We start from the raw sequence: 144,179 nt of genomic DNA, 5'->3' as shown, positions 1-144,179 counted from the left end.
TATGCTGAACCCTATATTCAACCATTCACAGCTTGCCTCTCTTTTCTCTCATTCCTTTCTACTTTTTTACACTCACTTGCTTACTCTTAAACTGCGTCGATACTTTAGGAGAAAGAAAAATGACAGGCATCGCCTGTAACATTTGGTGAGGGTCTCCTATAAACCTGAATCGCCTTCGTGTAACAAGCCTACTTCCAGCACTGTCCACTCAATAAATTCACAACACAAACACTTAAAACGTTTTTGTTTGATATCATCCTGAAAGCTAGAGGACGCTTGGGCTACTAAGGCATCAGGTGCCTAAATTAGGCGGCTCTGAGCCTGTAAAACACTGGCTTCTAAAACATACTGTAGATCAAGTTGTTGAGCAATGGTGCTTATCACTGCCTCGACACATTGACTTTTACGTCTTTATTTATCAATCATTGTTTCCGATCCTCCTCACTGCGTACATTTTCTATAGATCTTTGAGACAGAACCTGAGCCAAGGGTTTGTTCCTTCTGCTACACGTTTGTTTGTTTGCTGCAGTCATCCGTTTGTGTCTTTATCAGGACCAGGACTGCAGAGAAAGGAAGCTCTCAGTGCGATGGAATGGACCCGCAGCTTGACACTAAACCATGTCGTTTCCTCAGGAAGTAACTCATAGGACACAGAAACAATGCATATGAAAGGGAGCATATACAGACCGCTGTTTGACATTTTCAGGGAAGAACATCTTGCGTTTAATGACATGAATGACAAAAGCCTGCCCTTTTTCATCAACAGATGGGCCCCGCGATACTGACCAGGAGCTTGTAAACGCACAAAGCGATATGGCAAAGGTGGAACACTCTGCGATGTTGTTATGGAACACACAGCCTTCATGCAGCGTGCTCCATTGAAAGAGCCAGAGAAGGATGCACGGCCCGCAGAGAGGCTAGGGTTCAAAGGCTCTGCACGTGTGAACCTCAGAGCATTAGACATGCTCAAAACATCCATTCTAAAATGGACACTTTTCTCAGTTCAACTTTTGTATTCATTTATAAAGTGACAGACGCATTTCAACAAGAAATATTGTAAAGGGTGTAATAGCAAGAAGGTAACAGAAGATTGGTCATTGTAATTGCTGCGGGGAACATGGAGGAAAGGTAGCGGATATTATGGATGGTATATAATGTTGAGTTTGAAAGCCGTTGAGAGTTCCAATGGAAAGGGCCAAAAAAGAGAGAACAATCAGTCTCAAATCCTCATGCCACGCATGAAGATTGGGTGTGGCTGATAGAGTACAGTACGGGCACAACAACCAAAGATTTCAGAGAGATAGCTCGTGGAGGAACTTTTGATGGCTTTAAAGTGTAGGATCAATAACTTGTATTGGGCTCTGTTTTTGGTTGGCAGTCAACCAACCTGTTAGTGAAAGTATGGAATGGGTGGGTGCCAGTGCAAATTCTACTTCTGTTGAAAGTTAGTCCCTTACCCAATGGTGCGAATGAGTATTGGTGAAGAGCCAGGTGTCAAAAAGCACTAACCTTGTAGGTTGGATCCAATAGGATCAATGACCTGTACCACGCTTCATTATATCCACAGTCAAACCTACACTATAGCAAAAGTTGGTTAAATGTAAACCTAGGAAAAGGGGAATTTGATTAAAAAGAAAACAGTCACTGCATAAGGCCACTCTGACTGATTACACTGCTGAGCATAGACATCTGCTGGTCAGGGTGGACATCTAAAGACAAAATGAACCTCTTAAAATCTATGCTAGTGAGACCCTATCCCTTTCTCTGGAAATGATATACCTTCCAATTATTTGTATGATTCGAGCTTGAGGCTGAAGTGGAACACCTGCCTTTCTCCAAAATGGAACATACACAGTAGTTAAGTAATTCATTTTTTTGCAGCCCTTACCATAAGTTCATTTTCTTCTTTGACAAATAACTAATGTCTTATGTTTAGTTATCTGCTCTCAGGTGCTGGTATACATTCAATGTTGTCATGTCATGAACTGGAATAGTACAGACATTCGTCAGAATCATAACTTGCAATGGTACCAGTTTGTCTCCTCCCTTCGCACGACCACTTCCTTAATATTGTATGTGCATCGTGAACATTTAGAAAGTCATTAAGTGGAAATATATGTTCCGTTTAATTCATAGTAATTTACGATTCAGTAAATGTGCAACGAAAATATAGTTCTAGACTTCTCCAAGGTAATTCTGAGTCAGAGTTTTAAGTGACCAGAGGTCGTTTCCAAACATGACTTAATACCTAGGAACATTTTCTCAGTTCGTTTTCCTTGTTCCAAACACTATTTCAAGAGAAGTATATACATTGCCTAACAAGTTGTGCATTATGATAAAACGTATACCAACTTCAAAATGATCGATGCCATTTCCAAACAACGCAAGAGTTCAGCAGATTCATGAGAGTTATAGCTTGCATTGAGGTGCCAATGCATAGTGTGTCCTTCAGAGGCACCAAACATTCGGCAAGGAACCCCAAAGTTCTGTGATCGCTGTCAGACTTTCCTACGTCAGAAAAAATTCATCATGTGACAGTTTAAAGTACAGCCCTTCCACACCCAATGAGTAATGGAAGGTAAGCTGCATGGCTTTTCGTGACCCCGGCCACTGCAATTCATCTGTTAGATCTGGTCAGGTCTTTTCATATTTTCATTATACTCTTCAACAGCACGGTTTCCCTGCACTTCGAGTCAAGGAGGAGCGTAGAGGACATCATGAAGAAGAATAGCCCTATTCCAGTGCTTAATTTGAGCAGGTGCTTTCAGGTGCTCAGCACCGGCACTTCTTTCACACTTCTACTATTTCTGGTCTTGCAGGTGGTGGTCTTAATATTAATTGCCCAATTTAAAATAAAAAGAACCACATACCTTGCATGGTGACGGGCTGGTATGTTTTCATAGGCAGGCATACGTCTGTTCAGGCAGGCATGATTGTGTATCATCACTTTAGTGATGATGTCGTCACGCCTGTTGTCGCGTCGTGTGGACCCCACAGACCACGCAGGAGACAGGAAGGCTGTGGTAGGCAATTACTTTATTTCGAACAATGGCATCGTGGTACAGCCTGCCCTATGCCCTGACCTCTTGCTCCGAGGTCCTGATCCCGAGTGTCCTCATCCCCTCCCCTGACCGGATGTGGTGTCCGGTGTCCCTGTCCCCAGGCCCTGGGTCCCCAGGGTCCTAGTGCCATCGTGTGGGCACGACATCTCCCCCTTTGTTGCGAACAAAAGTTATTTGCCAATTGTCCCATGGCTCACATCAGTGATGGAGAAAACGTGGAGGTAAAGAGAAAGAGAGAGAGAGAGAGAGAAGAGAGAGAGAGAGGGAGAGGGAGAGAGAGATAGAGAGAGAGAGAGAGAGAGAGAGAGAGAGAGAGAGAGAGAGATGTTGCTGATATTCCTTTACATCTCTGCTATCAGTCTCTTGGTCTTTTTTCATTCTCTCCTTGGTCGTTGTTCTCCGGCCTCTGGTGTTGGTTCTTCCTGCGATGTCTCTCTGGTCTCTTCCTGCTTTGGCATCTCTGTTTCTTCTTCTGTTTTTACTGCCTTGAAGTGGGAGCTGTTTCTGGTGATCTGTCGTTGGCCGGCTGTGGCTGTGATCATGGGCCCGTTCACTTTCACCACTTTTACTAGTTCTCTTGCAAATGCGCTGTCCGACTTTTTCACCTGTCGCTGCTTCACAAACACCATGTCTCCTTCCTCTATCTTTTTGTTCGTTGCGTGTCGTCTTTGATCCGCGTATTCTTCCATCTTTTCTTTCTGCCTCTTGTCTTTGACGGCAATGTCTTCTTGGTCCACTTTTTTTTTCCGTTTATCTGTGGCAAACGTGTTCTGCTCACTCGCCCTAGTACCAATTCCGCGGGACATCTTCCAGTGGAGCTGTGGGGTGTGTTCCGATAGTCCCTCAGTACCTGGCATAGTGCTTGTCCAATTGATATTTCTGTTAACTTTGCTCTTTGCACCGCCTTTTTGATGGTCCCCATGAACCTCTCCGCCATCCCATTTGCTTGCGGCCACAGGGGCGTTATGCGTCTGTGGTGTATGCCTAGGTATGCCATAAATCTCTTGAATTCTTCTCCTGAGAACGGTGGGCCATTGTCTGTTTTTAATGTCTGTGGCGAACCCCATGCCGCAAAGATGTCATCCAGCACTGGCAGTGTTGCGTTCGCCGACGGGCAGCTCGTGACACACCCATCCCCAGACTGTTCCCGATCGAGGGACAGGGGAACACGGGAGAGCAAGTCCGCATTCCCATTCGCCAAGCCCTTGCGATGCCTGACATCAACGGAAAATGGCTGTAGCAAGAGGAACCAGCTGAAAACCCAGGGATTGTTCCCCTTGTTTTGGCTCACCCAGAGCAATCTGCATGGTCGGTGTACAAAAGGAACTGGGTGCCCTCCAGGTAGTACCGAAGTATGTCCACAGCCCATCTGATTGCTAGACACTCCTTCTCCACCACTGGGTATTTCTGTTCTCGGGGAAAGAGTTTACGACTGATGTACAGCACAGGATATTCGGTACCATAAGCGGAAGCTTGCCACTGAACGGTACCTAGGCCGTTCTCAGACGCGTCTGTCTGCAAGATGAACTGCTTGGAGCAGTCAGGGGACTTTAGTATAGGACTGGAGGTGATGGTGGCCTTCAGAGTATGGAATGCTTGTATTGCCAGTGGTGTAGTGTTTAGAATGTCTCTAGGTCTCACAGGTTTCTTTAGGAGATAAGTTAAGGGAGTGGCCATGTAGGCGTAATTGGGGATCAATCTGGGGTAGTAGCCAAGTAGCCCTAAGAAAGCCCTGACTTCTCTTTCTATAGAGGTAAATGGAGTGTCAACGAATGCTCTTGCTTTTTCAAGTTGCGGTTCAATAATCCTGTTTCCGATAAGATAGCTCAGGTACCTGACCCGATGGAAACCCACCCGGGATTTCTTGCCGTTCACATGTAGTCCATTACTGGAATGGGGTAACCCAATGAGGTTCAAGGACCTGGGTAATCAACGTTATACAGAAAAACAGTGGTCCTAACCAAATTGATTCTTATCAGCAGACAAAGTATGCACAAAGTTAGTTATTTTGATGAGCTTCTTAGATTGAACTGCTCCGTTGAGTCAATCAAAATTGCTGCTAACAGCAACATACACAAAACACCAATTAATGTAAAGTACCTGACACAAGCCAAAAAATTATTTGAAAAAATGTAGGGAGTTTAATAAATTACTCCTTTTGGACTTGATATTTTTATATACATTTATACAGGTATATACATTTTTAACTAACGGTAAAAAGAAGAGCAATCGGCTTCTAAAGAAGTGCAGGAAAAAAAGGAGAAAGGAAGTGATTGTGAAGAGAAGGGTGTAAGCCTCAAAGAGAAAATTGTGACAAGTGAAAAGAGATTTAAACGGTTCCAATCTGTTGTAGCTGTACTAAAAATTCAGCTAATATCACAAAAAAGGCCACAATTAATTAATACTATTTCTTCATTCATTTATACAGTCATAAATGACATGTATAATGTTTTTTGAGGGGTGGTCCTATTTGTACATGACAAAAGGGGCGTCGACGTTTCGACCCGTCTTTCGGTGCATGGGCAAGTTGGAGCCTCGACCTGCGGGTCTTCCTCAGGACGGATGTTGCACACACGTTTTTACCGTAGACTTCTCACAAATGTAACCCACAGGTTAGTCATGGGTGGCCTCCGTCCTCCTATTCCGGGATGGACGTATGGTATGAATGACCGTATTTTACCACCCTAAATTGGGTGGTGCGGCGTCTATGTTGGATATTCAGACGGTGTATGTCAGATCCAGACGCCTGGCTCTGACATAGCGGTTCGGTCTTTCGGCGGCGGTAGACGCGAGGTGAAACGCGCTTCGCGTTATTTTTAACAACGGAACGGGGACTTGTTTTGAACATCCACAAGTTTAATTCGGATGACACCCGACATGTGCGACGCCTGACACGTAAGTGTCCGGGGACGCTCTGCTCGGATTGTGTCATACACCGTCTGAATATCCAACATAGACGCCGCACCACCCAATTTAGGGTGGTAAAATACGGTCATTCATACCATACGTCCATTCCGGAATAGGAGGACGGAGGCCACCCATGACTAACCTGTGGGTTACATTTGTGAGAAGTCTACGGTAAAAACGTGTGTGCAACATCCGTCCTGAGGAAGACCCGCAGGTCGAGGCTCCAACTTGCCCATGCACCGAAAGACGGGTCGAAACGTCGACGCCCCTTTTGTCATGTACAAATAGGACCACCCCTCAAAAAACATTATACATGTCATTTATGACTGTATAAATGAATGAAGAAATAGTATTAATTAATTGTGGCCTTTTCTGTGATATTAGCTGAATTTTTAGTACAGCTACAACAGATTGGAACCGTTTAAATCTCTTTTCACTTGTCACAATTTTCTCTTTGAGGCTTACACCCTTCTCTTCACAATCACTTCCTTTCTCCTTTTTTCCTGCACTTCTTTAGAAGCCGATTGCTCTTCTTTTTACCGTTAGTTAAAAATGTATATAACTGTATAAATGTATATAAAAATATCAAGTCCAAAAGGAGTAATTTATTAAACTCCCTACATTTTTTCAAATAATTTTTTGGCTTGTGTCAGGTACTTTACATTAATTGGTGTTTTGTGTATGTTGCTGTTAGCAGCAATTTTGATTGACTCAACGGAGCAGTTCAATCTAAGAAGCTCATCAAAATAACTAACTTTGTGCATACTTTGTCTGCTGATAAGAATCAATTTGGTTAGGACCACTGTTTTTCTGTATAACGTTCACATGTAGTCCAGCTGTTTGAAGGGACTTCAATACAAGGCTACAGTGGGATAACTGTTGTTCCCAGGTAGGACTATAGATGACAGTGTCATCCAAGTAGGCTGAGGAATAGGATTGGTGACCGTGGAACACCCTATTCATGATCATGAGCCTCTGGAACGCAGCAGGGGCGCTGTGTAAACCAAAGGGCAACACCGTGAATTCGTAAAGGCCTGTGGGGGAAGAAAAGGGTGAGGTCAAGAGTAGTGATGTAGTGTGCCTCGCCTAGCTACTCGATAAGTTTGTCTGCATGAGGTAGCAGATAGGAGTCGAACTTTGAGATTGCGTTGACTACCCTAAAATCGATGCAAAACTGAATGGATCTGTCCGGTTTTGGCACGAGGACAATTGGTGAGGACCAGATGATCTGGGAGGGTTTGATGATTCCCACAGCAAGCATGCTCTTGACCTCCTCATTGATCGCGTTTCTTCGGGCTGCAGGTATTCGATAAGGTCTTTGTTTTACGGTCTTCCCTGGCTCTGTGGGGATGGAATGTTCTACCAGGGAAGTCCATCCAGGGAGGTGGGAAAACAACGAAGAGAAGGGAGACAATGTAACCTGTAAGTCTGTTTTCTGTGCTTCTGAGAGGCTCCCATTAACCACTAACTGTCTCAGAGTGGTGTTATCCTTTAGGTGGTTGGGAACAGCTATTTGGGTGTTACTGGGAAGGGGGCCTAACCATTCTTGTAACAGGTTGATAAGGTAAATTTGGGTTTTTCTGGGTGTAATTTGCACTTTGTAAGTGGTTAGACCGATCTTTTTAGTGATCTCGTAGGGTCCCTTCCACTCCGAACGGACCTTGGGAAGGGAAGACGGTAGAAGCACCAACACCCAATCATGCACCTTCAAGTGACGCCATTGCTTCCCCTTGTCATAAAAGGTCTGCAGTCTAATTTGAGCTTTTCTAAGTTGGCATCAGCAAAGTCCCTCAGTTTATGTAAATGTGACCCTAGGGCCTGGGTGTAATCGAGGAACAACCTGGTTTTGTCCTGTTTTTCTTGTTTCCAGGCCTCTTTGGTTATTTCCAAGAGGGTGCGGGGCTGTCTCCCATAGAGGAGTTCAAAGGGTGAGAAGCCTAGACTGCTCTGTATTTGGCTTTTTATGACAAAAAGTGCTAAAGGAAGAAGCATATCCCAGTCCCATCCTTCCACTGCTAGCATCTTTTTCAGGGTCAGCTTTAGGGTGTCGTTGTAGCGTTCACAAAGACCATCAGTTTGTGGATGGTACACTGAGGTCTTTATGTGGGATATGCTAAGAGATTTACATATCTGGGACATCAACCTGGAGACAAAGGGGTCCCTTGGTCGGTGAGCATTTCTCTTGCAAAACCCATCAGTGAAAACAATTTGAGGAGCTTATCACTGATATTCTTGGTAGTGGGGGCTCTCAACAGGAAGGCCTCTGGGTAGCGTGTGGCGCAGTCCACAACCACCAAGGCACATTGGTTTCCTTTTTTGGAACATGGAAATGGGCCGATGAGGTCCATCCCTACCCTCTCAGATGGTTTTCTGATTATTGGAAGTGGCTGTAAGGGAACTGGGGGTGGCTGATAGGGGTTCTTCATCTAGCAGCCCTCACACTCCTGGTAATATTTGCAAACGTGGGCAAATATGCCTGGCCAGTAAAAGTGTTGCAGGATGGTTTGGGTGGTCTTTTGAGTCCCCCTACGTCCAGCAAGCAAGTGTGAATGTGCAAAAAATAGAACATGCTCTTGGAAGGCTTGTGGTACCAACAACTTAGGGGGGTCCCCTGGTTTTCCGGTTCTATATAAGAAATTGTTCATAACATGGAAGGGAGGATAGACAGGATTGGGTAGAGGAGGTTTCTTGCCTTGGGCCCATGTTGCTTGGAGAGTGGGATCCTGTGTCTGATTATATTTTAAGCTTTAGTCGGAAAGCCAGGGTGCCTGGGTTATAAGGGCAGGAGCAGGGATAACATTATCCGTGAGAAGAGTCAGGAACATAGAGTTGTCTAGCCCCAATATCAGCTGTTCTGGAAGATTGGGTAATACCCCTAGTCTAGCCTGTAGGGTTGCCCCACCCAGCAGGGAAATTGTGATTCGGGCAACTGGGTACATACTTACATCACCATGAACACTCCTTATGGGTATTTGCTCCCCTTTTAGGACGTGGGACGGGTTCCGAGGGATTCGAGTATGACTGACTGATGGCAGCCTGAGTCTAACAAAGCCTTTACAGAACTCCCGTTTACTTGTAAACTCACATAGAAGCAGGGAACCCAGTTCCTCGGTGTAAAGAACAAGGCAAACAACCGACGTCCATGGGTTCTACTTATTTTTCTTGTGTGGACAGAACTTTGCCAAATGACCTCATTCGCCACAGTCAAAGCACTGAGGCCCCCTCAATGGGCCGGGCTCTGGGTTGCATCCACTGGGTCTGGGTAGCTATGGGAGGGGTTTTAGTATTCTCTTCTCTGGTTTGACCGGAGGAGTAGAAGAGTGAGCTGATTTTTCTGTGGTGGCCATTTCGACCGCTTGTTCCATGGTAAGATGGGTGTGCTATCTCAACACTTCTGTATGGAGGACGGTAGAGCCTCCAGGTACTGTTCTAAGTAGATAAGAGACATGATTCCTCTTCTGTGTGTTCTTGAGGCTTAAGCCATTTAACCGCTGTGGCTTTCAGTTTAATGAATAGAGTTTTTGGATTGTCTCCAGGCGTACCCCTTTCCTTGCGAAACTGTACCCTGTAAGCTTCGGGGTCCATACCCAAGTGGTCTAATATGATACCCTTTATCTCGATATATGGGGTATTTCCTGATGAGTTGGCTAAATGGTACGCAGCTTGGGCTTCTCCCGTCAGTAAGGGGGCCAACAAAAAGGCCATATGGCTTCCAGCCAGCCACATGCTCTGGTGGCCCTCTCAAAATTTAGTAGGAAAGCATCAGGGTCCTCCCTGGGGTCATACTTCTGCAGTACGATATTGGGGTTCCCTGCTTGAGCACCCGGACAGGACTGTAACTGTGAGGTCAGTTGTAGTTGATTCACGGCCACCTTTTGGATGCATTCCACTTGCTAATTCATGGAGTCTTTGAACAAGTCACTATCCGCCTGAGCGAACGTCATATGCTTTTCCAGGGCCCATTCGAGCTTCTCTTACCCGCGGATCAGCTGTTGTATAAGATTCTCCATATTGGAAGATTATGGAGTTAAGCCCGCATTCTCCACCACTGTGTGGGCCTGGACAAAGCAACACTGAGGCGAGAGGCAGGTTCAGTAGGTTTATTGGATTGAAAGACAGTTGTAGTATAGTTATTGTCCAATAGTTCTCTTCGTTGCACGCTGTCTCTTGTTAGGATGAGCACTTCATGGGTCTGTGGACAGTATGCATTCCTCCGAAATAACAGGGAAAAAAAAGAAAAGAAAAACTCTGTTGGAGCGCTGTCTGGTTGGATGTGTATCATAAGGGATAAGGAGTGGGGGGAATATCACCCGTTTTCCGTTACCAGTGGTTATGCATGCCGGCATCGCCCCATAAGCCTGGAGTACTCCTGACACGCTTCTTTATATAGTAATCTCTCTGACTTGGGCTACCCGCCTCACCCTTTATGCCCCGAAGCGGGCTACCCGATCCGGTTCTTTTCCCCAGAAAGCATCTGAGGTGCGTACGTACCTCTGAGCCACGATCCTCCGGGAAAGTGGTTGGCCAGTTCGCCTTTGGTAGGGAGTCGGGGTCTTCGCTCCCTCCGGTCCTGGCTCCTGCCTGTTTCTATGGTTGGACTCTCCACTCCGAGTCGGGCATCTCGGTGTCTTCTCGCTAGAGGCAGGTATTTTGCAAAGGATGCCGGTGGTGACTGGAAACAGAGGAGAGGAGATATGTAAGGGGGAAATAGCTCGATATCATGCTCCTCAGGCGGGGTTTGGTTGGGCACCTCGTAACACATCAATGTTTGGGACAATGCTATAGTATTATCTAGAAAAAAGGTTTCGTTTAGTATGCAAAATGATTCTGTGAACTCATAGGATGTGAAGGGAGTCAAATCCCACTCCATCACAGTCTTAAAAATGAAATCATGACATTTTAGGCAAGTGGATATTATATATCCTTATAAACCACTGCCAAGGAAAACAGTTGTTAAATGCTCAAAACCCGAACAATGATTGAGAGGGTCTTTTAACAACCAGTATAGCCCTACGCAGAAGTGTTATAAGGCTTTTAGAGGACTATTAGAACATTCCACAGACTGAAGGTAGAATGTCCTAAATTAAAAAGGAAGAAACAGATTATACAACTTTAGGAATCTGTCTCTCTATGTAGTGTACTAAAATGAAGTACACTATGCAGAGTGTTCAGTGGGTCCCCAATTGGTTTACAGAGGCAAAAGTAGAGCAAGCAGTTAGGCTTACCAGAGGGTAGCGTTAAGTATTGGGTGTACTCACAGAGGCAATAAATGAGATACACACTCAAAGAATAAATCCAAGACCAAATTAGAATAATAACACTTCTTTTTCTATATGTTTTAAAACAAAGAACTTCATTTGAAGGTAAGTACAGTTTTCAATTGCAATATTGATAGGTAAGTAAAATGTTCAAACTTGTGCGCTTTTACGCTCAATGCAATCCTTTATACACACTAGTAGTCAGTAGGTTTTCAGGGAACACCTCTAAGGTGCTCTCTGGGGCATGAATGATAAATCCAGCATGGGCATCAGTGTGGGTTTATTAAGATGAGGTGCACTAAACACCTTGGGGTACAGTGATGCCATCTTGTAGCTGGGGAAATTGTAATCAAGATTGTCCAGATCATGCCCTTGTGATGGCTTCCCTGTGCACTCATAATTTCTAAGGGTGAACCTAATTTCACAGGGACACATCCACTCAGGCAGATATGCCCACACATGAGTATAGTGCACCCTGCCATCGGGCTGCAAGCCTGTCATGGGGAGACTTCCCTAGACCACATACATTGTTTTGCTGTCGTGGCAAACAGAGTTGTGTGCCATGCCGACCCTTTGGTTTTCTCTGCACCAAAACATGCAGGCTGCATTTGCGGTTTACATGAGCTTGGTGAGGAGTCCCCGTGGGTGACACAATTAGTGCTACAGCCCTTGGGGACCCACTTTAGTTCCAAGGTCCTAGGTACCAGGGCTACCCCTTACTAGGGACTTATAAGGATCCTAAAGGGGTGCCAATCTAGGAGCAATCTTACAGTTTGGAAAAGGACTCTGGTGTTGGGGACTAAGCCTGGGCGGTGGACTCTGCTCTGTTCGCTGAGTTTGCAGATTTTTCCGCTCTCCATGGACCTCGCGGAGTTGTGAAAAACTCCGCGTAGCAGAGCAGAGTTTTTTCCTCACTCGTCAACTGTAAGTTGGCAAGTGATAGTGAGGAAATCTAACGCTAGACTGCTTCCCAGTGAGATTTCTCAATGCGGGTGGTCGGGGATGGTCGCTACCACTCATGCTGAGAAACCTTCCATTAGCGTTGACGAAGCTGCCGCTCGGGTAGAACTTCTACTTGAGCGGCAGGAAGAAGCCACGCCCTCTTGTGCTGTACGTGGTTCTGTTCGCGCTGATGTTACACACCGGGTCAAACACTCAGTGCTAAAAATCAGCGCAAACGGCGCAAAGTAATGCACAAGAACATTGGAATGTCTGGGCAGAAACCTTATACCAGCTAATATTAGCCTTGAGCCATTTCATTACCTTCAGTGGAGCTTTCAACTGTTAGGATGGAAAAATGTCTCACATGGTGATGGACATGCACCCCTGTCCTGAGTGCTGATTCTTTTTGTCATAGGCAAACGCAGATCATGTTTGTACACCATGACAAAGACCTGTCTCATGGATTGCAGGTGTTGGTGGACCAGGAGGGGTGCCCAAAGCGCTACCCTCATAGTACTGAAAGGCTACTGCCTTTCCCATAAGTTAAGCAGCATGAGCGTGATGGTGACAGCATATTGTGGCTTGATCAATAAGAGTGAAGAGGTCCGTTTTAGGTCTCGGACCGACGGGTGGCTTGCCAGCCGGAAGTCGGAGATTTTATGTTTTTGAGTAAGCAGGGTATAACCCGCCTCTCTCCTCCATTCTCTTCCATTGGCTGGCTTCCTTAACGGAGGCCAGCCATTGGAGGAGAAGGGAGTCACTCCAAACAAGCCACCGTCTCTTTCGGATTCGGGGGTGTAAGTTTTGCTGTTCTTTCGATGGTGACGTCATCCGTCACTCAGAACAGCAAAACACGCCCCCAAATCCGAAAATTTCGGAAGCTTGCGGCCGCCATTTATTTTTTTTGTATCGTGGATCCTGCTGCCTCTACAGAGTCTCTGCGTCTGTGCCGTTTTTCTTGTTGAAGAAGAAGCTACTCCGTAAGTATAATTTATATAGCGCTTCGTACGCCTGCTAGGGACACACAAATACTCCAGGTTTTCATCTGATTCCTGGGCATCTTTCGGTGCATGATGGATTGGAAGTGTGGCGGTTGTCCTCCGTGGGAGAAACTTGGAGGCCGTGCAAACGCGAGGGGGCTTTGGGGGGCAGAGAACTGAGCAACAGCCGTGTAACAAGTGAGTGTGGGCGAGATGGCAAGAGGCCCCTCCCCACCAAACCTCCCACTGAAGTCATGCGCCTGCTCTCTCCCCCACTGTGCACCAGCAGACTATGGCTACCCCTTGCCAGCCAGCCCCGCAGAGCTGGCTCCTCCACTGTTCCTACAGCTCCCCCGAGTCCGCGCTCCTCCACGCTGCCCGCGGCCCTCCCCCACCGCTCACATGTTCCGTACTGGTGTGAAATGCTGCCGGGCTTCACCTGTATCTGGTGGAATATCTCCTCACACTGAGCGAGCCCCTCCGACACCCGGTATTTCCAGCAGATCTCAAGTGCCTGCAGCAGCCACTGCTCAGCTTCCTCATTGTCCTCGCTGACACCCTCCCCCCCCCCCAAGGTTCCCTGAAATGTGTCTGTCGGCTAAAAAGATAGGAATGTCCGATGGTGACGCACACAGATGACAGGAGCATAAGGCTGAAAGCTCCGACTGCCTCATGTAATACCATGGTTTTTTTATGCCTTTTCTAAGCACTGTGATTAGCAGGTGTCACTCGCCCCAATAGTGATTCGAGTAGTCCTTGCCTTTCAGCCAGGTCTGGTGGCTTAGGGTACTAATGTGCCCCCTCTAGGGGCCTGTGTTTGACACAAGTTCAAATCCCGGCGTGCCCACTCGCCCTCTCATCCTTCTGAGGACAATAAAATGGGTAGCAACAGACATCTGTTATTCAGCGTCAATATGCGCATGGGTGCGCTATACGAATAGACATCAGGGTGTAACTACCAATGGTACAGCGGCCTGGGGGCCCATTAACCCCTGATTAATGTTGTATTTGTACAACCTAACCAACAGCTTTTCACTGCTTGCACTTGATCCAATGGCACACCCTTACTATGCCACTGCATACCATTATATGTGTATCCGTATGTTTTTAAGCACTGGTTGGGCATAAAAAAAGCCAATCTGATCTAATCTGAGCACTAGTGTGAGACAGCCTGCAAGCTCACTTCAGATATTGTCATAAACGGACCCCCAAGTCAATGCAGGTACATTTATCCTGTCCCCTTTTCATCCAGGAGCGCCTGCGTTAGTAAACCTCTTGCCTAACACAACCTGGAATGTTCAGCACAAATCCTAATTGCAGCTGGCAGTGAATACCTCGATGGCGATTACGGTCTGATATCGGGGGTCTTATCTCTGCGGGCCCCATGTGGAAGCGGCATATTGGTATGACCAGTTAATATTTACTAAGAGTGAAAACTGACATTTCTGCCAAATAGCTACCACTTTTGAAGATATTTGAAGAAATGTAAAGTTGTTTTTAGCTTGTAACCTGTTTTTATACATTTTTGTTTTTTCTGTACACAAAGTATTCCACCGATCTACCGATATTGCCGTTTTAAAATGGCTACAATGTTTTCATTACATTACAAGCTGCGGTAAGCATTACGGTGCTGTCCTTCTTTTGTATTCATGCCCTTTAGTGTTTGCATGCACGTGTGTTTGTCTAGGCACTCTCCTTACCCCGCTGACTCTGTACCCTTCTGCCGGTAGACATCATGGGGAAGACCGTGAAACTGCGCTCTGGCACGGCCGGCAAGCTAAAGCGCTGGAAAAAGGAACATAGCAGCGACTCCAACCCTGCCGCCAGACAGCACCGTGAGGCTGCAAGGAGCCACTTTTTCAGTCGTCCTGCAGGTAGGAGAATTAACACTTGGTGGTCTTGGAAAGTTGGATGTACCAGCAGTTTTCTTAATGGTCCCTTAATACACGAGGTGGTGTTAAATTTCGGAGCATTCGCTGGCGTTTGAAGCACATACATGGTGAATTTACTGAGTGGCACTGACTATAGAAACGGTCACTGTCATTTAGAGCATGATCGGGGTTCATTCATACTTCACTTTATGTCATTTTTAGCCTTGGGCTTCCAGTCTCGGTATAATGTGCTATGGTATTGGGTGTTATATAGCGTTTACTACTCCCGGCGATGCACCGAAGCACTTTGCCGGCTCATAGCGACCGTAGAAATGTCACTATGCTTAAAAAGTTAGTGTTTCTATCTGATTATCACAATATTATCATTTGCATCGTAAGCAATGTATGGCAGATGTCGTGCTGTTGGCAGTTTGTAATGCTGCTATATCACTTTAACTGACTGTTTTAGAAGCACTGTCATGCCAATTTGTCAAGTATTTGAAACTTTTTGGTATGCTTCCTTGCATCCATTTCCCTCATTTGGTTTTTTTCTCAGTCCTCACCTCTTTCTCACGTACGCCTCTTTCACTTTTTTTATTTGCTTTCTCGCCACTTCTTCCTTTCCTTCCTTTAACTCCATTTCTGTCTTCTCTTTTTCCTTTTTTTCTCTCCATGCACACCATCTCTCAATTCTCAATCTCTACAATCTATGGGGACATCCCGTGCCTTTGTGGCTTTGCCTAATCCATTTACCTCTCCCCGGGAGGAGACAGATGCCTGGATTGTGTGCTTCCTGTTGTTCTGCTTCCTCCATGACAGTGCAAGCCTCCTCACACTGCCCACCAGCGCATATCACCCCTTTTTCAGTCTGATGGGAATGTGCTCATTCAGTTTGTGGCCTCTGTCGCAAGTGTCAGTTTCGTGTCTCTTGTGAGAGTGAGTCTGGCAGGGAGAGGTAGTCCCAACAATAACTTGTGTCTGTAGATTAGTAGATTCACAAGTTGTAGTAACCACACAGCCCTCGAGTGCCATTTTCTTCCGGCTGGGGTTGAGGGAGGGAGTAGAAGTAGCTGCAGGCGGTCAGCATGGATATGCCTTTCCAAACTGTGGGTCAGTCTGAGGTCATGGAGAGAGGACAGCAAGCAAGGGCCTGATGCATAATAGAAACATGGGTCTGAGCTCTGGGGAGACAGGAACAGACACTACTGCCAATGACTGCTCTCTCTGCCATTTGGACAGTATGACAAAGAGGGGGCTGTTGTGCCCAACCGGCTACTCTGAGCACGCTATCAGGTAGCCAGCCTTGCACTCATATTGTAATGAATCAATTTGTGCAGACTGTGAAAGCCTCAGGGCTCAGTTCAGTAAATGTGATGGCCTTGTAGTGGAATGTGTGTGGCTCTGTGTGTGTGGCTCTGTCTCTGTGTGTGTGGCTCTGTCTCTGTGTGTGTGGCTCTGTCTCTCAAGTCAAGTCAAGTCAAAAACATTTATATAGCGCACTACATACCCAGAGGGTTTCAAGGCGCTAAGGAAGGGGGGAGGATTATTTGTCAAATATCCACGTTTTAAGCTGCTTTCTGAACGCTAGGTGATTCTGGGTGAGGCGAAGGTAAGCGGGGAGGGAGTTCCATGTTTTGGCAGCTAGGTATGAGAAGGATCTGCCCCCCATGGTGGACTTGTTGATGCGAGGTACAGTGGCGAGGGCTTGGCTGGAAGAGCGAAGTTGGCGGGAGGGGGTGTAGAAGGACAGTCGAGAGTTGAGGCAATCTGGTCCGATGTCGTAGAGTGATTTGTGTGCGTGGGTAAGCAGTCGGAAGGTAATCCTCTTATTGACTGGTAGCCAGTGGAGGTCTTTAAGGTGATCAGAGATGTGTTCGTTGCGTGGGATGTCTAATATGAGCCTGGCTGAGGCGTTTTGGATTCGTTGTAGTTTTTTCTGGAGTTTAGCGGTGGTACCTGCGTAGAGGGTGTTTCCGTAGTCCAGTCGGCTCGTGACTAGGGCGTGGGTGACTGTTTTCCTTGTTTCGGAGGGGATCCATCGAAATGTTTTTTTGAGCATGCGAAGGATGTTAAAGCAGGAAGAGGATACGGCGCTGACTTGTCTGTTCATTGAGAGTGAGGAATCCAGGATGACGCCAAGGTTCCGTGCGTGGTCTGTCGGGATGGGTGCATTTCCGAGGGCTTCCGGCCACCAGGAGTCGTCCCATGCAGAGGGGGATTTACCTAAGATGAGGACTTCTGTTTTGTCTGAGTTCAGTTTCAGACGGCTTTGTTTCATCCATTCGGCGACTTCTTTCATTCCTTCGTGTAGGTTAGTTTTGGCGGTGCTGGGGTCCTTGGTGAGAGATAGGATCAGTTGAGTGTCATCCGCGTAAGAGATGATGTTGAGGTTGTGTTGTCGGGCGATGGCCGCGAGGGGGCTCATGTATACGTTGAAGAGGGTGGGACTGAGTGAGGAACCTTGTGGTACGCCGCAGATGATTTCAGAGGCCTCGGACTTGAATGGTGGGAGGCGGACTCTCTGGGTCCTTCCGGTGAGGAAAGAGGTGATCCATTCCAGTGCCATTCCTTGGATTCCGATGTTTCTGAGGCGTTGTAAAAGGGTGTTGTGGCAGACTGTGTCGAAGGCTGCAGAGAGGTCGAGGAGGATGAGGGCGACTGTGTCTCCATTGTCCAGTAGAGTTCGATTGTCGTCTGTTGCTGCGATTAGGGCGGTCTCAGTGCTGTGTTTGGCTCGGAAGCCAGATTGAGAGGGGTCGAGTGATTTGTTGGCTTCGAGGAAGGCGGCGAGCTGGTTGTTGACAGCTTTCTCGATGACTTTGGCCGGGAATGGAAGAAGCGAGATGGGGCGGTAGTTTTTGAGTTCGGTGGGGTCTGCAGTTGGTTTTTTCAGAAGGGCGGTGAGTTCAGCGTGTTTCCAGTCTTCTGGGAAGGTAGCGGAATTGAAGGAGCAGTTGATGACGTCTCGGAGGTGCGGAGCTATGACGGAGTCAGCTTTGTTGAAGATGTGGTGAGGGCATGGGTCTGTGGGGGATCCTGAGTGGATGGAATTCATCAGGCGGATGGTGTCCTCAGTGGAGATTGGGTTCCAGGCGTTAAGGGTGTTAACGGGGGGAAGATGGTCAGCAGATGGTATGGTGGGAAGATGGTCAGCAGATGGTATGGTGGGTTGGCTTCCGGGCTGGTTGTCAAAGCTGTTGTGGATGTCAGCAATCTTGTTGTGGAAAAAAGAGGCTAGTGAGTCGCAGAGGGTTTGAGAGGGGGTGATGTCGTTGGAGTTGGCCGAGGGGTTGGAAAATTCCTTGACGATGTTGAAAAGTTCCTTGCTGTTGTGGGCATTGTTGTCAAGTCGATCTTTGAATGCTGCTTTCTTGGCTTTTCGGATCAGTTGGTGGTGTGTACGGGTGGCGCTTTTGAAGGCGTCCTTGTTGCTGGTGGATGGGTCTTTTTTCCAGGCCTTTTCAAGGGAGCGGCACAGTTTCTTGGACTTCCTGAGATCATCGTTGAACCATGAGGCCTTCTTGTTGCCGAGTTTGTGTTGACGTTTTTTCAATGGTGCTAAGGTGTCGGCGGTGTTGGAAAGCCAAAGGGTGAGGTTGGAGGCGGCTTCGTTGGCGTTCGAAGAGAGGGCTGGGGAGGTTTGAAGGAGCGATGTGGAGATCTGCTCTGTGGTGATTTTGTTCCAGTTTCTTTGTAGGGTTGATTGGAGGTGGGTGGTGGGTTTTGGTTTGTTGTAGGTGAAGTGAACGCAGCTGTGGTCAGTCCAGAGGAGATCCGTAGTGTGGCTGAAGGAGACATGATTGCTGGAGGTGAAGATGGGGTCGAGTGTGTGACCTGCGATGTGGGTGGGGGAAGTGACCAGTTGTTTAAGTCCGAGGTTGGCGAGGTTGTCCAAGAGGGTGGCGGTGTTGCGATCGTTGATCTTTTCAAGGTGGAAGTTGAGGTCTCCCAGAAGGATGTAGTCTTTGGAGGGGAGCGCGTGTGGGGTGATGAAGTCCGTGATGTCTTCACTGAATTTTGCGCGTGGTCCTGGTGGTCTGTAGAGGAGGGTGCCCCTGAGAGTGGTCTTGGGGTCGATGTGGATCTGGAAGTGAAGGTGTTCGGAGTTGGCGAGGTTGGCGTCAGAGCTGGTTGAGATGCGGATTGATTTCTTATGGACGATGGCGATTCCACCTCCTGTATGGTCGGTGCGGTCCTTGCGTGTGATCTTGTAGTCATCAGGTATGGCAATGGCGATGTCAGGGGCGGAGGAAGCGTTCATCCATGTTTCCGTTAGGAAGGCGACGTCAGGAGAGATGGTGTCTAGTAGGTTCCAAAGGTCAATGGCGTGCCTGTGGACCGAGCGGGTGTTGAGAAGGATGCATTCTAGGTGGTTGGGGTCGGGAATCTGAGGTGTGGTCGTAGCGGAGATGTTGACGGTGCCGATGAATTTGCAGGAGGGGCAGGAGAACGGTCCATGGGTGCGTCCAGGAGCGGCTTGGACACAGTTGGGGCGCGACCTGGGTTGAGGGCTAGGAGGGTGGCAGCGTCGTAGGTAACGCGGTGGGGCTGGGCAGCGCGAGGGGCACGGGGTCTGGCGCTGGGCGCGGTCCAGGCGCGGACGGGCGTAGACGGGCTTACCTTTGGCGCACCTTCGGCGCGGATTGGGCGCGGACGCTGCGCGTGAACGCTGCGCGTGGGAACCCCTGTCATATATGGATAGTGGGGGGGGAGGGGCGAGGGCGTCTCAGCTGGGAGGCGGGTCGGGCACACGAGGAGCAGGAAAACAAACAAAATGGAGGCGGAGGGGGGGGCAGGGCGGAGCGCTATTGGCTAACGCGCAAAACAGAGTCAATAATAATAAATACAGTCAAATCTACGAGCGCTAAGGAGGCAAAGCGTTACACAGGCAGGCTAAATACAAATGCAGCACAAATAATTCCAACTTTGGCACAGCAGCGCTAAGCAGGCAGAGCGTTACACAGGCAGGCGAAGTTAAATGCAGCACAAATAATTCCAACTTGGCAAGGCGGCGCTACGATACCAAAAACCACGTGTCAGCCAGGGACACTGGGAGCGACCACTCGGACCGTCAGGAGGAGTGAGTCACAGCGACTGGGAGCCGAGGAGCGCTATAAGAAGTCAGTGGGAGGGCGTCTCAGCTGGGAGGCGGGTCGGGCACACGAGGAGCAGGAAAACAAACAAAATGGAGGCGGAGGGGGGGGCAGGGCGGAGCGCTATTGGCTAACGCGCAAAACAGAGTCAATAATAATAAGTACAGTCAAATCTACGAGCGCTAAGGAGGCAAAGCGTTACACAGGCAGGCTAAATACAAATGCAGCACAAATAATTCCAACTTTGGCACAGCAGCGCTAAGCAGGCAGAGCGTTACACAGGCAGGCGAAGTTAAATGCAGCACAAATAATTCCAACTTGGCAAGGCGGCGCTACGATACCAAAAACCACGTGTCAGCCAGGGACACTGGGAGCGACCACTCGGACCGTCAGGAGGAGTGAGTCACAGCGACTGGGAGCCGAGGAGCGCTATAAGAAGTCAGTGGGAGGGCGTCTCAGCTGGGAGGCGGGTCGGGCACACGAGGAGCAGGAAAACAAACAAAATGGAGGCGGAGGGGGGGGCAGGGCGGAGCGCTATTGGCTAACGCGCAAAACAGAGTCAATAATAATAAGTACAGTCAAATCTACGAGCGCTAAGGAGGCAAAGCGTTACACAGGCAGGCTAAATACAAATGCAGCACAAATAATTCCAACTTTGGCACAGCAGCGCTAAGCAGGCAGAGCGTTACACAGGCAGGCGAAGTTAAATGCAGCACAAATAATTCCAACTTGGCAAGGCGGCGCTACGATACCAAAAACCACGTGTCAGCCAGGGACACTGGGAGCGACCACTCGGACCGTCAGGAGGAGTGAGTCACAGCGACTGGGAGCCGAGGAGCGCTATAAGAAGTCAGTGGGAGGGCGTCTCAGCTGGGAGGCGGGTCAGGCACACGAGGAGCAGGAAAACAAACAAAATGGAGGCGGAGGGGGGGGCAGGGCGGAGCGCTATTGGCTAACGCGCAAAACAGAGTCAATAATAATAAGTACAGTCAAATCTACGAGCGCTAAGGAGGCAAAGCGTTACACAGGCAGGCTAAATACAAATGCAGCACAAATAATTCCAACTTTGGCACAGCAGCGCTAAGCAGGCAGAGCGTTACACAGGCAGGCGAAGTTAAATGCAGCACAAATAATTCCAACTTGGCAAGGCGGCGCTACGATACCAAAAACCACGTGTCAGCCAGGGACACTGGGAGCGACCACTCGGACCGTCAGGAGGAGTGAGTCACAGCGACTGGGAGCCGAGGAGCGCTATAAGAAGTCAGTGGGAGGGCGTCTCAGCTGGGAGGCGGGTCGGGCACACGAGGAGCAGGAAAACAAACAAAATGGAGGCGGAGGGGGGGGCAGGGCGGAGCGCTATTGGCTAACGCGCAAAACAGAGTCAATAATAATAAGTACAGTCAAATCTACGAGCGCTAAGGAGGCAAAGCGTTACACAGGCAGGCTAAATACAAATGCAGCACAAATAATTCCAACTTTGGCACAGCAGCGCTAAGCAGGCAGAGCGTTACACAGGCAGGCGAAGTTAAATGCAGCACAAATAATTCCAACTTGGCAAGGCGGCGCTACGATACCAAAAACCACGTGTCAGCCAGGGACGTGTGTAGGGCTCTGTCTGTGTGTGTGGGGCTCTGTCTGTGTGTATGGGGCTCTGTCTGTGTGTGTGGGGCTCTGTCTGTGTGTGGGGGGCTTTGTCTGTGTGTGTGGGGCTCTGTCTGTGTTTGTGGTGGGGCTCTGTGTGTGTGTGTGTGTGGGGCTCTGTCTGTGTGTGTGTGGCGCTCTGTGTGTGTGTGTGTGGTGCTCTGTGTGTGTGTGGCACTCTGTCTGTGTGTGTGTGGCGCTCTGTCTGTGTGTGGCACTCAGTGTGTGTGTGGCGCTCTATCTGTGTGTGTGTAGCGCTCTGTTTGTGTGTGTGGCGCTCTGTGTGTGTGTGTGTAGCGCGTAGCACTCTGTGTGTGTGGCGCTCTGTGTGTGTGTAGCTCTGTGTGGATAGCTTTTATTGTAGGTGGCTCTATGTGTGGGTGGCTCTGTCTGTGTGAGAGTGGCTCTGTGTAGGTGGCTCTATGTGAATGACTGTGTGGGTGGCTCTGTGTGTGTGTGTGGGTGGCTTTGTGTGTGGCTCTGTGTGGGCGTAAATGCAATAGGTCATGCATTTGCGAGCTATTAAGCTATTGGCATTGTAAATGACATTGCCATTTATTTAACGATTAAGCTATTGGCAATGTAAATGACAATGCCATTTATTTATGATTAAAAAAAAGAAAAGTCATGAGCAATGCCAATAGCTCTACCTTTAATAATGCAGAGACCATTGCATTGTAAATGCTTGTTAGGTTTTGCCTAGGGTTGCAGCGCGCATGCGCTATCCGCTCTGCGAGACATATTGTGGTAGAGGAGATTTCAGAAGGGGACTTGAAGCCCCGCCCATCATTTTCATTGGCTGCCGTCATTGTTTATGCTAAATGGTGGCCTCCGATTGAAAATGAAGCTTCTTTGTTACCACCCTGTCTCTTTTTGGACGGCCCATCCGGACTGGATCGTTTGCTTAATGGCTGTTGTGAGGGTATTTCTTATCTAAAGGAAGCATGTAGGGACGAATCATGTTTCTGAAGTCTGTTTTTTTCCCCTAAATTTGATTATATCTGCCAGTGACGACATTACAAAACAACACAGTGCACAGTCTACACCGAAAGATTTCTGTGCTGATATACATACGTAATAACCACAGAGTGTCCACGGGTCTATCTATAACAAATCAACCTAAAAGAGACATGAACCAGCAAAACCAGTGTATGACAGAGTGCCCTACAGGTATGCCTAATGGATAACGATACCCATCAGTCACTGTCCGATACGGCCCTGGTCATCATCTGGGCTTCCTTGTAACCATCCCAAAGTCAATCATAAAAGATGTATAAGAGGACTAGATGGATACGTCCAACATCTAATTAGGAAAAAAACAGGGTCCTTTAGCAGGTGTAAAGTGAAGGTATCAAGTGATGGGTAAAGGATGGAAAAAATTGCAGTGCGTGAAAAAATGTGAAGTAGTGGTGAGTTACAATTGGGTAAATGAGAGAAACATGAGTTTATTATTATTACTCAATTGCCCAAGACTAAAAACAGTGCAAAAAAATGGCAGTTGTAACAAATATCTGCCAATATAGTTTAAATGGTCAACATGTTTCAGCAGAAAAATAAGGCACTATTATCCCCTGCCTTCGTCAGGACCTCAATCAATACTTTGCTACTACAAAAAAGTGAATGTATTAGAACACGATAAGATCAATGAACCATTTCACCTGGAATCCTAGGTGTCCGGTTCCTCCTCCTGTGTGGTGAAATCTCAACCACATGTTATCAGGAGGTCATAGCCTCACCTCACTTGGCTGTGGCTCAGGGGAAAGAAGCATCGCTCTCTCCGTCAGTACTCCTGACGGTCAACCAAGGCGTCTCGGGGAGGTGACCTGATAATTAGTCTTGGGCAATTGAGTGATAATGCCCAATGGGCTCCTTTCGCTTGGACTTGCTGTAGAGATGTGCTAACAGTAAAAAGTTGTGAGATCACCATCACTGCAGATATAGGTGTGTGATCACCATTACTTCAGATATAGGTGTGAGATCACCATCACTGCCGATATTGATGTGAGATCACCATCACTGCAGATATAGGTGTGAGATCACCATTACTTCAGATATAGGTGTGAAATCACCATTAATTCAGATATAGGTGTGAGATCACTATCACTGCAGATTTAGGTGTAAGATTAATATCACTGCAGATATAGGTGTGAGACCACTGTCACTGCAGATTTTGGCGTGAGATCACTATCACTGCAGATATAGGTGTGAGATCACCATCACTGCAGATGTAGGTGTGAGATCACCTTCACTGCAGATATAGGTGTGAGATCACTTTAGATATAGGTGGGAGATCACTATCACACCAGATGTAGGTGTGAGATCACTATTACTGAAGATTTAGGTGTGAGATAACTTTAGATATAGGTGGTAGATGACTTTCACACCAGATGTAGGTGTGAGATCACTATTACTGAAGATGTAGGTGTGAGATGACTATCACTGCGGATATTAGTGTGAGATCACCATCACTGCAAATATTGGTGTGAGATCACTATCACTGCAGATAAAGGTGTGAGATCACTATCACTGCAGATATAGGTATGAGATCACCATCACTGCAGATATAGGTGTGAGATCAGCATCACTGCAGAAATAGGTGTGAGATCATCATTACTTCAGATATAGGTGTGAGATCACTATAACTGCAGATATAGGTGTGAGATCACCATTACTTCAAATATAGGCGTGACATCACTCTCACTGCAGATATAGGTGTGAGATCACCATCACTGCAGATATTGATGTAAGATCACTATCACTGCAGATATAGATGTGAGATAACTATCACTGCAGATATAGGTGTGAGATCTCTATCACGGATCACTGACATAATATTGAGTACCAAAAATATCGGCGACAAAATATCGACAGACAGAATATCGACTTTGTATCTACAAACAGGTAAGTACAAAAATATTGAGTAAAAAATATCGTTTACAAAAATATAGTTTGTAAAAATATCGACTTTATTAAAAACAATGTTAAATTAAATTTAAATAAAAAATTATTTACTAAAATATACTTAAAAATACTTAAATTACCTTATAATAATTAAATAATTAATTAAAGTTATAAAAAAATGTTTAAATCATATTTGTTAAAACATATATATATAGTAACATAATATAATTAAAATATATCCAATATTATTACCATAGGATAGCGGAAGTATAAAATTACTATTCCCACTCCAGAGAGTGCAACAGTAGATAAGGCGTTGGATAGCGTAGAGGTAAAAATTACTATTCCCACTCCAGTGAGTGCAACAGTAGGGAAAGCGTTGGATAGCGTAGGGGTAAAAATTACTATTCCCACTCCAGAGAGTTCAACAGTAGGGAAAGGGTTGGATAGCGTAGGGGTAAAAATTACTATCCCACTCCAGAGAGTGTAACAGTAGGGAAAGCGTTGGATAGCGTAGGGGAAAAAATTACTATTCCCACTCCAGAGAGTGCAACAGTAGGGAAAGCGTTGGATAGCGTAGGGGTAAAAATTACTATTCCCACTCCAGAGAGTGCAACAGTAGGGAAAGCGTTGGATAGCGTAGGGGTAAAAATTACTATTCCCACACCAGAGAGTGCAACAGTAGGGAAAGCGTTGGATAGCGTACAGGTAAAAATTACTTTTCCCATTCCAGAGAGTGCAACAGTAGGGAAAGGGTTGGATAGCGTAGAGTTTAAAATTACTATTCCCACTCCAGAAAGTGCAACAGTAGGGAAAGCGTTGGATAGCGTAGGGGTAAAAATTACTATTTCCACTCCAGTGAGTGCAACAGTAGAGAAAGTAGATAATTCATATATTATTTAAAAAGATATATATTAATATCTATAAAAAATGTAATTAAAAGTAATTACCACTTTAATATAATATAATAATTAATTAATTACAAATACTAATTTAATTTAATCATTACAATTAATTATCTATTAACACTAATTAATTACAAATTAACAATTAATTAATTAGTAATTAAACAGTTACTTAACAATTAAAATCTAATAAATACACAAAAAAAATTAACATATGTAATTAGTTATAATTAAATTACTTCCGACCCTATTCCCCTATGAACCCACAACCCGCTAAAGAAATTAAATTACTTAAATTAACATAATTATCAATTAATCAATTAAATACAATTATTTGGCATTTAAAATTTAATTAATTACCCAAAAAATATAATTTAACAATTAATTATAAACAAATACCAATAAATAAATTAACATATTTAATTAATTATATTTAAATTACTTCCCACCCTATTCCCCTATAAACCCACAACCCGCTACAGAATTAAATTACGCAAAATTTAAATAACATTAAATTCATTAATTAAATTACATTATAACATAAATAAACACTTTTAACACATAAAATACACTATACAAAATTCGATATTATTAAAATTTAGATATTTTTCTTAACCTATATTATGTACTTCGATATTTTGACTATCTATATTTTAAAATTCGATATTACATTACTTACCTTCAAAACGATATTTTTGATGTCTATATTCTGTCCATTCGATATTCTATCCAGCCTATATTTTGTATATTTTGTGGAGAAGTGTGGCTCACTGGTTAGAGGAGGCAGACCTGGAAGCAGAGGTCAGCCTGGTACCAGGGTTCAATTCCCGGCTCGGCGGGGTCTTGAGTCCTAAAAATGTCCATGGACTTGACAATTCTCGCTCCGGTACCTACTCGATTCACGGGTTCACACTCTGTGACTCTGGGCAATAGCTTGCTTAATCTCCACAACGGCCCCTTGCGGCGGGATGCCTGGCTTTCACCTTGTGGATACCCTGCTGGGGTTATCTCACAGGGGAATACCAGGACGGGTTCCCTAAGCAAGCGCTTAGAAACCGCTCGGTGATTTGCGCTATATAAATTCCTTTACATTTACTCGATATTATGTCCATTCGATATTTTGTAGTCGATATTTTGTCTGTTTACCCACTATCACTGTGGATATTGGTGTGAGATCACCATCACAGCAGATATTGGTGTGAGATCACTATCACTGCAGATATAGGTGTGAGATCACTATCACTGCAGACATTACTTCAGATATAGGAGTGAGATCACTATCACTGCAGATATAGGTAAAATCACCATCACGGCAGATATAGGTGTGAGATCACAATCACTGCAGGCATAGGTGTGAGATCACTATTACTGCAGATATAGGTGTGAGATCACCATCACTGCAGATATAGGTGTGAGCTTACCATTACTTTAGATATAGGTGTGAGATCACTCTCACTGCAGATATAGGTATGAGATCACAATTACTTCAGATATAGGTGTGAGATCACTATCACTGCAGATATAGGTATGAGATCACCATTACTTCAGATATAGGTGTGAGAATCCTATCACTGCAGATATAGGTGTGAGATCACCATCACTGCAGATATCGATGTGAGCTCACTATCACTGCAGATATAGATGTGAGATAACTATCACTGCAGATATAGGTGTGAGATCTCTATCGCTGTAGATATTGGTGTGAGATCACCATCACAGCAGATATTGGTGTGAGATCATCATTACTTCAGATATAGGTGGGAGATCACTATCACTGCAGATGTAGGTGTGAGATCACCATTGCTTCAGATATAGGTGTGAGATCACCATCACTGCAGATATCGATAAAATCACCATCACTGCAGATATAGCTGTTAAATCACTATCACTGCAGATATAGGTGTGAGATCACTTACTGCAGATATAGGTGTGAGATCACTATCACTTCAGATATTGGTCTGAGATCACCATCACTGCTGATATAGGTGTGCAGATATAGGTGTGAGGTCACTATCACTGCAGATATTACTTCAGATATATGTGTGAGATAACCATCACTGCAGATATAGGTGCGAGATCACCATTACTTCAGATATAGGTGTGAGATCACTATCACTGCAGATATAGGTGTGAGATCACCATTACTTCAGATATAGGTATGAGATCACCATGACTGCAGATATAGGTGTGAGATTACCATGACTTCAGGTATAGGTGTGAGATCACAATCACTACAGATATAGGTGTGAGATCACCATTACTTCAGATATAGGTGTGAGATCACTATCATTGCAGATATAGATGGGAGATCACCATCACTGCAGATATAGGTGTGAGATCACTATCACTGCAGATATAGGTGTGAGATCACCATCACGGCAGATATAGGTGTGAGATTACTATCACTGCAGATATATATAATACCTACGTGTTTGGTGTACAAGAGTTTAAGCTACTGGCATTGTAAATGGGCAATGCCTTTTATTTATGTTTTAAAAACAAAAATAAAAGGATTGTCATTTACAATGTCAATAGCTCAAACTGGTGAAAATGCAAGACCTATTGCATTGCAAATGATTGTTATCTTTTTTACTGGAATGAGGCCACATTTAAAGTTCAAAAGCAAAATGAACACTTGATGGACAGAATGTTGACCAACGTCAAACATTCAGCCCAATACAGAGATCTGAGCCCAAATCCATTGTTTCTTTGCTCCCCACGCCATTACAGTTTGAACCCAGCCATATGCAAATCTAACTTGACCGTGCTCGTCATGGAAACAGTCCTGCCCGAACTGCCAGGCCAGGTCCTCCCTGGACCGGAAACAAGCATCTTGGGACTGGTTTTGGGGTTTCACCCCTTATCAGCCAGGCTAGCTTGACTCCAGTGGAATGGAGAGCATGGGACCCATGTCTGGGCATACCTGTCCCACTTGGGGTGATAAACTTAAAGTTCTGTTGCTGTGTGCTTAGCTCACTCTTGGCCTACTTTGAGTAAGTGTGTAGTGCTGTGCAGTGCATGTGTGGTATCCATGTGTGGGTGTATGTGTGCCTGTTAATGGTATATTACAGAGATTTTAAAAAGTACTGTGCAGTGCATGTAAATTGTCTGCCTGTGCTGGGTGTATGTGTCTCTGTGTTGGTACAGTACATACATGATATAGTGCTGTTCAGTGCATTTATATCATAGGCATGTGCTTGGTGTATGTATGCCTGTGAATGGTACAATACATTAAGGGGCATATTTATGAGATTTGTCCCGCAGGGCAGTGCAGTAAGTTACCGTGTCGCGCTGCACTACATGACAGGGAAAGGGCAGGAATGCGCCATATTTAAAAGAATACAGTGAATTCCTGCCTTTTCCTCTCTGCTGGTGCCTTTTTGGGTGAATAGCACCAACGCAGGCACCCTTACACCATGGTGCAAAGGTTCCTCTGTTGCAAGCAGGATTTGTTTGTGCAGAAAGGGGTACCTTAATGCACACAAAATATCTTGAGAGGCCTAATGCAGAATGTAGTACACATAGAAAGAGGAAGTAAGAAGGAAAATAAAGATATTTCTCCTCGTTATGCCTCTCCTAGGAAGGTATCTCTTTTTGGCCCATTCCCAGGTTTTACCAGCTTTGGTAAATATGGGAATGCATCAAAAACCATGTGAGTTGAGTGGGAACACCAGCGCAACGTCCATGGAACGCTTCCCTAGCTCAAAGTATGGCAATGCAGTGATGTGCGCTGCACTGCTTTATTCGAGATTCATGAAGATAGTCAGGGCCACCAAAGTGGCCCTGCATGGCTTCATGAATGACATTTTTCAGTAGCTCCATGCATGTACCACATTGCGTGGTGCAAGAGTGACACAACTGAGGGCATAAATATGGACCCACGAGTCTAGTGCTATTCAGCACGTTTGTGCTATATGCATGTGCTAGGTGTATGTATAAAGGATATAAAGGCCTAAGAAGGATACAATAGCATGGAGGACTCTGGTTAACATTTTGGGACACGAGGACTGAAGAAACCTGACAGATTTGTATATTATTGCATCCCTGTAAGCTGGCTGGGACACACTGGAGGAAAGGAGCGCCAGGCTCTCCAGTACACTACAAATAGTGCTCTTTGATTCAGAGAGAGATCATATGGAAGAGGCCTGAGCACATCTCAGGAAGGAGATGGGGCTGATAAGAGAATCATAAACAATTGGGCTTAGGCTCTGTGGTAACATTTTAATACGCATATCACTGTAGTTGACAACCAGGTGTGAGCCTCTAGTCACTCCCATATCGTGTGTTGTGGGGCTATCAGATTTGGAGTCACTCCTGCTATGACAGACAGTTTTATGAAGGAAGAGAGAACAGAGGAGTGGGAACTTCCAAGGGAAGCAGACCCCCAACATAAATTTCAAAGACTCAGACACTAAATCACATTTTGTGTGTGAAAATGGACTATAAGAAGGAGATTTTGAAACCCTAAAAATTGTCAACTATCAAGCAGCCAGTGAAGCTGTGTGAGTAGAAGCTCTGAAAGACTTCTGCTTGTGACCAGTACTGCGGGACAAGGCCTGCTAATTTCCCTGTTGGGTCAGGGGACATCACTCAGGGAATCCAAGACCACTTGTCCTGGAGCACCAGCGACTGCCTGCATGACAGGACCATCATGACCTGTGATGAAGAGGAGATTGTTAGAGAGAGCGATGTCCAGTGGGGAATCCTGGTGAGTGGATTCTCTTTGTAAGGTGTTAGGAGACGTCTGCTGCACCAATTAGTTCATTGCTTGTGTGCTGGGAAAGTTGGCAACCCCCGTATGCCATTGGAGGGCCTCTGTGAAGTGGACTGAGGGCCAGTGGCAGGATCATCACACCACATATCCATGGGAGGAACGGAAGAACTTACCTAGCTTGGAGGAACCACAAGACCTTCTAACCACTGCTGCAGCAGGACCATGTGTGTGGGAACTCAAGAATTGCGGTCTCGTGGATTGAGAAAGCCAAATGCAACTCACCTGTGCCGCATGAAAAAGATGTACCAGAGACAGTCGCTGCACCTCTAGCATCCATAGAAGGGACATGCTCAGAGACCCCAGTCGCTCAGACCCTGCTGTATTTCTCCTTAACTCTTCCCACAGCTGCTCATTCATTTTCAATTGACTTTGATTCCGTCAAAATTGCTTTGACATATCTAGCAGATATCTCAGCCTTTCTCACAATGACTAATTCTCTTTTAAGTCACTACCCCTGTTGATTCAGAGTCTTTCCTGTATCACAGCATCACAAGAATGGATAGCAGATTGATCACATAATACTTCTTCTAGCGGATTACCACATTTGCAATCAGATACAAGTTTGTAAGTGCAGTTATGTATACATCTATAGATTCATGTTAAGCATGTTTTCTCTGGAAAAATGTGCCCCTCGTTATATACCAATACACACTTTTATTCATGAAATAATTGTTGAAATCAGTAGTAGGCTCATCGAATACATTTCCATCCCCATCATCACCCTCTTTTGACATTGCTTTACATACTTTCAATCCTACAGGGCCCATGGAATGTAAAATTATTCCTTTCTTTTGCTCAGTAAAATAATGTGTTTCCTTCCTCGGTTATAGCCACATAATTTAAGAAATGTGGTGGCTGGGTGGAAGAAGTAAGCTGAATATTGGGTACAGAGCCACCCATCATCACACATAGAGTCAGAGAAGAATGGAGATTCAAAGGGGAAGCTCTGCATATAGGAACAAGAAAATCAAGGCTCAGAAACAACATGCACTCAAGGGGCAGTTTGGCACTCAGAATAGCGCTAACACCCAGGATGGACATGCAAGGCATATAAATAACAACACTAACAGTAAAGGGAATGTGGGGTAAAGCACTCTGGAGCTCCACACTGCAAGGCTAAAGCTCAATAAGTCCCTCATCCACAATCGCTGTTACAAATACTGACTGCAACTACTCACATATAGGATATATATGTAATGACATGGTCTATGGAGCAGATACCTATGGTAATGTTATAAAAGTAACACAAAGACAATACTCACAGTGGACAAGAAACACCACCTAGTTGTCAGCTGTGCCCACAAAGCCTTGTATGCTTCTGTGTGTGAACAAACAGAAGCATACAAGGCAGTAACAGCAAGATTGTAGAACTAAAACACAAAGCCATGATAGACAATAAGCTTGCAAGGAGGAGTGCTTGACTGTAAAGAAGGGAACAAAGGCACACTTGGCAGAAAACAAGTAACAAACCACACAAGTGATTTGGAAGCTAAGACTGCAGGAACAGGAAGGTAGTAATTTGGAAACTGGGCTAAGGTATATGGAAAGGAAAGCAGAGACTGTGAAAAGGGTAACTACAGAAAGAGGGAATGTGAAAGGATCAAGGATGCACCAAAAATAGTGCTGGCTCAGGAATCAAGAAGCAAGGTAGCACTGTAGGCAGTGCTAGTTTAAGGAACGAGAATTTGGCAGTCAGCTCTGGAATCAGGATTCTTATGGAAAGAAGAATTAACTAAAGTTCAGGAACTGAGGAAACAACAGTCAGTCAAACCACAACACTGCTACAATGACCAACACTGGACTGAAGGGAACTGGCTTAAAAGAGCTCACTAATATCACATGCGTCAGGTATGAGCGGCTAGCACCAGCCTGCTACAGGCAGGGCCAGACTGGGAACCAAAACCGGCCATGACAAAGCTCATCCGGCCCCTGGAAGGCTATGGGGGGGCATTTGCTAGCTGGAAGCACCACTCCCATCTAACCGCTGACGTTTTTGCAAAGCCGCCCCCCAGTAACAAAAATGCCCCCCACCCCCCGGGTCCAAACCCGACCCGACCCTGGCAGCGCACCGGGGAAACGCCCAGTGCCTGCTACGGCCAGTACAGCCCTGTGCTGCATTCCTCCACTCATCCTTGGCATGCAGGAGCGGAAACGAAGAAGTGAACAGGAAATTCTAGGTATTGGAGTTTTTAGAAAGAGCAGACTGGCTTCCACAATCCCGAGCATGGATCTGAAATGGATAAGAATGACAGAATAAAGTTGAAAATGCTGGAAGTCAGTATATGCTTTCAGTGGGAAGTCTGGAAGCATGTTAGAACACTGGAAAGCCCCGCAGTTACGCCTCTGCTGTGTTCCAATCCTAAGGGAGTGCCTAGGGGACCTGCCTTTGGATTGCAACACAAGGACCACATTATTTGATCAACATGATTGTTGGAATCAAGTGATCTTCAAATATATATGACATCTAATTACATGTATGTGGTATCAGTGCTTTAAATGGGCCGGTACTCACTGGTACTGAGTACTGGCACTTCTTACATTTATCCCTCTGAGTACCGGCACTTCTCTACTGTAGAGGAGAGTACCGGTACTCATAAAACGCTGGTGCTGGCCGCCTTTCATTGTGTAGATCTGAGCCGAGCCCAGCTGAACAATTCAGCTTGGGCTCATCTGCATACCGTCCGGGTGCTCACCATCCGGGTGTTCACCATCATGCTGTGCTACAAACACAGACATCGAGGCAGCCCGGTGGTGACAGCGTAATTAAGAAAGCCGTGGGAGGTTACCAGGTTCGAATGGCTTTAATCCCACCTGATTCTTTTGTTAACTGTCTGTTTATGTTTGTCTGCTTGTATGTGTGTTTGCCTATGATTGTTTTTGTGTGCGACGAAAACGAGAGCAAAGGGGAGGGGGGGTAGCGGGGAGAATAGAGACGCTGTATTATAAGTTATATTAAATTAAATGTGTGGAATGCTTTGTATGTGGATGTATGCTTGTTTCTGTGTGTCAATCGAGACTATATAGAGTTGTGCCAGGCAACAGCAATTAACAGTATTGATGTTGAATACATTACAAAACACGGAAACTTTAAAATATCGCTGTGTTTGGCTTTCGTTGTGTGTAATGAGTAAACAAACCTGCGCTGTTTATTGAAAGAAATTTCTCGTGTTTTGGTATGTGCTGCAAGTAGTATCGGCATGTCTTGCCCTAAGCCTCGCCCACTCGCCATATTTAAATGAGTACCTGCACTATTTCCCCCCATTTAAAGCACTGTGTGGCATTTAATAGAAAAATAGAACTCCTTAGATAAGAGAACTGGAATTTGGGCCTGACCACCTTGTACATTCTTTTTTTGGACTTTATGAGTCTGTTGTCATGTTTATGAATGAGGAACAAGTTTGCTTTGAATGTGATATGTGATGCTTGACTGAGAGTATGATTGTTTTGTGGGGGTCTTTGTTGATTTATGTAGGGGGAGAGTGTATCGGTATTAGCTGTTCCATTTTTGTATTTGATCCTACTGGACATTGTATATACTCAATTATTGTATTCTCATTGTTTGTTATACTAAATATCAAAAAGAAACTTAGTTGAATAAAAAAAAGATACTTATTCTGTCCAGAAATGTATTTGAGATTTCTCCTGTTTATGTTTTGAATCACTAGGCACTATTGTGACTGTTTAGCGCTTCTCTATTACCGCAGGTTGTTGTTCTTTATGTAATTTGTAGTTTCTGCACCCCTGGGTCCTCATTTATGAGGCCTTGCGTCAGTTTTGCGCTGCTGATGCGTCACTTTTTGTGACGCATCGGCGGCGTAAAACATGCGCCTTGTTGCGCCATATTTAAAAAGTGACGCATCTAGGTATATGCGTCACTTTTTAAACCCCTGCGCCACATTATACCTGCGTCAGGTATAATGTATGCAGAGGGGGCGTTCCCCCGCAAAAAGCCTCGTAATAGTGACGCAGTGAAATCTATGAGATTTCACTGCGTCACTTTTAGGACGCTGTTGCGTCAAAATCTTGCGCCTGCCTCACAGCAGGCGTAAGACTGATGCAAGCCCTTTCACATGGGGCTTTCCCCATGTGAAAGGACGCATTGCTGGAGTTGCGTCACTTTTGTGACACACTCCAGCAATGCGTCACTTTTGCGCTTACAGATACGTCAGAAATACTGACGTATCTGTAACTCCTTGCGACATGATGCGCCATACATTAAATATGACGCATCATTGGTGTCGCAAGGAGTGCGCAGTGAAAAGTGACGCATCGCTGTTTTCATGCAGCGATGCATCACTTTTCATAAATAAGGCCCCTGGTTTGCTGCCTTCTTTCTGTTCTATTCAAGGGCCCTCTTTTTGTTATTGAGACGGATTCACAAGATGCCTGAATAAGAAACATTTAGAACACCTTCTTTGCTGCATATTAATGAACAAAATATAAATAAATAATAAGAGGAGAGGACTGTGCTTTTTTATAACAAACAAATGCAATTACACATTCATGCAATGAATGGCCAATGCAGGAGCCTCGAGCAAAAGACCTTGACATTGTTACACAGACAAGAAAATCCCGGGCATGGCTTCCTCGTGAGGAAGGCACCTTAATGCATTTGTATTTTCTCAACACACAGACACTTTCACGTATTTTCTAAAATGGCGAAGAACAGAGACATGTGCACGTAGAAAAGCTGGTTCATGTTCATTAGAGTGCACATTTCTTCCCGCAAGCTGACTGAGGCTTTGTCTTCAACCTCTGGCCTACCTGTGCTAATTTAAACACGTCTGTATTAGCATTACTTTCTAATTAATGGAACACTTCTACAATTGTATGTGGAATATGCTGGAATGAATGTGTTGTCTCTTTTATGACGTGCGTCAACGATTGGTTTGTCATCATGAATCTGACAATGGTGTCCTAGTTTGTCAGCGTATTGTTAATTTATGTATTCTAAGTACCACAATGTTCTGTGAGAAAAGTTCATGCTACAAAAGTATTCCTTTAACATCATACCTTTGTTGTTGTCACTTCTGTATCTTATGTATAATGGAAATGGCGTTCTATATGTTTGGTAGCACTCTATGGATGATTACCAAGTTGGAACTGACACAATCCATACTGTCTGCTTCTGTTATGATTGTATTTTGGCCTTGTGTTCTTAGCTGTTTGCAGAATTGTAATTCAGCTGTTGACTCCCTGCAGTAATGTATTGTATTCTTGACTTCTGAAGTCACCATGAGTTGTGATTGTTCTAATGTTAATGAGGCGACACTCACCTGACCCTAGATGATGATAAGTAGCTCATAGACATCCACTTGTAGTTTCTGGCATGTGCTGTTCACAATTGGCTGAAAAATCACTGTTACTGATTTAAGTGCGATGTTCCCTTGTAATCCCACAAGATTTCAAATTAGCCTTTACTTGTCTGTGGCAAGAATATCTTCCTCATCCGAATCGTTCCCTTTTTTCTAAGCTAGGAATTTGCGGTATCCAATTCACGAGAATGTGTATTTATTATATTTCCCATGACGTCTCACATCAGCTGGTCGACTCTGCACCACACAGAAACTGTCCAACAGAAAATGACTGGGTGCTTAATAATAACATAGATGAGAATGGGTTCAAAATCATTTGATGGCCATCTCAGGAGAACAGCGAGAGGGGGTGGTAGGCAAGATTTTTCTACAATAAAGGATGATTAAATTTGTTATAAGATGGACAAATGAGGTTTTCGGCTTTAAAAAAATCTAGCTTTTTGATGAGCGACAGAACAGTCAAGCAGGAAGAAGCAAGCCTCCAGTATAATTAAGCATTGTCTGCATTCACTTTGCAAAGTACATTCAATTAATTTTGGATCCACATGGCTTTGATGCCCGTAATTGAAAAGAAATATGAGGTACACACCAAGGACAGCCTGCATGAAAGCCTTCTCAGGGTTATTAGAGACTAGGCTGTGGATGTTTCCTATCGTAACCCTAGTGTTATCACTACTGGTTGGGCTTTATCATTCAGTATTTCACTAAAATAAGGGTTGATGAATTCAGATGGTGAATATTGCGTTGTTTTGCACGCTGATTTATCTCATTACTCTCCTTACTATGAACGTTCCTTTCCATAATACTCCAGGTCCTCCAGTAACTTTATACAGACCTATGTATAACGTCCCTAAAACAGTCTACTTGTGACATCACGCTGATGACATTTTAGAGATGTAACATCACAACGCCTGCTCCAGCAGTCTGAACTGGGATGGCAGAGTGGGCTAAAGAACGGTGATGGATTAAACCCAGATCTTTTGACTGGGTGTGAGTGTTTGATTGATTCAGATGCTCCGTCCATCACCACCCCCTTTTGTACCGCCAGCAGAATGGTAAAGCATTTCTCTTGACACATATGTTCATATGTGGCCTTCAAAGAGGTGAGGATGTGTGTTTGCTAGGCATTACAGGCTGGCTATCTAGCTACAAAGCATGGTTTCCAAAATGTATCTACTTATCTGCCCCCCCCACCATTTATTATAACAGATCATGTGGGGGGGTGGGAGGGGGCGGAGGGGGTGGGGTGGGAGTGACTGCCATCTGAATCAAAACAAATTAAACATCTGCTGCCAGATACTTTGAATCCATGAGTTGTGTGCCAATGTACTGGAACTCCGTCCTTGCCCTCGAAATTCTATATGCTCATGGAGTTTATCTGTTGCCTGCAATATCCTTAGAACTTATCTTCGAAGCTGCTTTAGACAATATATTTTGTTTTGTATATATGTAGATGCGTCACGTCTGCAAGATTGTATAGCATGGATTTCAGTAACTGTCAGCGATTATATATGGGACACACTACTGTGTATTATAAGGATATTGCACGTCAATGAGTTCGATGACCACATAGCGGACAGAAAGTTCCCTTATTTGGTCATGGAACTTCGAAGTTACTTGCAATACCTTTATAATGTTTGACAGAAGATACTTTATTCCTTATGACACATAGCCATACCACCACCCTTCCCATAAACTGCTTAGCCCACTTAAATCCTTGGTGTCTTGCTCCTTCGTGCTCATTGTAGACAAGAAGAATAAAAGCAAAATCTGCACTGTAAAGTTAAACACACCAAAAAGGAATTAGTAATGGTTGCAAACACAGATATCTGGATCAGTTTAATGTAAGTCAGGTTACAAATGCTGTGGCTCAGATTGTGTAGAAACATGCAGACTCTCTCATTCCTGCAATTGCCTTTATTTTGGATAAAACATAAACATGTTGCCATAAATATATTATTTCTTCTGATCACTTTTTTAATCAGAAGAAGGAAACCTGAATTCTAGTTGTACTTGTTTAAACGGTGCTGTAAGTATGTTTTGTGACCTGTTTTTCGCCTTTGCAGCTAGGCCTGGGGGTAGGCATTATGAGTGACATCACAACTCTGTTGTAATAAGTTAGGACAGTTGAGCACCTGCATCACAGTCACCAGTGATATATGGACCAAAGTAACCCCTGTTGTATATTATAGGGATAGTGTAAATCACCAAGTAGTTCCACAACCGTATAGAGGAATGAGGCCAAAGGCTGAGTTACTTTACAAGGTTATGGAACTCCAAGGTGACTTATAATGTCCTTACCATGCATGACAGGGATACTTTAATCCTTATAATATATGGTCACATCATCACCTTTCCCACAAACCACTTACATCATTGGTGCATAACTCTTTCACATAAAAGACAGAGCATGTTTGAAAACATGAAGAATAAAAATAGTATTTTAGTGCAAAATTTAACATTCTATAATTACCTTAGGAGTGCAAAAAATAAACATGCTACTTGATTCCTTCCCGTTTTCACTGTCCAGCTACAAAAATAGAGCAGAAAGAGAATCGCCACGTTTAGGTTTTGCTCTTCAAACAGCTGCTTTACTTATGCTCCGTCCCTGTCGTGTCCTGCTGTTCCCTGTCTGTTGGCTCTGGCATTGTGAAGTCAGAACTCAACTGTAATAAGTTATTTCAGTTGAGTGGCTACCTCATTTCTTTGCAATAGGTGACTGAGTTTGGCACAAGTTGCTTATTATAAAGAAATTAGAGACAGGTTTGTATTGTTATTGCAGCATGCCATGTGTTATAGGGACTTTGGAAACAGGCTTTAATGTAGGGATTGCAGGCTCCCGAGTAATATAAAGCTTACTAAACAGTCACACTTTGGCACCCGTGTAATCATTGGCCTATTTGTAAATCTTAGGCTCAAGATAAACCATTGTAAATCACACCCACAAACGTTGAGAGGGCAACATAAATGGGAATCTCTATTATTCACGAATGTCATAGTTTTACTAACTGATCCCAAAAAGAGAGTTTTAGGTTTGCTCTTCTTTTGCTGAGGATAAATGTCAAGCTGCTCCGTGCTAAAAATGGCAGAGGTGTCCGATTCACAACTCCATATTGTCTGCATCTATTACTCTTTTTCATTTGACATGGTGAACCGTGGCATAGGTATGGGTAGTTATAGAGCAGCAACTTGGCTAGAGAGCAGCAGAGGATGGGACAGCAGAGGGGGACAGTGTAAGGTGGAGTACAGCCAGCATGAGAGCAAAGAGGAATTCATGTCTAAGGGGGGCACAGGTGGGAGTCCCTCCTCGTGTTGGATAAGATGTGCTTTGCCCAACAAATGGAAGCGACAACTCAAAGTTTGACAGCAGTAAACACTCAACAAGGACTGGCAGAGGTAAACAGAAGCACATGCAGAGGACAGGAACGTCAAACCCCAGGCGATTGGGAGAGTTATTATGGAGAAGGAGGGAGTAAAATAGGGTTTCACACCCATAGTAAAGAGAAAAACATTTAGGGGAGAAGCCAACCATTTCTCTTTATTTGCGAACAATAGTTTTCATATTTTAGAAAAGCCTGACATACCTGCCCCTTTGTGCCTTGATCAATCACGGTAGCAATGGAGCTCTACAGCGAACCAACCGCAATACTCCCACTAAGGGGCAAAAAAAGGGGGATTCGTTACCTGGACAACGGATGTATGGGTATGATGGGAAGAGAAATAAAACTGTCATTAAGTCCTGCAGAAATAGACTTTAGGAAGATCTGCAAAGAACTCTTCATATTTAGGAAGAAACGTGAAACATGGTTATACGGAAATAACATCTAAATATGTTTCAATGGCAGCGCATAGCTTGACTCTTGGTGGCTGTGGTCACTGGGCCAAATGCTAGAGGTATTAGTGGATTTAGAAAACTGAAAGTGAATCTACTGCGGGAGCCTGTGTGACAAATATAACTAACCAGTGTTGATAGCATGTGACTCATGCCCAGATCGCGGATGGGTAATATGGATAAATATTTGCCTCCATCAAGGAAACCTTTCATTTCTGAAAGCGCCACCGCCCTTAAATTCAATTTTACAATTGCTTTAGAAGCAAATCATTATTAAATATCAGCTGCATATTTTGAACTGGCCCATCTCCAATCCTTAAAGTATGCTGACTTACAGTGCTTCAATAATGGACTTGTAGAAACAATGATAATTAGCGACTGATGAATATCCTGTTCTGCATTGAAAAACGTACATTTGCCAAGCCAAAACCTGAGTCACTTTAGATTGACTGCACCTCTAAAAATGACAAATCAAGGCCCTATTTATAAATATGGTAAAGAAGTGTGCTTTTGAATAGAACAGAAAAGAGGACTGGAAATCCATCGGCAAATCCATTATCTTCGGAAATGGAAGAAACGTGACTGACTATCCCGTCATTGCACAGAGCAGGAGCCTCCCGCTCATCAAATTCTGTCGAACAAATGACTCTCTGCCGCTGAGGCAAATCCAGCGTTCCCAAGGCGTGTGCATACTTCAGTCCATGCATACGGCATTCCTTCGTGTCTGTGCACTCAAGGGTTTCACGGGCACCGCTGTCTCCTTCCAATACTCTGCAGCAAACCAAAGGCTAGGAAGCGCGGTGGCTGTACATTGCATGCCTCACGTGCACTGCCCACTCCTTGTCAACACAGCACCCCCCCCCCCTCCCCGCCTTCATTCTCTGTGCCAGCTGTAGATTTAGTGTGCGCTGCTGCCAGCTCGGCTCGGATGGGCGTGCTGCTGCTGCTGTCTTCAAAACAACACTTTAAGCCGGATTGATGGCCCAACTGGGCCGTGTGTTGCCATGCGGCCGTTCGTGACTTTGTGTACAAATGCCGGATTACTTGCATTCATCCCCTAGAGATAATAACACCAACACAGGCCCTGCACGGGCATCGCTCTGTAATCACGAGACCGACAGGGTCTTAACAGAAGAGCAGATGGACGGGGCACAAGCCCGCGTGTCCTCAGCGGATCGTGTCACGGACGGTAGGATCCGCAATGTGACCAGAAAGCCTTACTGCAACCAGATCGGAGTAGTCACTTTGGGACGTCAGGAAATCAGTTCTATTTAGGGCCTGTTGTGACCGCCTTTATAGGCTGTGAGCATACTTCTACACTGTGTATAGCTGTACTGTGTCCTCGATGACCCTCCAGCAACCCGAGAAAAGGTCCGCTGCCCGCGGTGCTGAGGACACCTCGGCCATTTTATGAGGACACCTCGGCCATTTTATGAGCTGTGATGACGTCAGCAGTTAAATTGGACAGCGAGGCTGTCTTTAGCACAGGGTCGGATTGGCATCACAATTTGGCCCAGGCACTGACGAAAAAAGTGGCCCACATTTGCGGGGCATGGCCCACATATGCGGGGCGTGGCCCATATTTGCGGTGCGTGGCCCACATTCGCAGGCTTGCTCTTCAATGAAACACACAAGGAATGTAAGTGGGAGGATATTGTTCTTGGGAAGGACACAGGGCCAAGGTGACAATGTCCTACAAGCTGAGCACCAGACAGGCCCCTTTCTATTACAGAATGATTCCCCAGCCCTCCAGCGCAGGAGCACCTGAAAAACAGCGAGGCCCCTTTCTATTAAAAATGATTCCCCAGCCCTCCAGCGCAGGAGAACCTGAAAAACAGCGAGGCCCCTTTCTATTAAAAATGATTCCCCAGCCCTCCAGCGCAGGAGAACCTGAAAAACAGCGAGGCCCCTTTCTATTAAAAATAATTCCCCAGCCCTCCAGCGCAGGAGCACCTGAAAACTGCGAGGCCCCAGCTCTTTGTAAATTACTCAGCCCTCCCCAGTCCTTCACTGCCTCAGGGCAATGGCTGGCAGGAGAGGGGCTAAAGCAAAAACATAGCTTCTGTTCCAAACCTGGGGGTGGGGCTAAAGTGAAGATGGTGTAAGTTCCCCACATCACCTGGCCCCTATAGTGAGACCCATTCTTCCTCGCCCACTATGCCCTGAATGAAGGGCTGTGGGAGGTGTTAAAACAAACACTGTTTCTGGGCTGCTGGGCCCCAGGGGGGGCCAGGTGAAAATGGCTCATAGGCCTAAGCAACACCTGGCCCCTTGGGAGGCCGAATCTGGCACACAAATACCCCTCCCCAGCCCACCATCAGCTGTGATAGCTTGGCAGGGCAGGGGGCCAAGGAGTGGCCACAGCTGATCATCACTGAACTGGCCGTTCTAACTAGATGCTCTCCCCCATCTGTTTGGTCTCCCCCTACGGGGTTTATGGGATGGAGGAGATCATCCCATGGGGAGATTAAAACGACAACACTGGCAGCTGCTTTCCTCTCCCTGTCAGTGCTCTCTGGGGACTGGTAAAGGGGTAAAAACCGGCCCACAGAGTGCACTGAGACACTGGCCCTTCGGCCCATGCCCGAGTGCCCGCAGTGCCAATCCGCCCCTGCTTTAGCACCCTAGTGTTTTGTCCCCCTACCTTCCATGCAAATAAAAAAAAACAGGAGCACCTAAAAGGGGGGGGGGAATTATGCAGTGCCTTGCTGTGTGGACTGACCGAAGGTGTACATGACACTTGTTATGAGGTGGTTAGTTTAAATTCCCATGTAACATAGTACACACATAGGTTTTACTTTCTCCATTTTCTGTCCTTCATTGTGCATGTCTGGACTTGAGAAGGGACATTTCGTTAAAGAAACAGAGGGCCTACCACCTCGGATTATTTTCCTATTATGAGGCCGTTTTTATTGGCCTGAGGGAAGTCATAGGTTGCTGGGCCATATACATGGTGGGTAGTGCAGTTTTCCAGGGGGTTTCACAGGGCATCAGTAACTATTGCAGCGGAATTGCATAGCCAATTTACCACGTAATTCCCTTTGTACTAAATGTACTAGGCGGGAAGGTATAGTTGTATCAGCGTGCTGCTACATTTAACCCTTTGTACCAGTGCGTCAATGGCCTTACAAGTGAGGACACCGAGCCTGTGCTGCTGAGATTTTGCTAAACATTGCAAATAATATTACAGGATTTAGACACACAAAAACTCTACTTCCGAACGTGGACTGGATTTATCAACACAACAAACAAAGTTGATGATATTTGAGTAGTGACCTGACACTGGTCCCAAAGTCAGTTTATGTGCTTAGGTAAAGGGCCAGTGGGCATTCGGTGGCCAGTGAACTGAGGGTGATAGACGTAATACATGATGACATCAGTTACAGCTTCCACAGGTCATTAATACCAGTATTCAAGCAAGGATTCTGCTGCTGCTGGGATTGTATTCAGTACTCAAAGTGAATCCCTTTGGGGCTCTGGTTCCAGTGTCTCGGGAAAGTATTGCATGAAGAGTTATTTTGAGTAGATCTATGAGCCCTAGGGTTCATACTGGACCCGTTTGCTCCTAGAAACAATTGGTGAATTGGGATGCAGGGCCAGAGTAGTGCATCCCATTTCAAAAATGTTTTCTGTAACATTTGAAGGTAGATAGGCAGGTGAAATGGTTCTGGAATCACATCAACTCGGATACACCCACCGTAGTATGTGAGAGAGACCTAATCTCATGACACCATGGCTTCCGTGAGAGACTAGTGTAATCCAAAGCTATGCTGTTAGTCAAACAACCCATTCCAAAAATGTGGATACCCAAAGCTCCACTGCTCCAGGCTTTGCGGTGGAGAATACTTAACCAGCATTTGATCCATATAAAATTAGATTTTTCAATATTCCCTGAATGGTGTTGAATTGCTCTTACGACTGTCTGTGCAGACTGATGATGAACTCTTGACAAAGCCATGCGGCATGTCACCATACTCTATGACCCATTATCATTACCTGAGTACAAAGTTCAAGGAGACAAGCCAAAGGAACAGGTAGCAATGGAAAAACAGTAACCAAAAAGGAAGAGGCAAGATTTACCTGGGAGCTGCTGTTTAAATGGCTGATCACAAATAGTCTATTACAGATATAGCCAAATCATGATAGCCCGGATTCCCACCTTATCCTGAATAGAGACATAGGAGGATTTGTTGATAGTAGGCTTCAATGAGAGCTGGGCAGTCTGTCATTGATTATGGAGAAAGATGGCCATATTCGGATAGCAAGAGAGTAGCCAGAATAATAAAATACCTCCCTCCTTGAACCAAAACTCTTATGGCACCAAGCAACCAAAGCAAGTCATTGGGAACCTCCCCAGGAAGCTCTCTTGTCTCTTTCATCAAAATGTCTATCTATTCATCCTTTTAGCCATCCACCCACTGATATCCACCATTTCCCATTTCTATTGTCATCAGTGGCGGCTGGTGACATTTGAAAATGGTGAGGCGTAAACACTGCACTGAGGCGAGCAAGCGTAGCGAGCAAGCCCAAACTACCTACAGGGGCAAATGAAATGAAAAAAAAGTGGGAAAATGGTGCATTCTCGAGCAAATTTGAGGAAGAGGTGACTTGGCGAACACTTCTCTGGGAGTAGCCAGACAAGTCTCTTTGCACTTGTAAGTAGTAACTGAGCTTATAAAGCGCCTGGTTACACTAGCCAGTGTGTCCCCGCGCTGTACCGCTGAGGAACCCATCCTGGCCTGTTCCTGTGAGGCGCCCACTCCTGGGCTCCCCAAGGTGAAGCCAGGCATCCTTAGCGATTAGGGCCAGTGTGGAGATAAAGTAAGCTATTGCCCAGAGTTGCAGAGTGGGACTCATGATTAGAGTAGGCACCGTGGCGAGAATTATCGGGTCCGCGGACATTGAGCCCAAGACCCTGCGACGGGAATTGAACCCTGGTCCCGGGTCAGATCTCTGCATCAGGGTCTGCCGCTCTAACCAGTGAGCCACACTTCTCCACTTCTCTCACTTGCACAGATACATCACTCTCCCTGCATTCACATAGACACACTACTCACCCTGCACTCATAGAACCATTACTCACCCTTCCCTGACACATCACTAAGTCTGCATTCACCGATCCACATCACTCATACAGCAGTGGCGGCTGGTGACATTTGAAAGTAGTGGGGCGTAAAAGTTTGAGGTGAGTGCTCGGTGGCGAGTGAGCCTAGTGAGTGAGTCTGACTGCCATAAGGTGGGTTTGTGGGGTCCTTCTCGCCATTTTTGTAATCAAACTGACTATCCCCAGAGCTAAGCTAACCCAGCCTATCAGTATTCAGATGCTGATTAAGCCGATGTGTAATATCTGAAAAAACTCCAGGTGACAATGGTGAACACTGCACAGAGATGGTGCCCTGACTACCGAAGCGCACACGGTAATGGATAGACACACAATGCATGCACATGTGAGGTATTTGGCCACTGTGGGTAACATCAAAAGGAATGGGGGCGATTGACAGCCTGAAAACAGGCAACATATGCAGGGAACAAGCCCCAAGGCATCCTATGTGACCCAAGAACACCACCCAGCATGGATGCAGCAATAATGTAGTACACATGCAAAATTAGTAGCAGATGAAGAGAGCAGTGCCTGAATAAACAAAAAACAGTAATAAAGACATTCATGAACGAAATTAATGAATTTACCAACCATGAAAGAAACACTAAAATGCTAATTTAAAGGGTACGACTCCAGTCCATAGCATCCGAGCACCTCGCAGAACATGTCACTACCAGTGACATCACACAGCTGGGTCCTTACCAAGGCTGCACACGCACACCCCACCTCTTAAAGTTCAATAATCTGCATAAACTAGAATCATTGAGGGAAAACAAACCATGTGACAACACCATGTTAATTTTTAAATAATTCTCTCTGTGGTATTTTAGAACAAGTCCTTGCGTGCAGGTTTGTGTAACTGTGCAGTTTTGTTTACATTCCACTCGCAAAAGAAACGGAACTAATAAGCTCTCTGATTTGTACATTTAACTTCCACACACCTGTGGCACAGTATGACCCCAACTCCCAGTGCACCAAGCATATCAAGGTGTCCTGCAGCACCTTGATCTCCTGGGCCAGAATGGCGAAGAGCACCTGCAGCACGGGAACCATGTTCAGAGCAAATAAAAGACACGAGCGAGCAATGAGTTTACCGCTGCAGTAGTTCTAATTAACTGCGCTGTAAGACTGTGCGGGTGAGAAAGCAATATTAGAGGGGGCGAGAGAGCAAACAAGGGTTGTATCCTGAACAATGCGAGCCTGTGCAAAAACAGTTTTCTGCAGGTGCATTTATGTGATTTATGCTCTAATCACAAACCCTTTTTTATGATCAGCGCTGGTGTGCAGATTACCTTTTCATCAGTTAGTTAACATTTCAAACGGTTCCTAACTGAGAATATACTTAAAAAATAGAAATACCTGTTTTCTGCCATATTCTCAGTAAGGAAACACTATCATGAAAATTGCACTAACGGACAAATTGCTGGGGCAAAAATCATAGGAACTCCGCTGCAAGTGTGGCACGAGAGGAATTCAAACCTAGTGTTGCCCACGCGCACTCTAGTCTCTTCATGGTCTGGCCTCCCAGAGGTGTTTGGTAGTAAGAAGGGAGTGTGACCGGAGACAGCTGCACAGGTATGGGGAAGGAACATCAGCTGTCATGAACGAAGGAATCGGCACAGACAGTTTGAACGTCAGGCCAGCTCCAAGGGCGGCAGAAGTTTAACCACGTACAGTACACATATTTATATACCCTTATTACAGCAATTTTTATAGTGCAAAGTAAACAGCATTACAGCCCAATCCCACCCAACAGGGATTTGAAACGGTAAACAGTACACTTTTGATGTGGTTTTTTTACCTTCTATTTTTACACACGGGCGGCTGCCTGCTTCAGCGTCTCTGAGGCCATTAGGCCAACACTGACAGTGCTGCCTTGCTGCGGGCTTGCTGTGAGGCCAGGCCCGGGCCTGAGCGTGGCATGTAGTCAGAGAGATGACGAGTGACATGGTGGTGGTCAGATTGGGAATGAGGAATAAATACCACCACTCGTCTCAACTGCACCTGCACCATCCACACTTCGATCTTCGTCGTCCTGGAGGCAAATATACGCAGGAGCTGGAAGTAGATTTAAACTCCAGCGCGGCAACAGGAGTAGGGGTCCATCACTGCAAGGCATCATATTAAAGCCCTGCAGTGATTGGTCACGAACATTGGAGCCTCAAAAGATCTCTCCTATCCTCGCGTTGCCTTCTGTTCACCAGAGATCGGGCAGTCAGCCTCCAACCCACGCACGGCAGCACCATCATCCTCGTTAACTCAGCCAATCCTGGCGCAGCATAACATCGCCACTGCGCCAGGATTGGCTAAAGTGCAGGGCTAAAACTGCCCATAATGAGACCCGGCTCCCCCGGGTCTCTGTCTGTGTGACAGCTAAGGGAGGAGGAGGAGGGAAGGGGCTATTGCCTGTGTGCGCATGCGTGGGCAAGTCATAATAATGACGTGTCCTAAATGCGCACACTGCTGCCTGCCACAGACGCTGATATTCACAGTGAGTCACACGCTGCACTGCCGCAGGCCCGCCCCCCACGATCGCGATGATGTCACGTTGTGACTCCGGCCTCAATTATGACTGCACTGTCGTTTATTCTGTGCGCGCTCATAATTGTACTTTATACTTTTTACTTTTTGCGCAGTGTGCTGTGTGCAGTGTGTCAGACCAGTGACAGCAGTGACGGTCGTCCATGGCTAGTGGGGCTACGCCCCAACGCCCCCAATGGACGAACCGCCAGCACATTGCTCACCCTGCACTCTCACAGACACTACTCACCCTTCTCTGCACGGCACTCAAAGATGCACACTGTTTCCCTCTCCCTACACTCACAAAAGTCGACTGCTCACCCTGCACTCAGAAGGGAACGCAACTCTTCCAGTGTACCCTGTGCAGGCCACAAATGCATATAAATCAAAAACAGATATACAGATGTCATCGAAATGAAAAACAACCAAAGCAGACATTCGGCTTGTGACACCGCTAAAAAGTGAAGTGCCTTACACACCAATTATAATAATGAAAAGCTTGTCAAAATCTTTTCTCTTGGAACTTCGCACACTGTTTGAAAACAACTGCAGCCATCTGGCTGCGTCCCGGACCCTAAAGCTGTCAGTTAGCAGCGGAGAAAGGGGAAAAAGAAACCTAAGAGAGTACAAGTGTCTTTCTGAGGTGCACGAATGGCAGCCCTGCAGCGCGAGCATCATATATGCGCGTCTGCTGTGCACTTGCTTCCAGCCGTACCCCACGGCCTTCAGGAAAGTCACTATGAGGCAGTAGCATGGAGACACGGTGAGGGGCTTACCCAAACATCCAGCCAAACATGCCAAGAATGCTAACATCTGTGATGTGAGCCTTGTGCATGTACACGCCAATGCACGATCCCTACAACCACGCTACTGGGAACCTGTAGACCTAACCGCCTCTAAAAGCACACAGCATTCGCCGTAACCCAGTGGTTCCCAAACTTTTTTGACACGTGGCTCCCTTGACCTAATTGGCAGTTGGCCGTGGCTCCCCACCATTTTTTTTACCGACGCACTGGGGTGCCGCGGCGCACACTTTGGGAACCACCGCAGTAGACCTTTGTACTCTCTACCATTCCTAAGTGACTCTTAGAATGTATCCATTTGTATCTCTTCCTTGAGTGACTTTACAACCTGTACATTTGCAATTTTTTCTATTTGTCTCTTCCCTGTGTGACTTTACTACTTGTACATTTGCAATTTATTTCTGTTTATATCTCTTCCTTGTATGACTTTATAACTTGTACATTTGCAATTTTTTTCTGCTTGTATCTTTTATGTAACGCATGTAATCCTAAGTCCTTATGTATCGCAACTGGTTCTTATGTAAAGCGCTCTGACACCTTCGGGTAATGTTCGCGCTATAAAAAATCACATTAAATAAAAATCTAAATAAAACCAGAGGGTGTACGTTCTGATATGTATCTTATTGTAGTGATTTTTCTTCTTGGTTTAAATTGCAATTACGTTTCACTGTCTCTCATGAAGAACACTTAAACCCTACTCATTGAAAATTAAGACTGCATTTGGCAGCCTGCTGGCGGAGTTTGATTGCATGTGGTGTCACAAAAGCAGGTTGATTTAGAATTATTTGTCGCAAACTTTGTGCATGAAAATGCATCCAGAAAAAATCAGTGCGCAGAACGCAAATGCAGCTGATACAACATTTCCATTGGATAACTTGTAGGAATGTGTGCTGGCTCCTTTAGAGGAAAATTTAAATGGTTTTAGCTTGAGTGCACCTTATTAAGAAGCAAGTTACTAGTCTATTAACCTAACTCCCACTGTTAGCTCAAAAATGCTATGCTTGTCTAATGGTTGTTGTGGAAACTCGGGGACAGAGGTATTGCGCTGTTCTTTTGTATAAATGTATATATTTTTTCTAAGCCTTCACCTCAGAGTCGCTCCTTGACGGTAGTTTTCAAAGTGTGACAATAAGCATACATTCCAATGAGTCCAGTGCTGGGGATCCACAATCATACGCATGCACTTTTTCAAAATCCCTATTTGCCCCCACTTCACTACTTCCTGTTTCCAAAGTGCTTCCAGTTCAGCCTCTAGTGCTTTTCCTTTCAGTTGGGATCTGTATAGGAGCCTGAGGTTGCCTGTTGTTTTGATGATTTGCCACACATCATGCCTTCATTCTTTCGAGAGTTGTTTTGGAGAGGTAAAGTCTTATCCGCGTAGGGAACTTATGGCCGTAAGTCATAGCGCAATAGGGCTGCTTTCTTTAGGTGCTGCTGTGTGGGTAAGAGCTTTCATGTTCCCAGCATCTTTGATCACTTAGACCCTAAGTGTTTGTTTGTTTTAATCGCGCATAATTTCTCTGGTGTTCTGGCACTCTGCACTTCTGACATCGCTGCACAGGGGGGCCTAACGAGGCCAGATGCTATCTTTCCCTCGTAGTGTGGCGGCGCCCCTGGCTACTGATAACGGCGCACCAGGGCGCTGCGGCGCACAGTTTGGGAACCACAGCCGTAACCCATTAAACAAGCCAAATACCTCCAGCAACCACAGAACAGCAGAGCACATGGGTAAATGCAAACGCAACAATGTAAGCACACCCAATGCGATTTAACTAATGAGCGCGTCTTCCTGAAATCTGTCGTCACAGAAGGGAACCTTCTACCCTGAGCCTTGTAACGTCATCTGACTTTCCCACAGCCTCTTCACACGTTGTTCCAACACTCACTATTCAACAGCACCAGGGGAGAGGGCGAAGCACCCCCAGGGCTTCAAGGCGCACCCGGCAGCGGGGGGTGGGGTTAAAGCGTTGAACGTGTGATGAAAAAGTGCACTGCAGCCGCTACTAAACACTTACTGACTTGCATCAAACCGTACACCACACTTGAAGGTGGGCCAAAGCGCAAGCACAACAGCGCACGCCGGGGCAAGACACAAGCTCTGTTCAAGATGGTGTTTTCTACAGTGTTCTCACGGGATGGCTTCGCAGCGCTTCGTCGTGTGAGCATCAACTCTTCCTAATTGGAGAGTTCACGCGGCGCAGCTTTGGACATGAACACAGCTGGAACCATTTGACTCGCTCTCCTTGAATAGCATCCGTTGCCTGAACTCACACATCCCCAATCTGATGTGGATTTATCGTCCTTTACTTGTTTTTTAACAATCCAGTATCATGCAGATTTATAATAAAAAAAAAATGGAATGATGCCATACAGGACAGCCATGCATGATGCCAGTAAAGGCGGCCTGCGACGCTGCCACCGGCTTTGCCCCAGAAGACCTGGAGCTGCTTAAACTGTGTGACCTTCGGCAAATCACTGTTGCGAAAAGTATATGTTCTGATATTTAATTGCTACAAGTAGCAGATGTCGGAGCGGTTATGAAAATAACTTGGCATATTTCATTAGACTCAACATACAGAAATGCCTTGTGTCACACTAGTGACACTACACAAAGTTGCGGCTCGCAATACTTGCGAGTCGCGGGGTGTGTCGTGCAGGGGAGTGGTGTCGTGCATGGGGGGAGAGTGGGGGCTGGGGGATTTAACAATAAAGTAAAAAAACAAAAAAACTTACCTGACCGCCGGGTCTGCGCCGCCTCTGCTGTGTGCTCCTGGGCAAGGGTCCACTTTGGCGCCTTCCTGAGTGGCCACTGGCTGGTGGTAACCCCTCTGAGCCAATCGAGACGCTGCTCCAGCAGCACCGGATTGGCTCAGACATGGACTGTTCCCGCCCATAGGAGACCGGGGGTTGCGGCCACTGGCCAGTAGCAGCCCTCGGTCGCTCTCGTAATGTGCAGCTGGCGCAGCAGCACTGCAGGCTAATACTAGTGCGCATGTTCGGGCTGGTCAGAAATATGACAAGCCTGAACCCGAACATGCGCACTGGGCCTCACTGCTGCTGCGCTACTGCTGTCAGTCAACAAGTGCTGCCCCACCCCCTTCAGCAACGAGTCCTCTGACTCCGGCCAGCCGATTTCGAGTCAGGACGCACCGGTGAAGTTAATCTTCGCTGTGGGTGGGGCCCCTGATTGTCATTCATTCATTCTTCCATCTATATTTCAGTCTTCACCACTCTATCCCTCCATCCATCTGTCCCTCCATCCATCTGTCTGCCCATCCATATCCAAGCATATCCACCCATCTACAAACCTATCCATCAAACCCATCATCCATCCATCCATCCATCCTTGCACTCATCCATCCTTTCATCCATCATGTCACTCATCCATCTATCCATTCATCCCTCACTCAGCAATCCATTCCTCCTCCCTTCCACTCATCCTTCCATCCTTTCACTCAATAATCCAAACTTTCACTCATCCATCCTCCCTTCCACCCATCCATCCACTTAACCTTTCACTCACCCATCCATCTTTTCACTCACTCATCCGTCTTTTCACTCACTCATCCATTCATCCTTTCGCTCATCCATCCATCCATCTCTCCACCCACCCTTTCACTGATCCATCCACCCTTTTGCTCAAACTTCCAACCTTAAATGCATTCATTCACTGACACACTCTTTCACCCTTCCATGTTAATTATGAGCCTTAATCTAAGGAGTTGCAGACAGAAGAGTCCCTTCAAGAAACCCCGGCCCCGCTGTAGATGCTAAAGTGGGGGTTCACAATCCCCTGCCGAATAGCCTTCCTTTCTTTAATTCTTAGAAAGGTTAGTAGTTGGAATTGCTAGGAAGCGCTTATCATGGAGGAGATGGGAATAACCTACAACCTTTCTCCCTTTTTCTCAGGCAGAATTGTCCCATGTTTGGGAGTCTGACAACTTTATTTTTGGTTTACTATAGTGAATGGAATGAAAAAACCTGTATTTAGACTTGCTTATGCATGAACTGCAAAACATGTCTTAGGAAGTGAGATGTCGAGAAGCGACGAGATGAAAGATGTATTGAAGACTATGGGCATGTCAGTCTTAGTCAATAAAAGTGTAACAAAATTGCACTAAATTGAATTTAGCCCATCCCTGCAAGCAAGAACCCAGAGCCCAGCCTCTCCCAAAGCAGTAGGAATGCTCTTTTATAGTTCATATTTCCATGTTTTGCCTGCGAAGGAGAACATACTTTACAAACCGCCATGACCTCAGTTTTTAACCCTTCACAGATGTTGGAGCTGGTGATGTTGGGGGCAATTCCAGAGGGAATGTGTGTGTAGTACTTTTCAACTTGAGAATGGAAACATCTCAAGTAAAGATAGGCAACTGCGTTGCACAGTTAATATGCAAAGATATATTATTTTTCCAGAAGATGGTAGAAGTGACTCTATTGGATGGCATGGGGCATGGGAAAAGGGCATTGGATCTGCAGACTAAATATCAATTATGGTTGAGATCCCTTAACATGTGGCCCTACAAGTTATTACGAACAACAATCTTACCTCTGTGAAGTACAAGCGGATAGCCAAAATACAAAAACAGTGGTTAGTAAAGCATTATATGTGAAACCTACATGTATAAATGGAGGCACCAAGCCTTATTCAATACATAACATATTTAATATGATGTGACTTTAAAAAAAGCAGTAAGTTAGATTCGGGAATATAACACCACTATCAGAACCAGTATTGGGTTCATATATTTCTCAAAGATTCTTGAGCTCTAGAAGAGCTGTAGAAGAGCTTTGCAATAGAACCCCTTTCCATCAGTGGACACTTTTACAGTATACAAAAGTCTAGCAAAGAGCAGATGAGCAAGAAAAGTGGAAAAGAGGCTCATCCATTCATTAAGCTGCTTCCTGAAAGCAAGATGAATCAATGCACATTTTTGATCTTCATGAAGTATCTTCTATTGTTTGGGTAATGGTAGAAAGAGGACCAAACTCCCAATCTGGACTTAAGCATTATTAACACCTAAAAACTTAATTTGGTGTTGACATAAGCTAGGACTGAGGAATGTGTTCTACAAACTTGGCTTGCGGAAAGGATGCCTGTAAAGGATATTATGCCTACAATTCCAAGCATAAAACATTATAGGCTTTCTTGTTTTATACCAGAAGCAACTAGAGGTCCTTCAAGTGTGTAGCAATGTGCTAACAGAGAGCAGTCACAGAAGCAGACATTCTGCTGCATTATATACCTCTTAAAGGGGATATATTTTTTGAGTTAATCTAGGTAACTGGTTAGGACTATCATCCTGATATTCTACAAGGTGGCAAATAGGCCTTGCCCTCTTGTATGTTTAGGCAACCAAAGTCAGGTTGCTTCCATAATCGAACCAAAGATTGCATATTGCGGTCTCCAGGAAGTGAATTCCTGTAAGACTGCATTAATGGTGATGGAGCAGGATTTTGCAAAAAGAAACCTGCTCGAAAGAAAACCTCCATAATACATACTAACAGTAAGTTGTAATAGAAAACTAACGTGCACCTTGCATGAACACGAGGGAAACTGCTTTGCACATGAATGCACTTACGTGAGACAATGCATGAAAGAACTAAAACCTTTGAAAGAAATGAGAAATAATGCATGAATGGGCCGCATGTGCATTTCATAGTTTGCATGTTGCATCTTGCTTTGAAATAAAAAATAATGCCGCTTTTGCTTAAAGCTATGCTAAGAAAAACATAAATGATGGATAGTGCTAAGGTGGGAGGTGAACAGTGAAAAGTGCATTTCTATGTAATTAATGAATGCTTCTTTTCTATTTTACCATAGTGAGCTGAATGTTCTTCAATTTTTTCCCTTAAGTTGGCCGGATAGAGGAGGGGTTGGAAAAAGAGTGAAACTGACCTGTCTGAACAGACAGAAGCACTGAGCACAGCAGATGAGGCAATGATGTTCAAGGGCGAAAAGCTGAAAGAGAATATTGAGTACCTGCCAAAGGGATGTTGTTGCAAGGATCCTGCTCATTTACAGAACTGTGCACAGAGACCCAGGACATCAGTGAATTGTGGTGTACCAGAAACTCACCTCAGTACCTAGAAAAACCCCAACCAGCTAGTCCCAATGGATGGCTGCAAACTTCCTGCAATGCAATGTAGGGAAGACTGAGGTCATGCTATTTGGAGATGCGCCACTGCTGTGGTCACCGGATTGGTGGCCATCAGATCTGGGCCCCGTCCCTATTCCCAAGCAGACCGTAAAGAACCTGGGGGTTCGACTAGATCAGGGATTATTGCTGAAGGATCATGTCAACCAAACAGCTGGGTCTTGCCTGCATGTAATTGGACTCCTTAGACAAGTGTTTTCCTTACTGCCGGATACATCTAGAAAGACCCTGGTCGAGGCCCTAGTGCTTAGTCGCCTGGACTATTGTAATGGGTTACTGATACCAGCTACCGAAAACTCGCTAAGTAGGCCTCAGGTGGTCCAGAACACCGCTGCAAGGCTGGTTCTCAATGCCCCTCCGAGAATTCCCTCTCTCCCTCTTCTGGATAAATTGCACTGGCTACCGATCCGGGCACGGGTCCAATTTAAAACTTGCTGTATAATCCACAAGAGTATTTATGGCTCCTGTCCGTCGTAATTGGCTGAGAAATTTGTCCCGTATAACCCAGTGCGCACCCTCCGTTCTAGTAATCAATACCTACTTCAGGTTCCTTCTATAAGAAGGTCGAGACTGGGCGGAAGAGCTCTTTCATTTCTGGGCCCCACCCTCTTTAACAAACTGCCTTTTACCCTCAGACAGTGTTCCAATCATTTAACCTTTAGAAAAATGCTGAAGACTTTACTGTTTTGATTATCTCCCTTGTCTTTGATCTGGTGAGCACTATACCTTTACCTGATGGGAGTCAAGTCCAGCGCTATATAAGCCTATAAATATATATAAATCAGTGTTACATTAGCTCTTCGTCCTATAGCAAAGTAACCAATGATTAGACAACCTAGAACATGCGACTTAGGACAAACTCAGGAATGATGGGAAGGGAGAACACTCTTTTGTTATACTCTCATATCAGTCCACAACAGGAGTAAATAAGAGACACAGGTAAAGTTAAAATATTTATTTTACTGACATGCTCTCAGATGCAGTATTTTTGCCAACATAAGCAGACATATAATTAGAAATAATATGGTCAGCATTGTTACAATTCCATAAAACACAAAGGGAGAAATCATATTACAATGATGGTGAAAACAGGTTGTATAGTGCCTAGTTGTAACACCCTCCTTATCTAGGAACTATGTTTTATAAACTAAAGAAGGTCTCTTAGGCTTGGTAGAGGGACCCCATTACCTCTCAGCTCAGCAAGAGTAAATCACATCAGGATCAGCAAAAGCTCTCTGCATCCCTGGAAATGGAAAACCTTCCAAGTGTGTGAAATCATGGCAACTGTGCAATAATAAGGACACCAGAATCTCAGTTGGCTCACAGCTGTCAATTGTTGTGTCTAAAAATGTTAGCTGATCATGTTGAGCAACAGCTACCATGTTATGATAACCTTCACCGCTTCAGCACTCACTGTGCAGACTAGGGGCACGATGTAAGTCTAGGGATGTTGAAAACAAGCCTTTTCCCATGTGCAGACAATCACAAAGCCTAACTAACAAAAACAGCCACATGCAGTGTTGTGTGCAAAAGCGGCAAAAAGGTAAAATGGTGTCTAAACTTCCAATAAGCCATGCTAACATAATATGCATGCTAAGCATGCCTTAGGCCACACTACAATGTGACTGATGTGGGACCTTAAACCTCTTATGCAGACGTACCAGAAAGACTTATGAGAATGTCATTCAAACTGCTACATGTTTTAAAAGTATGAACAAGTCAGAACTGAGGTAATGGGAAGAGAAGTAAAACAATAGTCTATAGTAGTCCTGAATGGGAACCTGATGGTGTGACAAGACCACCTAGCCAATCAACTGTCGAATTTTTGTGAAATGTTTCAACTGATGTTTGACGGACATGTACATTTTAGGGTATAACTTGGGTGCATTTAGTGGTGTGGTTAAGTTAGGCTGGCCACGGAGAGAGAGAGGGGAGATGCGTCGCTGTCCGTCGGTTTGCAGAGAGGCAAAGTTGTTTATGTCCTGTCCCGTTCCTATCCCTGAAGTCTTTGTTCCCTGACTCTATTTTAGGGGACCACACCATCACCTTGGCCAGGGGTGTGGTATTCTATAGATCCTTTGGGTTTGTATTATTCTGACTCGTTCTTGCAAAATTACTTGCAAATATACTTTTGTCTCTGAAACTTTTGTTTCTTCATCTATCCACTCTGTCACATGAATATTGTTTCGCATTTTGCTGAAACCGATGTCTCTTAATCTATCCACTCCTTCTTGTATGGTATATTGTACGATGAGTTTGATACTGTTTGCATTTGTGACCGTATGCAATGAGCATTTACTAAATAATTTGAGATAAAACGTTATTAACCTTACCGAGAGTCTTTAATTAATTAGCTGACTGAATAGTTAGTTACTTTTATCATTAACATCAAATATTCAACTAATTGCTTCATCGACCATGTAGAAGGAAAGTTGATGTATGAGTTAGATATATATTTAGAGATGTCAACATGAATCTGTGAAGGGAACTGAAATTTGAAGTCATTATAAAAATTGACCCCAGCGCATCAGGGATTTGGGTGAATGTGTTTGGGCCATTGCATTGTGATGTTATTGAGTATTGATCCCTGATTAATTAGGGTGAGCGCTGGATCAATGGTATTCAATAAATTGTATGTCTGGCCATCCAGACTCAACTATCTGTGAAACAGTTAATTGAGTTGCAGTATTAACTTGGACTTCCCAAATGCTCACTACAATTTGAGTTTCGTGCAAATTTGTGTAAAACGTCAAGCTATGCTTTATTAGAAGTCAGGGCACATACAATAATGACTATTTAAAATGTCTAAAAAATTACTGCCAAACCCTGAGGAACACATTATGGGTTTATGATTTTTTACTGATGCCCGATGGGCAGAAAAATACCCATTCGTGACCTGTACCCTTAATTTGTGCAGTGTCTACTTAAGACAGCAGCATTTGATGATTCACTGTGTCGAAGGCGGCTCTAAAGAATTCAAGTTGCAGCCTAAATGGCATCTGGCCTGGTGCGAATGTAATGTTGTCACGGACATGGTATTTCCAGAGTCATGGGGGGGGTCATTAGGCTAGCGGGGGGATCGCCACCGCCCATATGGCGGTGGCCATCCGCCCGCTTATAAACACTGCCTGCATTGAAATTACCCCCGCCACCTTACCATGGCGGGGAGACCCCGGCGGATGGAAAGACCGTCCGCCTGTTTTCTGCCCGGTCGGAGAGTCGACTGGGCAGAAAAGCTGTTAACATGGTGGCTGTATCTGGGAGACACTGCCATCTATATTGGCATATCAGCTGGGACCTGCCTTTCCGTGGTGGCAACGCCGCCACAGAAAGGCAGGCGGTTTTTGCCATTGCGGACACGTAGCAGGCCCCCATGGATTCTGGGGCATGGGGGGTGCACATGGGGGGTACCTATGGTACCCCCCTGCAGTTCCATGCAAAACATGGCAGGCACCACGTGGTGCCTGCCACGCTGTGCATGGAACTGCATGACATGCCTTCTTGGCCTTGCGGCGGGCGGTGCTGGAAGCACCGCCCCTGGCAAAGTCAAGAATGCAGGATGCGCCCCCCCCAAGTGTGGCGGGCGCATCCTAATGCCACCAATGGGACCCCAGCACCAACAGCGGTTGGTCCCATTCTACGAAATGATGGCGGGAGGACAAAGTCCACCCGCCATCCTAACGATGCCCATTGTGTTTAATCGGTACAGAGCTAGAATATCAATGTACAAATATCGATATACATAAATATTGAGGTAAAAATATTGTGTGGGTCATAAATATCGATGGAAAAAATATCGTGGACAAGAAAATCAATTTTCAGGTAAGTAATATCGATTACAAAAATATCGAAGTGTTAAATATCGTTTATAAAAATATAGTTGGTAAAAATATCGATTTATTATTAATGTTATGTATTTTAGTATTTTGTATGAGAATTGTTTTTATATGTGTTTAAATGTTAGTAGTTAATTTTTTTTTTTTAAATACAATTTTGCTTTTTAAGTCCGTAGTGGGTTGTGGATTTATAGGGGAATAGGGTGGGAAGTAATTTAATGATATAGATTTTTTTTATTATTTATAGTCGGTAATAAATTATTTTAAATTGCATTTTGCGTTTTAAGTTCCGTAGCGGGTTGTGGGTTTATAGGGGAATAGGGTGGGAAGTAATTTAATTATATGAAATGTATTGAATAATTTACATGTATTCATAATTGTATAATTGTGATGGTATTGAGTTAAATGTGTACATTAATTAAGAATAGTGTGCTAATTAGTTGTTAATTAATTTAAATTAATTAATTATGGTAATTGTTTAATTCATTTTAGGTGTGTGTTGTAGTGTTTATAGGTGTAAATGGTGAGAAGGGTGGGAAGTAATTTATTTTTATTGATGGATTATTAATTATTTGTTAATTAATTTTATTAATTAATTAGTAATTATTAATTGTAATTTTGTATTTAATTTTAGGTGTGTGTTGTGGATGTTGTAGTGTTAAACAATGTGTAATTAATGAATGTTTATTATCTTTTTTATAAAAAAATATATTTACATTTCAATATTATTTATGTTAATAATAGAAATTACATTTATTAAAAATGTTGATTTCTTTTTTTATTGGTGTGGTATCGAGCACTTTTCCCTACTGTTGCAATCACTGGAGTGGGAATAGTAATTTTTACCCCTCCACTATCCAACACTTTCCCTGATTTTCACTCACTGGAGTGGAAATAGTAATTTTTACCCCTCCTCTATCAAACACTGTCTCTACTGTTGCACTCACTGAAGTGGGTATAGTAATTTTTACCACTCTGCTATCCATCACTTTCCCTGATTTACACTCACTGGAGTGGGAATAGTAATTTCTATCCCTCCGCTATCCAATATTTTTCCTGCTATTGTGATTATTGTGTTGAGAAATGTATTTTTTATAATTGTTTAATGTGTTCATTAATTATAGGATGTTTTATTTCATTTTAAATTATTGATATATGTATACATTTTATTTTTATATAATTTAAAAACTTCATAAATGAAACAAAGATAATAGTTAATAAAATGTATTTAAGTAAATATATGTATATGTACAAATTATTTTGTGTGTTTATCTTTTTTTAAATTCAGTTTTTTGTTACATTTATTTAAAATATATATTAAATGTAATTCATTTTATTAAAAATACTAATATTATTTAATATATTTTGTTTAAGTTATATATAATTTTAAGTCAATATTTTTTACATGTATATTTTTTACGTCAATATTTTTGATTCAATATTATTGTACTTTCCTGTTTAATTATAGGGAGTCAATATTTTTTATTCAATATTTTTACATCGATATTTTTGTGAACTGTATTTTTTACATCGATATTTAAACATGGAACCGTTGAATCCAATCCCTCCATCCCCCTGAGGTAAACTCAACCCCTTGTATGAAATCAAGGTTGATAATGAAGATCCAGGCTAAAAGGGAAAAGTGGGTAAGGGAACAGAGAGAGAGAGAGAAACTCCTACTGGTTGAGAGATGAAGGATCCACACTGGAATTCTAGTCAAACTTATCAAGGTTAGGTCCCCACCTAAGGGTTAGAGAACAGAAATTCACACAGACAGTAAATACTAAACACAAATTCTGGGACTTTCCTGGTTTTAATAGATGGTAAACTGTAACTAGCTCCAGGCGAACCAGGAAACCAGCATAGGAGCTAAAGATGAAGACCACTGCAGTATCTGGAAGGAAGGAGTCTGGTTGGGAAATATAAACTCGGCAGAAGGGTAAGCAAGAGGATAATAAGGCACAACAGAAGAACATAGCAAGTAAACTGAGGAAACTGAGCATGGAGAGAAGCAGGGAGTCGCAGCAAACTGGGTGGCCAGCCAACTGAACTCTGTGTAAGTCAGTGTGGCGGGGCAAGTGGGGCAGCAGGAACTGATGCAGAGGCGGTAGTCGTATGCTTAAGTGATGGCTTTATTTTTATAAACACTCGTCGCTTCCTGCTGGTCAGTCTTTCCCTGGCGAACGCGGCAGGGTCCGTCCTGGTCTGACGTGGGGGCTCCAGGTTCTTGCGGTATCTTCACCAAGCCTTATCGACCCAAGTGGCTCCGGAGGTGTTGTTGCCCCAAAAGAAAAGAAAAGAAACCGAGATTTAGGACAAACGTCCTCTTGCTTTTCACCAGGGACCGGGAGTGAGGGAAACCGAGTGCTCCAGTGCTCCGGTGTTTCTAGTGAGGAGAGGATTGGTGCTTGTGCTCGGGAGGAAGGAGTATTTACACTATGTACAAGGAAGTCTGTACACATATGGCGGGGTGTTTTGCTAAGCAGGAGGGTTGCGTCTTCCCACCCAACCTGCTACCTTCCCCCGTACCTGGTTGAGCCACGCTCCTCCAGCGGGAACGTGGCGGGGCGACTCGTAGGGACGTTGGCCTCCTGGCTTGCCGTCGATGCTCCTCCGTTCCGCACACCTCTCCTTCAGTTTGTCTTCTTCCTCCGGTCTCACTGCTCTCCACTCCGCTCTCTCGCCTTCCACTGCCGACTTCCTGGTTCCGCTTGTTCTTGACGGGTCCTGCGCGATGACGTCACATCGAGGAGGAGTCAGGATAAAGTAGCTGTGTGTTGTTTCGTCATCCTGCCTCCGAGGGTGTCGTATGTTCTGAATCCATTCGTCAGCAGGAGGGGATTGCTGTATAGAGGGTACAGAGGTGAGTGAGAGGGGGACAGCGGACCACCAGTCCTGTAGTTCTTCAGACCCCTCAGTTGTCTGACCCACCCCGTCACATACCTCCCCCCCGGCTGCTGCCGATCGGGGAGTGGTGTAGTTGCAGTCTTCTGGGGGTTCTCAATATGCGGTGTGATTGTGTTCTGAAACAGCTCTCTGTCTGCCTGAGCGGACGAGAGCTGCCTCTCAACTGCCCACTCTAACTTCTCCTGCCCCTTGATCATGTGTTGGATAAGGGCGTCCATCTCGGTAGTGCAGACGGACTGTGATCCCACTTCTGACACCAGTTGTTGCGTGGCATGTGGGGCAGAAGGAACTGACGCAGAGGCGGTAGTCGTATGCTTAAGTGATGGCTTTATTTTTAAAAACACTCGTCGCTTCCTGCTGGTCAGTCTTTCCCTGGCGAACGTGGCAGGGTCCGTCCTGGTCTGACGTGGGGGCTCCAGGCCCTTGAGGTATCTTCACCAAGCCTTATCGACCCAGGTGGCTCTGGAGGTGTTGTTGCCCCAAAAGAAAAGAAAAGAAACCGAGATTTAGGACAAACGTCCTCTTGCTTTTCAGTTCACCAGGGACTGGGAGTGAGGGAAACCGAGTGCTCCAGTGCTCCGGTGTTTCTAGTGAGGAGAGGATTGGTGCTTGTGCTCGGGAGGAAGGAGTATTTACACTATGTACAAGGAAGTCTGTACACATATGGCGGGGTGTTTTGCTAAGCAGGAGGGTTGCGTCTTCCCACCCAACCTGCTACCTTCCCCCGTACCTGGTTGAGCCACGCTCCTCCAGCGGGAACGTGGCGGGGCGACTCGTAGGGACGTTGGCCTCCTGGCTTGCCGTCGATGCTCCTCCGTTCCGCACACCTCTCCTTCAGTTTGTCTTCTTCCTCCGGTCTCACTGCTCTCCACTCCGCTCTCTCGCCTTCCACTGCCGACTTCCTGGTTCCGCTTGTTCTTGACGGGTCCTGCGCGATGACGTCACATCGAGGAGGAGTCAGGATAAAGTAGCTGTGTGTTGTTTCGTCATCCTGCCTCCGAGGGTGTCGTATGTTCTGAATCCATTCGTCAGCAGGAGGGGATTGCTGTATAGAGGGTACAGAGGTGAGTGAGAGGGGGACAGCGGACCACCAGTCCTGTAGTTCTTCAGACCCCTCAGTTGTCTGACCCACCCCGTCACATACCTCCCCCCCGGCTGCTGCCGATCGGGGAGAGGGAAGACCCTGGACAAGTAGTCTGCATTTTCATTCTCCGAACCCTTTTTATGTCGTACGGAGAAGGAATAGGGCTGTAAAGACAAGAACCATCGGAGGATTCGGGGGTTGTGGCTCTGGTTTTTATACATCCACTTTAAGGGAGCATGGTCAGTATATAGGATGAATGGCTACCCTTCCAGGTAGTACTGTAACTTGTCTACAGCCCATTTGATTGCTAGGCACTCACGCTCTACTGTGGGGTACCTACGCTCCCTAAGGAATAGCTTTAGGCTGGTATAGAGCACAGGATGTTCAAGCCCATCTCCCCCCACCTGCGACAAGACCGCCCCTATTCTTACATCTGATGCATCAGTTGCCAGTACGAAGGGTTTGTTAAAATCGGGGGAGATCAGGATGGGTTGTGTGGTGATTGTCCTCTTGAGGTCCTCGAAGGCGTTTACCGCTTCCTGAGATGGGTGAAGCAGATCTCTGGGCTTTTTGTCTTTCTATAGGAGGTTTGTTAAGGGGGTGGGTAAGTTCGCGAACCGTGGAATGAACCTGCGGTAGTATTCAATCAGGCCAAGAAAGGCCCTCAGGTCTCTTTGTTACTTGGGAAAGGAGTGTTTTCGATGGCCTTGACTTTCTCCGCCTGAGGAGCGATAGTTCCGTCTCCCAGCACATAGCCCAGGTACTTCACTCTATGGAAGGCGACTCTGTACTTCTTTGCGTTCATGTGCAATCCTGCCTGTTTTAACGCAGAAAAAATGACAGTCAAGTGGTGTAAGTGTTCTTCCCATGTGCGGCTGTATATGACTATGTCATCTAAATATGCGGGGCTGAATGTCGGATATGGTTGTAGAATGGTATTCATCAGGCGTTGGAATGTTGCCGGTGCTCCATGCAATCCGAACAGGAGGACCGTAAATTCATAAAAACCATCATCGGTTATGAAGGCTGTCTTTTTCCGGTCTTCCTCTCGTTGGGGCACCTGCCAATATCCCTTCGTGAGATCCAGAGTAGTGATGTAGACGGCATCCCCGAGTTTCTCAATCAATTCATCAACCCGGGGAATAGGGTAGGCATCAAAGGTAGAGATGGCATTGAGGGCTCTGAAATCCATACAGAATCATTTGGACCCATCGGGTTTGGGAACCATGATCATCGGGGAGGCCCAATTGCTTTTTGAGGGACGAATGACACCAAGGTCCAGCATGTCCTTCACTTCTCTTCTCACTGCTTCTCTTCTGGCTGCCGGGATCCTATAGGGTCTTTGCTTCACCATCTTGCCGGGCTGAGTTTCGATGCTGTGTTCTACTAATGTTGTCTTCCCAGGCAAGTCTGAAAAAATATCCGAGAAGGGCAAAAAGGTGTTCCTCAAGTCCTTCTTCATCTGTTTGGACAACTCATTATTTACCACCAGGCTATCTAGAGTGGACGGAGTATCGGGTTTTGTAGGTATTAGCAGGCTTGTTCCTTTGGGGACAGGGCCGAACCACTTCTTTAACAGGTTGATGTGGTAACACTGTGTTTTGGCAGGAGATTCCTGTAGCCGATATGCCGTATCTCCTATAGTGTCCGTCACCAAATATGGGCCCGCCCACTCGTTCTTGTTCTTGCTGTAGGTAGTTGGTAACAGCAGTAGGGCCCAATCTCTGACCTTCATTCTTCTCAACCTCTTTCCTCTGTCATAATATTTCTTCTGTTTGTTACGTTGTTGTTCAAGGTTGGAATAGGCGATGTTCCTCAGTTTGCCCAGTTTGGACTGTAATTGCAGAGTATATTCTAGGAGCGACTTCTGCTCCAGTTCACTTTCTGTTTCCTATGCGTCTTTTGTCATTTCTAATAATGACCTGGGATTACGCCCGTACAGGAGTTCAAAAGACGAACAGCCGAAACTACTTTGTTTCTGGGCCCGGAGCACATAGAGGGCCAAGGGTAGGAGGCAATCCCAATCCGGTCCTTCTGCGGACAGCATTTTCCGTAAAGTGGGTTTTAGAGTCTGGTTGTCCCGCTCCACAAGTCCGTCCGTCTGAGGGTGATAGACCGATGTTCAGATATGGTGTAGATCCAGAGTTTTACATACCTCCTTCATTAGTCGAGAAGTGAACGGGGTTACTTGGTCCGTTATGACCTCTTTGGGGAATCCTACCCTTGAAAATAGTTCCACAAATCTTTCCGCGATGTTGGTCATGGTTGGGGACCTCAGTGGAAACGCCTCGATGAATCGTGTGGCGTAATCGACTATCACCAACGCATATAGGTGTCCCCTTGATGACTTCGGTAGGGGACCTATCAAGTCCAGGCCGACCCTTTCGAAGGGGGTTCCAACGATGGGTAGGGGCCTTAGGGAAGCTGCTGGAGGTCTGTGCGTATTTCTCTGCCAAACTTCACACTTCATGCAGTAGTTTTGGACCTCTTTGTAAATCCCAGGCCAGTAAAAATACCGCAATATGGTCTCAGTAGTCTTCTCTTTCCCTGAATGGACAGCGGTGAGATGGGCATGGGCGAAAAACAAGACCTGTTCCCGGAAAGACACGGGTACTAGCAACTGTGCACCAGCTCCTGCATCACTCTCCCTGTACAGAAGATCATTGGTTATAATAAATCGGGGGTAGGTGGGAGACTGAAGGCTCTATGCTACGTGGGCGTTTTCCAAGGCATTGAACAAAGATGTGTTGTTAGCTTGTGAAAATTTGAAACTACGGTCTATGACCCAGGGATCGGGAGTGAGCAGGTTGTTTTTAGGCCCACTAGGTGTTTTATCTAGTCCACCTAGGGTGTTCTGAAAAAGGGAAAGGAACCCCGGGTTGTCTACCCCCAGTATGACATTTTCGGGCAATGAATCCACCACCCCCAGTCTCACGCAGCACGAACCCCTGTCTGTAAGGTTGAGGGTCAACTGAGCAAGGGGGTAGGGCTTAACGTCACTGTGTACACACCGGATATGAACCACCTCCCCGGAGACATATTGGGACGGAAGGACAAAGCGCTTTTAAACTACAGATTGCCTACATCCTGAATCAAGAAGGGCTTTTACCTGGTTGCCATTCATCCCTATACTTACGTAAAATGATGTCGCCATCTCTGCGGAGTAAAGAACCGCTTTAGGAAGGTACCCTACTTCCATTGGCTCTTCCAGTGGTCTCTTTTGGGGACACATGCGAGCTATATGCCCCCACTCTCCACACTCAAAACTTTGTGGCCCACGCATGAGGGGAGACTCCATCCGGAACTGTCGGGGCTTCGTGGTTTCCGTTAAGGGTTTGGGTTTTCTCTGTGTCCCCTTTGAAGGAGTAGGCAGGCTTTTATGGGCTTTCTCACTGTCCCAACCCGGGTTCAGGGGTTGTGCCCTGGCGTAACTTGCCACCATTTCAATGGCCTGCTCTATAGTTAGTCCCGAATGCTGTCTTAGCCAGCGTTGGGAGGCATAAGGGAGGGCCTCCATGAACTGCTTGAGGTATATCTTGGCCAGCACTTCCTCCTTGGTGCATGTGTCGGGTCTTAGCCACTTATCTGCGGCCATTTTAAGGCGAAAGAAAAGAGTCTTGGGGTTCTCCCCAGGGGTTCCTCTTTTCTTCCGGAACCGGACCCTGTAGGCCTCGGCATCCAGCCCTAGGTGGTCTAAAATCACTTCTTTGATGATGGTATAGGGAGCGTTTCCTACAGGATTGGCCACTTAATGGGAGAACTGTGCATCGCCTGTCAACAAAAGAGCTAGAAAGAAGGGCCATTTTTCCTTCGGCCAGCCCAGTGCTCTGGCCGCCCGTTTAAAGTTTAGCAGAAAAGCGTCCGGGTCCTCTCCTTGTATGTACTTCTGCAGTGCGATTCCACAGGGGTTGGGCGTATGATGACGTGCCTCGCCGGGTATTATCCCGGGTGGTGTAGTTGCAGTCTTCTGGGGGTTCTCAATATGCGGTGTGATTGTGTTCTGAAACAGCTCTCTGTCTGCCTGAGCGGACGAGAGCTGCCTCTCAACTGCCCACTCTAACTTCTCCTGCCCCTTGATCATGTGTTGGATAAGGGCGTCCATCTCGGTAGTGCAGACGGACTGTGATCCCACTTCTGACACCAGTTGTTGCGTGGCATGTGGGGCAGAAGGAACTGACGCAGAGGCGGTAGTCGTATGCTTAAGTGATGGCTTTATTTTTAAAAACACTCGTCGCTTCCTGCTGGTCAGTCTTTCCCTGGCGAACGTGGCAGGGTCCGTCCTGGTCTGACGTGGGGGCTCCAGGCCCTTGAGGTATCTTCACCAAGCCTTATCGACCCAGGTGGCTCTGGAGGTGTTGTTGCCCCAAAAGAAAAGAAAAGAAACCGAGATTTAGGACAAACGTCCTCTTGCTTTTCAGTTCACCAGGGACCGGGAGTGAGGGAAACCGAGTGCTCCAGTGCTCCGGGGTTTCTAGTGAGGAGAGGATTGGTGCTCGTGCTCGGGAGGAAGGAGTATTTACACTATGTACAAGGAAGTCTGTACACATATGGCGGGGTGTTTTGCTAAGCGGGAGGGTTGCGTCTTCCCACCCAACCTGCTACCTTCCCCCGTACCTGGTCGAGCCACGCTCCTCCCGCGGGAACGTGGCGGGTGACTCGTAGGGACGTTGGCCTCCTGGCTTGCCGTCAATGCTCCCCTGTTCCGCACACCTCTGCTTCGGTTCATCTCCTTCCTTCGGTCTCACTGCTCTCCACTCCGCTCTCTTGCCTTCCACTCCTTCTACCTCCAGGGGAACGTCGTCCGCCGACTTCCTGGTTCCGCTTGTTCTTGACGGGTCCTGCGCGATGACGTCACATCGAGGAGGAGTCAGGTTAAACGAGCCTTGTGTTGTTTCGTCATCCTGCCACCAAGGGGGTCGTCCGTCCTGAATCCATTCGTCAGCATGAGGGGATTGCTGTATAGAGGGTACAAAGGTGGGTGAGAGGAGGACGGCGGACCACCAGTCCTGTTGTTCTTCGGACCCCTAAGTCGTCTGACCCACCCCGTCACAGTCAGGCACAACTACTCTAACTGCCATTATTGACCTGGAGGCATATCAGCGTGTACTGGTCCTCTTCTGGCTGGTGCTGTGACTCAAATTCTGGGAAAAATAGTTTGATGTGTCAAATGCTGTAATTTCCATGTGTGCCATCTCTTCCACATTTGCCTTCTCTTGTGCTATAATGTGTTCCATGACCTGACAAGTGTTACCAGTCATGGGCATCTGCAGAAATTTTTCCAGGGAGGGGCTAACCTGGCAAACAAAGTGGCGTGGCTAATGTTAATCATAGGGGCGGGGCTAAAATGGCAGACAATCAGGATCGGGTAATGCTCAGGCCAAGCTGAGAAAGAAAAAGTGGTGAATTCTGTATTTGAAACTGGACAACAATTAGAGCACACTTATGAACCCTAATATTACCCCCTGGCCCCTTAAAACTCATACATTCCCTGATCCCTAAAATTAGCCCCCTGGCACCCCAAAACCCATAACCCATACCCGTCCTGACCCCTAAAATTTTCCCCCTGGCATGCCAAAACCCATACCCACCCTGAACCCTAAAATGCCCCCCCTTGCAACCCAAAACCCATACCCACCCTTAACCCTAAAACTACCCCCCTGGTACCCTAAAACCCATTCCCACCCTGAACCCTAAAATTACCCCGCCCCCAAAAACTCATACCTGCCCTGAACCCTAACATTACCCCTGGCACCCCAAAACCCATATCCACCCTGAACCCTAACATTTCCCCTGGCACCCCAAACCCATACCCGCCCTGAACCCTAAACTTACTCCTGGCACCCCAAAACTCATACCCACCTTGAACCCTAAAATTATCACTGCCACCCCAAAACCCATACCAACCCTGAACCCTAGAAATACCCCACTGGCATCCCAAAAGCTGAACGCTACGGGGCAGATTTACAAGCCCCTTGCGCCACTTTTGCGTCACTTTTAACACAGGAAAAGTGACGCAAAAGTGCCCCAAGGGGCTTGAAAGCTGCCCCTACAAGCTTACACTACATTTGCATATTTGGAGGGGACTGTCCTTCTTGACGTTTCCATGCATGTAAGTCTAAAACACCTTGACCTAGATATCCAGACAGTAGGTAATGCTGGTGATGCTATAGAATGCATCAAAGTTACTGGAACTTACATAAAAACTGCTGCCTGCTCTTTTGATACTATTCAGTGGAGTCGGGCTGATCAGCAGCACTGTCGTCCTGGCATCCAGCCCCTCTCGAAGGTCTCACTTTCTAGATAGGTGTGGGTCAAATGTCTCCTGGATTCTCCTTTCCTGGGCCTTCTCTGCTTCTTCATCGGTGCCCTTGGATGCAAAAAAAAGACAGAACCATGGCCCTGTTCACCATTTATCTGGTGAGCAGCACAGTGGATGTGTATTTCATACAAGTGCACAGACAGCAGGGTGAAAGGGATGGCAGTGCAGGTGACACTTTTCCTTTGTAAAGTAATTCCTGCTGGCGTCATAGCCCAGGGAGTGCTGTCTGTGCACTAGTATGAAATACACATCTATACAAGTGCACAGACAGCAAACCCCGGGCTATGATGCCAGCAGAAATTCCTATACAAAAGAAAAGCGTCACCTGCCCTGGCCATCCCTTTCCCCCTGCTGTGCACATCTTCCCACTCCCACCCCATGATGAGGCAGCTAGAAGTGGTGATTTGTCATTCTGAGGGGTGTGAATGTTATAAGAATGTGTTTGCCTGTCTGAGACAGCTTCCCGGCACAGCACACACACACACAGGTGCACCCTAGTATTTCACACAGGTCTTTAAAAGACCCTTTACTTGGTAATGAGGCTTTGTTGTGTTTTCACCCCTACTTAGAATCCCTGCATCTCCACTCTGCACATGGCTTTGGCTGGAAGAATTAGCCCCCCCCCCCTCCCGAAATTTGAGGGAGAGGAGTTGACGTGAGGTTTAAAAGAGGGGTGAACGAGGGATTGAATACGCAGAGTGGTGACCGTGATGGGGCAGACATTGAATGCAGTTTCCTTTTTAAATGGGTTTATTGTACAAACCTTATTTGACAGACTCGCAGACAGCAAATACTGCTGCCTTTCCATGGCATCTGAAAGTTTTTTTGCTGGAAGTTGGGTCGATGGGCTGATCGGGTTATTTTCGTCCTTCATGTGGTGGTGATGAGTGGGTTGCAGAGTGCCTGCACTTGTCGCCTCTGTCATTGGTAGCCCCCTGCTTCCATCTGAACGCCGAGGATCACTGCCCCCCAAACCACCGGCACCTGAAGGGGTCGCCGTGATGTCCAGGGTGACCAACTGGCATGGGTGCAAATTCAGGACAGTGAGTGTAAAAATTCAGGGCAAAGGGTCAAAATTCAGGACAAAAATTCAGGGCAGCGGGTCAAAATTCAGGACAAAAGGTAAGGTTTACAGACACATCAGAGAAGGTTGCGCAACAGTATATAAGTAAATAGCCAACCACAAAAGTACAAGTGAAAATAAGTTTATATTAGGTTGAGACAATTGTGCACTTCATGGTTTGTCAGTATACGCGCAGCTTTAAGCAAATGTCTTTTTTGTGGTAACAAAACCGCCACCACCTTTCCAGCTCCCAGAGAAAACACCTGATGCCCGGTCCGGCCAGTCTGGCCTTGATTCCACCCTCCAATGGCGCCCCTCATCTTCACATAGACCCTCTCTCATGTGTATTTAATTTCTTCTACAGTTCTACTCATCCCAAATATGTGGGGCAACACACACGTATTATAAAGAGACAATCACTCACATAAATGGAAAAGTCAATGTATAGGAAATGTTGCTTAAGATAATGGGGCTTACAATGTGTAATCATACTTTCAGCCATCATTCAGTCTTTCACCATTCATTCTGTCCTTCCATCTGTGTGCCCAACAATGTCCATATTCATCCATTTACAAACCTATCCATCACGTTTCCTTCCATCCATCATTTCAATTATCTATTCCTCAATCCACCCTTCATTCATCCATCCACCCTTTCCATCCATACACTGATCCATCCACTCTTCCACCCATCCATCCATTAACTCATCCATCCAGCCATTCACGAGTTCTGTCATCCCCTTTCCTCTTTCAATTCCCCTTTCACTTAGCCACCATCCTTCCATCCACCCACCCATCTACTCATCCACTCATTCATCCATCGTTTCACTCATCCATCCACCCTTTCATCCTTTCACTCCTTCACTCACCGATCCATCCTTTTGTCCATCTACCCACCCTTTCACTCACTCATCCAGCCTTACATCCACCCTTTCACTCATCCGTCCATCCATTCACCCTTTCTCTTATTAATTCATCAATCCACCCTTTCACTTATCAATTCATCAATACATCAATCATTTCACTCATACATCCACCTATTCACTCTCCCGTCATCCACCCTTTCACTCATCCATCCATCATTTAACTCATCTATCCAGCCATCAATCCACCCATCTCTTCACTTACTTACTCACTCACCTTTTCACAATAATTATGAGACCTATCAAGAACTCCACCCTCGCTGTAGTTCCTAAAACAAGGAGTGGGGTGGAGCAGGGTTCACTATGCCCCTGCACATAGGCAATCTGAAAAAATGGAAGGCATGAGTCATGCATGATGCACAGTGCCTTGACGTGGGGCGACTGTGACATGGTGGTGTTTCCAGAGCTTTAAGTGGGATGACAAAACTAGGGGGGTCTCTCCAAAAGGGTGTTTGATGTAAAATAAATGCGTGGCTTAAAACACATCAGCTAAAAATCTGTGCTTAATATAATGTGCAGCCCGACTGATATTTTTGTTGCTTCTGTCATTGCATCCAGATATATAATACAACAAGTAACGTTACACTTAGAACAAGTAACGTTACACCTACAGCAAGCCAGAACTATTGGCTTTGTCAATAGTTGTTAGTTGCACAAAATAAAAAAGCAGCAACTATGACTGCTATACTATAACTATATTCCTTTCCTTTGAACTTCTTTCACTACCTTCCTTCCATTAACTGGATTGTCACCTAGCAGCAGCATGGGCGTTTTTTTCACTTCCATGTGACCCAATGCCCTGCCCTGGACCGAGGCTGGAAGAGGCCACCACATGCTGTGCCAGCCCAGACTGACCTATTGTCATTCTATATGTGGCAATCAGCTGCAGACAGAATGACAATGGGCGGGCTGGGGCTGCTCTTGTGCTCGAGGAGTGCGAGGTGGCCCCATCAGGGAGCTGAGCTCCAGGGGAGGGCAAGTGCCCCTCTTTGCCCCCCCCCCTGCGGACGTCCATGTGTCTAGTGCTGACTCAGTGCTTCTCTCAGAACAAAACCAGTGCTTATGTGTACCAGCGTTTGCCGGTGGACACCACTGGCATTTATTTTAGGAGACTGAGATTCTGTCCTGCCTCCAGCACTGACCCAATCTGCAGGCCAATCTCTCTATTATTGTCACTAAAGTCCATGAAGGGGGCGTGGCCAAGATGGCGGGCTGAGAGGTCGCACTTGCCGAGAGCTCCCGGGCCCCTGAAACCCTGCACCGCTTGCGACCGCTGATTCCCCCCGGATCGAGCGGTGACTGAGCCTGGAGACCCCTGTGGTGGTGTGGAGCGATCGTGGAGCCCTGAGCGCCCCGCCGGAGGTGCGATTCCGACCGAGATAGCCTGGGGCGGAGCCCGCTGGGCGGCTGGTGTGCGATCCGGAGGCCGCGAGACCTTCAGGCTTGGGGTCTCGACGGTGTGCTCTGCCGACTGTGTGTGCCCTGCTGGAGTGTCTGCACCGCGCTGTCCGAGTGGGTGCCGAGGTGGACTTCGCCGGCGGAGCGGAGCCGAGCGGAGGGGGTCGATGAGAGCGGAGCCGAACGGAGGAGGTCGATGGAAGCGGAGCCGGCCTCCGGCTGCTACGCAAGTCCGGGGCTTGAGAGCACTCGCCTCGTGTGGCCGTTCCGGCCCAATCCGGGTAGTGGCGGAGTGGTGTTGCGCCTCCGGAGCATTTATTCAACTAGGCGCGCCGGCCCCGGCTGCCTACGCCCCGCGAGCCTGCCCTCCGGTTGTGTCTCTCGCCACTGGACTCGCGAAGGGGGTAGGCCTCACTCCCTTGGCGTTGGCCCATTGACTGTAACGGGCGGCCATTTTGTGAACTCCGGACTGGCTGCCCGGCCTTGCTCGGGGCCTCTGTGTGACGGTGCTTCCTGGCCGGAGTATAGCTGCCCTGGCCCTGGTGACCTCTTCGCCGAGCGACAGCCATCGGTGCCTTCCGCGCCGCCAGGATGTCGAATGCCAGGGGTCAAAGGAGGGGCGATCGAACTTTGCCGGACATGTTGGGACGCGGAGCCCTACGCAGCGGAGGGAGCCAAACCGCCACGACCTCCCCGGCCCCTTCCAGGGGCGCTGAAGGCGGGGAACCCCCGGTGACACAATCGTTCCTGGAGTCGCTGTTTAGCTCCTTGCGGGAGGATTTTCAGACTTTGAAACAGGAGGTGGCCGGGGAGGTCCGCGAGATACGGCGAGAGGTGGACTCCCTGGGGGAACGGGTCAACACCGTGGAGGAAGCTGGTCACTCCAGGGACGAGGAGATCACCCACCTGCAGCAAGAGGTCCTGCGGCTGCGGGAGCAACAAATTGAGCTGCAGGCCCACGCCGAGGACCTCGAAAATCGGTCCAGGCGGAACAACATCAGGGTCCAAGGCGTCCCGTCCGGCGAGGAGGGTGAAGACGTGACCGCATACCTGGAGGCCCTCTTCCGTGCAATCTTGGGGGAGTCAGAGGATTTTCAAGTTCGCATCGACAGGGCGCACCGGGTGGGCCGCCCCCGCAGGGCGACGGCACCCCCCGGACATTTTGGCCTTCCTGCCGGACTTCCCCCTGAAGGAGCGGATCCTCCGCGAGGCGCGGCGGCAGCAGCCTTTCCGATTTCGGGACCACCCGGTGGCCCTCTATCAGGATTTGTCTACGGTCACACTGCAGAAGAGAAAATCCTTTAAAATCGCCACAGACTTCCTTCGGGAGCAGGGGACACAGTACTCCTGGGGGCACCCTTTCCGCCTGATTTTTCGGTGGAACGGAACATTGCACCAGCTCCGGTCCCTCCAGGATGTCTGCGCAGTGTTGGGCATCACAGCATCGGATACGGACACCCCGGCGCCGCGCCGCAGGCGAAGCACTCGAGACGGCTGGCAGCAGGCTGGGGAGAGGCGTTCCCCACCGCCGGAACGGCCGGACTCGCCCACGATTCGGGCGGACATGTCGGCCGCCATCCAGGAGGCCTCCAGAGTGGCGGTGTCCGGTGAAGTGGCCATGACGGCCTGAACTTACTCCGGGGGGAGTCTACACCAGCCTTTTCTTATTGCAGGTGCGAGGGTTCTGGGGGTGGGTGGGGTAGGTTGGCGAGTGCCGGTGATGGTGGCTGGACGTCCACTAGATTGATTTTCCACGGCCTTGTCCGATAAGGACCGGACTGGGACAATGACTTCTTTGAATGACTTGAGAAGCGGGGAGCGGGAACGGGAATTGCAGGGGGGTGTTTTGAGTTTGGGGGTCTGCAAGGGGACTGGGAGTTGGGAGCGGTGTGGGGTTGGGTGTGTGAAGTTCCTGGGGAGGGGGGGAGTTCCTCTAGTTGTGGGGTTTCGGGGTCTGGGGACTGTACTGTGCCATAGGGATGTCTGCGTCTGCTGTGCGTTGAGGTTTTGTGAGGTGGCCTCCATGTTCGCTTGCTGGGCCTTGTCCGCCTACACGCGCGTTTCAATGATTCCCCTCCTTGATGGCTCTTAAAGTTGTTACTCTGAATGTGAAAGGGCTGAATAACCCGGTTAAAAGGCGGGCGGTACTGTCTCTGCTGGAGAACTCCCAGGCTGATATCTGCTTGCTACAAGAGACCCATCTGCTGGCCAAAGACTGTCCCAGAATGCGTACCCCCAGGTTCCCCACGCAGCTTTGCTCCTCCAGCGCTTCCAAAACGGCAGGGGTGGCACTTCTGTTCTCCAAGGGGTTCAGGGGGGAGATTTTACATAAGGTGGCGGAACAGAAAGGGAGGCTTTTGGCATACAGGATTAGAGTGGGAGGCTTGGTGCTGACTGTCGGCTCTATCTACGGCCCCAATGACCGTCAGGATCAATTCTTGCACAGGGCACTGGAGGACGTGGCATCCACCTCTGATAGGCACATAGTGTTGGGGGGAGATCTGAATCTGGTATTCGACGCGGCTCTAGACAGGTCTGTGCAACGGCGCCACCAGTTGGGAGAGCTTTCGGGCTCGGTTCGTACCCGGCTTGAGGAGCTGGACTTGCATGACATGTGGCGCCACCTCCACCCTACTACCCGCGCGTACTCTTACTACTCACACGCACACAAGTCCTATGCGCGGCTGGACCATCTGCTTGTGTCGGGCCCGATGCTCGTTTTAGCCTCTAATGCTGATATGGGGGTCCTCTCTCTTTCCGATCATGCGCCGGTGGAGGGTGCCTTCAATCTACCCCCGGTGGCTCGGCCGAGAGGGGTCTTGCGACTCCGGGACACACTATTGCACAGACGGTCGACGGTGGAACAGATTCGCGCGGCCATTGCGGACTTCCAGCGCGTAAGCGATAATGGTGACACCTCCCGCGCGACGCAATGGGTGGCCCTGAAGGCTGTGCTCCGGGGCGAATTTATCGCTATCTTCTCGGCGGAGAATAGGGATCGACAGCTTAAAAGGGACGAGCTTACCCGGAAGGTGCGGGAACTGGAGCAGGTTCATTTTAGGACGGGAGCCCCCAGAATCTGGAGGCAGCTGAAAGCCGCCAGGAAACTCTTGTTTGCCCTGGACATGGACCGGGCGGAGTACGCGATGCTTCGTCTGAAGCACAAGTACTATACCGGTGGCGACAGATGCGGACGACTCCTGGCCAACAAGCTCAGGGTGCAACACCAACAGCACCGAGTGAAGGAGCTGGTTAACCCGGCCGGAGGTTCTGTCACGGAAGACGAGCAAATTGCGGACGTTTTCCGTGGTTTTTACGCAGACCTCTACACTGGCGAGCCCCCTTCCACCCGGGCGGAGGCGGAATATCTGGAATCAGTGCCGCTCCCGTCGTTAACGCCGGATCAGGCCCAGTATTTGGAACGGGAGATCCGTATCGAGGAGGTGGTCACGGCGATCTCCCGGCTCAAACCGGGCAAGGCCCCGGGCCCGGATGGCTTCATCCCTCTCTTTTATAAGACCTTCTGTCAGGAGCTGGCACCTCTGTTGACCCGCCTCTTCAACACATTCTCGGAGCCGGGTGCCATTCCCCCCGAATTTCTTCAGGCCACGGTCTCCGTGATCCCGAAACCGGGCAAGGACCGGACTGCCTGTGGGTCCTACCGTCCTATCTCGCTGCTGAACACGGACTTGAAAGTGTTCACCAGCATATTGGCAGCGCGCCTGGCACTACATCTGCCGGGCATGGTCGACTCGGATCAGGCAGGTTTTGTGCCCGGCAGGCAGACGGTGGACAACACAAAGAGGGTGACTCATATTCTTGAGAAGGCTTCCAGGATCCCCGGGGAAAGAATGCTCCTTTCCATAGACGCGGAGAAGGCTTTTGACAGGGTGCACTGGCCCTACCTGGAGAAGGTCTTGGGCAAGTTCGGGATAGGCGAGAAGTTCCGACACCTGATCTTCAACTGCTACCGATTTCCGTCTGCGGTGGTCCGAGTGAACGGGGGTAGTTCCCGACCCTTTCCCATAGAACGGGGTACACGACAAGGATGTCCACTGTCCCCGCTGCTCTTTGCTCTTTATATGGAGCCGTTTGCTCAAAGGGTTCGGCAGAACCCCGATATCATCGGAGTCAAGATGGGCGAATTTCATCACGCAATTAGCCTATATGCAGATGACGTCATTTTGACGCTCGATGACCCACGGAGGTCGCTGCCGGCCTGCATAGCGGAATTGGACCTCTTTGCCGCGGTGGCGGGCTTTAAGGTGAACCTCGGGAAATCAGCTGCCCTCGACATTTCGCTCGCCAGCGCCACCAGGGCGGATTTGCAGAGGCTTTACCCTCTGAGTTGGTCCAGGGACCGGATTCCGTATCTGGGGATCCTGTTGGCACCCTCCCTCCCGGCGATGGTCACGGCCAATTATGCGGCTCTGAGCACGAAAATTAGAGAGGAACTGGGTCGGTGGGATAAGAGCACGTTGTCGCTGCTAGGCAGGGTGGCCGCAGTGAAGATGACCCTCCTGCCTGTTTAGGGCGTTGCCGCTCCAGCCCCCCACAGGGTGGCTCGCGGAGACTCAATCGGCCACTGCGCGGTTTGTGTGGCAGGGCCGTAGACCACGGATCAAAAGGAACATCGCTATGCTGGCGCCTGAATCTGGGGGGCTAGGGATACCAGATTTACGGAAATACTTCCAGGCCGCCCAACTTCGCTATCTGGTGGAATGGAGCCGGTGGGAGTCAGACAAACACTGGCTGTTCCAGGACCAGGCGGTAGCGGGCAGAACGCTACAGGAGGTGCCATTCTTGAGGCGGGCTCATCGACCCCCTAACCTCTACGCATCTCTTGTGACGCGTGTCCCACTTCGGGCGTGGGACTCGGTGGCCATTAGGCATGAATTCACTACCTTTCCCTCTCCCTTCACGCCGCTAATTGGCAATCCGGACTTCGGCCCGGGAACTGAGCCTGGCGCTTACGATCGCTGGCGGGCGGCCCGCTGTTGCACTTTGTATCACCTGTATGGCCCGGAGGGTGTCATCCCCTTCCAGGACCTACGGCGGGACTACGGCTTCCCTGAGACGGAGCACATGAGGTATATGCAGGTGCGCCACTGGGCGCTACAACCCCAAGTGCGCGAAACGGCGGACCGGGAGATCACGGTGTACGAACGCTGGTTAATCACTCGCACGTCGGACGCTAAACTTATCTCCGATTTGTACAAGATGCTGCAGCCCCCCCCCTTTCACATTCACAACCCCGGTCGGGAGCGCTGGGAACGGGAGCTCGGACGGGTGTTGAGTCACACAGAATGGGACCATATCTCTTACCGCTCACGCCACTCTGCCTATCACACGGGGCTCACGGAGACCTTCACCAAAATTTCGACCTATTGGTACCGCACCCCTGAGAAATTACATGAGATGGATAGGTCACTACCGGGTACGTGCTGGCGTAACTGTGGTCAAGCTGGCACGCTTACACACATACTGTGGGATTGTCCCCTTTTGGCTTCTTACTGGGAGGAGGTTCTTAGCGAGGTGGATAAATGTTTTGAGATAGAGCTGCCACGGTTCCCTGCCTATGTCTTACTGGGGTTGCCGAACGGGTTGATGTACCCCCTCAGGTCTAGAAGGGGTAGACAGATAGCGATAGCTCTAGGGTCAGCGGTGCAAAACATTCTCATACACTGGCGCTCTACCACGCTCCCCACTGTTGTCGGCTGGCTGCATAGATTGTGGCATGTCCTTGGCATGGAAAAAATGTCCTTAGTGGCACTGGGGGATACGGATGCTTTTGAGGAGCTGTGGGCGCCTTTCCATGGCCTGTTGTGTTCTGAGTTCAGGGAGATCACCTGCCCTAGGTATCTCAGGCTGTTACGGCTGACACCGCCACCGGATCCGCCTGTTTGATTGGTCGGAGTTGGTGTTGGGTAGCGGAGTCAAACGGAGGATTGCAATGAGGGGAGCGCAGATGGTCATTGGCACAGTACAGAGGGTGGGTTGGGGTGCAGTAGTTGGGGGGTTTTGTTGGTTGGGTAGGTTATGGAGCAGGGTTGTTTCCCCACCTCTTTTCCCCCCCTTTTTTTTTCCCCTTTCCCCTCCCCCCCTTCCCCCCTTCTTTTTGTTTTAACCACGGGCGCGCAAGCTGTGTTTCCATACCGGATGGTGCCTACTGAGGGGTCAGAATTGCTTTGATGTATCTAATGTACCGTACGCTTTGATTGGGGGGCGCCTGGGGTTTTTTCTTTTTCTTGCCCTGTTGTTTCCTTCCTTACCCTGCTTCAATAAAATACTTTAAACCTAAAGTCCATGAAAACAAAAGGATGACCATGTGAACTATCATGGAAGCTCTTCTTCTATTTCCAAAACCTCAATGCAAATAAATGAAAGATTGTTGCTCACTTTCCTGGACTGGCTTTGTGTACCGTTCTGGCCAGGCTGATTCTAAAGCCTACAGGGAAGCAGCCATTTGGGCTGGAAGTGGTAATGGTGCAGCTGATAAAAAAACCAAGGAAGGTCAGCCCTACATTTCAGGCCTACTCTCCCTCCTTGTGCAGCCTCATGAAAACACAGTTTTGGGGGCCAACACTTTAAAAGAAAAACATTTAGAATAGGTCGAAACCATGCCTGTACTGATCCCAAGATGCCAGGATTCTTGAGAAACGAATAGGTATTGGCTTACAAACTGGTGTTCTTTAGCGTGCCTAATAGCTACACCTTTCCATGCCATGCAAGGACATTTATAACTACTGCCACACACAAGCAATGTGGAGACACACAACTCTTTCTGGAGGTAAAGGAGCAACCTTATTATTCTGGTCCTTACTGCATAGAGATAAGGGAAAACAGGGAGGGATAGTGGTGGATAGTTAGTAAAGCAAAAATTGGTTCTAATAGTATCACTGAGTAGGTTCTGTGCACATTGAGAACGACAGTTCAGAGGTAGGCTTGCAACATTGGGCCTGGAATAAATATCAACATGGGATACTGTGAGAACTGATATCTATGTTCCAGAAGTCAGCAAATGGGTAGGGCCTACATGCCAGACATCAAATGATGTGACTCTCTTTGTTTGTGGGGGACCACATGGTTTCTGTCCTACACAATTAATCCAGTAATTACTTATTTTAATTTAATCCATTAGTTTATGCTTTTGCATTTTCTCTGGTACTCGTTGTTTCTAGTCCTATACATATTTAGTATCAGTATAGAATGGCAGCCATGACCCTCACCTTTTTCACAACAAAGACTTAACAAAGGTCAGCCTGACAGACACTCTTCTTTTTCAGGCCAAGCAGCCAGGAGCTAGACATGCACTAAATGTGAAAACTCCAGGCTGCCTGAGCTGAACTTTTCCGGCCTAGAGATTTCATAGCCCTGTGGGCATGATCTCCTCTGCCTGGCAAACGTGCCTTCGTGATGAGGAGCATCACTGATTTCCTTGGACCAGAGCACTTCAGTTTTAAGCCCTGAAGTGCCCAGGGCCGAGTGTCAGTAACACCTCATCATAGAGTGGGGTGGGATTAGCAGTCTCACTGCCCCCATCCTGCTCTGTGACAAGAGGGGCTGCTGCCTTCCCTCATTGGCTGACCTTAGGTCAGCCAATACACAAAGGCAGCAGTGCCAACCTTTCTGGGACCCCTGAGACTTCCCTCCTGAGCTACAATGAAGGTAAGTATGCTTGTTTGATGATTGGTGCCTGCCTTTATGTATGTATGTGTGTGTGTATTTGAATGAATGAGTGATGTGAATGAGTGTGTGTGCGCACATGTGAATGCATGGGTGTGAGTGAGTGTGTATGTGTTTGCACCCCCCCCCCTTCCACCTTCCTGCTTATATTACCGCTGATTCAACGCGGAACCCCTGAGGCGACGGGACACAAGATTTTAGCAGTAACCTTATCCGATTGAAGTGATCTATCGTGATCCTCAACACAGAAGCCTAAATTCACAAAGACTTCATTGTGACAAGATCACTGTCACAGATCCGCAATAAGCACGGACCCACACCCCGAAGTCCCATAATAGAGGACACCGCTTTCCCACAATATATGCTAAAGAAGTCCGCTATTTGAGGACACCGTTTTCCATAAATACAAGTATAATACTGCTATTCCATCACATTTTATCCACATAGCACACAAGGCGTGATGTCTTGGATGCACGGGATAAACCACAGCTACAAGCAAACAACCACTGATAGAACAGATTAGGACCTGCCCACTTTCAACTAAAGTCTAGTGGTAGCAAGGGGTGAAACAATGTACCTTGACTCCGCTTACATGACAGAAAATAAGATTAAGTCTTGAGAAAGATTGTGTAATTTAACGTATCCATCGAAACGCGTCGACGCACTTTTCCTGTACAATCCATGATCCTGGCACTTTTGTTGGACCACAGATTTAATCATTGTATAAAACAAAGTGTCATTATTGGCAATTGGATGTACTAACTGTATTGAACGATTTTTCATGTCTTACATGTTTCTGCCTGTTTTTGTGATTATGCGGGTCATAATCGATTTCGTATCAGTTTAATTTTGTTGCATTGTTGTCTAATTCTTGTAATTGATTTTTATATGATGTGTATTATATTGTGTTTTTAGTATGAATTGTATAACATTTTTTCATTGAATAAACAATACAGATGTTTTCTTAATATTTGGCCACTCATTATTGTTTACTAGTGTACAAAATGTTTAATTTAGATCAAGGGGATAGACTCTTTATAGGGGTTATATTACCTGCCACCACTGCTAATTGGTTTTGTAGGTGAAAGTGCATGGTAGAAAAAAAACACAAAAAGATACGAATTTTGAAAACCTCCTTTTAAACCCAATCAATAATCACGGTCACATGCTGGCTTGGTGCTGTTTCAAAGCTTTGACTATTTATTTTGAAAAGCTCCTTTCGCAAACCACTTTGATGTGCCTGCATGATAGATGGTGGAGCACGTTTAGTCTACAACAAGTTATTAAAAATCTATCAGAGGGACTAGTTAAAATAGAGAGATATTTCTCCATACCCTGAACTGATTTAACTAAAACATACCCTCTTACCATAGGTTTACTAAGCTCATAACCCTTACGAAAGGCCGTGGCATTTTTATAAAACAATTCTTTTACTATTTTCCTGGCCCCTGGGCTTCACTGAATCGTGTTTCAAGAAAATGTCTGCTCTTCCTACGGCAGTGAAGGTCTCCTTGACATACCGTAACCATGGGATTTTAACCCTTTCGATGCTGATGACGAGCTCAGCTCGTCATGATGCACAGTTGAGCTGTGCTGATGACGAGCTGAGCTCGTCATGAATACAGCCTCAGAGCAATTTCCAGCACAGGGGGGGAAAACGCCCAGCAGCCATGTGGTTAAAAGCATGGTCTAGTGAGAGGCAGTACAGTGTAACTGTGTGATTGAAGGCTGTATCTTCACTAGACCAGATCTTCACCCAGCTCAACAAAGGCTTAACTGCTACAAGGTCAGTTATATACTTAATACCTAAATCTTCATGCACGGAGAAAGAGGGGGTAGCCTGAGGGACTTTCACAATTTGTCTCAAATATTATTTGTTTTGTGCAGTCTGTAGTTTCTCGACTGCTGATACCCCAAACCTCACTACCATACAAGACCTTAGAAATGCAGAAAGACTGATATAACTTTAAAATCTCCCCCGGTGACCAAGTGCCTAATCTGAGGGCGTAGTTTGCAATAGCTCCCATTGATTTTTTATGTCCATTAGCTTCCCCTCCTGCATGTGTTTCCAGTTTAGCTTTGCATCAAATAGGATACCGAGGTATGAAAAAGCGCGGACCTTGGCGAAACTGTGGATTCCTGCATTGAAGGTCTTTGATCTAATTGCTTTAGTTCTTAATTCCATGACATACGATTTTGAGAAATTAGGCGACAGGTCAAACCCATTCATAAAAGAAACAAACCCATCTATTAGGGCCTGTAGGCCTATAGGTGTGCGTGCCATCAGTACAGCATCATCCAGGTACAGCAGGACCGGCACCGCTCTCCCGCCTATCCTGGCAGTATCAGTCCGTAATGATATCAAGGAGCATTCTAGAACGATAATATATAACATAAATAAAAAAGGTCTAAAATGCACCCATGGTGAACCTCCCTGGTACAATTAAAATAGTCAGTGAGACCCCATTCTTGAGAATGTCTGACTGCAGCAGTGGTATGCGCATGAATAGTCATTAATACATTTATAATCGATGGCTCAACCCCAGGGCACCATGTAAAATCCACATTTTCTTAAGGTTCACCAGGTCAAATGCGTGGGTGAGATCCATAAAGCCCAAAAAGAGGGCTCCAGATTGGGCGATCGTATATTTAGAAATCAAAAGATAAAGATTTAAGCACTGTTCTGTAGTTGATTTTTCTGTGCAAACTCCATATTGCACCTCCGAGATAACTTGATTTGTCTCAGCCCAGGCGGAGAGCCTATTTAAGCAAAGCAGTGATATCTGGAACAACAGGAAACTGGGGGACAACAATCTTGTTGACCTCCCGAAGATCAATCACAAAGCGATACACAGGTGGTTGAGAAGGATCGCTGCGTTTAAGAACAGGAAGAACAGGAAGAACAGGACTGTTACAAACATTGTCTCTCGTTTCTTCAACCACACCCTTCTGGACCAAATCATAGAGAATGGCCATCAAGGCTCCTCACCATCATTAGAAATCTTGTACTGTAGAATACATGGCAATTTAACATTAGGCTTGATAGTAACCACATAAGGAGGAATCTGTAACAAACCAACATCGTTCGGACCTGTAGCCCAAAGCGTAGCAGGAAGAGATTGCAACTAAGGCGGAAAACTATCCTTCGATAGATATATAGGAGAAACCAATTTCTTACCCAAAGTAAGACGCACACCAGAGGGGGAACAATACAACGTTGCATGAAGACATTTCAACAGATCCAGACCCAACAAATTCTCTCAATCGAAAGAGGCAAAGGACAAGAAACTGGGTTAGCAACTGGGGCACCAGAAAATACTACAGAAACGTTTGTTAAGCCAGACAAAGGTGCCCCAGGGAGTTTTGAATGGATCATAGAACTTCTCATTGCACCAGTATCCAAAAGAAATGGCTCTGCAACACCCAAAGCAAATTCCTCAACATAAGGCCCATTCTGATCCACTGGAACTGATACGACTCCCTTACTTTGTCCATGGCTGTCCTAACTGGAATTAAAATCCTGAACCTCACCTTCAACACAATAATCATCATTGTAATATTGCGCAGACTGAGTATTCTGATGATCAAAATAAGTCGAAGAATTCTGAGGGGGAAAGGAACGCTGCCCTTGAGGCAACGCACCTCGCCCTCTACCCCTAGGTGCTGATTGAAAACCACCACGGCCTCGCGGCCCTTGAAATCCACCATTACGCTGCAATAAAACTGGACAACTATTCTTAAAATGGCCTTCCTCTTTACAATAGGCGCACTGATTAGGACCAACGAAAGGTCGCGGAACAAAAGGCTCAGGTTTCTGCAGCAACCTCTGAGATTGAATAGGCTGCTGGAACTGACGATGACCGGAACGAGGAGGATAAGCCTACTGAAGAAGAACTTTCGTTTTTAAATCCTTAGTCTTCTTCTCAGCCTTATCTTTTTCCTCCTTGTCCCTATTCTCATAATATTGAGCAGTAGCTAATATTTGGGCAGACGAAGAAACAGCCCAAGAACTTTCCGAATCTTTCAACTTTTGAGACAATTCAGGAAGCAGATTGAAGACAAATTTATCCACAAATAATCGCTGTCCCCCTTCAGTACTCAAATCCTGACCACTATGGTCAATAAATGTCTCTTCAAACCGAGTAAAGAAATCAGAGACACTCTCATCTTTCTTCTGTTTACACGCAGCTAACTTATCCCAGTTAACGCGTAAGGCAGGCATCATCATCTTCATTAAAGTTATGATTCTACCAGGCAACTGTGTAATCAAATCATCTGGCTTAGCACCACCCACTTGTGCTGCATCTGCAGCAACTATATCGGCCCAACTACCACCTAAAGCTTGGTCGTGGTCCGCTCTACGAATCCGAGCCCACAATGCTTGTGGAACTACATTCCCCATCAGCATATCAACATCAGCCAAATTCATAATACATGCATCAACAGTCTGGAACAACTCTTTATAATAACCAGCAGGATTTTTACGAGGGTCTGGCAAAGACTGCTTAAGTGCTAAAACTTCAGCTCGTTTACAAGGAACATGTTTCCATACGCGCTGAAAATGAGCGGGGACACCTTGAACAGCACCTACTTGCGGAACCGCTTCCCTCCATACTGGAGGAACTTCTCTCATAGGATAATTTTTCGTTTTCTGTCTAACTGCAGGATCAGGTTCGGGAATAGTCCGGAAGAATATAAGGACCTAAAAGTAACAAGTGTCTGTATAGCATCCTTAACGTCAGGACCCACAATAAGTCCTTCATCAAACCTATCCTGTATCTCCAATAGACCCTGAGGAGTTAGATCCAATTCCATATCCTCCCATCCTTTAGTGAGTGCGTCACACATAACATTAAAAACGTATCTCTGTGTAGGCGCATTCCACTGGAGAAAGGTACTCAGTATATCGGGTACACTACATAATTCATCATCCATTTGTGAGCAAGGGAGTCAAATACAACTCGTTCCTTGGAATCTGGGAGTTGACTACGGGATTGCCTTCGAGAAAAAGCAGGAGACCTGTTGAACGGGCCAAAAAGGGGGAAGAAAAGACCAGAGACAGTATCAACTAACCGATTACGAATCGGAGAAAAAGTAGGGAGTAAAACTGGAGACGAAGTATTAAGCAAAGGAAGAGAAGGACTACTCGTTGCAAGAGACACAAAAGGCAAAGGAGACTGAGGTACAGAAGTAAGGAGGTGCAGGCGGTATTACTGGAAGAGGCAAGGGTGCGGGAGCCGAGGCTCCTGGCTGAACAACAGATTGCTGCACAGGTGGCAATAATACAGGGGCATTAGCACCTGGCGCATAAGGCAGAGGTAATTTCAACAAATGAGACATTAAAGGATCTTCATCAAGATCTTTGCGTTGTGGAGGTAACACAGGATAGCACCTATCGATTGCCATCCGATGCTGTCTATCCCAGACCTCAATCGCTCGATCAATCTCATTGTCTTTAAATTGCTGGGCAGCCTGTATAACCGTCATATCTTTCATTTTCCTATCTCTTTTTGCTTGTTTAATTTCCCTCTGTTTGGCTTCCTTACGCTAAAGGCGGAAAGAGTCAAACATTGCCGGCCGGGCTTTTCTTTTGAACAGAATTGATTTCAAATTATCTAATATGTCAGGCTCAAAGCTACCATTTTGTGGCCAGCGTAAGACACCATCTTTCTTTGTGTATCGGATCCATGCATCGTTAAAAGCAATGGGACCAACACCATGCTTAGAATAGAGCTCAAAAGTGGGAGTTCCAACCGGAGGAATCGGACATGACTCCTCAAGCCGGGAATCCCTAGTACAGCAAAAACAACCGAATTTCCTAAATCCGTTCAGACCAGGCATTTTAAGCACACTGATCCGTTTACTAACTTTGAGGAGTGAAAGCAAAGAACACAGTACAAAAGTACTCACCCCTCGGCTTCGACTATTGCAATAGATGAATAACAAAAATCAAAAACAAAACAAAGAAGTGGGCGCTACCCACAAATACTTAACTAAATGGTCTTCTCACACCAACGGAGGTCCGTCTAAGGTCTCGTGATACCAATTATCACCAGAGGGTCCAAGGCAGGGCGGTAGTCAGGGCAGCAGTCATCAGCAGCCGTCGGAAAGGAGTGGCCGCGCTGTAAAATACTTTTGGTCCACTTCGACATTCAGGGGTCACTTGGTGTGGCTCGCAAATCCTCTGGAATTTTCTTGCGGGGCTTCTCACGGCCCTCTGGCTGAACCGCTACCACTGAAACCGCCCCACGTTGGACACCAGTTGGAGAACCGGGCCGTATGGGCCGGGTGGCACAGGGCACGCCTAAATCCCCAGATTCACCTGCCTTGTAACTAACAAAGACACAAGACACTTGAGCGTGGAAGCCAGGTTTATTAGCTGCAGCTAAGCACAGTTGTCCTAGAAGTTACATGCTGGGTGGATTTTAAGGAGACTGCCACTTCAATCCGTGGCGCACAATCTTTTATAGCAAACACATTTACAATATCCCACTCCTTACAAATACAAAACGAACCAATGAGAAAAGTTGAAAAACAAGCTATCAGGTATCTCAAAATACGCCCCTTTCTCGGACCCCGTGTGCTACCCCTCCCGACAAATTAATCAGTGATGGTGTTCACAATCCCCTCTCGCAGGTGGCAGGACATGCTTGTGTGTCTAAAAGGATAGTTGTGTAATAGGAGCATACAAGGAGAGAATTGCGAAGGCCAGTTGGATAAGATAGTATAAGGGAAGAATAGGAGAGGGCAAATAGTCGGCCGAGACAGGGATCAATCGAACCAGACATGGATTAACGAACTCAGCCAAACTCTGACATCGGGTTTCATGAACAAGGACAATGAAGTTACTTTTTAACTGAAAGGACACGTAGCAGCTGGAAAAAGAAAAAGCACATTGTTCGCCGTGCCGCCTGAGTGAGGGCAACACAAAATAGCGACAGGACACAAAATGGCGGCTAGATACGGGACGAAATCTGAAATCGTAGAACCTCACAGTGGATTGCGGGCGCGCAAGTTATAGTTAGTATAACTAACTAAAACAGAGGAATTTCAATGGTTTTGTACGAGAGAAAAGTCTAGCTAACTATAACACCCCTAAAACCTATGGTTTATTCAGTAAATTTCTAAGGTTTTTTAAATGCTAATTCCTAACTGTAACCTGTCTGAAACCTATGGTTCTTTCAGTGAAATGCGAAGGTTTTTTAAATGCTAATTCCTAACTATAACATGTCTGAAACCTATTGTTTTGTAAATGATCATTTTTAAAAGTATTAATTGTTATATTTATTTTTTGGATACTGATTTACTATATTTTTTAACTATTTATTTTTAGATATTTTACTTTTTAAATTACATTACATATTTTAATATAAATTGAATAAAATATTTTTTTTAAATATTGAAATTCTAATACTTTTTTTATTATATATTTTTTTATTTTATATATATTTTATATAGCAGGCAATGATATCCTATGAAAGGAAATTCAAGTTACTGGTAAGTACGGTTAGAATTACTTTTCAGGATCAGTACTGGGCTCAAAGATGCAGCACGGAGGTCTCTCCTGATAACAGGTGAGTAAATCGGAATTCGTAGTTTGGCTGATTTTAGAGGAATATTTGTAAGTTTAAAAAATCGACACTTAGAAACTTTTTCAGCAAAAACAAGGCAATGATATCCTATAGAAGAAAATTTAAGTTACTGGTAAGTGTGGTTAGAATTACTTTTCAGGATCAGTACTGGGCTCAAAGATGCAGCACTCAGGTCTTTCTTGATAACAGGTGCGTAAATCGGAATTCGTAGTTTGGCTGATTTTAGAGGAATATTTTAAAGTTCTAAAACTCTACACTTAAAAGAATTTCCAAGTGTAACCAGTCAATGTTAGCCTATGGAAGGAAATTCAAATTACTGGTAAGTACGGTTAGATCTACTTTTCAGGATCAGTACTGGGCTCAAAGATGCAGCACGAGGTCTCTCCTGATAACAGGTGAGTAAATCAAAATTCGTAGTTCGGCTAATTTTACTTTGGTCCAGTATATATAAGCCACTTTCTTACGCCATCCTCTTCCTTCACCACTGTGCAAATACGCCCTGTGACACATTTTTTGTTGGGGAAATAATTCCCCTTCAATCCTGAGGGTCCCAATGGTCCAATTAGCCCACTAGGTACATCCAGTAAGCGCCATAGAGCTGCGTAGCAGAGAAATGTAAAAAGGGGCACGGCCTAGACCACCTCTCTGCAACACAGCTCAGTGGCGCTTACTGTAAGCACCTGATGGGCTAGTTGGCCCCCAGTGTCCCTCAGGATTGAAGGGGAATTATTTCCCCAAATTAAAATGCACCACAGGGTGTGTCTGTACACGTCACCTCAGGCCCCGTCCCCTCCCTTCCCCACTGTGTAAACGAGCCCTGTGGCATTCTAATTTGAGAGATTAAGTCCCCTAGAATCCTAAGGATCCCTTGGGTCAAACTAGCTCACTAGGTACCTCCAGTAAGCGCCACAGATTTGCGTTCCAGAGAGATGTAAAAAGGGGCGTGACTCCTAAAGACCTGTCTGAAACGCAGCTCCCTGGCTCATACTGCAGATACCTGTGGGCTAGTTGGCCCTCAGGGAACCTCAGTTTTCAAAGAGAATAAATTCCCCAACTTAAAATGCACCACAGGGAGCCTTTGCACAGTTATGAAGGAAGGCGGCATGGCCTGAGATGAAATGCCTCAAACACGCCCTGTGGCGTGTTTTCAAGTTAGAAAATGAATTCCTTCTCAATCCTGTGGGTCCCTGGGGGACAACTAGCCTACCGGGTACCTCCAGTATGCGCCAGGGGGCTGCGTTGCAGAGAGGTGTTCAGAGGCCACACCTTTTTTTTCATTTTTAAACTATTGGGGAGGGGGGCCGTGTGGCTTCCCTCCAAGGCCACTTGTAGCGCCGGTACCCCATCCCCCGGGGCTGGCCCTCTCTGTTGGGGACCATGGGGGGGTCCCCAATCCCCCCACAGTCCCAGCCGGCTTCCCGTGTCCTGTGGGAGCCGGCATTGCTTTTCCACATGGGGAGCAGCATGTTAGCTGCTCCCCATGTGGAAAAGCAATCTGCTTTGCTTCACTGAAGTGAGAGCAGGTTTCCCTGCTCTCGCTTCAGTGAAGCAACGCAGTTTGAAATGATAGGGCGGGAGCCACGAGGCTCCCGCCCTGTCATTACAAACTACAATGTCCCGGGGGTAGGAACCCCAGGACACTGCAGGAGCCAGCCCTGGGGGTTGGGGGTCCCCGGGGCAGCAGGGGGGCAGTGTGCCCCGCCCGCAAAAAAAAATAGACCAAGCCCCGGGGGTGGCGGTCTCCGGGGCTTTGGGGGGCCATGAGCACCCCTGCCATTATTTTCTGAAAGCCCCGGGGGGTGGCGGTCCCAACCAATTGAAAGAAGCCCCAGGGGTGTTGGTCCCCGGGGCTGGGGGGTCCTCTAGGCCCCTCTACACAATAAGTATGGCCCCCGGGATTTGGCCTCCCGGGGGCTAATTAACAATGAAGCGTGGGAGCCCGTGCTTTGTTGTTTTTTTATTTCGGCCGAAATTCGCTCTGGGTGCGAGAATCTCGCAGATCTTTTTTAAGGAAAACATTTTTTTTGGCCCTGGGGACCTTGTGGGACCCCAGAGCAGGCCTAGGGGGTCAGGGTGTTTCTACCCTGCCCCCTTTTTGCGTTATGTGCATTTGTTTTTCTGATTTCTTGTGTCTCAGTTCTACCGAGGTACAAGATGGCTGCCAACACTTCCTGGTTTGGAGTGTTGACAACCAATTATCATACAGCTCGTGCTCGGCAGGGTGCGCGGATCCTGCGCGGCCATAGATATGTCTATGCTTTTACTTTTAATTTTCTCAGGAACTACTGAACGGATTTACACCATTTAACAAAAAGGCACTAGTGTGAACCAAGGGTTACCTCTTTGCCACATTTGGTGTAATTCCGTTCAGCAGTTCGGGCTGTAGCCCTGATTAACAGTTCCTATGGAAAATTGCATAGGGAAAAAATGCTTTGGGACCCCCCTTTTTTCTCGGCCCCCGCTTGACGTATCACCCCGAGACGTTCAGGATAGGAGCGGACCGGAGCTGGCCATTAGTTTTGAAAATTTTGCGAAGATTCGTCAACTTGCGGAAAAGTTATTCCAAATAGAAAGTTGTGGATTTTCTATGGATAATAGGTCCTAACTATAACTACCTACTGGCGACCGCCAGTAGGTAATATATATATATATATATATATATATATATATATATATATATATATATATATATATATATATATATATATATATATATATATATATGCAATACCTCGCAGCAGCAGCGCTCCACCAATCGAATGGCAACACGAGGCATGGAGCAACTTGTTGCAGCATTCAAATTATTTATTTCCCCAAAGCAGCTTTGCCACGACGCGTTTCGACCGTCCCTGCGGCCTTGATCACATATATATATATATATACATATACATATATATATATATATATATATATATATATTTTTTTTTTTTTATATATATATATATATGTATATATTACCTACTGGCAGTCGCCAGTAGGTATATATAGTTAGGATTTTTTCTCTATGTAACTTTTGAAAATTCTATGTCTAATAACTTTGGCCTTTGTGGACGGAATCGGCTGAAATTTTCAGGAAAATGGCACATTTTGTTTCTGAGCAGCTCCTAAAAAGTTGGGGGGGTTTCGTCAAAGGGGGGCCGAGAAAAAAGGGGGGTCCCAAAACGCGTTTTTAACATTGAGTTTTCCATAGGGCGTTTGGCCTCACTTTTAGCTCGAACGGCTGAATGGATTTGCACGAAACTTGGCAAAATTGTAGGGACTGGTAGCCCGATGTGCCTTTGCTGGGTCTCAATATATGTGCTCCAGTGGATTTTGAGAAATTAACGTTTTAAAAAATATATATATCTGTGACAGTGTCCCGGGTAGCGCTCCGGGTCGCGTACTTTTCGCGTCACGGAGCTTTGCGAAGCGAAGCTGATTGGCTCTCCGGTGTCTGTAAACATTCTAAACAGTCTGTAGCGGCCGCCATCTTGTCTCTCGGTAGGATCGAGAGACAAGAGGAGGAGAAAAACGAACGGGGAATTTAATGAAAGGGGGAAGGTAGACCCCTCTTGACCCCCTAGGAATGATGTTGGGGTTATTAAAGGGTCCCGTGGGTCAAATAAAAAAAAATTGATTTTTCGCGGTAGAAGAGCTTCCCGGTTCGCGAACCGGGTCGCGAACTGGTAGCGAAACGGGAATTCGCCATTTTGTGGTTCGATTTAATTAAATTACAAGATGGAGGAAAAATAATGTGAGAAATGGGTATAAGGGGGTACGGGAGACGTATCCTGACCCCCTATGTTTTCTGAGGGTGGTTGAGGAGGCTCATATATGTTGATACTTGTCTTCCAGCGGCTGCGCGTGAGCATTTTTTTTTTTTTTGCTGCGTGACGTCTGTTAACGTTCGATTCGAAGGAAATCAGGAAGTGTTGACCGCCATTTTGACACTGCGAGTAAATATATTGTTAAAAATAATTGTTATAAATTAATCCGTATTGATAAACATTGTCTGCGCCATCTTGCTTTTTTTCCAATGCCACACTTTTGTCGTGCACGGCAGCCATTTTAGATGCCTTGACCAGACCCACTCTCTGCACGCTGCCGATCGTGACGTCTGTTAACGTTCGATTCGAAGGAAATCAGGAAGTGTTGACCGCCATTTTGTCAGTGCGAGTAAATATATTGTTAAAAATAATTGTTATAAATTAATCCGTATTGATAAACATTGTCTGCACCATCTTGCTTTTTTTCCAATGCCACACTTTTGTCGTGCACGGCAGCCATTTTAGATGCCTTGACCAGACCCACTCTCTGCACGCCGCCGATCCTCAGCATGGCTCCCCACCCTCGCAAGCATCTCCCCCATGCACTGGTCACCCACGCTCTCTCTCTCATGCTTGGGCCATAAACCTCCTCCCATATGCACTGCTCTTCCCTGAGAATCACACCCCGTGCTGAGGAAAATTCAGCCCAGATTACAACCGTTGCCCAGGCTGCTGGCACAAGACGCCACTTAGTTCCCATCTTGAACGGTTACCAAATAAAGAGACGGGCGCTGGAAGCAGGAACACAAGAACAGAGTTTTATTTCTCATGAGGAGAGCCTGTCATTTCGGACACGCACATAGTGTCTTCAGGAGGTGCTCTAACAAGTTTCTCTGAGGTTTCGTCTTTTATACACATGTTTATGATGCACAAACATTCCTTATTGCAATAAAGATACTTCGAAGTAGGAAAAGCATGTTTGGAATCCCAGCTTCAGGCCTATTCCCATACCAGTCGCTCGGATGTCACCCCCCCCCCCTCCTGAATGTAACAAGAGATTGTGATCTCTCAGCCGGACATTCCTACAGGACACGAGGGCAGGAGGGGATGATCAGATCAAAGGTTGGGCAGGCGATAAGATCGAGCACTTCGGATGGTGTATCACGGTTTTGTTATGCTGGGCAAAAAGGGGGGGTGTACTCCCACGAGGCTTGGTCTTATGGCTTGGGACCGGGTCGAGAGGCCAGGTGCAGCTGGGGGGGGGGAGGGGTCGTAATCGATAAAAAATTAGTAGGATTATAACACTTTAATAACTTATAAATATATACATCGCAACAAAAACAGTAAACACCTTAAAACATTTTTTATTAAAACAGAAGCAACAATGACAACTAACAGTAGTGATATCCTGGGCGGGTGATGGAACTGGGATTGTTAATGGAAAAACATCTACAGAGAAAGCTATTGGTGAATTATACTTCTCCGGAAATTTAAAACTCACAAATGTTTCATTTGTGTCATCGTTTCATAAACATGTACATTAAAAAACTAAATACGCTCCACTGTTTTAGAAAATCTTTACAGCTTGCTAGATCACCCTTTAAAGTTACAACTACGAAAACCTACTTACTTAAGCTGTTGAATTCGGCTTCAAATGTAAAACATAAGTTCAAGCTAGCATATCATATGTCTAAAAGGTTTAACATAATTGATATGCAAATTTAAATGCTACCCTTTCTTAATGGTGACACCTTATCTCTCCTATATCCCACAATTTCCATGAGCAAAGCAAAAGAAATTCTGAGGCCCTGAAGAAATAAGGCTTACTGTGGGGTTCAACTCAATCTGGTGTTTGGGAGATTCCATGTTTTAGGGTGATATTCTGTGACAGGGTGCAGGCACCAGAAGAATTTTAGCCTAGTTCATCACATTGGAGAATGAGGGTCTGGGTAAATATCTAATCTGGTGAAGAACCATCCCTTCTTTAAACCCCATGGTGACCAACTATAGTTTATTCTCTATTTCGTTCCCTTGCCATAACAAAATAAAAGTCTTGGGTTATTTATGGAAGGGAATACTTTTTGTTTCTTCCAATTTTTAAAAGAAAAGAGGAGGGGGGGGCAGCGTTCAAAGCACATCAGCGTGCATAAATACGAAAATGTTTTTACCTACCACGTACTTGACATTTTACAGCTTTTCATATTTGCTATTAAAAAAACATTGAAATTCACTGAAAAAACCATAGGTTATAGACCATATATAGTTAGGAATTAGCATTTACAAAACCTTAATTTACTCGCACAAAACCATTGAAATTCGCATATATAGTTAGTTGCGCTAACTATATATCGCGCACCCGCAATCCACTGCTGATGATGTCACATATTACATTATTCATGACATGGTCAGTGACATCACTGATGACATCACTGATGACAACCCAAATGACATCACTGATGACATCACTGATGACATCAATCATGTGATAATACGATCAACCTCTTCAGACTCTAATATAACCTTAGATACATTCAGAGTAAACAGACACTCACAGACTATCACTCATCCATGGAGTTACTCACCCACCTAGTCAGTCATGCACTGAATTAATCACACCTCCATTTCCTCAACTATACAGTTATACACACCTTAATTATTGAAACATATTCTAACACATATTTACTCTCTTATACAATCACTGATACAAGTTCACAATGATCCATACAGCCACTCACACATTCACTGGCTCTTATGCACAGTTATTTATATATGTCAACTCTCACATGTACTGTGTTTTACATATGTACTTACTTTGACATGTAGCACTGAGATATCCATTCACTCACCAATACACTCATGCACACAGTCAACCACCCATACAGCTGTTTCCACATGCACTTTTGAACCCATACATCTAGTGAATCAACTGCTCACACATCTATGCACAGAGTCACACACCTCCCAGCCACCCACACACACTCAGTCTGCCATACAAATACTTGGGCAACCAATCAATAACCCATATAGTTACTCATATAGCTACTGATCAACACATGCAGCAGTTTACAGAACAACAGATATAATGATGCAGAAATTAAGACAGTTTAGTCACTAACCCATGCACTCAGTGAGACACATTTAATCACTCTCTCATACAGTCAGTCATGCACCTACTAAATCCTTCATCCAGACACTTATACATACACTCATTCTTCAATATGTAAGACATATTTTAACTTTACAGAAACATACAGTCACTGGATGATGTCATCAGTGATGTCATCAGTGATGTCACTGACCATGTCATGAATGATGTAATATGTGACATCATCAGCAGTGGATTGCGGGTGCGCGATATATAGTTAGCGCAACTAACTATATATGCGAATTTCAATGGTTTTGTGCGAGTAAATTAAGGTTTTGTAAATGCTAATTCCTAACTATATATGGTCTATAACCTATGGTTTTTTCAGTGAATATATATATATTTATATATATACATACATACAAATATATATATTCTCCAAAAGCCGATTATGCCGAACTATCATGACTGTGTATTTAAAAGCCAAGAAAACTGGCCTCTGCATACATAGACTGTATTTTGCCTTTTGTGTATAGATGGGCCAGGAAGGCAAGAGTGGTCTTCAAGGGACAATAGCCCTCTTGTTCTCCCCCACTACACATCACAAGGGTAGAGGTTAAAACCTCATCTTAAAAGTAGAGCTGATCTACGCTAACCCAGCATTTGCCCTGCTAACTTCGCCCGTTTGTCTCGATTATATATAGAAATAACATTATTATAATAGAGAGATTTTCTACCACAGTTTTGATCTTGTGTACCACGATAAATACTGCGGCTACAAAATATTAGTCCCATTTTTTAGTACTCAACCTATTGATCTAGGAAGATTGAAAGGCTGAGTTGGTGCTGCTCTTTCAAGCCTTGAGGTTTATCATAGAGGTCATTGACCAAAGGACACTGAAGCCCATAGGTAGAGCAGAACTACCCTTCTTAAATGTATGATATCTGGCTCATTTCAGAGGAGAAGTAAAAGAGTATTTCGGAGTGTGGACCATTGGATGCACAGGTGTCTTCCTTTCATTCTTACTAAACCTCTTGTATCAAGGGACAGCAGGTTTAGAGATGCTAACCTATGGTGTCTGTTTGGCCGGTGACCAAGGAATGCTCTGGATAGCTAATCTGGAGATATTTCTGAGAGAGGCAGAGGGCTCTGAGAACTACATATTCTGTGCCTGATAGCCTAAAACCATCAGAGAATTTCAAACCAGAAATGTGCCAGATTTGGAGGTTCTTGGCTTTTCATATGGGTCGAGGCCGCTCGAGTGAGAGACTCTGTCCTTTGGGAGAAGTGCAGCTCGCTACAGGAGTAGCTGGGAGCCAACGCGATTTCTGGGGCTTTTCTTCACCTGAACCCGGCCGCAGTGGAGGTGAGAGGCGCGGCGAGCGGGACTGCGAGGACCAGCATTCCAGCATAACATCGCCAGCTGGTTCCTCTTCCCGCCGCGCCGCGCCCCCTCCCAGTGCCACGCCCCCCTCTTGGAAATGCTCATTACCTCTCGCGGCCCCCGCTCCGCGGGTGCCGCTCGAGTGAGAGACTCTGTCCTTTGGGAGAAGTGCAGCTCGCTACAGGAGTAGCTGGGAGCCAACGCGATTTCTGGGGCTTTTCTTCACCTGAACCCGGCCGCAGTGGAGGTGAGAGGCGCGGCGAGCGGGACTGCCAGGACCAGCATTCCAGCATAACATCGCCAGCTGGTTCCTCTTCCCGCCGCGCCGCGCCCCCTCCCAGTGCCACGCCCCCCTGTCATACTTAGCAGAACTTGGGCACGCGCATCGCGGGACGCGCGCGGGGCGATTCCCGGGGCGAAGACCGGGCAAAGAGCGGGCCGTTCTAGGCCGTTAGAGGCCGGCAGAGACCGGACCGGGCCATCCCTCTGACGCTCTCTGCCCCCCAGCCCCCTTATACTTCCTCACAATGGCGACCAGAACCTCAAGGAGTAAGTCTGCCCAACAAGGATTAAGGACTTTAGAAAAATTCTTCCCTAAGGCGAGCATCCAAGCTAGTAGTAAATCTCAATCAGTCACAGAAACTCACCCTGAGATGGGGCCTGATAGCGTGTTTTTGGAGCAAGGGGATTCCTTTATAACAGATGCTACCACACCCATCCCACTGGACGCCACTCATATGTCACTAATGGACAGCATTGATCAGACTATAGAGTCGGTCCTTCAGCAGTTGAGAACTCCCTTAACGCAGAGGGATAGGATCTCCCCCCGTCCATCTGGGACTTCTGATCTCTCTGCCACTCCGGATATCATGGGAACAGACCTGCAGGAAGTGGGACAGGTTGCCCTGCGCGCAGAGTCTCCAAGCAGTGGAATGGTACAACCCCCAAAAAGGAAAAGGTCCAGGAAACTAAAGAAGGCAAAACGGGCCAAAGTTGATACAATTGAGCCAATCCATGATGTTAGTACAGATATTTCGGCTTCCCCTGAGCTTATTCTGTCAGGGTCTAGGTCAGATCACGCGGGCTCTCCAGCAGCTGCGGCCCCCTTACGGACCTCGGGCCCATTTATCTTTGGTGGGGTAACTTCTAACAGTACTGAGAAACTAATCAATTCACTTACAGCTACCATCAAGGAATTGTTAACCCCCATCTCAGCCAAATTGGACGCCATAGAGAACAGACTTAAGGCCTTGGAAAACCTTCATACAAGGAAGAGCCCTGGGCCAGCTACAGATGCACCCGTGGCTGCCCAGGTCTGCTCTGGGAATAGACCGTCGTCCTCTGCACTGTCCCAGGTCCCCCTTATGGCACTGCAGAGCACAATTGGTGCGTCGGCTTCTCAGGCGCACCCTGTGCCACCTCCAGCGCCCAGGCCCCCTGTCCCGGCCCCTAGGAGATCTAAGCAACTTCCTGCGCCACAACCAGGGGTGGCAATGAACTCTACCAATGATACTACTGGTGGTACCACTCCCCCCCCTGTTAGGCGCAGGGTGGTCAATCTGCCCCCAGAAGCAGTCCCTTATACGGCAATTATGGTGGGAGTACCTGAGTTAACTGGCGATAAAAGGGAGTCTCAAGACTCACTACGAAATAAGGTTATAAGTTGGCTTAGTATAAACAGACCGCTGCCACCAAACCTGAAAGGTGAGGTTTTGATGGTTAGGAGGATCCCGTGGATTGGCCTTACCAAAAAGAACAGCACAGGGGATTGTATTATTATCAGTTTTAAAAGCCCACATGTCGCCAACTACATTTGTAACTGGCTTGCAAGGCCTGACAAGTCCAATATTGAATTAGTACCCCTCTCACACTTCTACCCTAATGCTAACAGCACGGAGGGAGGGAGGGAGAGGGAGTGGACTAGAGTAGGCTTTGCTGTAGATGGCTCACGTTACAGACCAAGGCATTACTTACCTCCTGGCCAGGCCAATTTTATCCACCACAACAGATTCTCCTGCTTAGATCAGGTCGATTGACCACAAACCGGGGAGGCTCCTTCAAGCCCTGAGAAGTTGCTGGCTGAGGTGCAAAGTTGCGGGGGTTGGAGCTCAGCCCCCGCAACGAAACACGGCCTGCAGGATACCGTTAAAGATCGAATGGTCAACACGGTTGACAGTCCGGGGCATTTGGGGCCCCCATCAAACACCGGGTCTGACCTTATCCTGCAACCCGGGGTGGCGGAATTGGTTGGGCCATCCGCCACCGCGGTTTGCGGTACTGTTCCCCCGGACGCTCACCCACCAATAGCCGCTGTGCAACTTCCTACTGTAGGTCAAGGTACCCCACCATTAGATTCGGGGCTGAGAATTCTTTCCTGGAATGTGGCAGGAATTGCTAACAAGGAGGGTTCACCGGAGTGGGATCAGCTAGTAGGTAGTAGTGACATCCTCCTTTTGCAAGAAACATGGGCGAGGGGCACTCACTCCAGGAGAGGGTTTGAAATATTTGAAATCCCTGCTAAATGAAGTGGGAAGGGGAGGCCGTCAGGCGGCTTGGCAATCTGGATTGCGAGTCACACTGGGTGCCAGGCAGAACAGGTGCCTACGTTCTCGCAGGACATCCAGTGTGTCAGGCTCACATGGCCTGGTGTACTACCGTGGGCTATTGTGAATGTCTACTCGAGACCAGTTGCCGCGCCAAATGAATCACCGACCCTAAACGAGCTATCCTCCTTTTTGAGTCAACTTCCGGGAGACTTCAAGGTGGTGCTTGGAGGAGACTTCAATTGCCACTTTGAACCCCTGGAAGGCCTACTGGAGGGTGCCCTCACGGCCGAGGATGACTACTGGGGGGTCCCTCCCTCGTCTTCCCCCCATCCCAAAGCTTGGTCCCCCCTAGCAATACAAATAATGTCCCTCACCCTGAACTACGCACTGAGGGCTTGTAATGGTCGCACCCCTTCCGATACCCCCTCAGTGTGTACTTTTAACAGAAGGGGCCAGGAGTCGAGGATAGACTATATCATGCTAGATATTACGCTCTGGCCAAAAGTCCTCGACTTTAGGGTAATAAAGAGGCATGATAGTGACCACAATGCCCTTTGCTTAAACATCCAGTGGCCACTGCCCCCAGAGGGCACATCAGGAGGAAGTGGTGGAGAAGATATGGGGGAATTGCTTCTCACAACCAACAGGCGCCGGGTTAAGTGGGGGAAGCTTGTGAGCTCTGAAGAGACTATCAGCAAGCTTTATGAGTTGGCACTCCCTAGGTTCATGGAGGTGGACGCACTTCTAAATGTACCATGTACCCCAGAATACAATGAGAAACTGGGCAATATACATCAGGATTTAGTGAGGGACTTGGCCGCGCTATTTTTCCCGGAGATGCCAGTCAGAAAGAAAAGGACCCATGTTCCCACCTGGTATACCTCTTCTTGTAGGGCAGCAAAATCTGAGCTCATTGCTGCAATAAAAGAGGGGTCAAATAAGGCCAAGGTACGTGACCTTAGGAAGCGTCACAAATCAGTGTTGGCGGCTGCTAGGACCGAGTGGGACTGGAACCATTGGCAGGACCTCCATGATGCCCTAAAAGTTAGGGACTCACGGAAATTTTGGGCACTTGTAAACAATGGCACAGGGGAACTTAAACAAGCAATTGAACCCAACATCGCCCCTGAGGTGTGGGAGGCGCACTTTGGGGCACTTTATCAAGTCACTAACTCCTGCCCTGATACATCCCCCTTGGTGCCCTCAGGTTCCCAAGACTCTAGTATGGAACTATCCCTGGGGGAAGTGGAGGCGGCCCTAGAGCATTTATCGCTGGGGAAGGCGCCAGGTCTGGACAGGCTACCCGGGGATCTTTTTAGGCACCACCCGGACATCTGGGGTCCATACCTCCTTATCCTTTATAATGCCATTTTAGGAGGTAAGGCAATCCCCGGGTCTTGGCTGGGGGCAGAGATTGTTCCGATCCACTAGAAAGGATCCACTCTGCTCCCCGCCAACTACAGGCCTATTAGCCTAATAGACGTACCCCAAAAGCTTTTTGCGCACCTCATCCTTAACCATCTCCTGGACTGGGTGGAGGACAATGACATCATGAGCCCCCTCCAGGCTGGCTTCAGAAAGAACACGTCGACCATGGACCAGATCTTCCGCCTCCTCCTCCTATATTGGAAGACGGTTACGCTAGAGGGAGGAAGGCTGTACATGGTCTTCGTGGATCTGAGGTCAGCCTTTGACCTAGTCCCTAGAGGAAAACTATGGGAGGTTCTGCAGAAGCTAGGAGTACCCCCCCCACCTCCTTAATATCATCATTAGGTTGCATGAGAACAACTATGCACAAGTGAGGTGTGGGAGGGATGGTAAGCTCTCGGGCAAGTTCCCGGTCCGCCGAGGAGTCAGACAGGGCTGTGTCTTGGCGCCGACCCTGTTCTGTCTTTTCATTAACAGTGTCATTCAACATCTTGACACTGTTAAGGACAATGATGCTCCCTTTTTGGCAGGCAGGAGGGTACCGGCAATAATGTTTGCTGATGATACCCTCCTGCTTTCCAAATCCCCCATGGGGATTCAGAGGATTCTGGATGGCTTTGGCCTTTTCTGTCACCAACATGGGCTGGAGGTGAACACGGGAAAAACTAAGTTCATGATCTTCAACCCCCCTGCCAAGGCCAGACCAAATCCTAAATTGGGGGATGTTAGTCTTGAGAGGGTTTCAACCTTTATATACTTGGGGGTAACACTCGAAGAAAACCTTTCATGGGACTGCCAGATAGCGAGATCCAGGCTGACACTTTCCCAGTTATCGGGTGCACTCCTGAAGGTGGCTAATAAGTCCACCTTTAAGCCTGTAAGTCCGGCCCTGGAAACATACAGGTCACAAGCGAAGCCAGCGGCCATGTATGGTAGTGAGCTGTGGGGACACAAAGCAGGGAAGGCCCTGGCAGGTGTGGAAAACTGTTTTCTGAGACGCTAACTTGCTCTCCCGCAAAGTACGCCACTCCTCCCCCTAAGACTCGACTTGGGCCTTCCCTCTGTTGTTGAAGACCTTTTGTCGAAACCCGTGAAGTTCTGGCATCGGGTATGGACCACCGTGGAACTGCACCATTACAGACAAGACCTTATGCATGTAATGAGGCTGAACGCCAACAGCAAAATTCCCTGGTTGGCTTTTATCAAGGCGGAACTGTTTAGCCTGAACTTGCCTGACTTATGGGATGACCCAGCCCAGGGATGCCAAAGGATCACGCGTAAATCTCTTGCACAGCTGTATAAAAAGAAAAACCTTGTTGATATGGACAATGCTCATAATAGCGGCACCCTGACGGGACATTTTATGGTATCCAAAAATTCTTATGCTTTTGAACCCTTTATGGATTTTATTTTTCCTCTTCTGGCAAGGAAATTGTTCCTCCAATGGAGGTTTGGTACACTCCCCACCAAAGTATTTACCAGCAAATGGTCGTCAGGGGGTGACAAACTTTGCCCATGTTGTAAAGCCCAGGATGAAGACGATCTACACATAATGTTTGTTTGCCAGGCTTACCAAAATCCCAGGAAGCGTTGGATAGCACCGTTGTGTCGGAACCTGGGCTTCAGGAAATACCTGGAGGCCTACAGGGTCATGAAAACGAACACTTTGGGCCACATTGTCTTTGCTGTCTCAAAATTCTTAATGGCAGCATGGATAATAAGGAAGAAAATGTCCCTCTGAACTGGTGTTACCTTGCATTTTTTAGTTCATTTGGGTTCAGCAGGTTTTTATATGTAAATATTGTCTTTTATATATATGTATGTATTTTATTGTTGCATCTTTTATGGCCCATGTGGCCGAAATAAAGAATTTTTGGAATTGGTATTGATGAGAGTACAATGTAGATGATGTTTCAATAGTTGAGGTGAAACATAATGTGGGGCCAAGAATAACCTTTGCACTGGTAGAAGTTTTGTAAGTATAGGCTGCAGGAGCCACAGGCAGTGGAAGACTAATGTTGCCATGGCTTTGACCGGTGCTTCAAAATTGAGGTTGACTTCAAAGATAGCTCAAAAGACAGCTGTAAAGGATGGTGGGGGCATCCATGGAAAAAACAGCCTATTGAAAGAGAGACTAATGGATTGGAACGATGATGTTATATGAGTCTAAATTTACTATTTTAAAACTGTAGTTTGGCTAGGTTATGCCATGGCATGTTGCCTGATATTACATTTCAGAATTTTGTACAGCACAGTGATTGTAATTCCTTGGCCTCCTAGCTAAGCCTAGTTGAGTTTGCGGAGTTCCGCAACTCAGAACTCTGCGAAGTGCAAAAAAAAATCAGCCGCGCTATACAAAGCTCCGCAAGCAGCGGAGTGCGTTCGAAAAATGCTGTTTGTGGTAATTTCAGTGCCAGGTGTTTGTCCGTGCTGTGAAATTATCGCGAAGAGCACCATGCACAACGCAAGTGGGTGCTGCTTCCTTTCTGCCGCTCGAGTAGATTTTCTACTCGAGTTGCAGCTTTCTCAACTGAACATACCCGGCCACCTGCATTCAGAAATGCGACCACTCGCGTTGAGTAATCTCACCGGGAGGTTGATTTCACTTGCTCATGCTCCCCAACTTGATGTTGACGAGCGCGAGTAAGGAAAAAAACTCAGCGAGCTCTGCGTAACGCGGAGAGCGGAAAACTCTGCAAACTCCACGAGCGGAGCGGAGTTCACTGCCCAAACTTACTCTTAGCTCTTTTGGGAACATAAGGCATGCAGAACGTTGCTTGTTGGTTGTGTGCTTTGTCTGTAATGTGGCCACTAAGATGTCGTTGAGTTCTCGATCTTACACCAGCCTATGTGTGTTTAGGAGGTCTGATTGTGCACTGTCTTCCTGCCCACAAGCACTGGTGTGTGTCTTCTAGTTATGGGTTATCTCAATATTTAGGGGTAAGGTGTGATTTTGTGTATTACAACACTACACAACCTCCCTGGATGTGGCAGTGACTCCCTTGTCTTGAAAAAAAGCATTTTGTCTATTATTTGAGAGTTATAAAAATGGCTGCAACTCCATGAGGGGAGGTCAGATCTTCAAACCGTGTACACACCAGGGTTAATGTGTTTGCTGAGTCATATATTTAATTAGCGGTATTTGTGTCAGTGCCACTTTCTCTTACATATGCAGTCCCTTGCCAGCTGGTTTTGAGTTTTGTCCATGACGGGAGTACTATGAGGAGATGAGGTTGGCATCACATCTTGTGATCATCTGTTGAACTGGGGCTAGAAAATGGTTGCTTTGTGTTTCGGTATCAGAGTGAAACTTAATATGTCTCCATCCTTTATATACAAACAGTAGATTTCTGGATGTTTGGGTTTTAATAACGGGTATCTGTAGGGGATTTGGTACTGTGAAAATCCATTAAATCTTTCTGCTTGTTAAGACTAGAGCATGTTTTGAGTTATGGGTATGGTGTGCATGACAGTGTCTTCCTGTATTTGGTATGTAGACTCTTTCCTGTGGTTGTGGTTTTCCCTGTAGAAAGCTCTCTGGGGCTGGGGGTCTTGCCTAGTGATCTTCTACCAAACTGTGAGTTTAGTTAAAGGGTGTTACGTTTCACTCGCTCTGTGAATTCAGTGTCTCTGCTTCCCTCCGAGTCCCCTTATCCCACGTTTGCCAAGAGTTCTCATTCCTCCCCATCGGCATGCCTGCTGCATACTATTTTCAGTCTTCTCCTGACTCCCAACCTCATCTTATGCAGTTGGTCTCTCTTTCCTCAGAGGGTACCACCTTCCTCCTTTCACCATCTGATCCAGATCACCCTCCGACCCCTCTTGTGTTCCTGTTTCTGGGATTGGATTAGAGATCATTTTTCCCATTTTTACCATACTTTCTACCGCTACCCTACACCCTATGGCCCCACTAGGATGCAAGGATGCTGTAGTGGTAGGGTGACCAGGCGTCCCGGATTTGCACAGACCGTCCCAGTTTTCCAACAGTTGTACTGGTAGATTTTGGTAAAATTGTCTCATGTCCCGGTCTTTTGAGAGGGTAAACTGAAAACAGCAAGAGGCGGTGTTCCAAAGCAGGGCTAGAAAGCAGCAGTTATGAGTAGGCAATTTAATTAACAGGTATTATGCTGGTTTCTTTTTTAAGTTTCAAAAAGAATTTCATTAATCATAAAATAAGGCATCAATACAGAAATGTTATTTACTTTCTAAGTGCCTCTTCTGTATTTCTATGAGGATGAGGGCTGTCATTCTTGGTCACTTTATTGATGTAAATGTGTAGTCCTTCCTTTATGTTTGCAAAATGTCCCATTTTTTGGTCGCACAATCTGGTCACCCTATTTAGTGTTCCTCTTAATGAGAAAAACGTCAGTTAACTCCAATGTGCTCAGCGACCATAGGTCTATCTCCTTTCTTTTCCTGCCAAGATTCTGGAAAAAGACATCAACTGACAATTATCCGATTCTATAGAAACTACCTTGCTGCTAGATCAGTGCCAGGCTGGCTTTCATAGGACTGGAATTAAACTCACTCTTCTATTATTCTCAGAGGACCTTAAATGAATGCAGTTGTGAAGCTAGGCCTTAGGCCGCCAGAGGGGGCCCCTGTGTTTGCCGCCCGCGGAAGCAAGATTGAAGAGCAGAGCGAGGAGGGGATTGGGGGTGCTGGCGAATCTTGTGGTCGTGACAGCCGCAGGTAGGAACGGGTGGTTTGAGGGGCACAGCCGTTTTTTGCCGCCACAGCAATTGCGTGAGTTCTCGTGCCACCTGGGGCAGTCCGCCCCCCACCGCACCCCCCCCACCCCACTAGCTACGCCACTAAATGAATGCTGAATCAAGGTGGGCAAGCTGCACTGATCATTCCGTGACTCAGTGCAGAATTTCACTCAAACACAAATAATACTTTTCTTCACAGACTTTACTCACTCGGTTTATAGGGCTCAGCTCTTAGCTGTATGTTTTCTTTCCCTGCAACAGAAGTCAAGCAATGACTTTTCTCACCGTCATCCCCGTCACCTAAAAGGCTGACTTGCAGCTCCTCCACTCAGGGCTTTAACCCCTCCCCTGCTGGTGACGGAACCACTCCGTCATCAGCCGCAGTCGCGCTGTGCTGATGATGGAGCGGTTCAGTCATGGCCCGCTCAGCACACCTGCACGGCGCGGATTCCGCCCCTGCGCTGAGCGTTCCATTAAGCGGGCGGGGCTGTGACGGAACCGCTCCGTCATGAGCACAGCGCAAGCGCGGCGGGTGACGGAGCGGTTCCGTCACCAGCATGGGCGCGCCGTGCGGCCCCCCATCCCCTTAGCACTGCGGCGGAATAGCCGCCGCAGTGAAGGGGTTAAGTGGGCCGGGTCTGAGCACCGGCAGTTATTTTCAGAGGACCTGGAAACGGGTCTCTAGCGGGCTCTATTTTCAGGCCTCCAAAGGTAGTCCGTTTTCTTTTTTTTTTCCTCGACTGCAGTGAGAGCATGCACATCGATGTGCCCATGCTCACAAACAACTTCAGAAGCACTGACGTCTTACTTTTTAACAGCGCCTCTTACCGCGCCTTCACTTTCACAGTAGCCGTCGCGCTGTCCCTCTCCCCGTCCCCACTACTCGGCAGCAGAAGCCAGGAGTAAGTGCGCCACCGGGTCACAACTCCGTCTTGCAGGAAGAGGAGCGGTCGGCAACTGCGTGGTAACAGGCACGGGATCATCTAAAAGCCCTTGGAATTAATTTTGTGCATGTGAAGAAGCGTTTCTTAAGCTTGCATACCAACCTTCATAACTGATCACAAAACTACCCCAAAGGCAGTGTGTCCAAATACGACAGCATTTTCATTTAATGGCTGTGTTTTTATGTCTCTAATCAGAAAGGCACAACAACATGCCCTCAAATGTTATTCAAATATACGAGTGTGCTTCCTTCGCCGTATTATTTGATATAAAGTGATGAGCATAATTTGGGCAGACACTCGAAAAACCACGTGCAGGCAATAAATAAAAATTCATATCACCAGTCGTTAAACAAAAAAAGTCACCCCTCCCTCTGCCCCCAACTACTGCCACTGCTTCGCACTTCGGTACCGGCTGCAACGAAAATGAAAAGTACATTTGGGTGGCTCCTTTCACCAAGTGTATTTCTGCCTTGGTTTGGACAGTTTCACAATTATTTCGGATCTAGTCACTTTGCACCCTTCTACCTGTACCTGCGATCCTTTCATTAACAGCGCGTGCAGAGATGGGGTCAGCCAATGCTGAATAGCCTCACCCCCATTTTGAAAAGGATTGACAGCGAATGAGGAAAAGCAAAGATGTGCACCTGCCCGTTGGGACAGGAGTGGAGTGGTGACAGGAGTTTTGTTGTGCTAGGGGACTCCATTTGATTTCATTGAAATAGAAAAGTTCACGTACCTACTACCTACAGAACGGCTGTTTGCTGCGAAGTGCTGGTATTCTAAGCATAAAAAATATTGCAGCACTGCTGAGAAGTGCAGGTACTCCTTCTCTCTCCTTCTCGTTATAAAAGTGCAGGCACTCTGTACAGGAGAGCACATGCCCGTTTGAAGCACTGGATGGTAAATTAAACTTGCCCTGCCAAGGACACACAAAAAAGGCCCTCGCATCCTAGCACTCAAACAAAGCCAATGTGTGCTACATTACTTTGACATAGCTCATTTGTATTTTAGGCTTAGTTTGGGCCCTAGAGTCAGTCAGTTTTAAAATTGCATTTGTTTCATGTACTTTGTGAAACACATTATTGCTGATATAAGGTGCTTAATGTAACAGCTCACTCTCAGCTTCGGTTGGCAGAGCACGGTTTGTGTTGTATGTTTAGTGCAGGGCTTGAAGTGGGTCGGGTCTGTCCGGGTCTGAGCACTGGCAGTTATTTTCAGGGGGCCTCGAAACGGGTCTCTATCAGACTCTATTTTCAGTCCTCCAAAGGTAGTCCATTTTCTTTTTTTGTTTTTAGGTCTCGCACCTGCGAACGCATCGCGAAGCGATCGTCGCTGCGAGGCCTATTGTGATCAGTTCTGCTTACAAGGAGCCAAGGGAGACAAGAGATGGGAACGCGCGGAAACGGATCAGGTCGCCCGCGCGTTCTCCATCTCCTGTCTCCCTTGGCTCCTTCTAAGCCGACACACACGCACGCACAAACACACACATAGATAACCCCCCCGTCGCCTCAGCCGCCGCACACACACACACACACACACGCACACACATACATAGCGAACCCCCCCGCCGCCGTGCGCGTGCACACACATCCCCTCCCTCTCCCCCCCCCACTCCCCCATCACTCACCGGGCTCTTTTCGCATGTCCCTTTCCCTCCTCAGCGGCTCACTCTCGGCGGCAGCAGGCTCCAATTCAGAGTCGGAGCTCGGCGTGTCTTCTCCGCGATCCACAGCTTGCGCCGGGACAGCCGATGTGCACGCTCACGGCGACGGCGTCTTGTGCGCTCCCACCGCGGTTTTGGTTTCGCGCCCGGTTATCCTGCTTCATTGTCTCTTAACTGTGATCCAGTGGTTGCGTTTTTAGGTCGAGCCAGCAACAGTGTAGGCGCTCTCCCTTGCAAGATAGTATTGTTTATTTCTTTGCAACATTTCTTAATATATTGACAACGCCAGTAGGTCTCTGATAAGTGAGATCTATTGGCTATGCCAATGGTTATTGTTTAATACCAGCTTTCTCTCATGTAAACTTCTGAATTGCTGTGACACACATTGGTACTGCTGATTGACCAATTGGATATGTTCAATTCTGCAGTTGGACTTTGCCCTGATAACTACCATGCCATCTCCATCTTGTATAAGATATTTATTATTTTTTTTTCAAATATTTTTTATATCTTTCTTTGTTGCAATACATTGAGCATTAGTGGTACTCACGTCACAGATTGACAGTGCTACTAACCTTAGCAATAGGGAATCGACAAGTAGGCACTTAGCTACAAAGTAAAGTTCTAAAGCGTCATTTACAGCAACCCCTGCAAGGGTTACCTCATTGTGCAGGGGGAGCATATCATAAGAGCAGTAAATAATATGGTATAAACAACCAAACATTATGAGAACTCTCGGTGTCAAATCAGCCATCTGTGGTGTGTGGGTGTTCCTGTCACTCCAATTTAGTTCATTCCGCTATGTGATAATGTCCTACCTAAGGTAAGGAAAGAACCATAATAGTGTGGGTGGAGGGCCCCACCCCGCTTGTGCAACATAGGAGGCAGGAATATGCGTATTGTGAATGTGCAGGTAAAGCGTCCAAACAAAACCAATGATTTGGAGGGTGTGCTTCAGGACAAGTATGCAGGGTCGTGCTAGGAGAATAACATGCAGGCAAAGAGCGACAAGTGGTTTATCAGCTACTGCAGAGCAACCACAGTGGTGCACTCCAAGCTAGTCCTGAGCAATGTGAAAGACATGACTTCCATTCATGGGGGTCGTTCATCAGTTTTAGCTCCACTATGAGTAGGAAGGTTTCCTAGCATTCGCCTCCTGTTCAGGAGTTGCCTCTCATGCGAAGCAGCCTAAGCTTGTGTGTTTCGGCCCTGGCCCAGGTCAGCAAGCTGCTTAGCCACCGTTGTGTATCGGAGGGAGGCAAGCCTATTTCCATGTCATGGTGATACTACGTTTAAATAATACGAAAGCCAGCTCTATGAAACATGAATGTGTTTATCTCCCATCGTTATGGGGCGCAGGCCCAGGAGGCACGATTCGGGTGTGGGTGTAAGGGTGTGCATTGACATTTCAGCCGCCATTGTAGTTATCTTTGTCCAGGAGGGATGCAATGATGGGCATGTCCAGACCATGTGAAAGTATTCAGCACTTCGTAGCTTACACCTGTGGCATTCTGGGGAAAGTGCCGGCAACATATGTTGGATGCTGTGTGGGGAGAGAAGTGTGGTGTATAAAATTAAATTGTGTGTAGCGAAACCTAAGATTACGGGACACACTCCTCGTTTTCTGCAGGGCACGGGCCCAATCTTTATCGGTCAGTGGTTGATGGAGTACTGCATCCCACCGGGGATGTGCTCTCACTGCTTGATCTGCTGGAGGAGTGTGAAGTGTGAAGTGCAGTGTACAAGGTCGTGATGGTGTGACGGGTGCTTGTGGCTGAGAATAAAGCATGTAGTGATGGGGAAATGGGGGGGGTTCGGAGACCACATACCATGTCTCCTGGATGATGTCCGTAGTACTCGATGCATTAGGAACTGTCCAGTATTCAAACCATGTGACTTTCCTCGGTCCTGAAAGTGCACAGACACACCCTCGTTGTAGAGGTCACTCAGCAATGTAAGCTTCACATCTCCCCAGGGAGTCACGTCACAGCTGTGGCGACTTTCGCAGTATCAGCAAGTCCCAAATACTGATAGCCAGGGATAATGGCACCGTGGCGCTCTTAGGATGTACGTAAATGGGCATACAGGTGAGCGGAACCACCATCTGTGTAAACTCCTGTTGTGCATGGAATACAGAATCGTAAGGGCTCACGTCCTTCAGCAGTGCATGTACCAAGATGGTTTCGGGGTGGCATAATCACACCATCGGCCATTACAGCTGGTCGGCACCATAATACAGTTCATATTGGGGTCCCCTCAAGCCTCCCTCAGTGAGTGGGCGTTGTATTGTGTTCAAGGCAACACAACAGCATCCGGAGCCCCCATATCAGTTAGAGAAGTAACCCACTCAGTTTCCGAAAGAAACTCCTGGGGAGCACAAGTGGGAGGGCAACGAAGAAGTACAACAGACTGGGGAGAAACCAACATTTTGGATTTTGCTACCCGACCCGTGGAGACAGGGAGCAGCCATATTCAAATCTCCTTCCTTAAGGTCTTTCGCAGTATGACAAATTTGTATACCTAAATATTTAAAGGTCTGTATAAGATTAAAACGTTTAGGATCTTTTGTAAACCGCTGATGGGATCTTGTAGTACCCTTCTAGTTCTATTTTGTAAAGTTATTAATATCTGTCGTCTTCATTTTTGATAACCAGAGGAATGGTTTCAGGCAGGTTATTTCTTTGAGTTAGGTTTAAAAAAAGTTTCATTTCAGCTCTGAATTGGGTGTCCAGGGCGTTTCACAATTTGGGCTCCAATACTCCCAAGAAACAACATTTCTGTTTCTCTCTGAAGTATTCAAATATTTTGGTCTCGCCTTTTAATCCCGCAAGGATAATAGATGAGAGTATAGAGGGCAAACCAAGGTCTGAAACCATCGCGGATGTCCTACAGTTCGTGTGGTGCACTCGTGCAGAAAGCGCGTCCACATCAAAGCCATCAGCCTCCCTCCCACAGGCATCTGAAGCTTCCCCCGGCATGCACTCGGCCTCAGGCATTTCTCCTCCCCCCTAATTATTCACCCCTGCTGTTGCTGCCCACAGCCGTACTTTCACGGCCCCCAGGCCGTGTCACTTTCAACATCCTCCCCCCTCCCAGTGTTAGACTCGTTTTTGGTGCCTTGTTTCACCTGCCCCTGCTTGCCCCAGATTCATTGCCCTACTCTTGCTTGCTTCCTCCAACACTCTTCTGCCCCTTCTTGCCTTCTCTGACGATCCTTTATCCCTGCTTGCTTTCAGTGCTTTCCCCAGATTCCTTGCCCTGTCCCTGATTCCCTGTCCTGCCGTTGTTTGCTTTCTCTGGCCCTCCTTGCTTCACTGTCGCCGTGTGCACGTCCCCGCTTTCCAACCACCTGTCCCTTTTGCACTCCCTGTCCCTACTTGGAATCCCTGCCCTTACAGTTCACTGGTTTGTGTTCTTCAATGCCTAGACTTGCTCTCCCGCCTCCGTATGCCTTCCCGTCTTTGCTTGCTCTTTCTTCTCAATACTTGTGTTGTTTTTGGCCGGTTTAGTCCCGCCTTGTCTAGCATCGCTTTGACCGCAGCTCTCTTGACTCAATCCTTGGGCAGAGACTCTTCGCGCCGGATCTGGGTCGGCTTTTGTTCTTTGTTGTTTTCGGCTGGGCTCGGCTCTGCCTGTCCCACCTCTCTCAGGACCACATGCACCCCCCCCCCTTTGAACTTTAGGCGTATTTCCATTTGCGAGCCAATTCTTTGTTTACTTTTTCCATGGTGTTGCGATCTGTCTAATTTAATGCAAATTAAGCGAAGAAGTTTCAGTTTGGCTGTGATCTCCGTGTACTTTTTTGTGTAATTCAATGCAAACCAAGCGTGCATTTTTGTAATGGGATTTGTTTTTTGATTTTTGTATGGAAGGGCTTTACGTTTAGTTCAATGTCTGTTTACTTTAAAGCAACTCTAGCTAAGGGATTAACATTTGGATGCGATCTTTGTTTACTTTAATGCAAACAGAGTGCACATTTTTGTGATGAATTTTTTTTGCCTCATTATCGCATGTATTCATGTTTGGCTGCAATATCGTGTTAATTTAATGCAAATTGAGCGAAGGTATTTTAGTTTGGATGCGATTTCTGTGTACTTTGAGGCAAATGAAGCGCACATTTTTTTTAATGATTCCGTTCATTTCATTCCCAAAGGTATTTACGTTTGGCCGTTATTTTTCTGGGTGCACTTTTTTTGTTTTCGCATTTTGCTATGGATTCTGTTTGCTTCATTATCTAAGGGATTTACTTTGATCTGCGATCTTTGTGTGCTTTAATGCATATTGAGCGCATATATTTACGTTTAGCTAGGATCTCCGTGTAATATATTACAAATTTAGCGCGCCTTACAAACACTTTGTGAGCTATTAAGTCATGTTCATGCAATGTGTATAATGGTTTTGTGTGGCCTCTGTTTAGTCTGTTGTCTATATTTACTTTTCACTTTTCGTTGCCGTTTTTGTCTACTTAAAGGCAAAGCGGGCAGGCATTACAAACACTTAGGGAATTATTAAGTTATGTGCACACAATGTGTATAACGAACACTTTGGTAACTCAGCACCACCACAGCACCACTCAGCACCACCATATTATCACTCAGCACCACCACAGCACCACTCAGCACTACCATAGCACCACTCAGCAGCACCACAGCATCACAGCACCACCACAGCACCACCCCAGCATCACTCAGCACCACCCCAGCACCACGCAGCGCCACCCCAGCACCACTCAGCGTAACCACTGCATCACTCAGCGACACCCCAGCATCACTCAGCACCACTCAGCACCACCACGTCATCACTCAGTGCTACCCAGGCATCACTCAGCATCACCACTTTATCACTCAGCACCACCACATTATCACTCAGCACCACCGCAGCACCACTCAGCACCACCACAGCATCACTCAACACCACCACAGCATCACTCAGCACCACCACAGCACCACTCAGCGCCACCCCAGCATCACCCCAGCATCACTCAGCACCACCACAGCATCACTCAGAGGCACCCCAGCATCACTCAGCACCACCACATTATCACTCAGCACCACCACATTATCACTTAGCACCACATTATCACTCAGCACCACCACATTATCACTCAGCACCACCACAGCACCACTCAGCGCCACCACAGCACCACTCAGCACCACCACAGCACCACTCAGCGCCACAACAGCATCATTCAGCGCCACCCCAGCATCACTCAGCGCCACCCCAGCATCACTCAGCGCCACCCCAGCATCACTCAGCACCGCCACAGCATCACTCAGCACCACCACATTATCACTCAGCACCACCACAGCACCTCTCAGCACCACCACAGCACCACTCAGCACCACCAAAGCACCACTCAGCGCCACTCCAGCACCACTCAGTGCCACCACAGCACCACTCAGCGCCACCACAGCACCACTCAGCAGCACCACTCAGCACCACCCCAGCACCACTCAGCAGCATCACTCAGCGCCACTCCAGCACCACTCAGCATCACCACAGCACCACTCAGCATCACCACATCATCACTCAGCGTTACCCCAGTATCACTCAGCACCACCACATTATCACTCAGCACCACCACATTATTACTCAGCACCACCACAGCATCACTCAGCACCACCACAGCATCACTCAGCACCACCACAGCACCACTCAGCACCTGCACAGCATCACTCAGCACCACCACAGCATCACTCAGCGCTACCCCAGCATCACTCAGCACCACCACATTATCACTCAGCACCACCACATTATCACTCAGCACAACCACAGCATCACTCAGCATCACCACAGCACCACTCAGCGTCACCACAGCACCACTCAGCACCACCACAGCACTACTCAGCACCACAACAGCATCACTCAGCACCTGCACAGCATCACTCAGCACCACCACAGCATCACTCAGCGCCACCCCAGCATCACTCAGCACCACCACATTATCACTCAGCACCACCACATTATCACTCAGCACCACCACATTATCACTCAGCACCACCACAGCACCACTCAGCGTCACCACAGCACCACTCAGCACCACCACAGCACTACTCAGCACCACAACAGCATCACTCAGCACCACCCCAGCATCACTCAGCACCACTCAGCATCACCACATCATCACTCAATGCTACCCCAGCATCACTCAGCGCAACCACAGCATCACTCAGCACAACCACAGCATCACTCAGCGCAACCACAGCATCACTCAGCGCAACTACAGCATCACTCAGTGCAACCACAGCATCACTCAACACCACCACAGCATCACTGGTTCAAATACGTTCTCTCATTGTTTCAAGCTTTATTACAAATGTCACAAAAAGATGTTAATATTTCACTTCTGTTCTTGGATTTTTGTCACAATAAAATATACTGAACATAATCTTCACAAAAGTTATTTACAAAAATTTAAGCTATTGCCATTGTAAATTACAATAACTTTTATTTGAATATTAATTGTTAAAAAAAATTAAAAGCCATTGTTATTTTTAATAGCAATACATGTAAGTCACGTAAATACAACACATATTGCATTACAAATGCTATAGGTGTCACATTTGCGAAAGTTATAATCAATGGCATTGTAAATGACAAAGCTATTAATTTCGCAATTTTCAAAACCAACACATAAATAAAAAAATTGTCATTTACAATACCAATAGCTCAAACTTTCCTAATGCGAGACCTATTGCATTGAAAATGCTTGTTCAAAGACTGCAGTGAGAGCATGCACATCGATGAGCGCATGCTTATTTTGCTCACTACTGAGCAGCGAAGGTAGTGAGCATGCAAGGTGAGATGCGTTGTAGGAGGTACGCGGCTTTAAAGAGAGCCATTTTCTCTCAGGATTTCCCTTCTTGCAGCGCAGGTGCAACGTCGTCGTGGTGCCAGCCTTCCCATCGTGGGATGATTAGGAGACGGCCATAGGCAGCCTGCTCCAGCACAACCCTGCTCTGACTCTTCACACTGAGCGTCAAGGCTGCAGTGTAATCCAGCAACAATTGAAACGCAGAGAGAGGAACTAGTCTGCGTGATCCTGCCCCAGCCCTAACACAATGCTAGTTATCTTGATTTAGACCACGCCCTACTTGGATAGACCACGACCCTTTATGTGGTTTGCCCTGCCCATTTTAGAGCACCCCCAGTTTTTTTCCCACTTAAAGCCATGAGCAACCCCGCCTCTAGGCACAGTCTTTGATCTGTCTCTCCCCTTCATACAGCAGACTAAGAAACTCACCTCATCCTGCCTGTATTGTTTGCAGTTTCTAAGTAAAATACACCCGCTGTTACTCTTAGACAACAGTGGTACAATTGATTATCCTATTCAGGATCAACCGGAACAATTCATTCTATCTCGGCCTGACTAAATGCCAGCTGCAGCATCTTCAACATATTCTAAACACAGCAGCAAGGTTGCTGCCTGGCTTTCCTGCCCATGCTTCCATTTCATGGCATCTTGCTGCTTTGCATAGTTTGCTACTTCCTAAATGTTCTTGTCTTCAAGGCCTCTGTAATTGTCATCGACCCTTGTATTACATTGGTCCTCTTTTTATTGGGGTCAATTTCAGTTCTACATATCTAGCAGGTATCTCCACTCGTTCAATACTTTCTCATCAAATTCTCTCCCTTTAAGATGTCTAGCCTCAGAGGTAGCTCATTCTTTCGTGTGGAAAGTACTTGAAGTAATTATCTGTGTCCATCTACAGTCAGCTGAACTACACCACTTTTAGAGGCACTTTGAAGTCCTAGTCATTCTGACTGCTTTTCACTCTTTGTTTACCTTGAACACTAGGACACCCCGACCGAATAGCAGTTACACATTAAACATTTGTTTCATTCATTCATTATTTAGTCAGTGACTCAGTCGTTCAGTCATCCTGTCAGGGTCATGCTTTCTGAGTGTGTATGTGTATACGTTTCTGCCTCTCCTGGTGAATCAGTCTACCTCTATGCCCTAGTCTCTATTTTTCTATCTTCCTGTCCCAGTGTGACTTTTTACCTTGTGTGGGTTAAAGTGTCTTTTGTCCCCTTACATGCATCTGTTTCTCCCAGTTTATGCAGTGGCAGCTCGCACAGGTAATAGCAGTTGAGGGTGGATTCTGGGCGGGATGGGGGTGGTGGAAGTCAACAGATGACGTGATAAGTAATTTTAAATAAATAAATAAATAAAACAACTTACTTTGTGCTTGCCGCATCGCCACGCGGCGATGCCATGAGCGCCAAGTAAGTTGTTTTATTTATTTATTTATTATTATTTATCCCGTCGTCTGTCAACTTCCACCACCCTCCACTCAGCCATGCCCTACCGATCTTACCTGTGTGAGCCACGACTGAGTTTATGGGACCATATCTTTTTGTTTCACTTTGCAGTTCAGTGACCTGCCATTCTGTCAACATGTTCTTTGTGGTTGTCATTGTCCAGAACAGTTCACTGTGTTTAATAGGAGAAGAAAGACAGTTTAAGCCAAAGGTTCTCACCTAGATTTTGGAATGTTTTGCTATTGTTTTGGTCATGGGCAAGTATGGCCTGTTCATGAAGCCACATAGACAGGGAACCATACCTGTAACTTTCACAGTAACAAGTTGACTACTAGTGGTGGCCTAATGTGGACTTCCTCTGACTTGGACTTCATCATCACAGTCAAACCTAAAGTGTCCTCTTGCATCTACATGCGTTTAATATCCCCTCTACAAGGTGTCAGTACATTGCCACCTTGCATGGTGCTTAGATAATATTGGGGGGTCAGAGTCACCTGAAATGAAATGAAATGAAATGAAATTGGGTTTTGTAAAGCGTGTTACTACCCGGAGGCCTCGTAGCACTGTGGATGGGTAGGGTCAGGGAATCTGTTCACTGACTCTCAATGGAAGAGAAATGTTTTCAGGTTTTTCCGAAATTTTTGTAAGTCGGGCTCGCTGCGCAGTGTGGGAGGCAGGGAATTCCAGACAGAGGCAGCGTTCCATGAGAAGGAGCGCCCGCACCACCTAGCGCGTTTAATTTTTTTTGTTGATGCCAGAAAAGCTGTGCTAGAGCGCAGTGATCTCTGAGGGTGGTAGGGAGTAGCTAGGGAACAGATCATTGCGGGGGCTTTATTCCACATGGCCTTGTGCATTATGCACATCGCCTTGAATTTTACCCTGGCCTGGATAGGCAGCCAGTGTAGTTTCCTCAAGGCGGCAGCGCCCGTATGTCTTCGGGACAATCCAAGAAGAAGGAGTGCCGCCGCATTCTGGGTTATTTGGAGTTTTTTGATCGTGCTGATCGGTGCACCTAAATAAAGGGCGTTCCCGTAATCAAGGCGGGAGAGGACAATGGCCTGGACCATTATCCTACGGGCTTGAAAAGGGAAAAGAGGCAAGACTTTCCTCAGCATCCTCATCAACCCGAAGCATGTGGCGGAAAGTATTGTGGCTTGCTGGTTAAAACTCAAGGTGTCGTCTAGCCATACACCCAGACTTTTGATCCGACCTTCTGGTGGGGTACCCATACAGATCGGCCAGTAGATAGTGGGTCTAGGTACGGCTGTGTTCCCCAGGAACATTAGCTCTGTTTTGTCCCCGTTCAGCTTCAGGTGGGATAAGGCCATCCATTTTGTTACTGCTTCTAGACAGCTACTCAGGTTGTGGGGAGTGCTGCCTGGCTGATTCAGGGCCACCACTAATTGGGTGTCGTCGGCATAAGTTATGATTTCAAAGCCAAACGGGTGCACAATCTCTGCCAGAGGCTCCATATACACATTAAAAAGTGTGGGGCTCAGGGAGGAGCCCAGAGGCACGCCCTGATTGAGGGGCCAGATTTTTGAATGTGTGGCCCCCTCCACCACCTGAAATGTGTGGTCCTCCAAAAAGGACCGTAGCCATGTAATAGCATTCCCTGCCACTCCGAGCAGTGTTAGGCGGGAGATTAGGATGTTATTATTTACGGTATCAAAGGCGGCACTTAAGTCTAACAGCATAATTGCTGTGGTGCCGCCTTGATCCATGTGCTTCCGGGCTAGTTCTGTTACAGTTAACAGAGCAGCCTTTGTCCCCAGTTTTGGGAGGAAACCGGCTTGAGAGTCATGGAGTAGGTCGTTGGTTTCCAAATATTGCATCAAGATGGTGTTGATGTGCTTCTCAAGCAGCTTACTTATCAAGGGGAGGAGCGAGATCGGGCGATAGTTGGCCATTTTTTCAGGGTCGAGGTTGGGCTTCTTCAAAAGGGCCCTGACTTGTGTACACTTCCAGGCTTTCGGCACACTCCCTGTGGTAATTGACATATTCATGATGTTTAGGATGGTTGATATAATGGTGTCCGCAACCTTCAGCAGATGTCGCAGAGGGGCAGGGTCGGTGGAGGATCCTGATGTTACTTTCAGCATTAGTGTCTTGAGGGAGTCTTCCTCGAGCATCGGAAATTCCGCTAACTGGCAGGCAGAAATTGTGGGGATGTTGTCTGTTTCCGATAAATGCTGTTCGATGGGGTTAAAGGATAGGGACGGGAGATGGATTGGATCTTTTGAAAGAAATACTCTGCCTGCCTGTCGCAGCGGTTCTGGGCTTCGCTGGCGTCAGGCAGAATGGAAGGGGTACTAATCAGGGATTTTGCAATCCGGAATATCTCCCTCTGGGTATTGGCTGCCGTCCTAATTTTTTCCTCATAGAATGTTGACTGTGCCAATGTGATTTCGGCTTTATATTTCTTAATAGACTCTCGATGACTACTTTTGTCTTGCACCCTAATTGTGCGTCTCCAAGTCCTCTCTAGTTTCCTGCAATTTTGTTTTAACTCTTTTAGTTTGGGGGTGAACCAAGGTGACTCTTTAGACTTAGTTTTCTCTTTGAGAGGTTTCAGAGGAGCTATCGTGTCTAGTGCGGACTGTACCCATTCATTATAGTGTTTGTAAAGTGTCTCTGGGTCATCTCCTGTTTGTAGTGGGATTGTGGAGAGGGAGTTAGCCCATTGGTCGGCAGATACCTTCGCCCAGTTCCTCCCCCTTAATATAGCCCGGGGGGGGGACCGAGTGGTGGCTCAGGGTCTCCCAAAATAGTGGCACCAGGAAGTGGTCGGACCATGGGAGGGGGTCTGGGGTCCCTACATCAAGCCTATGATCGTTGCTCAGGACTGCATCTAGCAGATGGCCTTTGTTGTATGTGGGTTCAACGCCCTTCTGGATAATTTGGAGGGCTGCAAGGTTGTTTATGAAGGTCTTTGCTAGGGGGGTCTGTGAGATCGTCTAGATGGATATTTATGTCTCCCAGTACCGTAAAGTGTGGTGAGGATTAGGCTAGCTCGGCAACCTGAGAGGGAAGGGAGTCCAGTAATTCTCCTATTTGACCCGGGGGGCGGTAGAGAAGTAGTCATGAAAAGGTCGAAGTAGCAGATGAGTCTAAGGCGAAGCTCATGCTTTTGCAGTCCGATATTCCGGCTGGGCAGGCCCTACATTGGTAGCAGTCCTTGAACAATATCCCTATTCCTCCTCCTCTTCCCCCCTTCCTATCGACCCTCTGTAATCCATAACAACGCTGTAGTATAGAGCTGATGTCCAGATCAACCTCGTCCTTTAGCCAGGTTTCCGTCAGGAAAATGGCATCTGGGTCGAGGTTATCAAGAAGAAGTGACATTTCCACAGCGTGTTTGGTCAGGGACCGGCAGTTTAAGAGAAACATTTTGAGAGGGGGTCTGAGAATCTCTGTTGGTTTCAGCGGAGGTCTAAGTTCGAAGTGGCAGTTGGGGCACTTCCTAATGGACTTGTTTGGACACATGGAATAAAGGCAGGATGTCTCTATTTGGGGCTCTAACTTCCTAAGGGACTCAGAATCATACCTTATCCGGGCTGTTAGTTTCTCCGGGAGTGGGGCAGGGAATCTGGTCCCTGGTTGCGGCAGGGCATGGACGGGCATAGACGGGCTTGCCTTTGGCGTGCCTTCGGCGCACCACCGGCACGTCCGATGCGCGTGCGCTTGGCTTGCCGTTTTTGTATGGTGGAGTGCTCCAGGACTAGAGCGCTACCCTCCCGGAAGTGGCAGAGGCGGAGCCGGCGGAAATTTAACTTTTCTCCCTTTTAGCCCTCCGCAACAAACGGCAGAAGCCGCGGCGGAACGGGGCTCGGGAGAGTCTGAGGCAGTGCCTAGTGCAAAGAGCAAACAGGTATGGGAAACAATAGAATTTTTTAAAAATAGTAAATCATTTTTAAAATCAATTCAAAGTGCAAGTGGTCAGACATGCGTCTGAGGCTTAAAGCAATGCCTAGTGCAGGCAACAGACTGGTAAGGGTGAAACAATAGATTTTTTGTAAATAGCAGATCATTTTTAAAACAATTTAGAGTGCAACCGGTCAGGTAGAATCTCCGACAGAGACCCACCGCATCCACCGCGCGTGCTCCCGCCTTGCCGCTTTTGTAGGCTGGGGTGCTCCAGGACTGGAGCGCTACCCTCCTGGAAGTGGCAGAGGCAGAGCCGGCGGATGTTGAACTTCCTCCCTTCTAGCCATCCGCAACAAACGGCAGAAGCCGCGGCGGAATGGGGCTCGGGAGAGTCTGAGGCAGTGCCTAGTGCAAAGAGCAAACAGGTATGGGAAACAATAGAATTTTTTAAAAATAGTAAATCATTTTTAAAATCAATTCAAAGTGCAAGCGGTCAGATATGCGTCTGAGGCTTAAAGCAATGCCTAGTGCAGGCAACAGAATGGTAAGGGTGAAACAATAGATTTTTTAAAAATAGCAGATCATTTTAAAAACAATTTAGAGTGCAAGCGGTCAGGTAGAATCTCCGACAGAGACGCACCGCATCCACTGAGAACATTCGGCAGAAAGGTGGGTGGAAGATTATTATTACATGAAGCACTCTAAGTTGTCAACTTTTACAGCGCTTCCTCACAAGCAGATCCTTCCAGAAAGCTGAATGTAAACATCAGCATTCAAGAGCCCCTGGTTTTGCATTAAGAATGTTCTCCTCCCTTGCACTTTTGTGGTGTTTTTTTTGTTTGCAGACCCTTGATGCCTTCTTCCTATCCTATGGTCGTCCCTGCTGTGGTTTCATGCATTGAATACTACTGTTCCTTGTCGTTGTACTTCTGCTGTTATTCCCAGTCTCCGTAGACCCTGCGCCACCGCTTTCTGCTGTTCCACACAACTACCAAACGAATGTCTGTTGCAGCTGTTTATTCGCTTCCCCTTATTGATCTTCTGCAGGACCCTGTCTATTCTCCATTGAGTACTTCTGTTTTAAATGCGTGCAGTGTTCCAGCTCTGAGTGCCTTCAGTAATCTAGTCTGAAACTGATTTAGTTGAAGAGGCCAGGGTGTCTTTACGTTCACATTTTCATTTATCTTTGATGAATCCTTCTGTAATTACATTCGATGGCCAGATGTCCTACTATAAACAAAGTAAATGTCCCACACCCTTTCGTCTGGTTGTAAATACAGCTCGAATTGGTGTGTAAAGGGCCCCTAACACCCTGGGCTCGGGTGCCACAGCACCATCTGCACTACTAATAGCCACGTCCTAAATGTATGTTGAAAATGCGGGAGTGAGATTTTGATCGATTATCTGATCACCCTGATCCCTATCTCACTTGAGTCCCTTTTTGGATCGGTTATTGACTGTCATTGAGTAAAAGGCAAACCCACATAGGTTAAATCAACCCCATAGACGCAACTTCTAAAGAACCACTTACGACTGGAAAGGTTTAAAGATTTATTATAAAACCAAAATCAGTTGCAAGTACAAACACCACAATATAAGGTTCAAAAGGTATACAGGTACTAGAAGGAACATGAACTCTCTAAGAAACCTCAATCGACAGAAGAAAACTATCAAAACCAATTCGAAAATCAATAAGTTGAATATCATTGACACAAGGTGAATCTGAAGCGTCATTTACAGAAAGAAAATGAAACAGGTTAAACTGTCCCTACACTATGCTAGATGACATCCCTACTTAACAAATTCTTTACCTAAAAAGGTGTCAGCAGTTGAACTTCCGAAGAAGCTCAATCTCTCTTAGTCTCAGATGGAAACCTATGTCTCGTAGCAGTACCCTTTCTGCCTACCCATCCGCTCTCTAAGGGTCCTCAGGCCATCTGCTCTACCTCCTCCCCGGGGTGCTATCCCTAATACAAAATCACAGTATGGGTGGAACGCCCCTTTGAGACGCCCACCACGTATACATTTCACGTGGTCCTGCTTCTGGTTTTTTCCATAGTTTCGTTTCTTTGGATCGTCTGTTAAGTTGACCTTGCTTCCCAGGCGCCGTCTCCATCGTGCCGGTACCCCCATGACATTCCGGTCGACTCCTCCGGACCCGAGCCTATCTCCTCAAACAGAGCTCTATTCATCAAGTCTTTGATTGGTACCCCCCTCGCACCTGCAAACAGACACTTCGAACAGGGCCCCAAATTCCAGGCTCCCCTTATCTTACTAGGCCGTAAAACTTCGACCAGCATTGGCAATTTATTTTAACGAGGCTTTTGACTTTTAGCTCACACGTGCAGATCAAAGACAACCCACTATCTCTCCAGGCCCACTAAATTATATGCAGTAGTCTGTACCCTATGAACTCTTATTTCTTCAGCTTAAAATAATATGCTAACACACCACACTAAAGTTATACAAAATCACTTCTATAAAATATTGCCTTTAACATATATAAGCAACTCATTGATTACACTGAATCCATATCGTATTAGATGAACATGGTACACTTCGTTCTCACACAGTGCCATGTGGTCTGCACATTTCTTCATTTTACATTTTATATCTTTCTTCATTTAGCAGCTACATACATGGAACCTGATTAACGCTTCTAATGTTCCTAAGCATTTTCACACATTACTACATTAGCCCACACTCTATACGGACTTTTCTAATTCTAATAAACACTCTAGAGTAAATACAGATACATTTTCTCGCTTATTAAGTTACATTAGCTAACTTTACGCCACAGGCTAGTAAATATGACGCAGACATATTTTTCATTCAAATTGCGCTCTCTCAGTTCCCCCCTTTGATGACCTCTAGGGGTCATCACTAATATTTCAATTTGAATGTATCACACAGAACTGGTTGCAAGGCTCCCCCTTTTTATCGTTTCTAGAGCTCTCAGACTTCTATATTGATGATCTTGCATAGCAGCTAATCTCCTTTCCTGTTCTCTCATGGACCTTTGCAACCTGTTTGATCTATACCATTTGTACAGTCTCACTAAACCCCACAATATGATTATGCAAATTAATATTATGAAGATAGGCTTCAGAATATACCAAACAAAGCTTTTCCCGAGATTGGCAAACCAACCTCCAACTTTACCCATTCCATGACCTACTTTTTCCCAAACATTTACCCTTGTTAGGTCTTCAATTTCTTTTTTTTTTTTTTTTTTTTTTGGAAAACCTTTATTTATAGGAAAAAGTACACCGCTATTCAGCCATACATCCCGGAGGCCAGGCAGCATTAAGGCAATAGGATAGGTCCTGTACCATATCGGAAGCAGGAGCAATCAGGTTTAATTTTTAAATAACATCAAAGCTAAAACAAGTAAACCATAAGATAAGAGGGCCCAGAAGGCCAAGAAAAAGAAGTGTGCAAGAGGCACAGGAGAAAAAGAAGGGAAGAGAGGGTAGGCTGAGGACAATACAGATTCAGCGGACTTGCGTGGCGGTGGGAGGTCGGGTGCTGCACACCCAAGGTAACACACTAACAATGACAACAATGAGGCATGTGGGAAGTAGTACCGCAGGATAAACAATCTGGAGCCACAGGTAGGGGGCACTACGGGGAAAGCTGGATCTCGGGATCAAGTTCAACGGGGGGGTCGCAAATATCACCTCTATAAGTGTTCCAGGCACCCCAAACAGATCTCCACATTTTAGGTTTACCCCTGGCTACATACACCGTCTTTTCACGCAGCATGCACCAGTCCATATTAGTTTCCCATAGGCTGAGCGAGGGAGGAGCAGGCACACCCCATTTCTGGGCGATGTCTCTCTTAGCCACCATATTGCCCAGGGTGACCCAGCGGGTCTGTGCGACATTGTAGTCGGTCGGGCCCCAGATGTTAAGGAGGCATCTCCGGGCCTCTGCCGGCAGGGCCACACCAGTCACTTCTTCCATAACCTCATGCACACGTTTCCAATAACGGGCCACATCCGGACACTCCCATATGATGTGCAGGAAGGTCCCAAGCATACCACACCCCCGCCGGCACATGCCGTCCATAGAAAGCCCCATACGTAGAAGTCTCGGGCCGGTGACATACACTCTGTGCAGTATCTTCAGCTGCACCAGGCGGAGCCGTGCAGATATGGCCACCTCCCTAGGGGAGGAGATCGCCGATTGCCACTCCTCGTCATCCACCTCTATACCGTCATGCACCCACAGCTCTCTCAGTCGCACCAGCAAGTCCACTCGTACATTAATAAGTTTTTTATACGTTAGGGAGATAGCGCTGTCCGGCATATGGCCGTCCAGCACCCGATCCTCCAGGGGGGATGATTCAGGGATAGGCTCCCCTTCCACTACATAGGGAGAGAGGGCATGACTAAGCTGGGCGTGTCGGAAGTATTCCGTCGCCGCCAGTTGGTGTTCAGACTGCAGCACTTCAAATGACTTGACCCGTCCCCTGGCCACCATGTCCCCCACCTTGGAAATCCCAATGGTGTCCCACCTGTCGAAGCCCTTAGTATGCCACAGCTTCCCCAGTATATCCGAGTCAAACAGCGGGGTGGCCATAGTAACCTTATTATGCCAGCCCAGAGTTTTAGTAATTGTGCGCCATATACGCACCATCGTCATAGTGGGACCTGTCAGCTTCCGATCCAGAGATCCGGAGTACAACGCTCTATAGTAATTCCCATCTCCCACTAGCCACCGATCCATAGCATAGCCCGGGTTGATCGCCGGGCCGTAGAGGCCATGATTGATTGCCACCAGCTGGGACGCCCAATAGTAGCGCCTTATGTCAGGTAGGGCAATGCCCCCGTCATAACTTGGTATAGTCAACTTAGCCAACGAGATTCTCGGCCTACCATCCCACAGCAACGCCCGCTGCAGTGATTCGATATCAGTAAAGTATTTCGCCGGTACAGGATCCTGTGTATTCTGCAGGGCATATAAGAAGCGAGGCAGCGCCATCATCTTAAAAAGCGCGGCTCTACCCATCAGGGAGATCGGCAACTTCTTCCAGCCTTCGACGTCCCGGCGCAATCGCTCCAACGGCGGGAGGAGGTTGTGCGAGTACCGGGCTCGGGAGTCCCGCGACACGTAGATGCCCAAGTACCGAAAGCCCTGCTGGGCCACCTGAATTGAGCACCCACGGGGGAGGCGCGGCGTGTCTCCGGACAGTACGTACAACGAGGATTTAGACCAATTGATCGCCAGGCCCGAGTGGGTCCCGAAGGACCGCAAGAGTTCAAAGGCCATTATGAGCGAGTGGCATGGAGAGGAGAGGTACAGAAGGATGTCGTCCGCATAGAGCGATATCCGGTCCTCGAAACCCGGGGACCACGGTATCCCAGAGATATCGGGGTGCGTTCTAATCCAGGCCGCCAGTGGCTCAAGTGCTAAGGCAAATAGGAGCGGGGAAAGCGGGCAACCTTGCCTAGTGCCCCTGTGCAGCGCAAAGGAGGCAGACAACCGACCATTGACCGTCACATTGGCCATTGGAGCGGAGTACAGCAGCCGGACCCAGCCGATGAAAGCGGGGCCAAACCCCAACTTGGCCAGTACTGCCCACAGGTAGTTCCACTCCAACGAGTCAAATGCCATAGTGGCGTCGAGGGAGGCGAGGACAGCGGGTTCTCGGAGCAGATGGACACGCGCCATTACTGCGTGAAGCCGTCTCAGATTGAGCGCCGTATTCCGATGCGGGATGAAACCGGACTGGTCCGGGTGCACCAGGTCCGAGATCACTCCCACCAAACGATTAGCCAATAGTTTGGCCAGAATTTTGGGTTCGGCGTTTAAGAGGGAGATGGGTCGGTAGGATCGACAAAGATCGCGAGGCTTCCCCTCCTTATGTATCACCACAATGGTGGCCAGCCGCTGGTCGGGGGGGAGTTCTCCCACCTCACGGGCCTCACGGAACATGTTTAACAGAGGTGTCGCAAGTGCGTCGGCCCTGAGTTTGTAGAGCTCAACCGGGATGCCGTTTGGCCCCGGCGCTTTGCCCGAGCGTAATGATTTAATAGCCAAGGCCGTCTCATCCACCGTTAGGTCCCTGTCCATATCGTCGCGCTCGAGGTCCGAGAGGCAGGGAAGCTCGATGTCCTCCAAGAAGGATGCCGACGCAGACTCCGGGAGGGGGTCCGCCGAGGCGTAAACCTCCCCAAAGTAGTCCGCGAAGGACCCAACTATAGCCGCCGGGTCCGTGAGGGACAGGCCCTCTGCACTGGTCAGCACCGGGACCACCCGAGACGCGAGTTCCCTTCTATCTAGCCACGCCAGGAGCTTGCCAGCCTTGTCACCCGCGTCATAAATTCTGCCTTGCTGTTCCCTGCTCAGGGCTTTCGCCGCGTCAGTGGCGGTCGCCCGAAGCTCAGACTGTTTGAGGGAGAGAGCGTGGAGTAGCTCGGGAGACGGGCCCAGCTCCAGCTGGGAGTTTAATGCAGCAATGTCAGATTCCAATCGAACTACGTCCTCGTCCCGCCGCCGGCGGACCTCCGCAATCAGGGAGAAGGCCTCGCCGCGAAGCACAGTTTTGAAGGCCTCCCAAAGGGAAACAGACGAGGCAACCGATCCTGTATTCTCGACGAAGTACCGATCCATAGCTTTAGCCAGGAGCGACCTGGTCTTCGGGTCGCGAAAATACCAAGGGTTGATGGGAGCCACCCGCGAGGACACGGGGGTCCGAAAGTCAAAGGAGACCCAAACCGGGGAGTGGGTCTTCAATTTCTTGATGTATCTTAGTAATATTCTGTATAGCCTTCTCAAGAGGTTTTGAATTGTCTGGAATGTAAGTGCAGCATTCCTGGACCTTCAAAGCCTTACAGACTCCGCCCTCTTTTGCTAGCAGAACGTCTAAAGCAAGACGGTTCTGAAGAACCATTGCCCTAATCGATTGCATCTCTCCTTCCACCAGCATCAATGACCTTGCAGTACTGGCAGACAACCTATCTACAACTGTAGCTAATCTCCTGATCTTAACATCATTAAGTATCAAACCTAAAAGAGGAAACATGGCGCCAAATACATCTCCAACTACTTCAGCATCTCCTACATCCCTTTTCCCTCTTGCCGAAGCCTTTCCCTCTATGATCTCTAAATCCTTTGCATGGTATATTTTGGGGAAGACAATTGCCAAATAACACGAACCATACCAATTATCAGGCAATTTTACATAGGCATTTCTTCCACATACAAAATATACATTAGGAATCACTTGCATCCCTTTCAAGAAATCTTTCGTATAATATTCTAACCGAAAAGCATGTTCACAACTAACTTCACCTACAAATACACTCTCATAATACGTTTTGCTTCGGGTCAGACATAACTTTCCTTTCTGTGTTCTATCTAAAGCTATTGGACCATTACTACCCTTCTTTTTGTGTGCCTTTTCCTCTTCGGTCCAATCTGTTTTCCATTGTCCTGACATTTTCAAAATCTTCTGCCTCCTGTAACGGTCATCAACTTGTCCAATGAACTTTTTCTCGATCTCTGACACCTTGCAAGTCAGATTATTTCGGCGTGCATATGAAGTATCTAATGTATCCCAAGACAGGAAGAATTTAGCCAATCTATCTTCCTTCTTGTAATAGTCCCACTTGTTCATTTGCTTATAATTCGGGACTTCAGGCAGTACCGAATCATAATTTGAAAAGTAGTACTCAAACCCCTCTCGACCATAAAATATACTGAGCAATAAACTACATGTTATCCCATATGTCAATGGAAGATGATGATATCTGATGCCTTCATCTACGGAAGCCGGCAATTGCATGCAGACATAACAATCTTTGGCCTCCATGGCATCAATATACTCGTACAATAACTTGGCATATGCGTTTGTTCTGAAATTTCCCTGCGACTCATCTATATGTAACCTACGGGCTTCAGCTGCCAGCAACGCCTTTTCCCGTATTACATTGTTCTCCTCCTTCTTTCCAACAAGAGCAGGTTTCAAAGTCGTTACAGGCTTTACATCTGTTGTCTCAGTTACACTTGCATGTCCCACTATGTATGATACAGTAACTACTATGATTATAAGAGAAATTACTACTGCTATAAGTGTGCCTACTATGCATTTTGCTTTGCGATTTGGACTGCCGGTCTCCATGTTATCAGACAACGTAGCTTTTCCTTTTGAAAAAGTCTCTTTGATTTCTTCACTCGGTTTACATTTGATTTCTCAGTCTGTGAACCACTCTTAAAAACAACAAAGTCTCTTTTCAACAAAGTGTCTTTTATATTCAGCAACAGACAACCCTAGCCCTTCTCCATCCACTAAATGAAATCCCTAATTTTCTTCTTCTTTCCACTAGGCACTAGGTTATCTTCTTTCTCACTGGCTTATTTACAAAGTCTTTAGGTATCTACAATAATTCTGGTGCCAGCAGCTCTAATGGCGTATTCCAACAGTTCTAAACGAAGGATGGTTTCTTCCTGTGCTGGTACTGGATGACCCAAAGTTGGAAACTCTAATCTATTTAATACCAAGTCCTTTATCCGGCTTAGATACAGAGGGACGGGGAGTGTGAATGTTAGCAACCCTTCAGTTTCGATTCCAGGTGTCAACAGCCGTACTTCCACCGTTACAATTGGATCGAGGTTGGTCACCTGCACTTCCCTCACCCTCCCGGATCTCTGTCCCCAAGACATCTGCCGCCAGGTAGGTCCACTCAGGAGTGGCGTATCTTCTGCAGGGCACACGTACCCTCCTTGATCTTCTTGGACTCTCAGAGTCTGAGTCCGCTGCACCTTCGTCTAGATATGAGTCTTCAGAAATCGGGACAAGGGTTCTTTCTGGATTCGCTCTCAGGCTTGACCTTCTCCTTCTTTCCGGCCAGCTAGCTTCTCCACTCCTTGTCCTCCTGCTCCTTGTTCTCGTACTTGACTCTTGACCACTTGCAGCTTGGTCAGTGTCTGACACGAACTCCCAGCTACTTTCTCCCAGTCTCACTGGTGTATTGACCGTCCTCAGCCTGGTCAGACACGCTCTCAGCCTCTTCTGGCACCTCTACAGCTTGACTTGTCCCCTCTGTGGCTTCTCCGCCTTCAGCTGGATTTTCATCCGAGAGAGGAGCTGTTTCTTCCAGAGGTGCTGGAACTCTTCGAGTGTGTGAGGCGTGGATCCAGTTGGGCAAGCCTCCACACTTCACTGCAGTGTTCGTGATCAATATGACTTGGAAAGGTCCACGCCAACGCACGTCTAGACAATTCTTCCTGACGTGTTTCTTCACCAGGACCCAGTCCCCCGGACACAGGTCATGGCACAGGTCCTGAGACGATGGAACTTCTGCAGCCTGCACCTGAAGGGACACAGAATGAATGGCGTCAGAGAGTCCCTTGCAATAGTCCAGGATCAAATCATCTGTGATGTTCAACAGTGCTGCAGTTGGAACGGATGGCAGTCTCATAGCCCCCCCCATTAGCACCTCATGTGGGGAGAGACCTGTCCTTCTATCTGGTGTGCTACGTATGCTCATAAGGACCAGTGGAAGTGCATCAGGCCAGTTTAAGGATGTCGACGAACAAACTTTGGCAAGTCGTGACTTAATGGTGCTGTTGATTTGCTCCACGATCCCTGAAGCTTCTGGTCGATAGCTACAGTGCAGCTTCTGATCTATACTTAGGGCTGAACATAGCATCTTCACTATTTCGCTGTTGAAATGTGTTCCTCTATCTGATTCCAAAGAGGCCGGCACCCCGAACCGCGGTATCAGTTCTCTAAGCAATAGCTTTGCTACTGTAAGTGTGTCACACCTACGTGTGGGGTAAGCCTCAACCCATCTGGAAAATATACAGACAATCACTAGGACGTATCTGAGGCGATTGCACTTGGGCATTTCAATAAAATCTAATTGCATTCTATTGAATGGCCCCCCAGACCTCCCTATGTGGCTCAATGTGACTGGTGTTCTCTTCCCTACATTCAGTTGCTGACAGATCACACAACGCTGACATACTGCTTCTGCCGCTACTCTAAACTTTGGTTTGTACCAGGTTTGTCTGAATACCCTTACCATGGCATCTCTAGCTATGTGTGCTGGTCCATGCAATCTCCTTGCCATTGGACTGACGAGTTCGTTTGGTAACACTGCCCTCCCATCTGCAGAGATCCAAAAGTCCCTCTCACTCTTGGTACAACCAGCTGTCTCCCATGCCTTTTTCTCAAAATCAGGTGCATTCTCCTGTATACATTTCAACTCATCCCAAGTGTCTACAGTTTCCAACAACATAGTTAATTCAGTCCTTTCCTGTATTCCCCCCACTTCTACCTCTGTAAAGGAATACCCTTGTTCCGCACAGTAACGTGCGACTTCATCTGCATACCTATTGCCTTGTGACACAAAATCAGTATTCCTAGTATGAGCTGTACACTTAACAACTGCAATAGCTGCTGGACCTTCATTCCTGATAGGAGAACCTGAGGAGGTCATGTAACCTCTTTGAGACCATAACTGCCCATAGTCATGAACTACCCCGAAACCATACTGGCTATCGGTGTAAATGGTGACTCGAATTTTGTTACCTGCTAAACAGGCGCGTGTCAAAGCAATGATTTCAGCTACCTGAGCGGAGTGTACTCCTTCCAGGCAGGCGGCTTCCACAACTCCGGTAATGGTACAAACGGCATATGCTGCTCTCAGCTGACCAATATCGTCTCTTACACATGAGCCATCCACAAAGAATATCTCATCGGGTCAGTCAATGGCTCATCTACGATATCTGGTCTCGGTTTGGTGCATAGTTCAGTCACATCAAGGCAGTCATGATCTGTACATACATCATCATCTATGTCATTTGGAAGTGGCATCAAAGTAGCAGGATTCAAAACAGAGCACCTCTTTAGGGTCACGTTCTCGGCAGCCAAAATGACTTGCTCATAGCGCGTGAGCCTGCTGTTTGTCAGATGCTGTGTCTTGGTCCTGGTCATCAATAGTTCAACAGAATGCGGTACATACACCACTAACTGGTGTCCCATAACTATATTTTCGCAACGTTCAATGCTGACACCCGTTGCAGCAACGGATTTGAGACATCCGGGCAACGCTGCGGCTACTGGATCTAAGGTAGCCGAGAAGTATGCAACTGGTCTACGGGCATTTCCGTGTATCTGGGCCAAAACTGACAAAGCACAGCCTTCCCTTTCACAGCAGTAAAGTAAGAATGGTTTTTCGTAGTCAGGCATTCCTAAAGCCGGGGCACGACACAAGTCCTCCCTCAGCTGCAAAAACGCCATCAAACAATCTTTGTCCCATGGTACTGGATCACTCACCCCCTTGTGCGTCAGTTTTTGTAAGGGTTTTGCCTTCAGGGAAAAGTTAGCTATCCACTGCCGGCAGTAACCAACCATTCCTAGGAACATCCTGACTTCTCTTTGTGTTGTAGGCGAATTCATTTTCAAGATCGCCTCTATTCTGTCTGGTGACACCTTCCGCTTTCCCTTTTCGATCCGGTGACCCAAGTATTGCACTTCTGTCAAACAATACTGCAATTTGCTTGGAGACACCTTGTGTCCGTTCTCTGCCAAGTGATTTAGTAAGGTGATGGTGTCTATTTTGCAAGCTTCCTCCGTTTCTGACGCCACAAGCAGGTCGTCTATGTACTGAACCAGAACCGAGTTCATGGGTAGTACTAGACTTTCAAGATTTTTCTTCAGCAGCTGGTTAAAAATCGATGGGCTTTCTGTATACCCCTGGGGAATACGACACCATGTTAAAACGCGATTTTCCAGCTTAAAAGTGAAAAGATATTGGCTTTCCTCATCTAAGGGGATTGAAAAGAAGGCCTGGCACAGGTCTATCACCGTGAACCATTCAGCTTGGAATGGTATCTGAAACAGTATCACTGATGGATTCGGTACCACTGGACAACATGAAACAACTATATTATTAATCTTTCGAAGATCCTGCACTATTCTGTATTTCCCACTAGGCTTCTGCAAACCCATAATCGGAGAGTTACATGGGCTTCCCACGATTTCCTTCAGTATTCCCTGCTTGATCATGGATTCGATCACAGGCTTTATTCCTGCAATCGTCTCCGGTGTCAACTTGTATTGGGGTGTTCTTGGATACTCAGCATTTGGTTTTACCATGATCTTTACTGGCTCTACCCCTTTGATCAGACCTATTTCTTCTCCAGTAAAATCCCACACCTCAGCTGACACCGCACCTCTCAAGTCCCATGGAAGCTCCTCCACCGTCAAGGTAGGATATAGTTCCACGCATACCTGTGAGTTTGCAACCTTAAAATCGGCATCATCATCGTTAGTTTGCACTTCTACTCCTTGAGGTGTGCAATTTATCGTACAATTCAGTTTGCATAACAGATCTCTTCCCAACAGACACACAGGACTGGAATCACAAATCACAAACTGGTGCTCATCACTGTATTTCCCTATTTTCACCGACACTGGTTCTGTCAGAGGATTCGTCATTCTCCTATTTGCGACTCCTACCACCTGGATCGTCTCTCCTGACATGGGCAGACCTGGGACCACCGCTGATCTCAGAGTGGATCGAGTGGCCCCCGTGTCCACTAAAAAGGTCGTAGGACACCCCGCCACTTCAGCCTCCACGTATGGTCCCCTCTGGTCTACCTCTAAGGCTGCCCCTAGGGTACAATCTTCCTCTCTATTCACTCGCTGTCCCGTAAGGGGGTCAACGTAGTAGCATTCCTCTCCTCCTACGAACAGTGGCAGTTGTCTATAGGTTTTTCCCCCGTTCGCAATACGAGGTGGTTGAGGGAACTGGGCTCGCGGAGTCGAAGTCCCCCCTTTGATAAACTTTCCCTTCGGTATCGTCGTTCCCTTCACCTGACTGTTCTGGACCTCCTCTTCCTCAGGTTCTAATTCTCCAGTCTCGATGTTATAGGGGCACTCGCGTTTCCAATGTCCCACCTCGTTACACTGGTGGCACCTAGTCGTCTTTTTCAATGCTGCAATATCTATCCTAGGTCTCTGTTTTTCCTCATCGTCTTTACTTTGATTATTCTGCTTTTTCCCTAGGGTTCCGGTTCCCTGCTGCCGCTGTCCACCCTTTTCAGCTGACTGCATCTGTACCAACATTAGTTTTTCCTTAAGTTTCTTTGCTTTCGAATCTATTTCATCGCTGCAGTACCTTGCATATCTCAGAATTTCATCTAATGGTTTGTTTTGCCAACAAATTAAATGCTGCTGAATCATCAAGCTGATGTCAGGTCTCAGACCCAGGACGAATTTTGGCACAAACTGGCCTATGTCTTTAGGATCCATCACATCCAACCCACTGTACTGTTTGAACGCTTTCAGCAATCTCTCATAATATTCATGGACAGTCTCTTTAGGTTCCTGAGTGGTTCGATCTATCTTAACCCAGTCTATGTCCTGCAACGGCACCTTCTCTTTCAACCATGCCATTACCCTCTCGTATTTTTCCATGACTTTCTCTGATGGCCCATTCGTCTGGGCATCCCTATCCGGTTCAGAAATGGGCCATTCAACACTAAGTTTGCATGCCGTCCACAAATCCCCTGGTACTACGATATCAAACAGGGTGTTTAAATCGACCCACAGTACTTTGGAGATCTTTACGAACCTCTCTACCTGTTTATACCACTCCACGGGATTCTCCCTCAGCTTAGGGAAGGAATTGGTAAATGCCGCTAAGTCCCCCCTACTCCAGGGCACATGCACGTAGCTTCCATTCGCGATTTCTCGCAAAGGGAAAGCTTCCATTCGCGGTGGCCCTCCCTCTGGGGACATCCCAATTGTACTCCTTCTGACGGTCCCCCTCTTGGACCATCTTTCCTCCCATTTATCCAAATCCCTCCACGTTCTTATACCCAAGATCAGTTCCTTTATGTGTATTTTCAACCCAATCGTCCTCCGCTCGTCTAGGTCCTGATCCGTGCAATTCAACCTATGGTTACCCTGTAAGGCTTTTGTTCTTGATAAGTCTATCATGTACCTGGTTGCCAGCTCAGACAATCTTTCATGTGCTGACCTCGCCTTCCGAGTAACATCCTTTGCCATAAACAGTACCTCATCTTGTTCATAGAGGTCGATTCTTTCCATTGGCAATGTGCCGTCTATTATTTCATCTAGATCTGATTTTAGACTGGTTACATTGAGTCTTTTTACCTTTACCTCAGCTCTCAGTACCTCACTCCTAGATGATCCGTTTACATCCCTCCCGTCCCAACTCCGAGTCATACGTCTAGGCACAGGTGAGCTATGAGGAGTCCTCCTTTCCTCCCATCTTTCTAAATCCCATGCTCTTCCATCTTCTCTAGGTGTATGGTGGAACAATGTTCTATTTCCCACCACCCCATTCTGTCTCTTCGGTTCTGTCTCTCTAGACACATGATAGGATCCCCCGTTATTTTCTAAGTCTCCGCAATTCTCTTGCTGTCTGGTGTCACTCAGTAAACGATAAGGTCCCTCACAACTCTCCATGTTCCCGCGACCTCGTCCGTGATCACTGGATACATGGTGAGACCCTTCGCGACTCTCCATACTCCCGCGGCTCCAATGTTGCACATTTTCGCCCGGTGTGTGGTGAGTGCACCTGTAACTATTCCTGTACTCCTGTGTCCTTCGTTCTCCCTCACCGAGGATGGGGCGAGGCACCCCCCCACATCCTGCACTCTTGTCTTCACACGTTTGTCTATTGCCACCGATGGTATGGCAAGTATCTCCTTTGCTTTCTTGACTCCTTCCATCCCACTCTGGACTGCTTTCGCCAGCTCCGCAGTGAGAGAGGATCCTGTTATCTTGGCCTCTCCATTCCGCTTCCTTTTCTAGTCTTTTATTCTGAGTCTCTACGGCAGCGTCCCATTCTTTCAAATACTCCCTTAGCTCTTTATGGGATTTCGGTTGTGGTCCCCTCAGATCCATCAGCCCTCTCTGACCCCCCTGCTCTATTAAGGGATCCGTTACTGAGTCCAATGGGGTACTCCGACCCCTTGGTCCTAGCAACTGCCTTTGGGAATTAATCGTATTGTTCCTGCTTTCCATCTCTGCTCTTTCCCTGTCCCAACGTGCCTGTTCCTCCTCCTGAGCTCTCTCTGGGTTGTAGATTGACACTACAGGACCTATGGTAACAGGTACTTGTAGAGCATCCGGCAGCTGATACGACCTTGCACATTCTGTTTCCGGCACTTTTTGTACCACAAACCTTCCGACTACTCTCTGTACTGGACTAGGTTGAGGTATTTCCTCGCCTTTCTTGGGTTCCCAATCCGATATGGGGAGCGGTCTATATTCCCCCCTTCCGGCCCCGTCCCCCTGCTGGAGTTCGGGACGTTCTGCCTCTCTATTGTACGGAGGTGGTCTGTCTAATAATAACCTATTTATCAGACTATCATCCGTCTCGCTCTCATCATCTTCCTCTGGAGGCTTCTTTTCTCCTGTAACTTCTATCACTGGGTACAGTTTATCTGCTTCTATTCTCTGCACCCTCCACTTTTTGGCTTCATCATCCCATTTGGCATCCTGCACTGCTCTTACCGATCGTTTCACTCTTTCTTGGCGCCTGTTCAGGCTCCGATCGTACGCCGCCCTGAACCATGCATTGAGGGCTTCGAACTGTGTTGGCCTGGGCAGGGGTCTCGTTGCGAGCATTACTGCTTTCAGCTGGTTCAATGCTTCTAACCTAAACGTCCCGTATCTCGGGAACGTCAGTTCCTCATTTCCCTCTGTTATCTTGCTCCACTCAGAGATCCACAGTATAGTATGTAACCCCACATTCACAGCCATATAATGAGCTGGTGTACCCTCCGGCGGAGCCTCTTCCCCAGCATACGAATTTCCCCTGTCTCTCTTAAAGATCGCTCTTAGACATTTAAAACACTTCATTTTCAAGAATCTACGATTTCCTTATTTACTTCCCGATGGCGAACCACCAATTTCTGCGCGGCTCTCGCTGACCAGCCTATCCCAGCGCGGTTCTCGCTGACCAGCCTATCCCAGCGCGGCTCTACACCAACCAGCCTATCCCAGCGCGGCTCGCTCTGACGTCACTCGTCCCCTTCGCAGCAGTTCCCCTCCTTTCTCAGCTCGTCTCCCGGTCTTGCGTGCGTCTCATTCATACACCGAAAAATGACTACTTCCGACCAAGCGATCACTTTCCTTGACTGTACGTCCACAGCCTAACTGTAATTGTCACCTCAACTGACGAAACGTCTTTCACAAACGTTCAGACGATCACCTTAACTGATAGGTTACTTACACACAGTAAACGTCCGACCAGCGTCTGTTACTCATACACTCACTCTTATGTTCCCCCTATCACGGTCCTACGGGCGATCAATGGTACCTCATGACCCCCTTTTCAATTGTAGACAATTACTCTGGATGTCCGATACACCCGAACCACTTAAGCCCTTCCCTGGACTTAAGATTTTCACCGGTTGCGCGCGCTCACAACCGTCTCTCAATCACACTACAGGCATTCAACTCCGCTTGACATTACAACACAGGTACAACACAAAACACCGCAATCTGGCAACGCATGACCCTTATACTCACTCTCGACCGACTCTGCTGCTTTTTCTCTCTCGCACCGTCAGCACCTTCTTCGGCAGGTAACTCTTCTTCTGGTCGTCGATGACTAGGGCCTTGGGGTAATCTTGACCTAACCTAGGTCGCCTTCCTCAAGAAGCCAACCATCTTTCTCTGCTACCAACTGCGGGAGTGAGATTTTGATCGATTATCTGATCACCCTGATCCCTATCTCACTTGAGTCCCTTTTTGGATCGGTTATTGACTGTCATTGAGTAAAAGGCAAACCCACATAGGTTAAATCAACCCCATAGACTGACGCAACTTCTAAAGAACCACTTACGACTGGAAAGGTTTAAAGATTTATTATAAAACCAAAATCAGTTGCAAGTACAAACACCTCAATATAAGGTTCAAAAGGTATACAGGTACTAGAAGGAACATGAACTCTCTAAGAAACCTCAATCGACAGAAGAAAACTATCAAAACCAATTCGAAAATCAATAAGTTGAATATCATTGACACAAGGTGAATCTGAAGCGTCATTTACAGAAAGAAAATGAAACAGGTTAAACTGTCCCTACACTATGCTAGATGACATCCCTACTTAACAAATTCTTTACCTAAAAAGGTGTCAGCAGTTGAACTTCCGAAGAAGCTCAATCTCTCTTAGTCTCAGATGGAAACCTATGTCTCGTAGCAGTACCCTTTCTGCCTACCCATCCGCTCTCTAAGGGTCCTCAGGCCATCTGCTCTACCTCCTCCCCGGGGTGCTATCCCTAATACAAAATCACAGTATGGGTGGAACGTCCCTTTGAGACGCCCACCACGTATACATTTCATGTGGTCCTGCTTCTGGTTTTTTCCATAGTTTCGTTTCTTTGGATCGTCTGTTAAGTTGACCTTGCTTCCCAGGCGCCGTCTCCATCGTGCCGGTACCCCCATGACATTCCGGTCGACTCCTCCGGACCCGAGCCTATCTCCTCAAACAGAGCTCTATTCATCAAGCCTTTGATTGGTACCCCCCTCGCACCTGCAAACAGACACTTCGAACAGGGCCCCAAATTCCAGGCTCCCCTTATCTTACTAGGCCGTAAAACTTCGACCAGCATTGGCAATTTATTTTAACGAGGCTTTTGACTTTTAGCTCACACGTGCAGATCAAAGACAACCCACTATCTCTCCAGGCCCACTAAATTATATGCAGTAGTCTGTACCCTATGAACTCTTATTTCTCCAGCTTAAAATAATATGCTAACACACCACACTAAAGTTATACAAAATCACTTCTATAAAATATTGCCTTTAACATATATAAGCAACTCATTGATTATACTGAATCCATATCGTATTAGATGAACATGGTACACTTCGTTCTCACACAGTGCCATGTGGTCTGCACGTTTCTTCATTTTACATTTTATATCTTTCTTCATTTAGCAGCTACATACATGGAACCTGATTAACGCTTCTAATGTTCCTAAGCATTTTCACACATTACTACATTAGCCCACACTCTATACGGACTTTTCTAATTCTAATAAACACTCTAGAGTAAATACAGATACATTTTCTCGCTTATTAAGTTACATTAGCTAACTTTACGCCACAGGCTAGTAAATATGACGCAGACATATTTTTCATTCAAATTGCGCTCTCTCAAAAACGTATTCACTGTGGCCCTGTGTCTCACGTGCAGCCCTCTTCAGTTGTGCTTTTTTCACCATTCTGTGCTTTGCTGTCTCTGACAGTCAGCCCTTTCCTTTGCCCAATTCTGTATCTTGGACCAGTATTGTGGCAGCCTTTCAATTTCATTCTTGCAGTGTCCTGTTTTCGTTTTTTCCCAGCCGTACCTGGATTATAGCTGTATGTAAATCCTTTGTTATATCGTTGGCTGCTAGTTTCCCCAACTGGCAATCTCTCCACTTTACTTTGCTTCTCTCTAGGTGTTGTTTTGTTTGCTCCACTGGCTGACAGTGGGCCAGTTGCTGCACTCAGGAGTCAGTCACTGCTCTGTTTGGCTGGGTCCACGCATAATGCTTCATAAATAAACCTTCACTCCTGCTGCTCAGTTCCATGAGTTACCGTCGGCTCCAATCTAACAACAACTTCCTGGCAAGGAACTTCACCTTTTGGTCTGGAGAAACATGAGGCCTCTCCTTGCATTCCTGGTGGGAGCCCAAAGTGCCTTCCAGAGGAGTAATGCTGACACATTCCTACTCACTGCTTAGGTTGCTTCTCGTCTGTACAAAGTTCCTATTCCCCTTTGTCTGTGATTCATTATCTCATTCCACAACACTGACAGTAGCCGCCCTTGCTCCACAGAAAGCCGTAGAAACTCCCTATTTGCTACTCACCACAGCAAGACGACTAGACTTCACAGGCATAGGTCACTTCTAGATGGCAGTCTCGACTACTTCCAGGATGTCGGCCAGAAGTTTGACCATAACTAAAAACAGAACTTTCAATGCATTAAAGAAGCAAGTGAACAAAGAATATTTGACTTCATAACTTCTCTTGAGACTAGTTAGTAGACGAGGATAATGCTGCTATGATGCTATCCCTTTTCATGATGTTGCTTGTTATATCTAAATATAATCAATGTTTCATCTGAGTCCCGCTGTAAGAGTTGGAGTTATCACCTTGCTTAATCATTTCACTTGCTCCTGTAAATGTAGCTACAGGGAAGGAGCTTTTGTTGCACGCTTGCTAGTAATTTCTCCTTTTGTTTCCTCTTGCATGCCAGTGTGGCCTTCTGGCATTTTGAGCAACTTTGCTTGTGGCATGTCTCATATTGGGGTTGATTCCCTCAATGGATGATGATTGCTTTTTATTTTAAGAGTTTTATATAGCGCTGGCTAGACCGGGCGGTATCAGAGCGCTTTACATGAGGTTCCACAAAAATTACAAGATTACATCAGTTCCATTTCACATCAGTTGCTAGACAAACGTTACAAGAGCATAGAAGACAAGATAAGTGAAGTGTAGAGGGGAAGGGGGTAAGGGTAGAGGGGTAGGAGGGAGAAACGGCAGAGAGACGAAGGAAGGTCTGCCCAAAGTCCGGCTGGGTAGGTGACGGTTGAGGGGGAAGTCCAAAAAACCCATCTCCTCTAAAGCTATCAGGTAGCTCCACCGGGCATTGGCCAAATAGCTAGGTCTCAATGGGAAAACATTTAAAGAACATAGATGGCAAATTAATTGGAGCGTAGAGGGGTAATGAGGTAGGGTAAAGGAGTAGGAGGGAGCATATGACAAAGAGACGCAGGAAAAATCTGTCCAATGTCCAGCTGGGAAGGTGATGGCCGAGGGGGAAGGTCCACAGCGCATCTCTATTTTAGCTACCAGGTAGCTCCACCTGGTGTCGGCCAGAGAACTAGGTCTCCACGGTCGGGGGTAAGTCCACAGATTCAATGTCTGGATGAGGGAAAGGTCAATGTCAAGTTAAATATCCCATAGTAGGAGCACCACGTGGAAGGGACCACTGTGGCAGCCATCTTGAGGGCAGGCAAGGGGTTCTGACCTTGATATTAACATTCAGCCAGTTCCCTAATTTTAACTTTTGCTCAACAGGAGGGGGGTGGGAGTTGTTGTGCAGAGGAGCAGCTTGAGGGTAGAGCCAGTGTTCGCATTGTCTCCCGAGGTAAGTATTTACGAGTTATAGTAGCTAGGGGGAAGACAGCCGCCATTTTAAGATCAGGCGGGATGCTTCTGGTGTCTTACTCGGATGATTTTAAAGCTGATCATAGTCTTCCCAAGAGGTCGGAGCTGTTGCTGTCATTACCATCCACCTCATGTCCACTATGCTGTAGGAGCCAAACGGGCCTCCCTTGGGGTGCCGCCCCATGACCCCTGGCAACGATCTTCTGTAGGTGTCAGAACTCTAACAACTCTAGGCTTACCGACTCTTGCACGGGAACAGAGATGCTTGAACCCAAATCCCTCTTTGCAATGCTGGTAGGTCTTTACTCAGAACCTCCCATCATTACCTTAAGGGACGGGGGAATTGGATAAAATAACAAATAGAGAAGAGACTGGTCCTGCGTTGGCTCCCTCAGTCTGCTACCTTCTGGGCGGACTTGTTTGATGGAAACCTAAAACAATAAAACATCATTACAATCCTGACCTCCTATTCTCTATGTGAATCTACTCTATATATTCTCTCACCCACCCGTATGCTGCTGGACCTTAGCTCCTCTTCAGAATTTTGGGTAGTGATTCTTTTCTCTTTTAATTAGTTGTCACTAGCATGAAAGAAGAAACAGGTATATTAATTTCCTTCTGTAGCGAGCCTAAAACTATTATTATCTAATAGTCGTAGTAAGTGCACTTACTTCACTAATTAGCGGAGTTTTCCTTTAATTGGGGGTTCTGTTATTCTCTGTATTTTGGTAAGGCTCTTCTGAGTGTCTAACCCTTGCTTTTATTGTCTTATGCAGGTTGGCAGAGTTATACACTACTTAGCAGTTCCTTGGTGCGTATTTACATATTTACATAGCATTTATATATTTCTCTTGCATGGCTGGGTACTGTTCTTGTAACCACTTCTCTTCTTTTTCTTTTTAGGTTTCATAACAGGAATGCAGTGGCTCTAGGTTCTTCTCTAATCAGGTAAGTAACTTTGCACAACTACAATTGCTCAAAAGTCTATGAGTGTTCAATTTCTTCAGGACTCTTAGCGTTAGTTCATGAAACGAACCACTCCGGTCAGATTCTTTTAGTGAAGTGCGCATTCCCGAGGCGCTCGCGCTGCACATTGATTTCCCTGCGGCTGGGGCCTGCGAGACTACAACGCCTACTGGCCATCTGCCATGGCAACAGCGGCGGCCATCTTATGTCTCCAGGTCCGCACCTTCTCTGCCCAAGTGTCTTCCGCAGCACCTTGACCAGTTTGCCTCATAGTTGGGTAGCCGAGAATAGAACCCACGATTTGGGTCCTGACAGTAGGCGCCATTTTGGGGTCAGGCATGTTAGATAAAGGCTCACAAATACAGCTTCATACCCCAAAAAAGAGACAATGTCGGGAGCCCCAGCCTCGCAGGCTCACCACCAGCAACCCTGGCGCTCCCGGCGATTTCAAGAATGTCCCCGCTCACCGTCTCTCCTCCCGCTACGAGTGTCTGCAATGGCGGGCGGGATCCCGATAGGATCGAAACTAACTTCTCCCATGCTGTGTGCTCCCTCTCCGCACCGGCAGGCCTCTCACCGCACCTCCGCCGTGTCCGATATGGCATGGGGAGATGAAAAAAAACCTCATCCGCTGGTAGAGTGGAGACAGGCAACGTCACAGATCGTTTGTCTCAGCCTCCGGGCTCAGTCCAGCAGCTCCTCAGGTGCATCTCTGAATTAAGTGTCAGTCAAAAAGCAACAATTTTTGGAGACCTTACAAAATTAAACAGAATGACATTGGATGAAGGATTCCACGCTTCTCCAAATCTACAGCCAACCTTATGCTAACGCTATGTATGTTAGAAATAGATACGGAGAAAGAAGAATGGGCAAAAGAGAACAACAGAGACACTTGATATCACAACACTGGCTGGCTATAAGGTCGGGAACAATCTGCAGGAGCATTAGTATATAAAGACAATTGATGACATTGGCAACTAACTTCGGATATTATAGTGAAGATCCCTGTTGACAGCATCATGTTTCCCAATCCTCTGTTTGGGATAAAAGTCAATATTTCTCCTGAGCTCCAATGTATTTCAATTGATATAGTCACTGTGAATACACTCTGAGTTATTACATATTGTTTGATAAAAAGAGCTACCTTAAATATTACACAATAGCTTTCATGGTTCAGTATATTCTCAATGTACCTGTTGATAACTGTAATATGAAAACACATTCATTAATTTCATGTGGTTAGCCTGCACACCAACAACCATATGCTTATTATAATCAATACCGTAATATTGTACCATACATCAGATGCGTTTAGTAGTTTATATCAGATGTAATTCCGCTGGAGCTCTTGTACAAGCAATGTAAATGGATCTTGAGTTCTCTAACCTAAGGTGTGTGTGTGTCTCCTTATGGAATAAGCAAGTGTAAAATAGAACTCATAATTGTGACAAAAGAGTCCTAGTGAAAACAAAGTGCAAAATACACGTTTTTAACCCTAATTTTAAACTCATTCTAGAAGGATAAACAATTGAAAGACTATGGGGCTGATTACAATGGCGGTGAACCCACCACCATCAGGCTGTCAGTGGTGGGTTCACTGCCATTGTAGAGCTATTTCCCGCCCCCCCCATATTGTAATGGCGAGCGAGTCGTGGCAGTCCAAAACTCCGCCCCCATGTATCCGACAGGCTCCTTGAGCCATCCTGTGCTGCATAGGCCTCCCAATCCCTGAAATGGAGGAGGTGCCTACCAGGCACCACTGTAGGGATTACGATGGTCCATCCCCTCCAGCCTTTCCATGACACTTCACCTGCCATGGAAAGGCTGGCGGGGATGGACATTGGGGACCAGTTCTTGGCCCCCCTTTATCCCGGACACTTTTGTCTGGGGATTGGGAGGCACCTATGGTGCCCCCTACATTTCCCTGCACCATCTGGCAGGTAACACATGGTGCCTGCCACGTAGTGCTGGTAAATGTAAACAGTGCCTTTTTAGGTCAAGCCTAGCATAGCGTGCATGTGCTGCCCTATGGGAGGCTTCTTGTGAGCACTCCAAACTTCCCCGAAACTTCTCTGTGTGGGTCTGGTAACTCCCACACATTCGATTGGTTTTTGCATTTGTCTTTCAATAAAGAAAGCATGCAAATGGCCAAAGACGGGTGCATGTCCCACCTCTTCTCTAAAGGTTAAATCCCACAGCATTTGCTCTCGGGAGCGAGCAGCAGTGTGCTGGCTGGCAGCTTGGCAGCTGCATTCCTAGTTGGATCAGGTTACTATTTAAACACAGCACGGTTGCTTTCCCTTTAGCGGCCACACTTGTTTTCATATTTAATTACCATTGTCTTCAAATCTTCTGTAGCCAGTTGACATTGTAGTACGGAACATTTTGTAGCGCTTATTCATGCTGTTGTTGTTTTGATTCTGTAGGAAATGTCTTCATTGCAGAGAAATGTTCTTTATTTATTGGAGGCTCTGAAACATTAGTGGCCTGGAAAATGCTGATTCGGTGCACAGGAAAGCTTATGGGCCCCAACAACAATGGCTACCAGTTTGGCTGGCCAGCCCGTAACCCAGCACAGGCTTGGGGCGCTCTTTGTTCACTCCGTTGGCCGTGATTGCATTTTCCACTTACTTGGCTTTAAGGAAGAAAAACAACTCCATGTAACTGTTACTTATCTTCAATATGTGACGAGCGAGCACGGTCTGTGTGGGGCGCTATGCAAGGTGTTTATCACTGGTAAGAGTAGACTGAGAACGATTACTGTCACCCGCCTCCATGCCGCTTAGAGAAGCTCATTATACGCGGCATAGCACTAGCACCTATCCGGTGCTCCGAATGGGAAACGCATGCAGGCCTTTTATACCACAGCCTGGTCTTTCTGCGTGTTTGTGTGTGTATGCGTTTGGTATCATGGATTCACAGGGATACTCGCAATGTTTTTGTTTTTAAGAAAATTATTATTGAGCAGAGGTGTACTATGGTGTTCTTCGACATTACGTGTAAAAGGAATGTTTCTTGGGACACTTTTTCTGCATCCCTCCAAATACTGTGATTTGGTCCAGTGCCAGCAACAGGCAAGTTCTGGCTGAACCATTGTTGCTGTTTCGCTACGCACAGCTTCAGCTGTCTGCGCAGACTGCATTAGAATCAATACTAGGCAGTGTGGGCTCTGAGACACCCCCTTGCTTATGATTGGATGGGCTCCTTGTTCAATCTAGCCCTTGCTTCTTTTAATTAGATGCCTTTTCCTCCTCAGTAATATGACCACTGAAGGGGCTAATTTTATATTAAAAACAGAGCTTTGGACTATATCATTTCCTGCTGAAAGGCAATATTTCTCTCCATGTGTTCCCATACCTGGCGTATCAAGCAGTTTGGTGCTTACTTTCCTTCCATGTTGAAGAACAGTAGATATTTTAGCACCCAGGCTAATGTGCTGCATAGCTAAATACATATAAGATCCAAAAGGCGAGATCGATTGCATTGCAAATGCTTGTTTACATTGCTGCGGGTGCTGCAGCCAAGCCAGCAGCACCCGCCCTACTGCAACGTATGGCAAGTATGGTCGCATCCTAATACCCCCGTGAGACCTCCGTCTTGTAGGCGGGCAGTCCCACTCCCTAAGACAATGGTGGACAGACTGGAGTCCGTCCGCCAATCTTATCAGATTATATTAATTATATTTATTGTATCCTTATACAAGTGTGGTGTAAGACTATCTCTTTGATTGCAGGATGTCTTTCATCAAAATGCTTGGTTCAAGAATTCCAGAATCTAAACAGCACTTCCTGACTGCGAACTCTGTGTATCACAATTGACTGCCACATAAGCTATGATCCATGAGGAACGCATACTGTAAGTATTTAAGATGGTCGCCACCAGCTGCAAGTTTTGTGAGAGTCTTTTGGTTCCATTAGCCATGTAGTCAGTCTTAGCCTTACTTAGGGGTTTGGTCTACTTCATCCTTTTGGATGCAATGCTTTTGTCCCAACAGTGCCCACCCTCTGCCCACCACTACATCCACTTCTTGTTCTGAAGAAATACCTGCTTGGGAGATTTGGAGCAGTGCATTGTGTAGGACAGGCTCTGGGGATAGCTCGTCCCATGTTGCATCCTGAAAACAATATTGTGCACCGGCATTTCTTCATTTATTGGATTAGCTTCTATGATAAAGTCACATGAGTCCCAAAAAACTTTACCTCAAGGCAGAGATTATGCTTTTCACATTTCTAGTGAAGGAAGCGAACCCTCCAAAATGGTTGTGTTGAAGAACATGTCAGGAACCAGGTTGTGAGAGACCCCCACCTAATTCAAAGAAGCCCCGGGGGTGTCGGTCCCCGGGGCTGGGGACCCCACTAGGCCCCCCTTTACATAATAGGTATTGCCCCCGGGATTTGGCCCCCTTGGGGCTAATTAACAACAAAGCGCCAGGGCCCACGCTTTGATTTTTTTTTAAACTTTCAACTGAAATTCGCACTGGAAGCGTGAATGCTTTTTTTGGCCCTGGGGGTCCTTGTGGGACCCCCTGAGCGGGCCTAAGGGGT

The sequence above is a fragment of the Lissotriton vulgaris genome, chromosome 5, assembly GCF_964263255.1.
Source record: "Lissotriton vulgaris chromosome 5, aLisVul1.2, whole genome shotgun sequence".
Lineage (NCBI taxonomy): Eukaryota > Metazoa > Chordata > Amphibia > Caudata > Salamandridae > Lissotriton > Lissotriton vulgaris.
The sequence above is the reverse complement of the archived record's forward strand: the minus strand, read 5'-3'. Positions refer to the sequence as shown.